The sequence below is a fragment of the Oncorhynchus keta genome, chromosome 21 (genome assembly GCF_023373465.1).
Source record: "Oncorhynchus keta strain PuntledgeMale-10-30-2019 chromosome 21, Oket_V2, whole genome shotgun sequence".
NCBI classification, from domain to species: domain Eukaryota; kingdom Metazoa; phylum Chordata; class Actinopteri; order Salmoniformes; family Salmonidae; genus Oncorhynchus; species Oncorhynchus keta.
In genome coordinates this window covers 782645-926823 of record NC_068441.1, presented here as the reverse complement: position 1 = coordinate 926823, position 144179 = coordinate 782645, and the positions used below count along the sequence as shown (strand labels likewise).

At 42.4% G+C, this 144179-nt stretch overlaps 2 protein-coding genes across 11 annotated transcripts; one reads left to right on the top strand and one right to left on the bottom strand.

The window, feature by feature from the left end:
• Positions 1 to 42384: 42384 nt before the first annotated feature.
• On the bottom strand, positions 42385 to 113098 carry LOC118399907 (R3H domain-containing protein 2). Of its 9 annotated transcripts, none has more exons than XM_052473187.1 (26): positions 112943 to 113098; positions 112278 to 112356; positions 79412 to 79664; positions 79034 to 79269; positions 76473 to 76514; positions 74325 to 74532; positions 73820 to 73898; positions 73308 to 73367; positions 69608 to 69748; positions 69302 to 69410; positions 68895 to 68990; positions 68432 to 68463; positions 67279 to 67332; positions 61134 to 61369; positions 60762 to 60958; positions 60508 to 60594; positions 58651 to 58947; positions 55689 to 55827; positions 51248 to 51408; positions 50534 to 50706; positions 49726 to 49823; positions 49236 to 49405; positions 48945 to 49092; positions 44510 to 44601; positions 44282 to 44366; positions 42385 to 43982 (listed from the first exon to the last, which is right to left on the bottom strand). In XM_052473187.1, exons 4-26 carry the CDS (start codon positions 79226 to 79228, stop codon positions 43603 to 43605), a joined length of 3279 nt encoding a protein of 1092 aa, XP_052329147.1. In that variant the 5' UTR covers positions 79229 to 79269; positions 79412 to 79664; positions 112278 to 112356; positions 112943 to 113098; the 3' UTR covers positions 42385 to 43602. The 9 variants fall into 9 exon arrangements, with proteins under 9 accessions (XP_052329147.1, XP_052329149.1, XP_035652017.2 ...); XM_052473189.1 differs by having other exon boundaries at positions 112551 to 113070; XM_035796124.2 differs by having other exon boundaries at positions 112278 to 113070.
• Positions 111934 to 135314, top strand: LOC118399908 (inhibin beta B chain). 2 transcript variants are annotated; one of them, XM_035796126.2, is made up of 3 exons: positions 111934 to 112082; positions 127263 to 127563; positions 134287 to 135314. In XM_035796126.2, exons 2-3 carry the CDS (start codon positions 127326 to 127328, stop codon positions 135087 to 135089), a joined length of 1041 nt encoding a protein of 346 aa, XP_035652019.1. In that variant the 5' UTR covers positions 111934 to 112082; positions 127263 to 127325; the 3' UTR covers positions 135090 to 135314. The 2 variants fall into 2 exon arrangements, with proteins under 2 accessions (XP_035652019.1, XP_035652018.1); XM_035796125.2 differs by lacking the exon at positions 111934 to 112082 and having other exon boundaries at positions 126847 to 127563.
• The last annotated feature ends 8865 nt before the right edge of the window (positions 135315 to 144179 follow it).

Sequence of the window (144179 nt, the reverse complement as noted above, 5' to 3'; positions counted from 1 at the left end):
ACTCAATCATCACGTTTGCAGACAACACAACAGTAGCGGGCTTGATTACCAACAACGACAAAACAGCTCACAGGGAGGAGATGAGGGCACTCAGAGTGTGGTGTCAGGAAAATAACCTCTCACTCAAAGTCAACAAAACAAAAGAGATGATTGTGGACTTCAGGAAACAGCAGAGGGAGCACCTCCCATCCACATCAATGGGAAAGCAGTGAAGAAGCAGCTGTACATTTCAATGAAATATGGTGAAGCCCCAAAATTGCCCTCGCTAGAGGCCTGTGTTTCAGACATAAGGAAGTGGATGGCTGCAAACTTTCTACTTTTAAAATCGGACAAAACAGAGATGCTTGTTCTAGGTCCCAAGAAGCAAAGAGATCTTCTGATGAATCTGACAATTAATCTTAATGGTTGTACAGTCGTCTCAAATAAAACTGTGAAGGACCTCGGCGTTACTCTGGACCCTGATCTCTCTTTTGACGAATATATCAAGACTGCTAAAAGGACAGCTTTTTTCCATCTACGTAACATTGCAAAAATCATAAACTTTCTGTCCAAAAATTATGCAGAAAAATTCATCCATGCTTTTGTTACTTCTAGGTTAGACTACTGCAATGCTCTACTTTCCGGCTACCCGGATAAAGCACTAAATAAACTTCAGTTAGTGCTAAATACGGCTGCTAGAATCCTGAATAGAACCAAAAAAATGGATTATATTACTCCAGTGCTAGCCTCCCTACACTGGCTTCCTGTTAAGGCAAGGGCTGATTTCAAGGTTTTACTGCTAACCTAAAAAGCATTAAATGGGCATCACCGGGGGCAAACTACCTGCCCTCCAGAACACCCGATATCACAGGAAGGCCAAAAAGATCATCAATGACAACAACCACCCGAGCCACTGCCTGTTCACCCCACTACCATCCAGAAGGCGAGGTCAGTACAGGTGCATTAAAGCTGGGACCGAGAGACTGAAAAACAGCTTCTATCTCAAGGCCATCAGACTGTGAGTTAGCCATCACTAACACCGAGAGGCTGCTGCCTACATACAGACTTGAAATCATTGACCTCTTTAGTAAATGGATCACTAGTCACTTTAGTAATGCACTTTAATAATGTTTACATATCTTGCATTACTCATCTCATATGTATACACTGTATTTTATACCATCTATTGCATCTTGCCTTTGCCGCTCTGTCATCTATATATATATATACAGTGTCTTGCGAAAGTATTTGGCCCCCTTGAACTTTGCGACCTTTTGCCACATTTCAGGCTTCAAACAAAGATATAAAACTGTATTTTTTTGTGAAGAATCAACAACAAGTGGGACACAGTCATGAAGTGGAACGACATTTATTGGATATTTAAAACTTTTTTAACAAATCAAAAACTGAAAAATTGGGCGTGCAAAATTATTCAGCCCCCTTAAGTTAATACTTTGTAGCGCCACCTTTTGCTGCGATTACAGCTGTAAGTTGCTTGGGGTATGTCTATCAGTCTTGCACATCGAGAGACTGAAATTTTTTCCCATTCCTCCTTGCAAAACAGCTCGAGCTCAGTGAGGTTGCCTGGAGAGCATTTGTGAACAGCAGTTTCCAGTTCTTTCCACAGATTCTCGATTGGATTCAGCTCTGGACTTTGACTTGGCCATCCTAACACCTGGATATGTTTATTTTTGAACCATTTCATTGTAGATTTTGCTTTATGTTTTGGATCATTGTCTTGTTGGAAGACAAATCTCCGTCCCAGTCTCAGGTCTTTTGCAGACTCCATCAGGTTTTCTTCCAGAATGGTCCTGTATTTGGCTCCATCCATCTTCCCATCAATTTTAACCATCTTCCCTGTCCCTGTTGAAGAAAAGCAGGCCCAAACCATGATGCTGCCACCCACATGTTTGACAGTGGGTATGGTGTGTTCAGGGTGATGAGCTGTGTTGCTTTTACGCCAAACATAACGTTTTGCATTGTTGCCAAAAAGTTACATTTTGGTATCATCTGACCAGAGCACCTTCTTCCACATGTTTGGTGTGTCTCCCAGGTGGCTTGTGGCAAACTTTAAACAACACTTTTTATGGATATCTTTAAGAAATGGCTTTCTTCTTGCCACTCTTCCATAAAGGCCAGATTTGTGCAATATACGACTGATTGTTGTCCTATGGACAGGGTCTCCCACCTCAGCTGTAGATCTCTGCAGTTCATCCAGAGTGATCATGGGCCTCTTGGCTGCATCTCTGATCAGTCTTCTCCTTGTATGAGCTGAAAGTTTAGAGGGACGGCCAGTTCTTGGTAGATTTGCAGTGGTCTGATACTCCTTCCATTTCAATATTATCGCTTGCACAGTGCTCCTTGGGATGTTTAAAGCTTGGGAAATCCTTTTGTATCCAAATCCAGCTTTAAACTTCTTCACAATAGTATCTCGGACCTGCCTGGTATGTTCCTCGTTCTTCATGATGCTCTCTGCGCTTTTAACGGACCTCTGAGACTATCACAGTGCAGGTGCATTTATACAGAGACTTGATTACACAAAGGTGGATTGTATTTATCATCATTAGTCATTTAGGTCAACATTGGATCATTCAGAGATCCTCACTGAACTTCTGGAGAGAGTTTGCTGCACTGAAAGTAAAGGGGCTGAATAATTTTGCACGCCCAATTTTTCAGTTTTGATTTGTTAAAAAAGTTTGAAATATCCAATAAATGTCGTTCCACTTCATGACTGTGTCCCACTTGTTGTTGATTCTTCACAAAAAAATACAGTTTTATATCTTTGTTTGAAGCCTGAAATGTGGCAAAAGGTCGCAAAGTTCAAGGGGGCCGAATACTTTCGCAAGGCACTGTTAACAATTCCTTCTGCCTCATAGCTTGGTTGTTGCTCTGACATACCCTGTCAACTGTGGGACCTTATATAGACAGGTGTGTGCCTTTCCAGATCATGTCCAAGCAATTTAATTTAACACAGGTGGACTCTAACCAAGTTGTAGAAACATCTCAAGCAAGATCAATGGAAATAGGATGCACGTGAGCTCACTTTGGAGTCTTATAGCAAAGGGTCTGAATACTTATGTAAATAAGGTATGTCTTTTATTTTGTATACATTTGCAAAATATATATATTTTTTAACTGTTTTCACTTTGTCATTATGGGGTATTGTGTGTAGATTGATGAGGGGAAAACATTTATTTAATCAATTTTAGAATAAGGCTGTAACGTAACAGAATGTGGAAAAAGTCAAGGTGTCTGAAAACTTTCCGAATGCACTGCATAATCTTTTGTTCTCTCCGTGGAATTAGTCAACTGTGCAACCAGGATGGAGCTAGCATGCCATGTTTTTAATGCATACAAAGCTGTTCATTTTAGTTAATCATACAGACCCCATTTAAAAGGAAAATATGTACGTATTAATATCAGTATCAATTAGTGGGCACAGGAAACACACCTGAACACAATAAGACAGAAGACAGAGTTTTGTTGATGCTGAGAACAGAATGTATATGGATTTTAAATCACTTTTAGAAAATTCATAGAATGTCCTAAGAATGTTTTCTTGTGGTTTTTATGGAGTGTTTTCTTAACATTCTGAGAATGGAATGTATGTTTTCAATTAACTTTCTCAAAACATTCTCTGTAAGTTACTTAAGTTTTCTTGTGGTTTTTATGGAAAGTTTTCTCAATGTTCTCAGAACAATTTGAGAACATAACTTTAAATATAACCCTGAGGAAACCTGTAAGAAACATTGTACTGAAATTCCCACAAATAAGAAGGTAGTTTTTTTTACGTTCTTAGAACAATTTGAGAACATGGCTTTAAATACAACCATTGAGGAAACATTATACTTTAGTCCAGAAAATCCCAACGATTTTGGAACAATTTGAGAACATGACTTTAAATATAACCATAAGGAGACCTGTAGGAAACGTTATGCTGAAGTACTGAAATTCCCACAGACGACTGTTGTTTCTTAAAGTTCTCTGAACTATTTGAGAACATTCCCAATGTTCAGTTGGTTAACATTTTTTTGTCAAGTTCCATAAATGTGCTGAGACTGTTTCAAAGCCAAGCAACTATCCTACACCATTCCCAGAAAGTTGTGGGAAGGTGGTATGCAAAATAATAATACAACAACCACACTCTCGCCAAGGTCTAAGAATATGCTTCGCAGAACTTTATGTATTTGCTGGGATGTTTGCTGGAGGTACAGTACATGGGCAAAAATAAATGGGCTTCATAAAATACATTTTATTTATTGATTGGTTCACATGCTTTTGAAGGCCACCGGTTGTTTGATCAATACCAAGAACCAATCAGCTAGCCTCCCAATTGAATAGTGCTTATTTGAAACAAGAGAGAGACCAACAGGGGAAACAATTAAACATACTGCATGAAAACATGGTAGACAACTGTCACTCTACGATGGCTGCAGTCATCCCATCCATAACTAGGAGAAGAGCAGAGTTGTTAATGTCTGTACCAAAGCACCACTAAAGCTCAGAAATGATCTGCAATTGAAATGGGTTACTCTCCTAGGTCCTTATCCTGTCACATAATGATTCATGCCAACGTAATCCTTTGGACTTTGTGTTGCGTATTCTCCCTATACAGTAAACTCTGCTGTCTGACATGGCATTAGTGTGATGGTTGCGTTGGAGGGGACACTGTCATGATCGTCTAATAATGGTCTGTAAGGACCAGGTTGAGCATGAGAGACAGAGAGATACAAGACAATGTGAGAGAGAGAGAGCATCAGATACAGACAGACATATAAATAGGAAAGCACACTATATATACAAGAGTATGTGGACACCCCTTAAAATGAGTCGATTCGGAAATTTCAGCCACGGCCGTTGCTTACAGGTCATGCAATCTCTATAGTCAAACATTGGCAGTAGAATGGCCTTGCTGAAGAGTTCACTGACTTTCAACGTGGCACCTTCATAGGATGCCACCTTTCCAACAAGTACATTTGCACATTTCTGCCCTGCTAGAGGTGCCCCGGGAAACTATAAGTGCTGTTATTGTGAAGTGGAAAAGCCTAGGAGCAACAACGGCTCAGCCGCGAAGTGGTAGGCCACACAAGCTCACAGAATGGGACTGGCGGATGCTGAAGCGCGTAACACGTAAAAATTGTCTGTCCTCGGTTGCAACACTCACTGCCGAGTTCCAAATTGCCTCTGGAAGCAACATCAGCACAAGAACTGTTCGTCTGAAACTTCATGAAATGGGTTTCCATAGCCGTAGACAAGCCTAAGATCACCATACGCAATTCCAAGCGTTGGCTGGAGGGGTGTTTAGCTCGCCACCATTCTCTGGAGTGATGAATCAAGCTTCACTATCTGGCAGTCTGATGGACAAATCTGGGTTTGGCGGATGCCTTGAGAACTCTACCTGCCCGAATGCATAGTGCCAACTGTAAAATTTGGTGGAGGAGGAATAATGGTCTGGGGCTGTTTTTCATGATTCGGGCTAGGCCCCTTAGTTCCAGTGAAGGGAAATCTTAATTCTACAGCATACAATGACATTCTAGACAATTCTGTACTTCCAAGTCTGGGGCAACAGTTTGGGGAAGGCCCTTTCCTGTTTCAGCCTGACAATGTCTTCATGCACAAAGCGAGGTCCATACAAAAATCGTTTGTCGAGATCAGTGTGGAAGAACTTGACTGGCCTGAACAGTTCACTGACCTCAACCCTATCAAACACCAATGGGATAAATTGGAACGCTGACTGCGAGCCAGGACTAATCGCCCAACATCAGTGCCCGACCTCACTAATGCTCGTGGCTGAATGGAAGCAAGTTCCCGCAGCAATGTTCCAACATCTTCTGGAAAGCCTTCCTAGAAGAGTGGGGCTGTTATAGCAGCAAGAGTGTGAACAACTCCATAGTAATACTCGTGATTTTGTAAAGAAAGGTTCGACAAGCAGGTGTCTCCATACTTTTGTTAATGTAGTGTATATAGAGAAAAGAGAAAGATATGAGAGAGATAGAAAGGACAATAAGTAAGATATAGCTGAAGATGTGTGAAACAGAAAAAGACACACATCTCCCTTACCTCAGACAGGAAGTTACCGCCAGGGATTTAGACTATAGTCAAGAGATGAGTAGACAGATTAGGCTCCCCCCTCACTGCCACCACACTCACCCTCTGAACAGTCCCTTTTTCTTACTCCTCCTACCCCACACCCATCCATCAGTCCCTCTCTCTCACCTATGTCACCGCTGCCATCGCCTTCACTTTCAAGGTTAGCGTGGCAAGGTTAAATTTACTTTAGATTAATTAACTGTCAATTAAGGTGGTAATTGTTTCAGAGTGTGGTCTGCCCCAGAGACAGCGTGGGTGTGTGAACAGGGCCAGGGCTGTCAGAGCTGGTTTGGCTGTATAAGGTTGTGAGGTGCCTGACTGAAAGTCTTTAGGGAGAGAGAGGGAGTTAGAGAGAGAGAGAAGGAGAAAGAGAGGGAGGGAGAGCGATAAAGATAGGGACATCCTCCATTATAGCATAATACCAGGTACTGTATGTCTGCCTGGTGTCTCTTTTCCCTCCCCTGTGTGTGTGTGTGTGTGTGTGTGTGTGTGTGTGTGTGTGTGTGTGTGTGTGTGTGTGTGTGTGTGTGTGTGTGTGTGTGTGTGTGTGTGTGTGTGTGTGTGTGTGTGTGTGTGTGTGTGTGTTCCTTCTCCGGTGTAATAAAGCTGTGGTCCACTCTGTGATGACACGATGAGGACACCACACTCTCGCCCCAGTGTTCATCCGTATTCCGCTGGTGTTGAGAGGACTAATACCACTGTAAACCCTGGTGTGTTTTCACTCTGAGGTGAACCCTGGACTGCTGTTTACTCTGGGGGAGAGAAGGAAAAAGAGCTGGGAAAAAGAGAGAAGGGGGGGCGAGGGAGAGAGAGGAAAGGGGAAGCGAGAGATGAGGCGGGGGTGAGAGGGAGGGCGAGAGAACGAGAAAGAGGACGGGAGACGGATCATGCACAGATGAAATGGTGATTGCCTCTCTCTTCCTAATGTGTGTCCTGGAGTGTTCTCTCTGCTCAGCAACATTCTCTTTTATTCAACTCTACATGAAACCCCTCCTCCGTTTCTTCTGTCTGTCTGTACTGGGGAACAGTAGACCAGTCAGTCTTACTGGCAGCCACGGTTAGGCGGCCAGAGGAGAGAATATAGCTTCTTATGGGATGTTTCCTATCAAGACTATGTGTGTAATACACAGAGACTTGATAGGATTCCCACCTGCAAACACCCACACCGCCTCTGTCTCCTTCCTCTGTTTCTCACCACCCTCTTGGTGTGCACAGTAAGGAGCAACAGAGTAACTAAAGATAGGTCGATCCGGAGATCAACTGATGGACTCGAGGAGAACAATGAATACTCCAAAGATGCATTGAAACAGATTACAGTTTTCCTACGTTTTAATTTATGACTCAGTGTCTCAAATCACTCCCAATTAATAGAGACATTTCTGACAATTTTGAGAATTATTTACACCGAACATTTATCTTGAACCTGGTTCTTGCCATAATATTTCAACCATCCCAACCACTTCAAAAAATCACTTTGATTTACATTTACCTCCCTTTCAAAAAAACTCTCTCTTAATAGTCCTCTTCTGAATGGCAGTGTGGATAAGTGTGTGTCTCTCCAGTGTTGTGTTGCTTTCTGTTGGTTGGTGTGACAAGACAAAGCTCTCCCTTCACGCCCAGCTGAGTGTCTGTGATTAAAGAGACGACAACCAAAACCATCTGCTTGTCACATTCATCTTTCATGGCAGAGCATTCGCCATCAGCAGGCCATCACTCAACACAGTGAGAGGAGGATGACAGAGAGGAGGGGGATGGGAGATGACGTGATGGGGGGGAAGGAGGGTGAGAGAGAGAAAAAGTGAGTGGGCAAATACCATCAAGATGCTGGCCTGTTTTCTCTCTTCTCAATGTAAATCAATCTGTTGACATTGTCCTTCACACATGAGAGAGACTATAGTAGAGTGGTAGAGCCGGTGTGACTCTGGCCAAGTTCTGTAGCAACAAAAGGTGAAAAGTCTGTGGGAAAAGCAGACATGCGTCAGCAGACTGCACACTTCCTACCATCCAACCTTGTCTGCTTCTCTTTATCCCTCCCGCCCCCGTTATCTCCTCCCGTGATGGTCTCTAATAAAAGTCACAGCCAGCAAACAGGCCCTAGGAGATCGTGGGAAAACCTGCTCTCATTCTTCATCCCCCAATCCCCCCCATCTGTATCAGTATCGATTTAGCGTGTGGTGTGATTGAGTCTAGGTGGTGTAATGTGGGCCCGTAGGTGTCTCCTGAATAGAGAGCCACATGAGTTATGGTCTCACTGACCGTAGTCTGATACTCCACTATACTCCACACCACACACCCAGTAACAACATCCTTGCTACTTCTGACTCCACACCACACACCCGGTAATAACATCCCTGCTACTTCTGACTCCACACCACACACCCAGTAACAACATCCTTGCTACTTCTGACTCCACACCACACACCCGGTAATAACATCCCTGCTACTTCTGACTCCACACCACACACCCGGTAACAACAGATGACAATGATCTTATCGTAGTAGTCTACTCCTCCTGACTCCACAGTGCATAGCAGTAGAGACATTTGCTACCCACACAAACAATGTCTACATATTTACATGGGACTGTAGCTCTTTGCTGGTACAGTATACTCCAAATCGATGTGTGCATTTTTTTTTTTTTGTGCACTGACTCATTGTAATTCCTGAATCTTATTAGTTAGTGTCCTCAGAGTTGCTCAGAGAGGACCTGAGCTAAGAGCAAATAAATAATGGTAATGATGATGATCCCTCATCTTGTCACCTTCTCTCTCCCCTGAGGCCCGGGGGGGTGCCAGCGCAGGTGTGGGCTCACGGCCATGGGCCTCTCCTGATTGTAATTGCTTCCAGCCATCCTCCAGCCTTTTCTCTATGTGCCTTCTCTCTCTCACACACACACACACACACACACACACACACACACACACGGCAATAATGTGCACACAAGCACACCACTCCTTGAATGAGGTATCGGACAACCATCCGGCCCCCAGTAGCTTGGTATTCTTTGCCTCAGCCCTCTGTCCCATAGTTGGCCAGACCAGCACAAGCCAGGCGAGAGAAACAGATCCAGCCCTCTAGCTGTGTGGACGTCTGGACCTCTGGGGAAAAAAATATAACATTTTGTAAATTGCAAGATTGCAATATCATTCTGAATGGCTGAGTAATAAAGATTAATAAATCCGACATTTCAGATTAGATCATTGAATTTTGTGAGTTACAAATGGCACCCTATTCCTTACATAGTGTACTACTTCTGACCAGGGTTCCTGGTCAAAAGTACCGCTCTACTGTATATTCTATAGGGAATAGGGTGCCATTTGGGACAAGACTTAGTTTACAGTGAAAAATGAGAGGAAATGGAAAAAGAGTTACACACGCCTTCAGAAGTGTATTGAAAATTAAACACATAAATAACTAATTTACATAATTATTCACACCCATGAGTCAATACTTTGTAGAAGCAAGCGCACATTTGGCAGCAATTACAAGCTGTGAGTCTTTCTGGGTAAGTCTCTAAAAGCTTTCCACACCTGGATTGTGTAATATTTGCCTGTCAAAATGGTTGCTAGACAACCATTTTCAGGTCTTGTCATAGATTTTCAAGTAGATATAAGTAATTTGGTCACTCAGGAACATTCACTGTCTTGTTTTTTTTCTTGTTTTTTTAACATTTATTTAACTAGGCAAGTCAGTTTAGAACAAATTCTTACTTACAATGACGGACTACAGTATAGATTTTGCCTTGTGTTTTAGGTTATTGTCCTGCTGAAATGTGAAATCATCTCCCAGTGTCTGGTGGAAAGCAGACCGAACCAGTTTTCCTCTAGGAAATTGCCTGTGTTTAGCTCCATTCTGTTTAATTTTTATCCAGAAAAGCTCCATAGTCCTTAACGATTACAAGCATACCCATAACATGACGCAGCCACCACTATGCTTGAAAATATGGAGAGTAGTACTCAGTAATGTGTTGTATTGGATTTGCCCCAAACATAACATTCTTTGCAGAATTTCTTTAGTGCCTTGTTGCAAACAGGATGCATGTTTATGAATAGTTTATATTCTGTACAGCCATCCTTCTTTTCACTCTGTCATTTAGGTTAGTATGGTGGAGTAACTACAATGTTGTTGATCTATCCTCAGTTTTCTCCTATCACAGCCATTAAACTCTATAACTATTTTAAAGTCATTGGTGAAATGCCTGAGCGGTTTCCTTCCTCTTCGGCAACTTAGTTAGCAAGGACGCCTGTATCTTTGTAGTGTATGGGTGTATTAATAACTTTCAATTAATAACTTTACCATGCTCAAAGGGATATTCATTGTCTGCTTTTTTTCTCTCTTTTACCCATCTACAAATAGGTGCCCTTCTTTGCAAGGCATTTGAAAATCTCCCTGGTCCTTGTAAGAGATGAGGTAGTCATTCCAAAATCATGTTAGCCACTATTATTGCACACATTGTGAGTCCATTCAACTTATGTGACTTGTTAAGCACATTAAGTACTCCTGGACATATTTAGACTTGCCATAACAAAGGGGTTGAATACAAATTGATTCAAGACATTTCAACTTTTCATTTATTATTAATTTGTAAAAACATAATTCCACTTTGACATTATGGACTATTGTGTGTAGGCCAGTGACCAAACATCTCATCTTAATCCGTTTTCAATTCAGGCTGTAACACAACAAAATGTGGAAAAAGTCCAAGTCTGAATACTTTCTGAAGGCAGCGTATTCTTCGACAATTACTAAAATAATAATTTCAGGAGCTTTAACCTTGTGCTTTAGATGTTCTGGCGTAATTTATGGGGTGTGGGACATGTTTGCAGAAAGCAAGGACACATACATAGACGCATGTGGGCAACACACACAAATATAAAAACAATACCTCCAAGAAGAAGGAAAACCTCAACTTAGCAAATGCCTAAATGTCGTTTTGTTGCTCTGAGAGGTTAGGAAAAGAAGAAACAACACAGGGAAGATAGTTCTAAAATCAATACCTACTCTAGCAGGCAAAGAGGAACTGTAAAATATAGTTTCAGGATTTTATTATTAGTAGTAGTAGTAGTATTTCAGGTACATTTTTCTACGTCTTGCAGATACATTTTATACCTCTTTTTGTTTGATTCTGTGGGTCAGCCTGTTATGACCTGGCTTAGTGGCTTACCAATTGGTTCTGAAAGATTACAATTCAATCTAGATGTACATGCTTTTTTTATGCATCTGGTAATATTCTGTATGAAAAACATTGCTCAAGACCAAATCGAAAATAAATGACCACAAGAAATCAAGGACTAAAAAAAGCCACCACATCATTTTAAATGTCAGCCCAGGCTTAGTTCACCAACCGGTTGAAGTCGAAAAGGGCCCTTCGCAAGACCAGTTTGGTGGAGGCGAGCCAAGGGGGGATGATTCAGCAATGTCCTTTCTGACGTGGATAGGTATCAGTCAAATTCTATATCAAGGTTACCATGTGGGTTCTCAGTGTTTTCACTAATGGATGAAATTCTATAGACAGACAGATCCATCCTCCTCCTATTACTGTATACATCCTCTATAGTACTGTGTGATGCTGGGTTGGATGAATATCTGGATTTATAGGTATAACAGCATCCTCTGGTGGAAAAAGTTATCACAGCAATCTCTTTAGCGTCAGTGTGAGTGTTTCAGATCAACTCATATTTGCCACATGCTTCGTAAACAACAGGTGTAAACTAATAGTGAAATGCTTACTTATGGGTTAAATATAAAGATACTATATATATATATATATATATATAAAAGTATATGTGACACAAAGGATGAATACACATTAAATAACGAATAAAAATAACATGGCTATATACAGGGAGTACCAGTACCCCGTCGGGGGTACGAGGTAGCTATGTACATATAGGTAGGGTTAAAGCGACTCGGCAACAGGATAGATATACAGTAGCAGCAGCGTATGTGGTGAGTGTATAAGTGTGTGTGTGTGTGTCATCAGTATGCATGTGTGCGCATGTTATGTGTGTGGGGGCGGATGTAGTGTGTGTGTGTGTTTGTGTGTGTATAGTCAGTTCAAGAGTTTGTGCAAAAAAGGGTCAATGCAGGTAGTCCGGGTAGCCATTTTATTAGCTGTTTAGTAGTCTTATTGATTGGGGGTTGTTCAGGGTCCTGTTGGATCCAGACTTGGTGCACTGGAACCGTGTGCCATACTTTAGTGAAGAAAACAGTCTATGGCTTGGGTGGCTGGAGTTTTTGACAATTTTTTGGGCCTTCCTCTGACCGCCTGGTATAGAGCAGTGGTGTAAAATACTTAAGTAAAAATACTTTAAAGTACTACTTAAGTTGTTTTTTGGGGTATCTGTACTTTACTTTACTATTTATATTCATGGCAACTTTTACTTTACTTCACTACATTCCTGAAGAAAATAATGTGCCATTATGCCCTCTTCTCAACTGTGTGGGTGTGTGTGGACCTTAGTGGTTTCCTTAGTGATGTGGACACGGAGGAACTTGAAGCTCTCGATCTGCTCCACTACAGCCCCATGAATGAGGATAGGGGCGAGCTCGCCCCTCCGTTTGCTGTAGTCCACGATCAGCTCCTTTGTCTTGCTGAGAGGTTGTTGTCCTGACACCACACTGCCAGGTCTCTGGCCTCCTCCCTATAGGCTGCCTCACCGTTGTTTCATCAGCAAACCTGATGATGGCGTTGGAGCTGTTAATGGCCACACAGTCATGGGTGAAGAGGGAGTACAGGAGGGGACTAAGCACACACCCCTGAGGGGCCCCCGTGTTGATGGTCAGCGTGGCGGATGTGTTGGTGCCTAACCCCAAGCAGCCCATCAAGGAATTCCAGGATCCAGTTGCAGAGGGAGGTGTTCAGTCCAAGGGTCCTGAGCTTGGTGATGAGCTTGGAGGTGTTGAATGCTGAGCTGTAATAAATGAACAGCAATCTTGCATAGGCATTCCTTTTGTCCAGGTGGGTGAGCTCAGTGTGAAGTGCAATAGTGATTGCGTCATCTGTGGATCTGTTTTTGTGTGTTTTTTTACCCACCCTCTTCAGAGGACACATACTTTTTTCACCCTTTTTTTTTACACACTACTGGTCAAAAGTTTTAGAACACCATCTCATTCAAGGTTTTTTCTTTCTTTTTACTATTTTCTACATTGTAGAATGATAGTGAAGACATCAAAACTATGAAATAACACATATGGAATCATGTAGTAACAAAAAAAGTGTTAAACAAATCAAAATATATTTTACATTTCAGATTCTTCAAATAGCCACCATTTGCCTTGATGACAGCTTTGAATACTCTTGTGATTTTTTAACCATTCCTGAACCTGTGACCAGAAACAAACTACATAGGGGAAATACCAGAATAAATTATCTAGAGATTCCGTCTCTTTGCAACAAAATCTACAGAGCTGAGATTGTTGTATGCCCCATACATATATAGCATTCTGTTGGTGGTAAGAATTTTGTATAATTATTTCAATTGAAAAACTCTAAGTGTTGAATCAAGTGTTGTTTTTTGTATCAGTTCACAAACCATGTGCCATGACGTCAATGCATCAAAAACCTCTTCCCATTTATTTTGCAACCTGTATGGCGAAGCTGTCAACATATTTGTCCTCATATGAAACTGGTATATTTGTCTATTTATGACAATTCTTTTCAGTAAATTTGTATCTTTAATATATGGCAGACAAACAAGTTCCCTACCTTCTCCATCTTCCACTTGCCTCCTCCATTTTTGTGGTAATGAAGCAATCAGTTGGTTACGAGTTTGGATTGAGCAGACATTACCATGTATTTTCGATAGCTGCATATGTGACATAACGCCACCGTTTCTAATAAGCACTAAAAGTGGTATTATAATAAATATAATACCTTTTTTTCATTAATCAGTATATTTGAGTTTAACCATAATGTTTGTTGTAATATATGTTCTACAGGAAACACAGGTCTATTCATTGCTGGTCTGACCAATCGGAATCCATGCTTCAAAATTGTTTTGATCAAGAGGACTGGGAATTGTTCCCGGGTAGCCTCTGAGAATAACAGACGAATACACGGATACAGTGACAGAGTTCATCAGGAACTGTATAGGAGATGTTATACCCACTGTGAATATTAAAACCTACCCAAACTAGAAACCATGGACAGATTGCAGCATTTGCGCAAAACTTAAAGCGCGAACCACTGCACTTAACCATGGCAAGGTGACTGTGAAAATGGCCGAATACAAACAACGTAGTTATTCCCTCTGTAAAGCAATCAAACAGGCAAAACGTTCAAAATTCAACGGCTCAGACATGAGACGTATGTGTCAGGGCCTACAGACAATCACAGACTACAAAGGGAAAAACAGCCATGACGCGGACACCGACGTCTTGCTTCCGGACAAACTAAACACCTTCTTCACCCGCTTTGAGGTTAACACAGATCCCCCAATTCGGCCTGCTACCAAGGACTGTGGGCTCTCCGTCTCAGTGACCAACTGAAGAAGAGATTTAAGCGTGTTACCCCTGGCAAGGCTGCCGGCCCAGACGGCATCCCTAGCCACTTCCTCAGAGCATGCGCAGAACAGCCGGCTGGAGAGTTTATGGACATATTCAATCTTCCCCTATCCCAGTCTGCTGTTCCCACTTGCTTCAAGACTTCCGCCGTTGTTCCTGTACCCAAGACAGCAAAGGTAACTAAACTAAGTAACTATCGCACCGTAGCACTCACGTGTCATCATGAAGTGCTTGTGAGGCCTCTCATGAAGTCCTCATGAGAGGCTAGTTAAGGATCATATCACCACTACCTTTAAAAAATATATATATTTCACCTGTATTTAACCAGGTAGGCTAGTTGAGAACAAGTTCTCATTTAAACTGCGGCCTGGCCAAGATAAAGCAAAGCAGTGCGACACAAACAACACATGGGATAAACAAACATACAGTCAATAATCCAGTAGAAAAAGTCGATATACAGTGTGTGCAAATGAGGTAGGATAAGGAGGTAAGGCAATACACAGGCCATAGTGGCAAAATAATGACAATATAAGCAATTAAACACGGGAGTGATAGATGTGCAGAAGATGAATGTGCAAGTAGAGATATTGGGGTGCAAAGGAGCAAAATAAATAAAATAAAAAAGAGTATGGGGATGAGATAGTTGGATGGGCTATTTACAGATGGGCTATGTACAGGTGCAGTGATCTGTGAGCTGCTCTGACAGCTCATGCAGTTAGTGGGGAGATGAGTCTCCAGCTTCAGTGATTTTTGCAGTTTGTTCCAATCATTCGATGGTGGTTATGATATCGTTTAGGACCTTGATCGTGGCTGAGGTGCACCCATGACCAGCTCGGAAACCAGATTGCATAGCGGAGAAGGTACGGTGGGATTCGAAATGGTCGGTGATATGTTTAACTTGGCTTTCGAAGACCTTACCTGATACCGTAGACTCACTTCAATTTGCTTACTGCCCCAATAGATACGCAGACGATGCAATCGCCATCACACTGCCCCATCTGGACAAAAGGAATAACCTAAAGTACGTAAGAATGTTGTTCTTTGACTATATCTCAGTGTTCAAAACCATAGCACCCTGAAAAGCAGTTAATGTCTTGAGTCAATAAGTATTCAAGCCCTTTGTTATGGCAAGCCTAAATAAGTTCAGGAGAAAAAAAATGGATTAATAAGTCACATGATAAGTTGCACGGACTCACTCTTTGTGCAATGATGTTGTTTAAAATGACTTTTGAATGACTACCTCATCCCTGTACCCCATGCAATTAATTATCTGCAAGGTACCTCAGTTGAGCAGTGCATTTCAAACACAGAGTCAACCACAAAGACCAGGGAGGTTTTCCAATACTTTGCAAAGGGCACCTATAGGTAAGTGGGTAAAAAAAAGCAGACATTGAATATCCCTTTGATCATTGGGAAGTTATTAATTACACGTTGGATGGTGAATCAATACAGCCAGTCAATACAAAGATACAGGTGTCCTTCCTAACTTGCCGGTGACTTTAAAACAATTACAATTACAATTATTTAATGTTTGTGATAGGAAACAACATTCTAGTTATGCCACAATACTAAACTGACAGAGTGAAAAGAAAGAAGACTGTACAGAATAAAAATTATTCCAAAACATGCATCCTGTTTCTAAACAAGGCACCAAAGTAAAAGTGCAAGAAATGTGGCAATGAAATTACATTTTATGTGCTGAATACAAAGCATTATTTTCGGGGAAAATCGAACACAACACTTCACTGAGTACCACTCTTCATATTTTCAAGCATGGTGGTGGCTGCATCATGTTATGGGTGTGCTCGTCATCGGCAAGGGAGTTTTTGGGGGATAAAAGAAAAGGGTAAAGAGAACTAAGCGCACGCAATGTCCAAGAGGAAGACCTGGTTCAGTCTGCTTTCCAACAGACACTGGGAGAGAAATTCACATTTTAGCAGGACAATAGCCTAAAACACATGGCCAAATATACACAGGAGTACTTTTGTTTTCCGGCTGTAACACAAATTGTGGAATAAGTCAAGTGGTATGAATACTTTCTGAAATCACCCTACGTACAGTCCCTGTGTGGTCGTCTCTAATTTCAAGTCATAAGGATGTGTAACTGAACATCCCCTCGCTTGGTTCCTTGGCAGTTGTGGGAACTTACATTTTTGGGAATGAAACCATGCTTTTCCTGACCGGTAAAAACATAACTTTTAAAAAATGTTCGGGGAAAGGACATTTTGAGGTTTCCTGGAAGGTTCTATTAACATTCTGAGAATGTAAAATGACAGATTATTGGAAGGAAATTAAATAACATTCTGAGAACATGTTTGAATAAGACAAACACTGCTAGCTTAACTGTTAGGCATTAACTTTGCAAACGCGTCTTTATTGTTGCACAGCGTCATTGAGATTCAAACCTGTTCATCTGTTCTCTACCCATGGAATTAGTCCACTGCGCCACCAGGATGGAGATAGCATGCCATGTCTTTTGAACTCATACAAAGCTCTTCAAACAGATCCCATTTCGAAGGAAACAAGCACTCATTAAGGTCAGGTGTGGTCAATTAATGGGCGCAGCCATCACACCTGGATACACTTAACAAGATTGAGGGAGTTTTGTTGACACTGAGAACAGAATGTATGCATTGCATTAGGAAGGTTTTCAGACCCCTACCCTTTTTCCACATGTTATGTTACAGGCTTATTCTAAAATGTATTAAATTAAACATGTTCCTCATCAATCTACAGACAATACAACATAATGACAAAGAGTAAACAGGTTTTTAGATTTTTTTTTGCTAAATTATTACAAATAAAAAACAGAAAAACCTTATTTACTTAAGTATTCAGACCCTTTGCTATGAGACTCGAAATTGAGCTCAGGTGCATCCTGTTTCCATTATCATCCTTGAGATGTTTCTACAACTTGATTGGAGTCAACATGTGGTAAATTCAATTGATTGGACATGATTTGGAAAGGCTCACACATCTGTCTATATAGGGTCCTACAGTTGACATCAGAGCAAAAACCAAGCCATGAGGTCAAAGTGTTTTTTATTTCATTTTTCCATTTTATTTTGATTGAATATCCGAAACATACAATATAATTGCAGTGAAGCCGCTCAATAACTACACCACACCAGTCTTCCAATAGATTCCCATTAAGAGCGACACACAGAAGCATCCAGGGCCAAACGTGAACCTGAAACCTCAAAGATCCCCCCCACAGTCCCCCAATAGCTGTCCCTCAACCATTCGAGACCCCCCCACAGTCCCCCAATAGCTGTCCCTCAACCATTCGAGACCCCTCCCACAGTCCCCCAATAGCTGTCCCTCAACCATTCGAGACCCCCCCACAGTCCCCCAATAGCTGTCCCTCAACCATTCGAGACCCCTCCCACAGTCCCCCAATAGCTGTCCCTCAACCATTCGAGACCCCTCCCACAGTCCACACCCCCAAGAAGATTTTTAAAAATAAAAATTAAAAATACAATTAATTCCATTCCCCACCACCAAGAAACCCCCAATGCACCTAACAACCAAGATAATGAACGAAAGAGAAAAAAGATGGAAGAAAACAGCAAACAACAATGCAAAACATTTTTTTTTTAACAAAGACATCAAGGACAACTAAAAGCACAACAGCAATACCAACTTTATATGTTTGTGTGCATGTCTGGCACTATTACATGTGTGTGTGTGTGTATATATGTGTGTATTTGAATGAGAGTGTGTGTGTACAAACATGTGTACAAACACCTGCACGGCATCAGCCTCATTAGCTGTAAAAACACTGCCCCTTAGTGTCATTCAAACATACTTTTATTTTATTTTTTTTTATTTTTTACTTTTATCTTTGACCATCATTCTATCTCCCGCACAGCAACGCCACTCCCACTTGTCTCCAATTCCACATCTCAACCCTCAGCTTCCTTCAACCCATCCCCCCCTATCTCCCTCCGCTGGCCACCCTCTTTGGATTTCTATGCAACGTTTATCTTTCAACTATGCTGGGATGTTTAGCGTACAACTGAATCTATCTAATCGAATAGAATCCACATATTGCTGAAGTTGAAGATAAATACTTTTGCTAAGAGTATTAATATATTTGTAATTGACTGACCCCGGTTTCTCCAGATTTCCTGACAGTACCATTTCTATGGTCAATTTTAGATCAATGCTAACCATTTTCAGCCATTCCTGAACCTGAGACCAGAAACAATGAACAATTAATGCACCTGTGGAGCGGTCGTCAAGACACTAACAGGTAGGCAATTAAGATCACAGTTATGAAAACTTAGGACACTAAAGGGGCCTTTCTACTGACTCTGAAAACCACCAAAAGAAAGATGCCCGGGGTCCCTGCTCATCTGCATGAACATGCCTTAGGCATGCTGCAAGGAGGCATGAGGACTGCAGATGTGGCCAGGGCAATATATTGCAAATTCAGTACTGTGAGATGCCTAAGACAGCGCTATAGGGAGACAGGATGGACAGCTGATCGTCCTCGCAGTGGCAGACCACGTGTAACAACAACTGCACAGGAACGGTACATACGAACATCACACCTGCGGGACAGGAACAGGATGGCAACAACTGCCCGAGTTACACCAGGAACGCACAATCCCTCCATCAGTGCTCAAACTGTCCGCAATAGGCTGAGAGAGACTGGACTGAGGGCTTGTAGGCCTGTTGTAAAGGCAGGTCCTCACCAGACATCACCGGCAACAACGTCGCCTATGGCCACAAATCCACCATTGCTGGACCAGACAGGACTGCTCTTCGCTGACGAGTCGTGGTTTTGTCTCACCAGGGGTGATTGTTCGATTCGTGTTTATTGTCGAAGGAATGAGCGTTACACCGAGGCCGTCCGTCATGGTCTGGGACGATGTGTCACAGCATCATCGGACTGAACTTGTTGTCATTGCAGGCAATCTCAATGCTGTGCGTTACAGGGAAAAGAGAATCACAGACATTTGAAAAGTGCAAGCATTTATAAATAAAATCCATTCTTTATCAAATGCCTTTTCAACATCCACTATGAATACCAGGCATGGCTCCTTGGATGTTTCATGATGTTCTATTATTTCTTGTAGTTGTCGTATATTATCTCTAATGTATCATCCATGTAAAAAAAAACCTGTCTGATCAGGATGAAAAATACCTGGTAAAACCATTTTAACTCTGAGTGCTATGCATTCGCTAGTATTTTTGCATCACAACATTGAAAGGTAAGGGGCCTCCAGTTTTTTAGATAGACTGGATCTTTATATTTGCCATCTGGGTCTTGCATTAAGTAAGGGTTTTTTAATGATTTATGACGAAGATTTCGTCATAAAGTTAAACAGTACATGTTATATTCCTTTTCCTTTAGCCACGGTAAAGACTTATCTTTTTTATCATCTGCTAAATCGTTACAATTATAACTGGCTATACTTATTTCACCTATTACCATAACTAGATACTATTCTCAGTCTAAATTGACCATAATTTGTGCTTTAACGTTACTGCCATCAGAGGTATTATGAAGGTCAAAACTAGAGCTTCCAAAGGTCTAATGTTTAGAACTCAAGAAATAGGTTCTAGCAATGTTTGTTTTATTCCCTTGCCTGTGAGCCAATGCCACAGACGTTATTTGTGTAGTAAATCTGAGTAGGTTGATGTGTATGATATTGGATGTGATTTAGTGAGAGTATGTACAATGTCTGTATAAGAGTAAGACTATAATGTGTGCTGTCCAAATAAATAATAACGCCACCAATTTGCGTGGTTGAGACTCTATGTGTGTAACATGTAGTGCGAATAGCCTTAATATTCACGATGATAATTGTAATCCATATCGTATCACCGTCATAGTTGCGTCATAATTACCTTTAACATAATTGAGAAACACATCCCAGCATTTCCACAGCAATTGACGTTTCACATGATCATGAAAGACTGCTTCACTACCGTACAACTGTTTTCCGTACAATATGTTATTCCCCAATGCCCCTATTCTGATATCTTCCCCTTGCTTGTTGTAAACATCTATACACTTGTATACAAATGCATTAAAAAAGACAGACAAACAAGAGACATATTAAATTATTAAACAGTTCTCGACAATAGAAGTGAGAGAGGAAGAAAAGAGAGAGAGAGGCCGAGAGCGAGATCAGGTGTGTGTGTATGTATAAGTCCGTATGTGTAAGTGAGCATGTAATTAAGTACTTGTGTGTTCATATCCACTTCATTATGTTAAGATATTTTTACAGTTCCCATACTTTTTTTAGTACAGCCATGGTGTTAGGGAGCGGTCTCTGGAATAGCTGTCCATCTTTAAAGAGTTTGTCCACAATGAGAAAGGCACACTTACCCTTCTCCCTCTGTTGCATCTGTACCGGATACAGTCTCTTACGACGTTCGTTTATCTCCCTTGGAAATTGGTCTTTGAGACCGAATTTGGACCCTTTAAGCTTCCTTCCCCTGCTTTTGATCAGCTCCTTTTGTTGGTAGAGTTCAAATTTCACGATTATTGGTCGGGGACTTTTGTTCTTGTCGCTCTGAGCTCCAAGTCTGTGAACTCGGTGGAAAGCCATCTTGTTTACAGCCTCTATAGGAAGTTTCAAGGCGGATTGCATGAATTCTATGATCGCGCCCTCCGGATTACTGGATGCGTCCTCAGGAATCCCAGAAAAAAAATGATTTTCACGTATGCTACAACTTTGTATGTCTAGTAGCGACTCCATCACCCTGTTTTCCCTGAGTAGACAACCCATGTTGGAATTGTAGATTTGAACCTTGGCTGTGAGTGCCTTGTTCCCTTCTTGGAGCGTGAGAATTTCACTCAGTCTAAATTCCAAACTCCCCCTCAGCCCTACTACATCCTCACACAACTTTTCAAGTGTTGCATGGATTCCAGCCAGAGCACTAGCCTCTACTTCAACGGTGAGTAAATCGTCTGTGTCTGTAGATGAATCTGTATTCCTTTTTTTGTCGGGTTAAAGTTAAAGTTATTTTGTGAGGTTGTCGGATCTTTCCATGATGGAATATGTTGTTCCTCCATAGCGTAAAGCTGTTGGTCCTCATCGATTTCCTTCAGGATCTCCTTAGTACCCAGCAGGAACTGGGAGACTAGTCAGGATCGAGGGAAACACGAACGGCGCAAAGTACAGAGAGATCCTTAAGGGAACACCTGCTACAGAGCACTCAGGACCTCAGACTGAGGCGAAGGTTCACCTTCCAACAGGACAACGAACCTAAGCACACAGCCAAGACAATGCAGAGGTGGCTTTGGGACAAGTCTCTGAATGTCCATGAGTGACCCAGCTAGAGTCCAGACTTGAACCTGATCGCACACCTCTGGAGACTTGACAATAGTTGTGCAGCGATACTCCCCATCCAACCTGAGAGAGCTTGATAGGATCTCCAGAGAAGAATGGGAGAAACTCCCCAAACACAGGTGTGCCAGGCTTGTAGCGTCATACCAAGGAAGACTGAAGGCAATAATGGCTGCCAAAGATGCTTCAACAAAGTACAGAGTAAAGGGTCTGAATGCCTATGTAATTGTAATATACAAGGGCACTGCGTTCATCCACCTCTGGCCTGCTCGCTTCCCTACCACTGAGGAAGTACAGTTCCCGCTCAGCCCAGTCAAAACTGTTCGCTGCTCTGGCCCCCCAATGGTGGAACAAACTCCCTCACGACGCCAGGACAGCGGAGTCAATCACCACCTTCCGGAGACACCTGAAACCCCACCTCTTTAAGGAATACCTAGGATAGGATAAAGTAATCCTTCTCACCCCCCTTAAAAGATTTAGATGCACTATTGTAAAGTGGCTGTTCCACTGGATGTCATAAGGTGAATGCACCAATTTGTAAGTCGCTCTGGATAAGAGCGTCTGCTAAATGACTTAAATGTAAATGTAAATGTTAAATGTAATATTTCCGTTTTTATTTTTTAATACTTTTTCAAAAAATATATATTTTTCTTTGTCATTATGGGGTATTCTGTGCCGATTTTCGAACTTAACAAAATGTTTAAAAAAAGTCAACATTACTAATGTTTTCTTGGAATGTTTTCAATGGATTGAGAGAGTGACTTTAAATAAAAACATGAGGATATCTGTAGAAAACATTATGCTGAAATAATTAAATTCCCACAGAAGAATGTTGTTTCTTAACTTTCTCTGAATGTACTGAAAACATAACTTTCAAATAATTTGAAATAGAACCATGAGGAAACCTACAAAAAAAATGTTATGTTGAATTACTGAAATTCTCACAGAAGAATGTTGTTTCTTTATGGAATCATTTAAGAACATTACTTTTACAATCAAAACATTATGCTGAAGTGATGAATTTCCCACCTAAGAAAGATATTATGGTTCTCTAAATGGTATGTGCTAACTGGGTATCCTGCACCATTCTCTGAATGTTGTGGGAAAGTTGAATGCAAAATAAGCATAGGACAACTACATTCTCACCAAGCTCTAAGAAACATATGGCTCTCAGAACATTTGTGCCAGCAGGGAATGTTATAATACTGAATTAACATAAAACTTATTTTTCAAATGTTTCAAATGAATTTGACCCCCTATGAAACATTGAGTTGTGTGGCACACTTTCAACAACACAGCAAGAACCCACTCACACGGAGATGGATAAAAACATTTTGCCCTATGATTTTGTCCTATGATTCTTCCACACAACTGCATAGACCAAGAACTCACAGCCATGTCATTGTGTGATGGCCTATTGCCATGCTCCTGCCTGCCTCTTTTCTTGCTGCCTGTCTGTCTAGTGTGGCAGGGGTTAGAGGTCAGAGATGACATGACAGATGTGATGTCAAGTCTCCCCATCCTGGCGTCTCGGCAACGAGAAACGTGGCTGTTTCTAAGGGGAAGTGACCCGTGTCTGAAGGGTTCCTCTGTCGTCCAATCAGAAGGCTGCTCAAGCCTAGCGACGGCTACCTGTGTCAGATAGGTCTCTCTCTCTCTCTCTCTGAGGGGAGGCGTGACACAACAAGCCATTTTGACATTCTCTCTGTGTGTATGTGTGTCTGAGTATTACTGAGTGCTGAAGCTAATCTAATTAGGCATAGTAGTTTACATTACAACGAAAAGGAGGTTTAGGGGGTAGATGGCGAAAGAGAGAGTCATAGAGAAAGAACACTAAAGATAAGGAGTGAGAGAGATAACTAGAGAAAGAACACAAACGAGTGCAAGAGAGAGAGAGAGAGAGAGAGAAAAGTAGAGAGGGGGATTGATTCTAGAGGTGGAATGCCAACCTGTCCCTGTCTGTCTCTCTGTGCCCGTCACTCAGACTGAATATTATGCCCAATGGGAGACAGAGCTGGCATTCCCAAAATTATCATCCTCTGACCCAACAACCACATAACTTTCACTACTGTTTCTTCTAACTCAGGGGTGGCCAATAGTTTTTTAAAAAGGCACTCTTACATGTACTGTGTCACATGTATTTAAAAGTATAGGTTACTCCAAAGACTTTGGTGAAAGCAGTTTGACATTGGTATAACACACACACACACAACTGTCCTTCGCAAAATCCACAGGAAATAAATGATCATACTTTACACATGGTGCCAAGTAGTAAGCGCATTCTTCATAAAAACATGAGCACCATTATCACAAGTCTGATCCCATAGGACAAATCACAGTAAGGATGCTAGTAACTTCAGAAGTCATAGTAAGCAAAGCTAAAAGCTTGACCTACAGTATTAGGTGTGGTTAGCCTCTGTCTCTTATACAAAAAGCCAAATACAAATCTGTTTATTACAGTGCTTCCCAGTGTGCAGTGACATAAAGCTATGTGAGAAATAAGTGCCTCAACATTCTCAAACTGAAAAAAATGATTGTATTTCTATGTTTTTATATGGTTTTTCTTAAATCCAGAACTCAGTCTGGCTTGCAATTTACTCTTGAAAGCTGTAATAGGTGTGCATCATCAGTTGTCCACTTGTTGTGTCAGTCATTACATACCTTAGAGAGCTATTCATGACTTGTAAGAAATGTCCAGATCAACTGGTCCATGTCAGTTAATGTTTTTAGCCCATGGATTTTTGTCATGTTTGAGTCACTCAAATATCACAGGAATGCCAGTGTCAGTCTGTCGTTTAAGATGACAGAGGGCAATATATATATTTTTTTTTTATGAGCATGGCCTTTTTTCTTTTACAGCATATTGGATGGCTGTCATTCATATTCACCCAGTTCAATGTAACAGTGATAGGTTTAGGCTACTACATGACTCCAATTTTTCTTACACCCATCCTGAGGTTGCTACAACCTAGCCCATGAAAAAAAGTTTACAAAAAGTTTACAAGTAGGTTGAAAAATGTGAGGTGACAGTGATACATTCAATACCGGCTTGCACACTCTTGCCTGCATCTAGCTGATCTAGGGTATAATCATTAGTCCAACAGTTACGAACAAGAGTTTCTACTGGACAAATTTGGGTAACTACATCCTCTCACCTTTTTCCTTTTTGTGGACTTCAATGCAAAATGTATAAGCTATGTGACAAGGCAAAAAAACTTTCCAAGACAAACCATATCATAACCACTACACACAGCCTACTTCATTGTCACCACATTAGCTAAAGTGACATCATAGTCAACATAGCTGATAGAACTACTGTTGACTAACCCCATTCCGAACAAATTTGCGTAACCGCGGCATTCAAACGAGGCTGCAATGAAAACTAATGGGACTGTGTTGGCATCAAAATCTGGAGAGTGAACTACGTTTCTATTCAAGCGTCGATTGACATGGTAATGGCCCGATAGTATTGGAGAAAAGTAGAAAAAAACTGTGACCTCTGGCGCTGTACATTCAATTATGACATGTCATGATGTAACGTACAGCACGCATAAAGAAACTCATTCTGTGTCGTACAGCCTCACTCCACCAGGTGTAGTGCTTCTCTCGCAGTTTTAAAATAAGAAAGAGACAGGGTGAGTGGGAATACCGAGTCAATTGTAAAACAGAATGCATTCATTTTTTGTCACCACTGCAAGCCATCATGACTCTCAAAAGACAAGACAGCCGCTGTTCACTTCTGAAGGTAACTTTAGCGCTGCCCTAAAAACCAGATTCAAATTCGACACAAACCTTCAAATAGGTGTGTAATGTCACATGGTATTTCATTTACGTTTTATTTACATTCTTGGACAGATCGGGTGAAAAAAAGCTGTTTCCTCACACAGCTCATCTCCTTCTTTCCCGCAGTAGGTTTCGCTTCCCTACCCGTCATTTTTTTAAAGACACGACGGAGCTCATTGCCTTCTTCAATCAAGCAGAGACCATAAAGGTCTCGTCATTGATTTTGCGGGAAAGGGGAGAAATTGTGCTTTACAAATGGTTTTCAATATTACAGTTGACCTGGAAGGATTACATTTCTTGGGTGCTAAAATAAGGTCAATTGTACATTACAGCGCGATGTACAGAAATGTGTTAACTTACAGTAACACGTTAGTAAACCTGCTACAATCATGCAGTACAGTGTACAGTCAGCAAGCAGTTACATTGGTGGGCCCCGGTGGCAATACATTCGTAAAACCAAAATCTTACCTTGGCTTGAAAGAGTTCCAGTGTTGTGTTTGTTAGTCATAGCCAGTTAGCTAATGTAGCATCCCTCTGTTTGAGCCAGGTGTTTGAGTAGGCTAAACAAGATAGCTGCATATGCTAGTTAACTGAGAGTGGAAAAAAAGATGAAATCTCTATCTTGATTCTCCTTCATTGTTGAAGAAATTAGTTTTTTCAAAATTGTTCAACTATTGTCTTTCTCTCTCTTTGAGTCAACTACTCAACACATTTAATGTACTGCAGTGCTAGCTAGCTGTAGCTTATGCTTCCATTACTAGATCCATTCTCTGATCCTTTGATTGGGTGGACAACATGTCAATTAATGCGGCAAGATCTCTGCTAGGTTGAAGAACGTCCTCCAGAAGTTGTCATAATTACTGTGTAAGTCTATGTAAGGGGGTGAGAACCATGGGCCTCCTAGGTTTTGTATTGAAGTCAATGTACTCAGAGGACGGAAGCTAGCTGTCTTCTGGCTACACCACAGTGCTACCCTAAGGAGTGCTGTTGAGGCTACTGTAGAACATTGCAAAACAGTGTTTTAATTATTTGGTGACGTGAATATATTTAGTATAGTGTTATCTAAAAAAGGATAACTTTTTAAAATTTCTAGGAAATTCACTGAGGAGGATGGTCCTCCCCTTCCTCCTCTGAGGAGCCTCCACTGATGAATACACATTAGACATGGCAAAATGTATAGAATTGCAAGAAAATATGCTTTAAACTGGCAACATATTCTCTCCACTAACAAGAGCAGTGTGAACGGTGCTTGTGCTCTTAGAAATAGACGTAGGGGGTGGGATGTTCCACAATAATGTAAGGGGGGCCCTGAGTGAAAAAGTTTGGGAACCCCTGCTCTAGGGGGCCTCAGATCTCCAGAAGATTGGCAGGGAATAACCCCAGCTTCCGTACAGTGTTGACTTTCAGATACCCATTCACCTCCTCTTGTTTCTTCACTAAAATCTGGGAAAACAGAGAGGAGGAGTGCTGATCTTGGATCCAGTCCATAAAATCTTATTCATTAGGATCTAAAAGGCATATCTGATCCTATATCAGCACTCCTATACTGAGACCTTGTGAATAGGGGACCTGGACTAGAGGAAGAGGAACTACAGAAATCCACATCTATAATTGATTTCATATATAATTCAGTAGTATAGACTCAGCATGTGTCTTTAACCTCATGCATACGCCAAATCAATTCCCTGAATATATTTAGAAGAAGTAGCAGCCTTGGACAGGCAACAGTGATTCAAAACTGCCTAGTCAGTGTTTTGGGTCTGGTATTGGGGGTCTGGATTGGTCTTTAACTTTAAGACTCAGATAACACAATCCATGGCGACTCCAACCAAATCAAATCAAATTTTATTTGTCACATACACATGGTTAGCAGATGTTAGTGCGAGTGTAGCGAAATGCTCATGCTTCTAGTTCCGGACAATGCAGTAATAACCAACAAGTAATCTAGCTAACAATTCCAAAACTACTACCTTATAGACACAAGTGTAAGGGGATAAAGAATATATACATAAAGATATATGAATGAGTGATGGTACAGAGCGGCATAGGCAAGATACAGTAGATGGTATTGAGTGCAGTATATACATATGAGATGAGTATGTTAACAAAGTAGCATAGTAAAAGTGGCTAGTGATACATGTATTACATAAGGATGCAGTAGATGATATAGAGTATAGTATATACGTATACATATGAGATTAATAATGTAGGATATTTAAACATTATATTAGGTAGCATTGTTTAAAGTGGCTAGTGATATATTTTACATCATTTCCCAGCAGTTCCCATTATTAAAGTGGCTGGAATTGAGTCAGTGTGTTGGCAGCAGCCACTCAATGTTAGTGGTGGCTGTTTAACAGCCTGATGGCCTTGAGGTAGAAGCTGTTTTTCAGTCTCTCGGTCCCAGCTTTGATGCACCTGTACTGACCTCGCCTTCTGGATGATAGCGGGGTGAGCAGGCAGTGGCTCGGGTGGTTGCTGTCCTTGATGATCTTTATGGCCTTCCTGTGACATCGGGTGGTGTAGGTGTCCTGGAGGGCAGGCAGTTTGCCCCCGGTGATGCGTTGTGCAGACCTCACTACCCTCTGGAGAGCCTTACGGTTGTGGGCGGAGCAGTTGCCGTACCAGGCGGTGATACAACCCGACAGGATGCTCTCAATTTTGCATCTGTAGAAGTTTGTGAGTGCTTTTGGTGACAAGCCGAATTTCTTCAGCCTCCTGAGGTTGAAGAGGCGCTGCTGCGCCTTATTCACGATGCTGTCTGTGTGGGTGGACCAATTCAGTTTGTCTGTGATGTGTACGCCGAGGAACTTAAAACTTACTACCCTCTCCACTACTATTCCATCGATGTGGATAGGGGGGTGTTCCCTCTGCTGTTTCCTGAAGTCCACAATCATCTCCTTAGTTTTGTTGACGTTGAGTGTGAGGTTATTTTCCTGACACCACACTCCGAGGGCCCTCACCTCCTCCCTGTAGGCCGTCTCGTCGTTGTTGGTAATCAAGCCTACCACTGTTGTGTCATCCGCAAACTTGATGATTGAGTTGGAGGCGTGCGTGGCCACGTAGTCGTGGGTGAACAGGGAGTACAGGAGAGGGCTCAGAATGCACCCTTGTGGGGCCCCAGTGTTGAGGATCAGCGGGGTGGAGATGTTGTTGCCTACCCTCACCACCAACAGACATATATACTGTAGACCTGTGCCAAAGTGTGCTGACCTTAAAAATAATGAATACATAATTCAGCATTCATTGATCCAAATGCGAGCCAGGCAGACCAAGATCGAAGACTACAGTAGAACTTGCAATGTTACAAATTAATTACAAATTAATGGCAACATATCCATAATTGTAGAATACTATGTGCGTTATGTGCTGGAAGTGCAACTCTAGCTTGTGTTTTATGATAGAAAGACACTGCAAGACAGATTTACTGTTAAATCTTTAATACCAATGTAGCCAGAAGAATGATGCAGATTAGCTCAATATGTGTGTGTAATGCCCGAGAAGCCGGTGTTTTGTGGATATATTGGCACGGGTGTTGTTTGGTCGCGGGGAAGCAAACCGTGCTAATATATCCAACAAACACGGGCTTCGAGGGCATTATCACTTTTATACAACAGGTTACCAACATAATCAAATAATTGTCGACATTTAAAAATACATTTTTATATTGATTAATTTATTCGTACCATTTCATCCTTCCACGACATATAGTCCCAACACACATCTAGGGTTGCTAGAGACACGACCCAGTCGTTCGTTCTTTTTTATTCTGTATCTATGAACGCGACCCAGTCGTTCGTTGTTTTGATTCTGTATCTATAAACGCGACGGAGCTTGCCTATTGTCCTGTAGCCCATCCCAGCCTTGTGCAGGTCTACAATTTCATCCCAGACGTCCTTACACAGCTCTCTAGTCTTGGCCATTGTGGAGAGGTTGGAGTCTGTTTGATTGAGTGTGTGGATAGGTGTCTTTTATACAGGTAGTGAGTTCAAACATGTGCAGTTAATACAGGTAATGAATGGAGAACAGGAGGGATTCTTAAAGAAAAACTAACTGGTCTGTGAGAGCCGGAATTCTTACTGGTTGGTAGGTGATCAAATACTTATGTCATGCAATAAAATGCAAATGAATTACTTAAAAATCATACAAATGTGATTTTCTGGATTTTTGTTTTAGATTCCGTCTCTCACAGTTGAAGTGTACCTATGATAACAATTACAGACCTCTACATGCTTTGTAAGTAGGAAAACCTGCAAAATCAGCAGTGTATCAAATACTTGTTCTTCCCACTGTATATTTAGCCAATGGTAACTTTTAACCAATCGGCATTCAGGATTAGGCCCACCCGTAAAATCACGCATAAATATGATGTACAAAGTATATTTTTTTGTTGTTGATTGAATATCCAAAACATACAATATACTTGCAGTGAAGCTGCTCAATAACTACACCACACCAGTCTTCCAACAGACTCCCATTCAGAGCGACACACAGAAGCAACCAGGGTCAATGCCCTGCTTAAGGGCACATTGACAGATCTCCCACCAGGCCAAAAAAACGTGAACCCGAACCCTCCAAGATCCCCCACAGTTCCCCAATAGCTGTCCCTCAACCATCCGAGATCCCTCCCACAGTCCACACCCCCAGGAGGAAAAATAAAATAAAAAATACAATTCATTCATACCCCTCCCTGCCAATAAAACAAAAGCACATGAAGGGCAACTAACATCATAACAACAATGCCAGCTGTATATGTTTGTGTGCGTGTCTGGCACCATTACATGTATGCGTGTATTTGAATGAGAGTGTATATGCATGTGAACAAACACCTGCATGGCATCAGCCTCTGGCAAACCGGAATCAGCTGTAAAAACTGCCCCTCCATGTCATTGAAACTTGCTTTTATTATGTTTTATTGTACAATGGGAATATGCATAATATAGCAGCAAGAATATACATAATAACATGGAATATGTACACCCAAATAACAGTAGCCAGTATAGGAATATGCATACATATGTGACTGGAATATATACGGTCAAAAGTTTTAGAACACCTACTCATTCAAGGGTTCTCTTTATTTTGACTATTTTCTACATTGTAGAATAGTGAAGACATCACAACTATGAAATAACAGATATGGAATCTTGTAGTAACCAAAAAAGTGTTAAACAAATCTAAATTTATGTTATATTTGAGATTGTTCAAATAGCTACCCTTTGCCTTGATGAAAGCTTTGCACACTCTTGGTATTCTTTCAACCAGCTTCACCTGGAATGCTGTGGTAGCAATGCTGGTTAAGGGTGTCTTGAATTCAAAATAAATGTCAGACAGTGTCACCAGCAAAGCACCTCTATACCGTCACACCTCCTCCTCCATGCTTTACGGTGGAAAATAAACATGCATGTGGAGATCATCCGTTCACTCACACAGCATTTCAAAGACACACTGTTGGAACCAAAATTCTCCAAATTGGACTCCAGCCCAAATGACAAACTTCCACCGGTCTAATGTCCATTGCTCGTGTTTCTTGGCCAAAGCAAGTCTCTTCTTATTGGTGTCCTTTAGTAGTGGTTTCTTTGCAGCAATTCGACCATGAATGCCTGATTCACACAGTCTCCTCTGAACAGTCAATGTTGAGATGAGTCTGTTTATTGAACTCTGTGAAGCATTTATTTGGTCTGCAAATTCTGAGGCTGGTAACTCTAATGAACTTATCCTCTGCAGCAGAGGTAACTCTGGGTCTTCCTTTACTGTGGCGGTCCTTGCGAGAGCCAGTTTCATCATAGGGCTTGATGGTTTTCGTGACTGCACTTGAAGAAACTTGACATTTTTCATATTGACTAACCGTCATGTCCTAAAGTAATGATGGATTGTCGTTTCTCTTTGCTTATTTGAGCTGTCATTGCCATAATATGGGCTTGGTCTTTTACCAAATAGGGCTATTTTCTATATACCCCCCTACCTTGTCACAACACAACTGATTGGCTCAAACGCATTAAGGAAGAAAGGAATCCCACAAATTAACTTTTAAGAAGGCATACCTGTTAATTGAAATGCATTCCAGGTGACTACCTCATGAAGCTGGTTGAGAGAATGCCAAGAGCTTGCAAAGCTGTCATCAAGGCAAAGGGTAACTATTTGAAGAATCTCAAGTATAAAATATCTATCGATTTGTTTCACACTTTTTTGGTTACTATGTGTTATTTTATGGTTTTGATATCTTCACTATTATTCTACAATGTAGAATATAGTCAAAATAAAGAAAAACCCTTGAATGAGTTGGTGGGCTAAAACTTTTGACCAGTAGTGTACATAATGAAGTGCTGCGTCGACCCAGGGATGAGCATGGAGGACAAGGATGGCGAGCTGTATAGACCCAGAGAATTTGTTCATAACGGGCTTGCCTAGTTAAAATGGTAAAAAAATATATAAAAGGGACAGTGAGCAGCGTGGCTCTGGACAGGCACCAGGTGAGCAGGCGAGGAACCCAGGACCATGAAGCTTGACAGGGACTGATACGGGCACACGGAGAAGAGAACTGGACACCAGACTTAGGTAAGGAACTGTAGAGAGAGAAGTAGTAATGCTGAGGGCTGGTCACCTCTGGGTATGGGAGGTGACGTCCTTCGTCGGAGGGCTGACGAGTGCACATGGCATCTTCCATGTCTTTGCACAGAATGATTACGCTCCGACAAAGGCGGCTCACGCGTTGCTCCACCTGGCGGCGTATCTCGATGTAGTAGCTCTCGTAGGCCTCGTAGCGTGGGGGCACAGAGCGTGGTAGACCTTCCAGGCTTGGTAAGGATCTTCAGGGATGGAATATGGACTGTAGTGTTGTAGGGAAGAGTTTGACACGTACCCCAGCGGATGCCCCAGGGTCGACTTCTCCCAGTGAAGCTCAGGCATTGCACTTGGTTGTCTACGAAGGAACGCGTCACCTTGCACAGCTTCCCGAAATGCACCCTAATGATTTAGTTAGCTGACAGGAAGCCAGCCCTCTTCCCGATCTTACCCTGAAACACAGGTAGGGAGCGAGTTGAAGTGATACAACTTTCAGTCCCATCTTATGTGCTAAGTAAGAAGGGCTAGCAGTGTCCTGTGAGATTTGCCTACTTCAGAGTTCCAGATCAACCCCTAGCCCCTAAAGCCTGTGCACTTCTTAAAAGGTATATGCAATACCAAATTGTCCACGTATGACAAGGCATGCTGGATCTACACAGTAGCGGTGCATGGGTAAAGTCACTGAGGAAGCAACAACAAAATGACAACCGTGACAACAAAATACAACTGTCACAGTGGAGGAATAAATTAAACTACACATACACTACCAGTCAAAAGTTAACACATCTACTCATTCCAGGGTTTTTCTTAATTGTTTACATTTTCTACATTGTAGAATAATAGTGGAGGCATCAAAACTATGAAATAACACATATGGAATCATATAGTAACCATATAGTAACTTTAAAAAGTTCAAAGTAGCCACCCTTTGCCTTGATGACAGCTTTGCGGCCGTAACAATCAACCAAATTGCTACGGTGACAACATGTTATACTCTATTGGTCTGGACTGCATCAGATACATGGGCTACATACTGAGGCAGATGGGGCACTGTTTCCCTCGCTTGGATCCTTTCTCCGGGGAGATTCAGCCCCTTTATCAAAACACAGAAAGAGATGTAATTTTGATGTAATCATTTATTTATTGGTCAATTATTTGGGGAAGCCTGGCTTCACTTGGCATCCATGTATACACACCACTGGATCTACGACCTTTTTTTTCCCCCTGAAACCTATCCAATCCTTTTAGATCTACTTTAAATGCAGTACGGGTCAGGGATCGATTTGTCATTCAGACCCTCCACCCTCATCGGGGTCATCTATCACTGTGATCCGGTCCCCCTGCACTACAACAAACACACAGATCAAGATCAAGATTGACATGAAGATCAAGATGGAGAGACATCAGGACAGCGAGAGAGTGAATCAGTGCATGGAGTTAGGTGAACATGAAGTATGAATTACTATAGGCTACAGTATAATTATTAGGCAGTGATGACTCCGGGTCCTCTTTCTCCACAGCCTTGATGCAATACAGTGCCAGGTATTAGTGAGGCAGAGAATAAACCGAGCTTCCCCCTCTGGCTGAGGCTTCTTATTCTGACAACACAGAGCAGGCAGTCACTCACTATCATTATCATAATCACTCTCTCTTACCTTGTCATCTGCAGCAGCTGTCTCCTTTCTTGTTTCCCTCCCAGTTTGCTTTGTGAAACGTCAAACAACACACACAATGTCAGCCACACCATTCTTTAACAATCCCATGTAGTCATACAAGCACTGCTCCCTATCAGAACAAACAAACACTTGTAAAAGCTTAGCACTGGCACCTGTTTATCCTCTGTTAGCATGCTGTGTGAGGTATGCCAGCTGTGCCGCTGAGGTATCTAAGAGTGTGTGAGCAGAGATGGAACTCTGAATGGAGTTAGACAAGACTGTAGTCTGACTCACCACCATCTCCTCCCCATCCTCCTACTCCCTCTTCCTCGGAGTACTCACCACCCTGATGGGAAGGTGAGAAAGACCCCAAAAATTGCCAAAGATTCCAGCCACCCGAGACTGTTCGTATGGTCCCATCTGGCAGGCGGTACCGGTGTATCAAGGCTCAGACCAACAGACTCTGAAACAGCTTCTATCCCCTGGCCATAAGACTGTTAAATGGCTAACAGCTACTGCTCCCCCCAACACATACAATGCTGCTAAAATAATTATTGATTAGATTCATTATTACCACTACACTGCTGTTCATTGATTGGCATTACTATCTATCAATTTATCCTGCTAATGGTCACCACTAATCCTTTTTATTACCATAAGTATTTATATATTACTGCTACAAGTCACTTTTCAACCCTGTTTGTGTACATGCATATTTGCATATCACACTTATACTGACACTCTTGAACACACACACAATTACACTTACATAGACTGCTGTCGTACTGTTTACTATTATTGGCACCCGAGTGGCGCAGCGGTCTATTGCACTACATCGGTGCTGGAGGCATCACTACAACCCTGGTTCGATCCGGGGCTGTATCACATCTGGCCCGGGATCTGGAGTCCCATTGGGCGGTGCACAATTGGCCCAGTGTTGTCCGGGTTAGGGTAGGGTTTGGCCGGGATAGGCTGTCATTATAAAATAAGAATATGTTCTTAACTGACTTGCCTAGTTCAATAAAAGGTTCAATAAATACTAATAATACTATTTATCCTGCTACCAGTCACTTTCTCTTAATCCCTGCCTACATGTACAGTTGAAGTCAGAAGTTTACATACACTTTAGCCAAATACATTTAATCTCAGTTTTTCACAATTCCTAACATTTAATCCTAGTAAAAATTCCCTGTTTTAGGTCAGTTTGGATCACCACTTTATTTTAAGAATGTGAAATGTCAGAATAGTAGTAGAGAGAAGGATTTATTTCAGCTTTTATTTCTTTCATCACATTCCCAGTGGGTCAGAAGTTTGCATATGGTAGCATTGCCTTTAAATGGTTTCTTACAGCTCGGATCCCGCTTAGCGGGATCAAAACTGACAACATCTGGTGAAGCTGGGGCGCGCCATATTCAAATGGCGAAATTGTAATATTAAACATTCATGAACATACAAGTGTCTTACATAATTTAAAAGTTTAACTTGTTAATCCAATCGCGTTGTCAGAATTCAAAAAGGCTTTACGGTGAAAGCATACCATGCGATTATCTGAGGACAGCGCCCCACATCAAAATACTTTTTCAACCAGCACCGGCTTCACAAAAATCACAAATAGCGATAAAATAAATCACTTACCTTTGAAGATCTTCTTCTGTTTGCAATCCCAAGAGTCCCAGCTACACAATGAATGTTCGTTTTGTTCGATCAAGTCCTTCTTTATATCCAAAAAGTCTGTTTAGTTGGTGCCATTGATTTCAGTAATCCACTCCTTCAACATGCATACAAAGGAATCCAAAAAGCTACCGGTAAACTTTGTCCAAGCAAGTCAAAAAATGTTTCTAATCAATCCTCAGGTACCCTAATATGTGAATAAACAATCATATTTCAGGCGGAAAGAACAGTGTTCAATAGAAAAGGAAAATAATGAAGAGCGCACCCCCACAGTTAACATCTACTGGAAGTAATAGGAACTGCAATCTGGGAGCTATTCCCATAGGCCTGCATTGAAAAGGCCTGTGACCTAAAATAAAAAATAAAACATTTTCCCAGATGGATTTTCCTCAGGTTTTCGCATGCCATATCAGTTCTGTTATACTCACAGACATTATTTTAACAGTTTTATAAACTTCAGAGTGTTTTCTATCCAATGTATATGCATATCCTAGCTTATGGGCCTGAGTACTTTGGGCACGTCAGTCATCCGGAAATTCAGGGTTTTGCCCCTAGCCCTAACAGGTTTTAACTTGGGTCAAACATTTTGGGTAGCCTTCCACAAGCTTCCTAGAATAAGTTGGGTGAATTTTGGCCCATTCCTCCTGACAGAGCTGAAGTCAGGTTTGTAGGCCTCCTTGCTTACATGTGCTTTTTCAGTTCTGCCCACAATTTTTCTTCAGGATTGAGGTCAGGGCTTTGATGGCCACTCCAATTCCTTGACTTTGTTGTCCGTAAGCCATTTTGCCACAACTTTGGAAGTATGCTTAGGGTCATTGTCCATTTGGAAGACCCATTTGTGACCAAGCTTTAACTTTCTGACGGATGTCTTGAGATGTAGCTTCAATATATCCACATAATTTTCTTGACTTATGATGCCATCTATTTTTTTAAGAGCACCAGTCCCTCCTGCAGCAAAGCACCCCCACAACATGATGCTGCCACCCCCATGCTTCACGGTTGGGATGCTGTTCATTCATCAAATGCACTAAATGCTTCAACCGATCCCTACCCACACCTGCCCGCCTGTCCAGCATCACTACTCTGGACGGTTCCGACTTAGAATATGTGGACAACTAAAAATACCTAGGTGTCTGGTTAGACTAAACTCTCCTTCCAGACCCACATTAAGCATCTCCAATCCAAAATTAAATCTAGAATCGGCTTCCTATTTCGCAACAAAGCATCCTTCACTCATGCTGCCAAACATACCCTCGTAAACTGACTATCCTGCCAATCCTTGACTTCGACGATGTCATTTACAAAATAGCCTCGAACACTCCACTCAGCAAATTAGATTCAGTCTATCACAGTGCCATCCATTTTGTCACCAAAGCCCCATATACTACCCACCACTGTGACCTGTATGCTCTCGTTGGCTGGCCCTCGCTTCATATCCGTCGCCAAACCCACTGGCTCCAGGTCATCTATAAGTCTTTGCTAGGTAAAGCCCCGCCTTATCTCAGCTCACTGGTCACCATAGCAGCACCCATCCGAAGCACGCGCTCCAGCAGGTATGTTTCACTGGTCACCCCCAAAGCCAATTCCTCCTTTGGCTGCCTTTCCTTCCAGTTCTCTGTTGCCAATGACTGGAACTAATTGCAAAAATCACTGAAGCTGGAGACTCATATCTCCCTCACTAACTTTAAGCACCAGCTGTCAGAGTAGCTCACAGATCACTGCACCTATACATAGACATCTGTAAATAGCCCATCCAACTACCTCATCCCCATACTGTTATTTATTTAATTTATTTTTTGCTCATTTGCACCCCAGTATCTCTACTTGCATCTCCTGCACATCTATCACTCCAGTGTTTAATTGCTAAATTGTAATTATTGCACCACTGTGGCCTATTTATTGCCTTACCTCCCTTAACTTACCTCATTTGAACACACTGTATATAGACTCTTTCTGTTGTGTTATTGACTGTATGTTTGTTTATTCCATGTGTTGATGTTTGTGGCGCACTGCTTTGGCGCACTGCTTTGCGTTATCTTGGCCAGGTCGCAGTTGTAAATGAGAACTTGTTCTCAACTAGCCTACCTGGTTAAATCAAGGGTTAAATAAATAAAAAATATAATTAAGGACCAACCAACCCAGCCTGTTCACCCCGCTATCATCCAGAAGGCGAGGTCAGTACAGGTGCATCAAATCTGGGACCGAGAGAATGAAAAACAGCTTCTATCTCAATGCCATCAGACAGTTAAATAGCCATCACTAGCCAGCTACCACCCAGTTACTCAACCCTGCACCTTAGAGGCTGCTGCCCTACATACAGAGACATGGAATCACTTGCCACTTTAATAATGTTTACGTACCGCTTTACTGATCTCATATGTATATACTGTATTCCATTCTACTGTATTTAGTCAATGCCTCTGACATTCCTCGTCCTAACATTTAGAAATTACATTATTTAACTTTTCGCATTCTTGTGAATTGTTAGATGCTACTGCACCGTTGGAGCTAGGAACACAAGCATTTCGCTACACCTGCAATAACATCTGCTAAAATATTTGATTTCATTTGGGGAATTAGTGGGGGGGGCTCCTAAAATAACCTTCAACAGAGATACAGAGAAATGCCATTTGCCATTAATGGAGAGTGACATTGTTCCTAAATAAACTTGACAAACGCACACTGAAAGCCCAACGCCCCGCACACACAACCAGGATTAAAACTGTTGCCAGTAGCTCAATTGAGTAGCTCATTTCTCACTAACTGTTTAATACCTGCCTATTGTTCACACATTACTTGGTGTGTTCGCTAGTTGGGGAATGTGGGGACCGCTGTGTGTCAGACTGACTGAGAACACTGAACACCGCACCTCAAATGGCACCCTATTCCCTATATAGTGCACTACTTCTGTCAGTCTGACACACAGTGGTCCTCACAGCTCCAACAGTGCAGGTCCCACTGTGTTTCCCCGCCTCCTCTGACTAAGTTCTGAGGGGCTGGAGGGTTGTCATGGATATCCATAGAGTGAGTCCTTGTCGTCCAATTTGGAAGGTCGGACTGAACAATACACGTCAAGGACAAAATATTTGCAACAAATTATATTATGTGGACAACAAATAAGTGAAAAATATGAGACAAATAGTCCCAATCAAAATCTATCTGGATTTAAAAACGAATCTGTTGAAGAGGATATTAAAAGTGTCAAACGTAGCCACTGTGTCGCTATGCTCTTTGGTCAAGTCCTGGCGTCTGTGGAACAGCAGAGGGAGCTGTTAGATGCTGTCGAGACAAACAAGCCACTGCCAAAGCTGCTTCTGCTGCTCTTGTGACTACTGTGCCATGCAACAAACAAATACATTCACTTGTAACTACTGTGTATTTACCATGTTCCCATGTCCTTTCATTAGGACATGTAGCTAGCTACCTTGGCATTCGCTGTAGCCAATGTAGTTCTATAAATCTATGATCATGGTACTTATTATAGACTATTTTAGTCAATTTAGTACACAAGTGGACAACAGAACGGGGTACATCAAGGGTAATGACATACATAATGTACCAAATGAATTGTATATATTCTTATTACAAGTGATATATTACTGCATAAAAGGCATCCTAAATACTCAACTTCCTTTTGACAATGGGGTGGGATCACCTCACTTCTGAAAGTTCCTCAGCAGCTGAAGAGGTCCGCATCCAGCCAGAACAGTCCACTCAACTCAAGCTCTGTCCTATAAAAACATAGGTGGCATCATAGAACCTTCGTTTGGGTCTTCACATAGTCAACTTCTCAAATGCCACCCTATTTCCTACATAGTGCACTACTTTTGACCAGGACCCAGTAGTGCAATATGTTTGACCAGGACCCAGTAGTGCACTATGTAGGGAACAGGGTGCCATTTGAGACAGTCAACAGCCCAAATGGGGTTCAACAGGTGGGAGATTGAGTGAGTAATGGTGTAGCCCAACCCTGTTTATTGTGGAATTTGTGTGGGCATGTAAGAGGGCATGTGTGTGTGTGTGTGTGTGTGTGTGTCAGACAGCAGAGTAGCAGAACATACAGGAGAAACCTTTGCTTTACCAAAGGTTTACATGACTCACAATCTTAGCCTAGTGGTTAGAGCGTTGGACTAGTCACCGGAAGGTTGCAAGTTCAAATACCCGAGCTGACAAGGTACAAATCTGTCGTTCTGCCCCTGAACAGGCAGTTAACCCACTGTTCCTAGGCCGTCATTGAAAATAAGAATTTGTTCTTAACTGACTTGCCTAGTAAAATAAAGGTAAAAGAAAAAAATAATGTGAATTTCCAATCAATGACATTGGTGACCGTCTGGTAATTTAGAAGTCAAGTGTTGAGTGTTTGCATTAAGGCCTAATACCTCAACCAGGGCCTTGCTTCAGCGTCACATGGTAAACATTGTTAATAAATCAAATTAACTCCAGTATGCATGTCCCCGAACTCAAACAGCATTGTTGTACCTTCAACGGTGAACTGGACAGTGAGATTGTACAGTTAAGAGATGTGTCAATCATTACATCTGTCCAGTGATGCTGACGTCAACAGGCGACTCACTTCAGGATTCGAGAGGGGATAGAACAGAGCTAGACCGCATTGGGAAGTATTCAGACCCAATGATTTCACACTTCTTTTTTTTATGTTAGAGCCTTATTCTAAAATGGATTAAATTGTTTTCCTCAAACTACACAAAATACCCAATAATGACAAAGCAAAAACAGGTTTTTAGAAATGTTTGCAAATGTATAAAAAAAAACTGAAATATCACATTTACATAAGCATTCAGACCCTTTACTCAGTACTTTGTTGAAGCACCTTTAGCAGCGATTATAGAGTCTTGAGTCTTCTTGGGTATGACGCTACAAGCTTGGCACAACTATATTTGGGAAATTTCTTCCATTCTTCTCTGCAGATCCTTTCAAGCTCGGTCAGGTTGGATGGGGAGTGTCTCTGCACAGCTATTTTCAAATCTCTCCAGAGATGTTTGATTGGGTTCAAGTCTGGCCTCTGGCTAGGCCACTCAAGGACATCGAGACCTGTCCCGAAGCCACACCTGCATAGTCTTGGTTGTGTGCTTAGGTTCATTATCCTGTTGGAAGGTGAACCTTCACCCCAGTGAGGTCCTGAGGACTATAGAGAAGGTCTTCACCAAGGATCTCTTTGTACTTTGCTCCATTCATCTTTTTCTTGATCCAGTCTAGTCTCCCAGTCCCTGCAACTGAGAAACATCCCCACAGCATGGTGCTGCCACATGCTTCACTGTTGAGATGGTGCCAGCTTTCCTTTTTTCCATTGTAGAACAAGGCTTTAACGTAACAAAATGTGGAAAAGGGGGTCTGAATACTTTCCGAATGCACTGTATACACTTAGTGGCCAGTTGAGTAGGTACACTGCCACATTCACGAAAATGGACACTGAGCGATGTGGCAGTGACTTGCTATATAAAGCAGGCAGACAGGCATGAAGTTACTGTTCAATATAACGTTAGAATGGGCAAAATTAGTAACCTACGCAACTTTGAGCATGGTATGATCTTTGGTGCCATGCCTGCCAGATCCAGTATCTCAGAAACGGCTGGCCTCCTGGGTATTTCACGCACAACAGTGTCTAGGGTTTACAGGGAATGGTGCGACAAACAAAAAAACATCCAGTCAGCATCAGTTCTGTGGGCTAAAACAGCACGTTGGTGAGAGAGGTTGGAGGAGAATGGCAAGAATTGTGCACGCTAACAGGCGGATTAAATAACAGCGCAGATTAAATAACGCCGCAGATTAAATAACGGCGCAGATTAAATAACAGTGCAGTTCAACAGCGGTGTGCAGAAGGGCATCGTAGAACGCACAACTCATCGATCCTTTTCGCGGATGGGCTATTGTAGCAGACGACCACATCGGGTTCCACTCCTATCAGCTAAAAGCAAGTGTCTCCAGTGGGCACGCGATCACCAACACTGGACAATTGAGTGGAAAAACATTGACTGGTCCGACAAATCCAAGTTCTTGTTGAATCATGCTGACGGTGTAACGGATGTGAAATGGCTAGTTAGCGGTGGTGCGCGCTAATAGCATTTCAATCGGGGACGTCACTTGCTCTGAGACCTTGAAGTAGTGGTTCCCCTTACTCTGCAAGGGCCACGGCTTTTGTGTAGCGATGGGTAACGATGCTTCGAGGGTGACTGTTGACGTGTGCAGAGGGTCCCTGGTTCGTGCCCAGGTCGGGGCGAGGGGACGGTCTAAAGTTATACTGTTACAATGGCAGTCAGGATTTGGCGTAAGCAGCATGAATCCATGGTCCCATCCTGCCTGGTGTCAACAGTACAAGCTGGTGGCAGTGGTGTCCTGGTGTGGGGTATGTATCCTGGCACACGTTAGGGTATTGATGCATGTCCATGGTTAAGGGCTTGTAGGTAAGCATTTCACTAAGATCTACACCAGTTTTATACGGCGCATGTGACAAATAACATTTAATTTGAAACCAATTGTGCGGCTTTTTAGCGCTATGCCCCGAAGAATTCTGGCTGTTCAGGAGGCAAAGAGGGGTCTGATCTGGTACTAGATGGGTGTACCTAATTAACTGGCCACGGAGTGTATAATACACAGTGTTCTATTTAATTCCATGGGACAGAAGAAAGGAATTTAAAAAGGAGCAACTGTCAGATGCTTCTTGATACCCCCAGAACTTCTTAAATTCCTTGGATAGAAGAAAGTCTGTGTTCCATACACTGCAAAACACACCTCATTCTCATGATTCATATTGCTTAAATAAATCTAACAGCAAAGATTCCACCCAGATCTGTTAAAACAATGACAACAAATACTTTTTTTTTGCTTTTATATTTTTAAAAACAAACAAAAAAAATAACATTAAATAAAATTTACAGCAGACATTATGCAATCATTGTGCACTTTTAACTATTTAATCTGATACGTTCTGCACAGCTGTCAACGAAAAACACAAGCACAATGAGGATGAGAGAGGGGGTTAGAGGGTCAACAGGAGAATGAGGTAAGTTGTGGGGTATATTGGGTTAAGAGGGGTAGGGGAGAAAGAGGTAGTTTGGGTGGGGGACACATGGGGTAAATTGGGATCGTAAGGTAGGGGTATATGGGGTAATTAGGGATAGTGGGGAGGTGGAAAGGGGTTATTATGGGGAGTAGGGGTAAGCTAGGAAGGGGTAAGTTGGAGTCGTGAGGTAGGAGGAAAGGGGGCCAAAGGAACAGGTTGAGAGGGTATAATAAAGGGGATCCTAAACTTACCCACTGAAGAAGAAAAAAAAATCACTGAATATATAGATTTATTCCTTACATCACTTATATAAATATATCGAACCGCAAAAGAACAATACTCTTCTGAGAAAAATAGCGCAATACAGAAACCCACAACAGTAGTATAAGGCAAACAGAAAGCCAGAGGAGAGAGGGGAGTGAGTGGGGGTAAGCAGAGGAAGAGAGCATGAAAGAGTATGAGACAAGTGGCGAGAGGGTAAGAGAGAGCAATAGAAAAAAATAGAAAGAGTGACTGTGCATAAATATGTGCGCCTAAGAGCGGGGCGATGGGAGGGAGAGCGAGGAGGAGGAAAGAGAAAGTATAGACAGAAAAAGGAGGAAGGCTGGAGGAGAGCAGGGGAAGGATGGACTGAGGTTGAACTGTCCAGTGTGTTCAGGTGTGTGCTACGTGATCCTGTTGCCTGTCTGTACATAAGAGTGTGTGTGTGTGTGTGTGTGTGTGTGTGTGTGTGTGTGTGTGTGTGTGTGTTGGCACCCATTTATGGCAACAGTGATCCACATGCTCACGTGTCTTATGTGCTCTTCAGGTATCAATAATATAAAATAAAACAATCAAAAACAAAAACAATTATTTTATCATTTGCAAACACCATCCTCTCCATTTGTGTTCTGTGTTCACCCCATCCCTTTAATGTGTGACGTCTTATCCATCTTTTCTCGTTTGTCCAAAAACTGTCCAGTCCCCTCAGTCCAACTCCTTTCCACTCCTCATTTCCAAAAGTATTTTTCTTCATCCCCCTCTCTTTTCACTGGGAGCTGGCCCTCTCCAGCACTCTCAGGTCATAGTTCTTTTTGGCGGCCCTTAGTTTGAAGAGGCTGACCCCACTGTTGTTGAGTTTAAAAGAAGCACTCTGTGCAGCCATGGTGGAGGGGAACACAGCCACCACCGTGTAGAGGTGAGCTGGGTCACTGCCGGGGCCATCACCCTTCCCCCCTCCAGCCCCAGGACAATGCCCAGGGCCGTGATGCACTCCCAGGCCACCATAACCTCCACGGCCCCCTGCCACTGGGTCCTTGAGCCACTGGATTTTGGCACCACACATGGAAAGCTGGTTGAAGAGCTTCTCAGCCTCTGGACGACTAATGCCCTCCGGGAGATCGGTCACCTCCAGCACCCGACTCACCACTGGAGACAGGGAGGAGAAAGATCAGACACTAATACAACTACTGTATTCATCCAGGCTATTTATTGTAAATAAGAATTTGTTCTTAATTGACCTGCCTGGTAAAATTAAATAAATTAGTTAATACAAAAACCAAGAATTTGTGTTCCGGATGTGCGTGTGTGTGTGCAGGACGTAAGTCAAGTGTATTGAATCGTAGGCACACACCTTGAGTCGAGGTCATCTGGATCTTGAAAGTACAAAATATACTGCAGATATACCACATCGACCGTAATGAAGACGTCTGTGTCTGTTGTCTTACCTACGTCAGTGGTGCCCAGGTCTGTAGATTGAGACTTCAGTGTCTGCCTCTTCCCTCTTGCACCATGCTTCATTCCTACTTGGCTCTGCAACACACCAACAGCTAAAGTGTCAACAAGGTTACAGGCTAGTAGATACGCAGGAATGGAGTGGAGAGATGGATGGATGGAGGGGTAGCGGCATTGCGCTTCAAGGAGGGTGAGAAGGGAGGGATGGAGAGAAGTAGTACCTGATGCGAGCTGTAGTTGGTCTGGCTGTGCATGAGAGGGGGACATAGGCTATACTGGAGAGGCTGGCCCAAAAGAGAGTAGCGCCCATCACCTGCACACACACGGGACACAACACAAACATACACATGCTAAAATACGAATTGACTAATGTCGGTTCAATTATTTGAATTCCATTTAGTTTTTGTTCTTCCTCTGTGAGCGAGAGGTAAATCAGATCAAACCTGAACTGTGCAATGTAGTAGGGAGTTGCAGTTTCCAACAGGCCAATATTCCACATGGTTAATTACATTTTTTTTGCGATAAACTATGACCGTAACCCATTGCGCGCCTACAGTACTTGTCCGGTCTGTGACAAGAATGCACAAGAAAATACATGATGTAAGTGATGGATAGTTTGTGTTCAGCAGTCAGTCAAAAGTAAACCTGATTTACTCTGAAGAACTACTAAAATAGTGATTTTGTCAGACCGCATAAGTAGCAGCCCTATAGATATTCAAATACCTGGAATGAAACAAAGTCATCTAATAAAACAAACGTAATATACACATATGAAATATTGTATTCAAGTAAATAAATGATGGTTATTAAGTGATAAGCAGTAATGGGCAGTCATAACCATCATGTGACTTTAATGAATTGTTTTATTCTGTGTTACAGCATTCTACCCACAGTGCATTTAACATTTTAAAAGGAAAATTGCACCGTAATCAACCTCAAAAAGCACTAATTGCTCAGCACTAGTGAGAGGGCATGTTATACATGAGATGGGTGTGTGTGTGTGTGTGTGTGTGTGTGTGTGTGTGTGTGTGTGTGTGTGTGTGTGTGTGTGTGTCTGGGTCAGTGTCAGCCATAAGGGTAAGGTGAGTAATGCAAAGTCAGGTTCTCGGGGCCTATTAGTGGCTGGCCAAAGACGAGATGGAAAGGTCATGAACAGGTCAGAGTGGAAGTGGGTGAAAGATAAAGGACCAGGGTTTTATCTTAACCGAGGGGCCGTGTTATATTTTACAGCAAAGGCTGCAGCAGAAGCAAACTCCTTCATCACCAGCTCTTTGGTCTGCGTGATCGGCTGGGGGAACAACACATGTGTGCTGGTGGCGCAGTCGTGGGGAAACTTGAATGCTCTCATATCTCTTCTGGGGGGAAACTCATTTAAACTTGTTTAAATCTGTCTGAAGGCTTTCATACAGTTGAAGTTGGAAGTTTACATAAACGAGTTTTAATGACTCCAATGAAGTGTTTCAACCACTCCACAAATATCTTGTTAACAAACTAGTTTTGGAAAGTCTGTTAGGACATCTACTTTGTGCATGACAGTAATTTTTCCAACAATTGCTTACAGACAGATTATTTAACTTATAATTCACTGTATCACAATTCCAGTGGGTCAGAAGTTTACATACACTAAGTTGACTGTGCATTTAAACAGCTTGGAAAATTCCAGAAAAGTATGTCATGGCTTTAGAAGCTTCTGATAAATAATGTCAATTAGCCTGAGTCAATTGGAGGTGTACCTGTGAATGTATTTCAAGGCCTTCCTTCAAACTCAGTGCCTCTTCGCGTGACATGGGACAAAAAATCTAAAGAAATCAGCCAAGACATCAGCGGGGGAAAAAAATCTGGTTCACCCTTCAGGGGAAATTTCCAAACGCCTGAAGGTACCACGTTCATCTGTACAAACAATAGTACGCAAGTATAAACACCATGGGACCATGCTGCCGCCATACCGCTCAGGAAGGAGACGCGTTCTGTCTCCTAGAGATGAAAGTACTTTGGTGCGAAAAGTGCAAATCAATCCCAGAACAACAAGCATAAAAGTATCTATATCCACAGTAAAACGAGTCCTGTATCGACAACCTGAAAGGCCACTCAGCAAAGGAAGAAGCTACTGCTCCAAAACTGCCATAACACCATCTGAACCGTGAAGCACAGGGGTGGCAGCATCATGTTGTGGGGGTGCTTTGCTGCAGGAGGGACTGGTGCGCTTCACAGAATAGATGGCGTCATGAGGAAGGAAAATTATGTGGACATATTGAAGCAGCATCTCAAAACATTAGTCAGGATCTTAACGCTTGGTCGCAAACAGGTCTTCCAAATGGACAATGACCCCAAGCACACTTCCAAAGTTGTGGCAAAATGGCTTAAGGACAACAAAGTCAAGGTATTGGAGAGGCTGTCACAAAGCCCTGACCTCAATCCTCTAGAAAATTTGTGGGCTGAACTGAAAAGGTGTGTAAGGAGGCCTACAAACCTGACTCAGTTACACCAGCTCTGTCAGGAGGAATGGGCCAAATTTCACCCAACTTATTGTGGTAAGCTTGTGGAAGGCTACCCGAAATGTTTGACCCAAGTTAAATCATTTAAAGGCAATGCTACCAAATACTAATTGACCCACTGGGAATGTAATGGAATAAATAAAAGCTGAAATAAATCACTATTATTATTATGCTGACATTTCACATTCTTAAAATAAAAGTGGTGATCCTAACTGACCTAAGACAGGGCATTTTTACTCTGACTAAAATGTCAGGAATTGTGAAAAACTGAGTTTAAATGTATTTGGTTAAGGTGTATGTAAACTTCCGACTTCAACTGCACTGTATCCTTCACTATCTATTCTTTAACATCGATTGCATCTTAGCCGCTCTGTCACTGCTCATCCATATATTTTATACTTATATATTTTCATCCCATTCCTTTACTAGATTGTGTGTATTAGGGTTGGTTGTGGAATTGTTAGATATTACCTGTTAGATACTGCTGCACTGTTGGATCTCGAAGCATTTCGCTACACTCACAATAACACCTGCTAACCATGTGTATGTGACCAATAAAATGTGTTTATCTTCAAAATATCGAGTTACTACCATACCCTGTACACAATCCATGCCCCAACTGTCTCAAGACTTAAAAATCATTATTTAACCTATCTCCTCCCCTTCATCTACACCGATTGAAGTGGATTTAACAAGTGACATCAATAAGGGTTCATAGCTTTCACCTGGTCAGTCTCATGGAAAGCGTAGGTGTTCTTAATGTTGTGTACACTCAGTGTACAGTATATTCAGAAAGTATTCAGACCCCTTGATGTTTTCCACTTTTTGTTATGTTATAGCCTTATTATAAAGCTTGGCACACCTGTATTTGGAGAGTTTCTCCCATTCGTCTCTGCAGATCCTGTCAGGTTGGATGGGCAGAGTCGCTGCACAGCTATTTTCAGGTCTCTCCAGAGATGTTTGATCGTGCTCACGTTCGGACTCTAGTTGGGCCACTCAAGGACATTGAGACTTGTCCCAAAGCCACTCCTGCGTGGTCTTGGCTATGTGCTTAGGGTCCTTGTCCTGTTGGAACGTAAACCTTCGCAACAATCTGAGGTCCTGAGCACAATGGAGCAGGTTTTCATCAAGGATCTCTGTACTTTTGCTCCATTCATCTTTCCCTCGAGTCCCTGAAAAAATATCCCCACAGCATTAATCTACCACCATCATGCTTCACCGTAGAGTTGGTGACAGGTTTCCTCCAGACATGACGCTTGGCTTTCAGGCCAAAGAGTTCAACCTGGGTTTCATCAGACCAGATAATCTTGTTTCTCATGGTCTGAAAGTCCTTTAGGTGCCTTTTGGCAAACTCCAAGCCGGCTGTCATGTGCCTTTTACTGAGGAGTGGCTTCAGTCTGGCTACCATAAAGGCTTTATTGGTGGAGTGCTGCAGAGATTCCCATCTGCACAGGGGAACTCTGGAGCTCGGTCAGAGTGACCATCAGGTTCTTGGTCACCTCCTTGACCAAGGCCCTTTTCCCTGATTGCTCAGTTTGGCCAGACAGCCAGCTGTAGGAAGAGTCTTGTTAGTCCCAAACTTCTTCTATTTAAGAATTATCAAGGCCACTGTGTTCTTGGGGACCTTCAATGCTGCAGAACTGTTTTGGTACCCTTCTCCAGATTCGTGCCTCGACAAAATCCTCTCTCTGAGCTCTGAAGACAATTCCTTTGACCTCATGGCTTGGTTGTTGCTCTGACATGCACTGTCAACTGTGGGACGTTATATAGACAGGCCTTTCCAAATCATGTCCAATCAATTTAATTAACCACAGGTGGACTCCAAATTGTAGAAACATCAAGGATGATCAATGGGAACAGGATGCACCTGAGCTCAATTTTGAGTCTCATAGCAAAGGTTCTGAATACTTAACTTAAATTAAGTGATTTCAATTTATTTTTTAATAAATGTGCAACAATTTATAAAAACCTGTATTTGCTGTCATTATGGGGTGTGTGTAGATTGATAAGGGGGATTTTTTGTGTCAATTTTAGAATAAGGCTATGACATAAAATATGGAAAAGGTCAAGGGGTCTGCATTGTATATACATATGTGTGTGCACAAGCGTGACTGTGTATGACTGCACACCTGTGTGTGTGTGTGTGCCCGTGTGTTGTTACCTTGCGCAGGCCCTGGTCCGGGCCGGGGGAACTGTGACAGTAGGGGCAGGGGGCCGAGGCCAGGACAGACGCTGCTCACGCTGCCTGAGGGGGAGAGAGTGGGGGACTGGGTAGGGGAGGCCAGGGGACTGCTCATCTGAGTACTGGCCTGGAAAGGAAGGTGGGGTGGGGGGGTCAGAACTCTGCCAGGATCCTTTACATGAATGCTATACAGTATGTGCATGCTGTATTGCATGTAAGTGAGTGAGTGAATGTGAGTGAGAGAGGTATGAGTATAGTGGTAGAGTGTACCTGTTGTGTGTTGTCAGGTTTGTAGAGTTCTCCAGGCTTGCTGGGCCTCTGCTCTAGGCTGTAGTATTTGCAGGGGTTCCACTGTACCAGAGGAGGGTTCTGGGTAGGCTGCGGTCCGTTGGGGACGCTAAGCTGCATGACCATCACCCCGGGGCCTGGGGGTGGCACTCCTGTAGCACACAGACAAAGTTGAATGAAGTTACACAGTGCAGCAGTGTTCTTCAATCCAGGCAAGGCCACATTTAGCATGACACAATGTTGTCAAGCGTCCTGAAAAATATATAGTGGAGAACACACTTTCTGTAGAGTTAAGAATAATGGTAGCTCTCTTTGTGGCATTTCTATCTGCAATGGCCCATGTACAGTATGTTGCAACCTCCTAAACGCAACGCTGGTCTCGGCTTATATGTCAAGGCCAGTACGAACACAACCGATTGACGTAATCAACAAAGTCCGAAAACATCTCTTTGTGAACCAGATGAACAGTCACCTGAATATTGCTGCTGCATCTGCTGAGGGTTGCAAGGGGATGGAGACTGGCTTATCTGGTACTGCTCTGAGTTGGGCTGCAGGTACCCCACTGATGGGCTGGGAGAGACACACACACAGCAACAGAAACACACACTGTGTAAGCACTTGGCAGCCCGCCACATGCACAGACGGTAGGCAAATCACACCGACAAGCTGCAGTCTGCTAGACTTCAATTACAATGCAAATATTTTGTTTAGCAAGCGTGTAGAAGGAATCTGAAAGCAGCAAGTGTGTGTGTGTGTGTGTGTGTGTGTGTGTGTGTGTGTGTGAGAGAGAGAGAGTCACAGAAAATACATATTCAAGTGTTCAAGAGGTTACTTATTGATTCCAGTCTTGTGAGTTTCTATCCTATTCAATAGTTTGTAATGACCTCAGTGTGTCAAACACTTAAGAGTGCATTCAAGCTGTTGATGTGTCAGCAGGAGAACGTGTTACAGATAGACGCACTGGCAGAACACGTCTTGTCACAGATGGTGTTAAACAACTTAATTCATACCTGGATGGATTCAGACCATTACTCTGCTTCTGGAGTTCAGACAAATTCTATGCAATGCTTTTGTTTTCTTATTAAGCATACTTTATTACAATTCTGTGAGTTCTACAAGTGAGCTGTAACTAATACTTATTAAGAACATGTTATCTAGAGTTGAGCTCAAAATGTCTGCTGTGGCATCACCCAGGTGTGTGTGACATGTTGGGAGTAGTGGATTTTTTCCCCTATACAATATCAAGCACTTATATAATAAATCTTATTTTACCCATCTACCTTGTGCTGTTCTGTTGTGTGGGGGTGATGACGCTGTAGTAAATGGGCATCCCTTGGCCAGGCATGGGTCCCTGTACCCCCTGGACAGTCTGGAGAGACTGGCTGACTGGCACCATGACCTGCTGCTGGTACTGCTGCTGTACCACCTGCTGAGACTCATTGGCCACCGGCACCTGATGGGAGATATAGAAGGTGATATACTGTAGATATCGCTTAGCCAGAACAGGGCGTAAACTAATGACACTGTGGAATACTTGACTTGGGAAAGGTTATTGGGGTTAATTTATGTTCTGGGGTTTTGTCTTTGAACTCAACAACACATTCATAAATATCCCTAATCGAAGAGAGAAGTTGTCTGGCTCCTCTTTAGATCCACGTCTTAAAGAGACAAGAGTCACAAACCGGTTAAGACTTTTATCAAGAAAAGGGTTGTAGTTATTTTACCATGTTGCATTGAAATGTACAGCTGTTCATCGTCGACATAGCAGTAAAACACTAGGAATACCATCACAGAGGTGGCATACTCAATAAAAAAACAGAGCCTTGAGGAACTCCGAAACGTTCATGTAGACTTTGCGTGATTTAAGAATGCACATTATCATGCATGGAATTCAAGTCAATTCAATACACCTACATGTAAGACAGGCAATTTGCCTTTCTTAAAATTGCCTGAGGGAATAAATCAAGTTTCATTGAATTGAGGGCCTATTGTACCGGATATGAGGACATTTGTGGGTATTGGACCATCATCCCTGTCATCTGTCCTTGTATGCCCTGCCTCTGGGAAGTGATGAGGGCCTGGTTCTGGGGCTGCTGAGGTACTCCTATCATCCCCTGGTACTGGGGCTGCTGGCTGGGCATCATGGTCTGGAGACCTGGTGGAAACAACATGCAGTGTGTTAATACAGGTGTGTGTGTGAGAGTGTATTCTGGGAATGCTGCACTCCTATTCCCCCTGTACCTACTGGTGACAACATAACCATGACGTGATTATGGTCAACACAGCCTGTCTAGAAAGAAAGGAATGTACACCTAAAGGAATGTACACCTACATTGTATATTAATAGTGACGACATCAAAACAATGAAACATATGGAATCATGTAGTAACCAAAAAAAAGTGGTAAATCAAAATATATTTTATATTTGAGATTCTTCAAAGTATCCATCTTTTGCCTTGATGACAGCCTTGCCTCCTGTTGGCATTCTTGTGTCTTTGTGAGACGCAGAGTAGGAGAATGGATAATCTCCACATGCGTAGTTCCCACCGTGCAGCATGGAGGAGGTGGTGTTTGATGGTGTGGAGGTTCTTTGCTGGTGACACTGTCAGTGATTTACTTTGAATTCAAGGCACAGTTAACCAGCATGGCTACAACAGCATTCTGTAGCGATACGCCATCCTATCTGGTTTGCGCTTAATGGGATTATCATTAGTTGGGACAATGACCCAACACACCTCCAGGCTGTGTAAGTGTTATGTGCCCAAGAAGGAGAGTGATGGAGTACTGCATCAGATGACCTGGCCTCCACAATCAGCCGACCTCAACCCAATTAAAACAGCGCCGGAAAAGGCGGCTGACATTTTACATGACCCCAACTGATTGTTTTACAAAAAAAAATATTTTGTACATAATGTTGCCGCTACAGTCTCTTATGACCGAAAATAACATCTGGACAGCGATTACCATGGATTGGCAGAATCTTTATTTTTCCTTTAACGAGTCTGACGAGCCCAACGTGAATGATATACTGCTTTCTTAGGAACAAGCCCAGATCCCCGTGATTAACATGAAGAGGCGGCGGAGAAAAAGGGGCCAGAGGGCGGGCTGTCTCCTGAGAATTTGTAGGCGATCAAATAAACCCCCACCTCCTTCCATTCTGCAAGCAAACATGCAACTTTTGGAAAATAAAATCGATGACCTATGCAGAAGATTAAACTACCAACGGGACATTAAAAACGAATATCTTATGCTTCACAGAGTCGTGGCTGAACGACGACACTATCAACGTACAGCTGGCTGGTTATACGCTGTACCGGCAGGATAGAACAGTGGCGCCTGGTAAGACAAGGGGCGGCGGACTATGCATTTTTTGTAAATAACAGCTGGTGCACGATATCTAAGGAGGTATCAAGGTATTGCTCGCATGAGCTAGACTATCTCATGATAAGCTGTATACCACACTATCTACCTAGAGTTTCCTTCTGTATTTTTTGTAGTCGTCTACATACCACCACAGACTGAGGCTGGCACTAAGACAGCATCGAATAGGATTTATTCCGCCATAAGCAAACAAAACGCTCACCCAGAGGCGGCACGCCTAGTAGCCGGGGACTTTAATGCAGGGTGACTAAAATCAGTTTTACCAAATTTCTATCAGCATTTTAAATGTGCAACCGGGGGGGAGACATTGGACCACCTTTAGTCCACACACAGAAATGCATACAAGGCTCTCCCTCGCCCTCCATTTGGCAAATCAAACCATAATTCATAATTCTATTCCTCCTGATTCCTGCTTACAAGCAAAAATTAAAACCGGACGCACCAGTGACTCGATCAATAAAAAAAAAAAGTGGTCAGATGAAGCAGATGCTAAGCTACAGGACTGTTTTGCTAGCATAGCCTAGAATATGTTCCAGTATTCCGCCGATGGCATTGAGGAGTACACAACATCAGTCACTGGCTTCATCAATAAGTGTGTCGATGACGTCATCCCCACAATAACCATACATACCCCAACCATAAGCCATAGATTACAGGCAACAGCCTCACTAAGCTAAAGGCTAGAGCTTCCGCTTTCAAGGAGCGGGACTCTAACCAAGAAGCTTAGAAGAAATCCCACTTTGCCCTCTTACGAACCATCAAACAGGCAAAGCATCAATCCAGGACGAAGATCGAATCGTACTACATCAGCTCTGACGCTCGTCAGATGTGGCAGGGTTTGCAAACCATTACAGACTACAAAGGGAAGCACAGCCGAGAGCTGCCCAGTGACACGAGCCTAGCAGATGAGCTAAACTACTTCTATGCTCGCTTCGAGGCAAATAACACTGAAACATGCATGAGAGCACCAGCTGTTCCAGAAGACTGATCACGGTCTCCGCAGCCAATGTGAGTAAGACCTTTAGACAGGTCAACATTCACAAGGCCGCAGGGCCAGACGGATTACCAGGATGTGTACTACGAGTATCGGCTGACCAACTGGAAAGTGTCTTCTCTGACATTTTCAACCTCTCCCTGTGAAGTCTAACACCAACATGTTTTAAGCAGACCACCATAGTGTCTGTGCCCAAGAACACTAAGCTAACCTGCCTAAATGACTACTGACCCGTAACGCTCACGTCTGTAGTCATGAAGTGCTTTGAAAGGCTGGTCATGGCTCACATCAACACCATTATCCCAGAAAGCCTAGACCCACTCCAATTTGCATACCACTCCAACAAATCCACAGAAGACGCACTCCACACTGCCCTTTTCCACCTGGACAAAAGGAACACCTGTGTGAGCATGCTACTCATTGACTACAGCGTCTCGTTCAACACCATAGTGCCCTCAAAGCTCATCAATAAGCTAAGGACCCTGGGACTATAAACACCTCATTATGCAACTGGATGCTGACAGGGCCACCCCCAGGTGCTAAAGATAGGTAACAACACATACGCCATGTGTGATCCTCAACACAGGGGCCCCTCAGGGGTGCGTGCTCAGTCCCCTCCTGTACTCCCTGTTCACTCATGACTGCACGGCCAGGCACGACTCTAACACCATCATTAAGTTTGCCAATGACACAATAGTGGCAGGCCTGATCACCGAGAATGACGAGATAGGGAGGACGTCGGAGACGTGGCCATGTGGCTCTCATCGACGGGGCTGCAGCAGAGCAGGTTGAGAGCTTTAAGTTCCTTGGTGTCCACATCACCAACAAACTAACATGGTCCAAAGACAGTCATGAAGAGGGCACGACAAAACCTATTCCCCCCCCAGGAGACTGAAAAGATTTGGTATGGGTCCCCAGATCCTCCTCAATGAGAGCATCACTGCCTGGTATGGCAATTGCTCAGCCTCCAACCGCAAGGCACTACAGAGGGTGTGTGAACGGGCCAGCACATCACTGGGGCCAAGCTTCCTGCCATCCAGGACCTCTATACCAGGAGGTGTCAGAAGAAGGCCCTAAAATGTGTCAAAGATTCCAGCCACCCTAGTCATAGACTGTGTCATAGACTGGTACCGGAGCACCAAGTATAGGTCCAAGAGGCTTCTCAACAGCTTCTACACCTGCGCCATAAAACTCCTGAACATCTAATCAAATGGCTACCCAGACTACTTGAAACCCCCTTTTACACCCCTGCTACTTTCAGTTGTTATCATATATGCATAGTCACTTTAATAACTCTACCTACGTGTACATATTACCTCAACTAACCGGTGCCTCCGCACTTTGACTTAGTACCGGTACTCCTTGTATATAGGCTAGTTATTGTTTTTAGGGTTTTTTTGTTACCATTTCCTCTTTTTTATATATTTTGTCTTTCTTTTTAACTGCATTTTTGAGAAAGGGCCCATAAGTAAGCATTTCACTGTAAAGTCAACACCTGTTGTATTTGGCGCATGTGTCAAATAACATTTAATTTGAAATATTTTAGATATCTGAACCTTATTGGTGGTGTTTCTGTTGATCGTGTTGACTGGGTGGCCGAACGGACTCCCGTATACAGTGTTGCCGAATCAGGTAGGCAGCGATTCGGTCATCAACGCCTTGATGAAGGTTTTAATGCCTAAAACGCAACACACTGTTGATAAATGTTTATTCAGGAAAAACAGTGTACAGGAGTCCTGGCTTTCCCCAGTCCTGCTTACTGTTCACCCACACTACTGGATCTAAGCAAGATTCTCACGCAACTGTGCATCTTCATTTTAATATGAAGTGTAGAAATGTAGTTGGCGTTTGGCCCCCCCAAAACCCCGAATTTGTCATGCTAATGATCCTGTTTAAAATCTGGTAATTGGTTCTCAAAAACAGCTGTATTCTGTACCCCCATGCAAGTAGATTGATCTAAATTGGTGTGTGTACAAGGATGTGGTCAGATGTCATTTAAACTGCACAGCACTTTAAAGACAGTCAGATAGGTAGATGAGAGGGATGGGCATGATATTGACCTGACTGCTGTGTGGGCTGGGGCATCGGCTGGGAGTGCTGGGTATGGGCAGGGTAGGACACCTGGTGAGACATGGGTCCAGGCCGGTACTGCTGCCCCGTGTTGGGGTACTGCCCTGGTGGGTAATACGACACATGAATCTGCGGAGGGGTTCGGTAGAGGGAGGGAGGGAGAAATACACATTTCAGTTTTTTATTTTATTATTCCAACCAAGGTGCATAAATAGAGAAGCAAACTAGAAATCAACTATTGCACATCCAACAAACTATCCCATTCAGTGCAGGGTGTTTGCTTTCCAACCTACGAGCTTGACTCCGTCAGAGTTAGCTCCCTATTGTTTAGTTCCGCGAGAGAGACAGATCTGTAAGCTGTGAACCATGCTGCCTTAAAGCTTTAGTGGCTGTCATGAGGGGCACACTACAGGAACTACTAGTGCACTACTAGCGCTCTAGAGAAATCTCACTCTACCCATGGTATTCTCCTTACTGTGAAAGCACTGCCACTAGCTACCTTACAAACTGCTGAAAGAACTGCCACTTCCTCATGAAGCCAGCAAGAGACATCAGTGCAGCTATTTGCCAAATTCCTACTTGGGCATTGTAGGAACCCCAGTGTAGGATCAATGACGTGGATGTTTTGTCCTCCAGAATATAAATGAATATTTTATGGATCCAAACGCCTCGTTACTGACTTGGCTGGAGGGCAGTGTGATGAGAAGAGAGAGGTAGAGGCAGGGAGAGAGAGACGCAGCGGTCGAGGCAGGAGACGCAGCGGTGGAGGCAGGGAGACGCAGCGGTGGAGGCAGGGAGACGCAGCGGTGGAGGCAGGGAGACGCAGCGGTCGAGGCAGGCGGTGACGCAGCGGTGGAGGCAGGGAGACGCAGCGGTCGAGGCAGGGAGACGCAGCGGTGGAGGCAGGAGACGCAGCGGTCGAGGCAGGGAGACGCAGCGGTCGAGGCAGGAGACGCAGCGGTGGAGGCAGGGAGACGCAGCGGTGGAGGCAGGGAGACGCAGCGGTGGAGCCAGGGAGACGCCAGCGGTGGAGCCAGGGAGACGCAGCGGTGGAGCCAGGGAGACGCAGCGGTGGAGGCAGGGAGACGCAGCGGTGGAGGCAGGGAGACGCAGCGGTGGAGGCAGGGAGACGCAGCGGTGGAGGCAGGGAGACGCAGCGGTGGAGGCAGGGAGACGCAGCGGTGGAGGCAGGGAGACGCAGCGGTGGAGGCAGGGAGACGCAGCGGTGGAGGCAGGGAGACGCAGCGGTGGAGGCAGGGAGACGCAGCGGTGGAGGCAGGGAGACGCAGCGGTGGAGGCAGGGAGACGCAGCGGTGGAGGCAGGGAGACGCAGCGGTGGAGGCAGGGTGGAGACGCAGCGGTGGAGGCAGGGGAGACGCAGCGGTGGAGGCAGGGAGACGGTGGAGGCAGGGAGACGGTGGAGGCAGGGAGACGCAGCGGTGGAGGCAGGGAGACGCAGCGGTGGAGGCAGGGAGACGCAGCGGTGGAGGCAGGAGACGCAGCGGTGGAGCCAGGTGGAGACGCAGCGGTGGAGCCAGGGAGACGCAGCGGTGGAGCCAGGGAGACGCAGCGGTGGAGCCAGGGAGACGCAGCGGTGGAGCCAGGGAGACGCAGCGGTGGAGCCAGGGAGACGCAGCGGTGGAGCCAGGGAGACGCAGCGGTGGAGCCAGGGAGACGCAGCGGTGGAGCCAGGGAGACGCAGCGGTGGAGCCAGGGAGACGCAGCGGTGGAGGCAGGAGACGCAGCGGTGGAGCCAGGGAGACGCAGCGGTGGAGCCAGGGAGACGCAGCGGTGGAGGCAGGGAGACGCAGCGGTGGAGGCAGGGAGACGCAGCGGTGGAGGCAGGGAGACGCAGCGGTGGAGGCAGGAGACGCAGCGGTGGAGGCAGGGAGACGCAGCGGTGGAGGCAGGGAGACGCAGCGGTGGAGGCAGGGAGACGCAGCGGTGGAGGCAGGGAGACGCAGCGGTGGAGGCAGGGAGACGCAGCGGTGGAGGCAGGAGACGCAGCGGTGGAGGCAGGGAGACGCAGCGGTGGAGGCAGGAGACGCAGCGGTGGAGGCAGGGAGAGCGGTGGAGGCAGCGGCGGTGGAGGCAGGGAGACGCAGCGGTGGAGGCAGGGAGACGCAGCGGTGGAGGCAGGAGACGCAGCGGTGGAGGCAGGGAGACGCAGCGGTGGAGGCAGGGAGACGCAGCGGTGGAGGCAGGGAGACGCAGCGGTGGAGGCAGGGAGACGCAGCGGTGGAGGCAGGGAGACGCAGCGGTGGAGGCAGGGAGACGCAGCGGTGGAGGCAGGAGGCAGCGGTGGAGGCAGGGAGACGCAGCGGTGGAGGCAGGGAGACGCAGCGGTGGAGGCAGGGAGACGCAGCGGTGGAGGCAGGAGACGCAGCGGTGGAGGCAGGGAGACGCAGCGGTGGAGGCAGGGAGACGCAGCGGTGGTGGCAGGGAGACGCAGCGGTGGTGGCAGGGAGACGCAGCGGTGGTGGCAGGGAGACGCAGCGGTGGAGGCAGGGAGACGCAGCGGTGGAGGCAGGGAGACGCAGCGGTGGAGGCAGGGAGACGCAGCGGTGGAGGCAGGGAGACGCAGCGGTGGAGGCAGGGAGACGCAGCGGTGGAGGCAGGGAGACGCAGCGGTGGTGGCAGGGAGACGTAGAGAGACATATAGCGAGGTGTAGAGGTAGAGATGTGTAGAGAGAGATAGAGAAAAGATAGCACAGAGAAAGCGCAGACTTCACACGATTTCACAGGAATCACACCATTGACACTTTCTTACATTTGATGGTAAAGTTGTCTTACAAAAAGTGTTTGACTCTCTAGCTTCTCAAGCTGTGTGTGTACTTTCAGTCAACTTATATTCCAACTTCAGCTCTGTATTCATTATATTTGTGCACAGCTGCCGATGTAAAAAGGGCTTGACAAACATCTGATTGCATCAATAAAAAAACTATATAATACCTGTTGCGGGGGAGGTGGCTGCATGTATCCCTGTGGCGGTGGAGGGGGCTGCATGACGGTCTGGGAGGGAGGTGGTGGAAGAGGAGGGGGGTGGGGGTGTCCAGTGTTAGGCTGGTAGCCAGACGGAGGGGCCAGGGGCTGGCTTGTGGTGGCCATGATGTAGCCAGTCTGGGGTGGGGGGTGTTGGGTGAGGACAGTGGGCCCCTGGGTCTGGTACATGGTGGGGGGCTCCGGGGCCTCGCTGGAACCCTGTCTACTCAGAGTCATCTGGCTGAACTGGGGAGCCAGTTCCTCACCCTGAGAGAGAGAGAGACGAGGGATTAGAGTTACTAGTGGGTTGAAAACCGTAAACATACTGGGTAAAGTTCACAAGGGATATCAAGGATCTGGAAGGATTCTGTATGGAGGAATGGTCTAAGATCCCTCCCAACGTGTTCTCCAATCTCATAAAATGTTTTAGAAAATTACCTTTATACTCACAAGGTGAGGTATTGAAAAGAGGGGCGGTCAATTGACCCCTAGCTTTTAGAGAATTACTTTTATTACTTTCTCTGAGTAGTAGTATAAAATAATACAATTAAAAAAGTGAGCATTGAATTATTATTATTTTATTTAGCTTTATTTAAATAGGCAAGTCAGTTAAGAACAAATTCTTATTTTCAATGACGGCCTAGGAGCGGTGGGTTAACTGCCTTGTTCAGGGGCAGAACGACAGATTTGTACCTTGTCAGCTCAGGGATTTCAATTTGAAACCTTTCAGTTACTAATCCAACGCTCTAACCACTAGGCTACGCTGTTCAGTATAAAAAAAAATGGTTTGATCATCCATATCGAGGGTGTCAATAATTTTGAACCCCACTGTATAACAGTATATACACTCACCGGCCAGTTTATTATGTACACCCACCTAGTACTGGTTCGGACCCCCCTTTGCCTCCAGAACAGCCTGAATTATTTGGGGCATTCTACAAGGTGTCGGAAGCGTTCCACAGGGATGTTAGTACATGCATCATGCAGTTGCTGCAGATTGGACAGCGGTACGTTCATGCTGTGAACAGACAGTTCTCCATCTCGTGCTAAAATGCGCTTTTGGGTTGAGGGTCTAGCAAATGTGCATGCCACTAAAGTAAGCTGAACTTGCTGCCATGTTCCAGGCAATGTTTTTCCACTCAATTGTCCAATGTCGGTCAAGTAAACCATTCCAACGTTTTTGCAACTACCTCCCCCTAACGAAAATGGCATTCCGAGATGCCGTTCTGCACCCCACGGTTGTACTACATCGTTATTTGTCTGTTTGTGGCTCGCCTGTTAGGTTGCACGACTCTTGCCGTTCTCCTTCGACCTCTCTCATCAACAAGCTGAGAGAGGTCGACAACAGCCCTGCCACTGACTGGATGTTTTTTTGTTGGGTCGCACCATTCTCAGTAAACCCTAAACACTGTCTTGCGTAAAAATCCCAGGAAGGAGGACGTTTCTGAGATGCTGGATCCGGCGCACCTGACACCAACAATCATACCACGCTCAAAGTCTCTTAGGTCACTCGTTTTGCCCATTCTAATGCCTCGATGCATTCTGCCTGCTTTATGTGACAAGCCATGTGACTCATCCATTTGTGAATGGGGTGCTGTACCTAATAAACTGGACGGTAAGTGTATAATGGCTACAGTACACTCCACTGCTACTGAGCCTTCCATACCTTGCCTTTCTCTCTATCAGTCTCACAACAAATCACTATTAGTCATTAGACAAATGACATGGTAACATGATAATTCCCCATTTACACCAACGGCCTTACAAACAGCCTGTGTTCATTGTGTATCTATTAGTGAATGTGGTGAGACAGGATGGTAGTAGTACCATGTACTGCTGGGGAGGAGAGACAGGCAGCAGAACCTGGGGACAGGAGGATGAGGAGTAGGACACAGGCTGAGCTGGCTGCAGAGACTCCACCGGTGAACAGAGGGAGAGATGGAGGGAGAAGGAGAGGAGGAGACGCAGACAGAGTATAGGTAAGGACACATAGGGCAGTTATTGGGCAAAAGAAGAGGAAAAATGCAAGAATATACTAATTTCCAGTTACATTAAGTTCATGCCATGAGCTTCTCCCTCACCTGAGCCATCATGTGGTTGTGATTATGGTTGTGGTTGCCCAAGGGGTGTTGCAGTGGGGTGGGCAACAGGGCGGTCTGGGGAGGCTGGGTCTGGACCTGTTGGGAGGGGCAGGGCAGCAGACTGCGACCCCCAGGGCAGGGGCCAGGCTGGGGGGCCGGGGGCTGAGGACAACCATCTGGACTCACCAGGGGCAGACCTGCAGGAGATGAAAGTCAAAACACAGAAACCGCACTGTCTGCTTCCTCAACATTTCCGCACTCTCTTCAGCATTTCTATCCTCTACAACTTGTGAGCTGTCGTTACTCCTCAGACTGTCTCCTCTGTTCAGTATGGAAATGTGTGTGTGTGTGCGCGCAGCGTAAAATACGCACCAGTGCGTGAGCCCCTGCAGGAACCCTGTGAGCTCTTGTTGCTGCCCAGACTATCTCCTCTGGTCAGAATGGAGATGCCAGAGAAGCTGGATGCCTTTGTGACCGGGGGCCGCAGGGTCCTATTGGAGCTGTCCGAGTCTGTACTGCTCCAGGGCCTTGGCTCCAGGCACTTCATTTCACTGTCCGTACTGCTCTGGCGGCTGCTGGAAGCACGGCTGGAGCTCTCACGGTTACCCCTAGAAAGGGGAGAGAGGAGAGAGGGAAGTGAAGGGGAAGAGAAAGAGTGAAAGGGGCAGAGTAGAGAAGGAGAGGGAGAAAGGGGAAGATGAGGGAGAGAGATGGAGGGGGTAGGGTAGATGAGAGAGAGAGGAACAGAGAGGTGGCAAGAAAGGGGGAAGGAGAGAGAAACGGGGTACAGAGGCACAGGGTGATCAGCAACAGGTTAAGAGCATGCACGTTGACAGGGCGTGAGAACGCTATAACCCCACCGCCACCATGGGGCACTCTCCGTTCACAACGTTGACATCAGTAAACCGCACAGCATTCAACAAACCAAAATGCAAATGCAATAAAGACGTCGACTGGCTGGTGAAACCAAAATTCAGGCAACAAACCACACAGTTACCACCACACACTGTAGTGCACCCTCCCCCAACCAGCACACACACAACAAAAACCAACACAGAGAACCACATGCAGGTGACTGATGCTTTATCCAATCAACACCAAGGTGAAAGAACAAAGGACGAGAAGACATAAGGACAGCAGAATGAGGGTGTGAGACAAGGTCCATAACTCACACCTGACACACCACTACAAATACAATAAGGCCAATGGACAAAACACACCTGCGCATAGACACACACACACACATACACATACACATATATATATATATATATATAAACCAGGCCCCCCCCGGGTGCGGTCTGAAGTCACAAGCGCTGCTGGTCGGCTACTGTGTAGCAACCTAGCGATGCCTATTTTAATTAAATAGCGATCCATTGTGACTACTACATTCGTCGTCACAAGGTTCCACGTGCTGACACCGACCAATCGCGGGCGGCAAGCTAAGAGGAGGCTCACGCCCTCATGCCATAGACATCAAGGATCTCTCTCAGACCAGGATGAAAACTACTACATCGACAATGATCCTTCGCTAGTTTTGGCCTCCATCACCCGTTCGGCGTGATCCTTAGTGCTTTTCCTGGTGCCATTCAGCCCCACTCATCAATATGGTGTGCTCCAAATTCTTCCACCTTCATGCGCCGTCGGGAGTTTCCCCATAGGAATATGTCAGCGCTATCACCATCTACCGGGTCTTAATGTCTATGATAGAAACACACCGTCTCGTTGCAATATTCATAAGGTGCTGTCACCCTGGATGAGGGCCGCTGCCAAGATGATCAATCACACTTGGCATTATTAGAATGCATCCAGCGACGACCAGGACGCTTTCAACTTGTCATAACCTACTGTCCTACCCCAACATCGGCTCACTGTCGCTATGTTTACGTCCTACGGCTTACTTTTTCTTACTTCTATCTTAATCCATTATGGATTTTATTGCATCTCAATCAAATTTGACAAATGCAAGTTCGGGACCGTAACGCGATGACAGAGTTTGAGTATTCAGACTCATCACCTAAAATGCTGACAACAAATGCTTGGATTTTTGACTAACAAAATAAAATTCAACTCAACTGAAATACAGTGGGGTGCGATGACTGCACATACTGTGGTACCCTGTTGGACGGGAATCTCCACAGAACAATAACAAGCTATACCACCACAGCACATCACAGGCAGGCAAAACGGCCAAGTCTGCTAAACTCGTCTGTGCCAGATATTCTGAGAAATGACTGAGGTATCCTAAAGCGGATTTGAACTTTGTCTCTGCCATCATTTCCTATAATCTAAAACAGCTTCTGGACATCGGAACAGCGATCACCAACCTTGATTTGGGATAAAAATGTCTACTTCCACGAGTCTGCAGCTCTGGATGTTCTGCTTACTCCGGACCAGGGCTGTTACGGTGACCGCATTACCGCCACACCGGCGGTCACGAGTCATGAAAGAAGTCAAATTCCACAATGCCGTTTAGTCACAGTAATTAGCCTTCTCCAAGCTCTGAAACTGCTGATGGTTATTAGTAAACTTGCTAAATGCCTGGTACTCAGCACTATTGTCCCTCTAATCACTCTGACGTCAATGCAAATGTAGGCAAATCTAATAAAACACTTCATGAGAGCCCATGTTGCACAACATTTCTTTAGACTATGAAATTACGTGAGAAAACTGTGATGGCCTCTATTAGAAAGAGGATCCCATCAGCTATCTATAGGCTAGGCCTACTATATTTATCAACTTTCCTAGTACTAAGCACATTGCTTGTCTTTACAACAGGAGTATTGCCTACTTGGCTGGCATAAAATGGACTACGGGAAAAGCGTCCTCCATTTGTTATTTAAGTGCATAGATGACATGTTTTTAAAATCAGTCCCACACCTCATGTAGCCTAGCCCTTGGGCCTATATGTTTTGATAAGGTTTGTATCACAACTAAAATGGCCCCCAAAAAATCTTAAAACGAAGCACATTAATCCGCTTTACAATGGGTGTAGAGCCTAACTGGCATACATAAGCAGCGTGTGAGTTTCAAGTTTGGACAAGATATTTTTCACCATAAAAACACACCTTTATAATAAAAGCATTACATGCATAGTCACTTTTGATAATGGTGTTTTCCCGCTGATGGAACAGTCGAGCTTATGTGCTCATTGCTGCGCTTGTGTGAAGAAATAGCCGAATAGTTTATCAACTTTTTAAAATAAACTTTTGCATCAGCCTCATTGCGTATCATTTTAGCTCCATGCTATTATTTTATTTTTTATTTAACTAGGCAAGTCAGTTAAGCACAAATTCTTATTTACAATGATGGCCTACCAAAAGACCTCCTGCCAGGACGAGGGCTGGGTTAAAAAATTAAAAAATAAGACAAAAACACACATCACGACGAGAGACCACAACACTACACAAGGAGAGACCTACGACAACACAGCATGGTAGCAACACAACATGGTTCAAACATTATAGGGCACAGACAACAGCACAAAGGGCAAGAGGGTAGAGGCAATAATACGTAACGACCAAGCAGCCACAACTGTCAGTAAGAGTGTCCATCATTGAGTCTATGAATGAAGAGATAAAACTGTGGTTGTATTAATCTATCACATCCCACAACTGTCCCAGACCATGTTTGGAATATTTATTTCTCGCACAGAATAGGTCAAACTTTGTATTACGGGGGATAGTGGATTGACATAGGCTAGTGCTTTTGATGTTCGTTAGGCCTACTCATCTTGTTGGCTGACAAAAAAATTATGTGGACAGTTCTTCCAATATCATCAATGGGCACCTCGGAATTGGATAAGGACGTGCACAGTTGCGTCCCCAATGTGTCTCGTCTCCACTTGTAGCCTGTGAGAAAGATCCGATCACATGACTGACAGCCATGTGAGTGAGAGGTATGTCGGAGCACGCAGAAAGAAGGGAATTAAAGTTATATTCAGCCCAAGGGCACAATGGCCACAAAATGTATGGATTCTTGTAGGGGGCATTACGGCCACACAAAGGGGATGCCGCTGGGAAATTTGAGGCATTATTAAGTGCTTGTGAAATTGTAAATGAGAGACTGATGAAGTGTGTACAGCCTGCACAAAAACCAAGCAGGGCTCAAGCCTTTTATACAACTTTTTTCAAATCATCATTAGAGTCACATAAAGCAGCCTGAGAATGTATTTTAAAAAATCTAAACATATAGCCCAACGTTTGTATCACAACTAAAGTTACATTAATAACTCTAAATTAAGCATATAGGCGTATCTGTTTCTTTGTTAACCGCTCAACACAGAATAGCCGCAAGCCCTCAAACCGTTTGGAGAAAATATCTGTTATTTTTAATTAAGCTTTGTTCAATTGTATTCTTCATACTATAAAATATGAGTGCAGCCCACACCCATATGGCACAGCCAGATCAGGACCTAACAAAGACTCAGAGTATGCTATTCTGTTCTTCTGAAAGAGACTACATTTTGTTCATATCGTGTTTCTTTAGACCTGTCTAAAATAAATAATACATTTATTGTGAAGGTATAGGCTATATTAAACAGATTTTTTAGACTTTTTAAAATGTAGATGTTACAAAACGTTTGCATCAGTGGCTTGTAGGTTACGTGTGGAAGCCATTAGATGCTAAACGTGTATGCTAATTAAAGGTCAATTATCGTGAGACCGGCAGTAATTTGCTTGACAATTACCGGCTGACAAAATAGACCGCCATTGCCCTCTGTTCAATTGGCACGCATGCAGTCACTGGAGAAAAACGGGATGAGCTCCATTCGAGACTATCCTATCAACGGGACAAGAGTCATGGCTGAACGAGGACATGGATCATTTACATTGAGCAAAAATATAAAACACTACATGTAAAAGTGTTGGTCCCATGTTTCAGGAGCTGAAATAAAATATCCCAGAAATGATCCATATGCACAAAAAGCATAACTCTCAAATTTTGTGCACAAATTTGTTAACATCTCTGTTTCTCCTTTGCCAAGATAATCCATCCACCTGACAGATGTGGCATATCAAGAAGCTGATTAAACAGTGGGGTCATTACACAGGTGCACCTTGTGCTGGGGACAATAAAAGGCCATTAAAATGTGCAGTTGTGTCACAACACAATGCCACAGCAGTGTGCAATTGGCATGCTGACTGCAGGAATGTCCACCAGAGCTGTTTCCAGATAATTCAATGTTAATTTATCAATTTGGCCATACGCCCAACCGGCATCTATATCTGTGACCAACAGATGCATACCTGTACTCCAATTAATGTGAAATTCATAGATTAGGGCATAATTCATTTATTTCATATGAACTGTACCTTAATGAATGTAAAATCAATGAATGTTCCGTTTATATTTTTGTTCAGTATAAATCTTGCTGGTTTTTCTATGCATCAAGACCTGATGGCAGACTTGGGTAATTATGAAGGGAGGGGTGTGCCCCTTTGTTAACAACAGCTAGTGCACGATCTCTAACGTTAAGGAAGACTGAAGTTTTTTTTTTTTTTTAATACCTCATGATAAGCTGCAGACCATACTATTTACCAAGAGAGTGAATATACATTTTTATACTGTAGCTGTTCATTTACCACCACAAATCAATGCTGGCACTAAGACCGCACTCAACGAGCTGTATAGGGCCATAGGCAAACAAGAAAATGCACATCCAGAGTCAGTGATTTTAATGCAGGGAAACATCACCCGAACTCCACACACAGAAACACATACAAGACCCTCCCCTCTGGAAAATCAGACCATAACTACACTGAGAATACCAAACATTAAGAACACCTGCTGCTCGCGGCAGTCAAGTCATTCCACCAAAAGTTGTTTACAATCTAGGCCGGTTGTGGCCACAACTAGACCTCGTTTCAAGAAATAATCGTATTTGTACAGTACATTGTTTAAAGCACACTTTTGTGTCTCAGTCACAAACAGCTCCAATAAGCCCGCTATAGTGAACGAGTCGGCTAAAGACCTTTCAGTATGATTGTTTCACTGCTGCAGACCACAACCAACCACAGAGAGATCTCTCCTTAGGATACCACAGACAGTAGTAGAGACAACTGCTGTGCAAGTAGTAGAGCAAAGATGAAGGGGTTACAAAACCAAACCAGATTAACAACCACCAAATCAACAACAAAAAATAGGGGGATGCAATGCAGTAGTACAGTACTATAAAAGATGTAGTAGTGGTGATGACAGGTAGATAATAAGTAGTACCCACTCCCAGAAAAACCAACCACAAAGCAGCCATGCAGTGGACCTCACAGTGCCAACCCCACGCCAAGCAAGAACACCCGGTGGCAGCATCCGAAATGGCACCCTATGCCCTTTATTGTCCACTACTTTTGACCAGAGCCCATAGGTCTCTGGTCAAAAAGTAGTGCACTATGTAGGGAATAAGGTGCCATTCCGGACGCAGCCAGTCAGTCATAAAATCACCACGAGATAGAGGGAAGATGGGCATGGCAACACAATCACAGGCTACTAGTCACACATCACCAGGTTGTGTCAGTACCTAAAGATCTGTCTCCTCTTTTGAGAGCTAGAGGAGTAGCCTTCAGTGGAAAGTCTGTTGGGTGATAGTGGAAGGAGAGAAAGGCAAGGCCGGGTGTTAGTGGGTGGGTATAGGAGAGGGGGCCAGGTAGGTAGGTAGGTAACAGTGCTGCACTGTATCTAACCCCCAGAACAGAGAAATAATGCACACAGAGCAAAAATGTAGACAGCTCAAAACAAGGAACAAAGTTAACATACTTCTTTCCTTCTCTCAGTAAATCGGTTTAATAATCGTTCACCTCTATCAGAAAGGGAGAGGAGTTGAAAGCTGTACTTATTTGTTTGGAATATATTTGGAAAACTATTCTCAGCTACACATGAATATCAATTCACCCCACATTCCAACCAATGAATTATACACTAGATGACTGATAGGGAGCGCTGTGTTGAATGGCGCCCATCTTGGAACTCCCCCAACGTTGTAAAAAATATTTAGGAAGCTATTGAAATGCATTTATTAATGTCGAAATTCATTTTTGCAACATTTATTCTATTATAGACACCTTAATGCAGACTATTAAATTATATTATGTGAGCTAGCAATAACATATTTAAAACATTTCATTAAAGTATCATTTTTAGAGATCACTAATGTTACTGTCCCCACTACAACAACAACATATCTACTAAACACCTTTAATTTTGTCTTGTAACATTTAATTGAAATACTATAAAATTTATTTAGTTCCTGTGGAGGACTGTTACCTACTGGGGAGTGCCAATATGGCCGACTGGTTGCTTCATAGACTCTCAATGGCCAATACATAGCATCAGCAATTCAGGGTTTATACACATCATTAATTCCAACTCAACAAAACCTAACCCTGGTCCGTGAAACGTCAACGTACTGCCAGCATGATTATATTGCCAGCATTATTGCATGTGAACTTTGATGTCTTGAAATACACCTAAATGTAACTTGGTGGCATAGTTTGATGGTGCCAGGGGAGTTGGAACAGGGTTAGGAGCCCTGATGTGACCAAGCCACCCCCTGACTACTTCTCCTACCCACCTAGGGGATTAAACTGGCTCGGGACTAACTCCATACTCCCTTTACAAGTGCACACATGAAGCTGTCCATTGTGATGCATACTGTACTGTTACTGTGAGCTTACCTGTTGTCGTTGATGTATCCATTTTGAGAGGACTGAAAAGGAAGAGACACCTGTACATTACGAATAGCTACAGCTAGTAGATCCCAAAACTATATTTATTTATTAGCAATAATTGGACCGGGTAGTTTATTGAGAACATATTCTCATTTACAGTAACTGCCTGGACAGTGAAAACTGACTCATGTCAATTCTGTCAAGTACTGTATGAGCTAAGGTTACCTAAGGTTCACTCATGACCTCCAAAAATATTAACTTCACTTATTACTCTGCCGTCTAATTCTATTCCACCTGAATAGACTCTACTGTATGAAGTAAGCCGTTCTCTCTCTCCACCCATAAGTTAATACAATTAGCTGTTAGTTTATACAATGGGAGGAATGGTTAGTGGAACAGACAGTGGGGGACAAGTTAACAAGTTAGTCCAACTGCCCATCTCCACTGTTGAGTGTGCCCCACCACTTACTTCTCTGGCGAAGATCCGGTCTCGTACCCTCTGATACTCTTCCTCCCTCTCTTCTATTGACTTGCTGCGCCGCCCATCCTGCAGTGGCACACGGATCTGCGATTGGACAAGAGGAAAGAGGGGCGGGATCAGCAACCTCATTGGACAGAAGTGGTATTCACTGAATACTCTTCAGAGCATCTTCACAAATATACAGTAAGTGGGAGGTAAAACATGCCATTTATTATTCAACAATTTGTTATCAATACTAAAGTCAATGGGATATATGATATTCAGCCTTCTCATATCTCGTGTTGTAGAAAGATCAACAAAGCTAAAGAGAGGAAGAAATACTTTTTAAAATGATTAAAGTATTTTAAAAGCACTACATTATAAAAAGCTACACTTGAAGAAGTGTCTATCATCACCTGATTATCATCCTTGTCCATACTAACATCGTCTCTCTTGAGGATAAACTTCTTCTGGAAGTCCAAATTCCTTTCATCCTTGATGTGCTCGGAGAACCTTTGATCTGGGCTGAAGAAGAAAATATATTCAGCAACTCTTGGTCGGACAATGGAAGCTATTTGTTTCTTTGTCTTACAAAGTTTTACTAATTGCCCTCGAACTTCTATTAATTTCCTTCTATGTTCTACTAATTGTCCTCCAACTTCTATTCATTACCATTTAAGTTCCACTCATTGTCTTCTAACTTATACCATCCTCTCACTTACATGCGTGTGTTGCCAGTCTTGTTGATGATGACGGCCTTGCCAGTCTGGTCTACGTTGTGGTCCATGCCAAAGTAGGCAGCTACACGGTGCAGCAGCATGCGGTGGTACGATGTCATCTGGGGGAACTTCTTGTACTGGTTACTGGATGGGAAAGGAGAAGATGACGCCATAGAAATACATATTATATTAACTACATATTATAACTAATTTAATAGGATATCTGTGATGGACAACAACCTATCAGTCGAGTAATGATACCCTTGTGGAAGTACAGTGTCTCTAAACATCTTTCTTAGATATAATGGTAAAAAAGACTAAATAAACTCGAGATGAGAATAAAAGAGACCATCTGTGTGGTAAATAAACGTTTTGGTCCACCAGCCATTCAAGATTCTTTACCTGCCAAAATAGGTTTTCCGCAATTCAGGTCATCATATATTATACATTATATATATATATATAATATTATATAGTATATAATATTATATATAAAAATCCAGATGACCGTGCTTTCTGTTTTTCTAAAACAATAAATGTATTACTAGTAAGAAGTAAATGGTATACAAATAAATAATTTAGATAATTTAGTTCTACAATCATTTAGTTCTACAACTGAATATCAAGAATAAACAAAGTGCACAAAAGTGCAGGGTCCGGATTCACAAAACAATTTTCCAGAACAAACATATGAAGTATTTTAAAGAAAATAAATAAGAAGTTCATAAGATATACATATAAATGCAATTCCTCAATGTTCTTAGGAACTTCGTAAATATCTTATGTGGCATTGACATTCGTGACGTGCTTGAAACCAATAAATAAGCCTATGCGACAGGGATGATAGGATTGTTATTTTGTTATTTTTCACACATTATAGGCATCAGACTAGCTATATCAAAGCCAAAAGTGGATAATCAAGGAAAGCGCAATAAAAACTTCAGCAAACAAGCGCTTGAAGTGACGGTGGAGGAAATAGCAGCCAGGAAAAGGTTGCTGTTGGGGAGACTTGATAACTGCGGGGTCACTGCAGAGACCAAAAAGAGAGGAAAAAGAGACCAAAAAGAGAGGAGAGATTGGCCGAGTGACTCTGCATTCCGGCGTATGGCAAGGGACAGTGACGCCGTAAAAAAGAAGTGGTCCGACATCAAGTCAGCTGCTAAGAAGAAGGAAGCTGAGAGACAACTAATGTGGAGCAGCTGGAGAAGGTGATTTCCATGATAGGAGAGACGGTGGTAGAGGGACTGCGCGACCGGTAAGTAAGTTAGCTAACATGTAACAACTTTATAGCCAACATAGCTAACGTTAACATCGTAAGCTTAGTTAGCCAAGTGTTTCTTTGCAAATTGACGAGATAGCGCAAGCTATTAAGCACGTCTAGAATATTGCTAATTACTAGCTAGCTAGATAATGTGCATTTAATTTGTTTTCTTGCTGTATTTAAATACCCGGTAGCCAACTGTCTGTGACGCAAGAAAATGTTCATGGTTACAAAAGTATCCATTCGTCTCAAGACAAGGGTTTAGCTGCCCTAAAGTTAACCTCTTGAATCTAGGGGGCACTATTTTCATTTTTGGAAAAATAACATCCCGAAAGTAAATGGCTATTTTGTCAGGACAAGATGCTATAATATGCATATAATTGACAGCTTACGATAGAAAACGCTAAAGTTTCCAAAACTGTAAAAATATTGTCTGTGAGTATAACAGAACTGATATTGCAGGCAAAAGCCTGAGAAACATCCAATCAGGAAGGGACTCTTATTTAGAAAGCTCTGCGTTCCTATGTGTCCCTATTGAGCAGTGAATGAGATATCAACCAGATTCCTTTTTCTATGGCATCCCTAATGTGTCTAGTGTCAATACATCTTTTATTTTTTACAGGCTTTTATTTTGAAAAATGAGCCTGAACGTCAACATTGCGTCAGTGTTCAGCTGAAGTCTCCCAGAGTGCGGTAAACGACAAATGCGGCCATTGTTTCTCTATTTTTTTTAATATATATTTTTTTACCTTTATTTAACTAGGCAGGTCAGTTAAGAACAAATTCTTATTTTCAATGACGGCCTAGGAACAGTGGGTTAACTGCCTGTTCAGGGGCAGAACGACAGATTTGTACCTTGTCAGCTCGGGGATTTGAACTTGCAACCTTCCGGTTACTCGTCCAACGCTCTAACCACTTAGTGCTACCCTGTGCCCCACTAAGAAGCCACCAGTCCCAGTTGATATATTATCGAATAGATATTTGAAAAACACCTTGAGGATTGATTATAAACAACGTTTGCCATGTTTCTGTCGATATTATGGAGCTAATTTGGAATATTTTTCGGTGTTGTAGTGACCGCAATTTCCGGTCGATTTCTCAGCCAAACGTGAAGAATAAACGGGAGCTATTTTGCCTACAAAAATAATATTTTTGGAAAAAAGGAACATTTGCTATCTAACTGGGAGACTCATGAGTGAAACATCTGAAACTCAAAGGTAAACGATTTAATTAGATTGCTTTTCTGATGTTTGTGACCAGGTTGCATGCTGCTAGCTAGTCATAATGCTATGCTATTGATAAACTTACACAAATGCTTGTCTTGCTTTGGCTGTAAAGCATGTTTTCAAAATCTGAGATGACAGGGTGATTAACAAAAGGCTAAGCTGTGTTTCAATACATTTCACTTGTGATTTCATGAATAGGAATATTTTCTAGTAATATTTATGTCCGTTGCATTATGCTAATTAGTGTCAGTTGATGATTACGCTCCCGGACCCGGGATGGGTAGTAATCAAGAGGTTTTAAGTACATTTCCAGGAAGAAATCTAAAACATTATTTTCAAGAATCCAATTTCTTGCATATACTCTTAGGCAGAAATATAGGGAAAAAAATTAAGAACATTTCCAATAACTTTATTGAGAAATAGCAACTTTGTCTATAGTTTAGGGAAAATGGACGTTAAGAAATTTGTACTTAAGGTTTTGTGAATCCGGCCCCAGGGCACCACGCTGGAGTTCACAATGTACTCCTGAGTAGAAATGTAGCAGCACACAAATACATCTAGGAGAACAAAAGTATTTGAGTGTTTTAATGATAAGAAATTACTAAAAGTTCATGAATAAAAGTTTAGGAGTGATCCATGCTCAAACCTTAGGTGAGACCAAAAATGTAAAGCTGCCCCCTTAAGGGACGAGCAGTTACCATGGTAACTCGCTTGTCTCTGATGAAAGAAATCCCTCTTCCTAGTGGCATTGAACAACCACCTAGCATGTGAACAAAACAATATAACTGGCCATGAAACACGAGGACAAAGTCACATTTTAGTAGCCTTCCTTGTGAATTTGACCAACTTCTTCTACATGCGGCATTTAGATTTAAAAGCATAAACAATGTTCCCAAATGGTCTGTGTGACCAGCTGCCAATGTGGCTGGGAAAATATACATTCTTACCCTCCAATGACCAAATCTCCCAGCATTTGGCGGGTGTTAATTTCCAACCCTGTATACCATCCAATCGACAGGAGGACACAGATTTTCAGGCTGATATACCAACTACAGTACAATATACCATCTAAAAATACTGTGACGGAGCTAAAGCTAAAAATGTAAGTAGAGTGAGTCGAGTTGTAGTAGAGAATGTGTATGCATCCCAAATGGCATCCTGTTCCCGATCTAGAGCGCTACTTTAGTGTACCATATATATAGGAAATGTGTCTCACTCGTCGTCATTAATGAACTCCAGGATATCTTGTTCTAGTTTCAGCAGCATCATTCGATCCCTGTTGGAGAGAAAGAGAGGGAGAGTGAGGGAGGGAGACAGAGAAAGTGACAACTACTCATACAAAGAGCAAAGGCTTCATTCACCGCAGTGAATACTCCAGCAAGCCGTCCTGACTGAGGCTGGGCAGCTATATTGTAGCGTCCAGACCACCGCAGGATTACTACAACTGCAGCAGCATTCGCTTACAGCCGGAACCCAACTTGAGATCTGTGCACGTAACTTGGATTTTCACTTCAGTCATGCATTGATGATAGATTTGTGGGAAAAAAACTTGTTGCGATTCGGCCCTTAGAGCAGAATTTCTCAATCCATTTCCATTACTAGGGGGACCTGCAGGCTCATACGGCAACAGACTACATCTAGATACCATTTAGTGATGTGGCTGTGATATGAGATCGATAAGGTTCCTCTGCCTCAGGTTGTTTTTAAGTGTGTGTGTGTGTGTGTTACCTGGGGTTGTTTTTCAGTGTGTTGACCAGGAACTCGTGCACGTCGATGCCGGTGGAGTCTGTGTACTCCTGGCTGGAGTCTGGAGGGGAAAGAGACAGAAAAAAATGACACCACACACACACCATCTACAAACCGCACGCATGCAATCAGGAGCATCTACACACACACACAAAGCGTCAGAGGAGTTAGAGAGGGTGTGTTGTTTCAAAACGCACTTAGAGGATTGTTTCCATGTCAACTATTTTCTGCTGCTACGCATAAACACATACACCACGCAAGCGTATACATTATGCTCGTGTGCACGCACACGGTCAGAGTTGCTTGGCTCACAGTGTGTTGTTTCTGAACACACGAATGGAAGATCTTTTTTTTACACACACTCTCCCTAATAATAATAAAAACACTCCCTGCATATCCCTCTTCAGCGCTACATTTAAAAACCCTAACTCCTGAACTGATATTCATTGTAAGGACAACCATTTTTCCCCTCAGGTAGGCAGCTTACCTCGTGAAAGCATCTTGCGTGGAGTCTTGTCCTTGTTCTTCTCCTCGTTCTCGTACTCATCCTTAGAGGACTTCTCCTCCTCCTTGTCTGATGGGCAGCTGATGTGCAGCTGGATGACGTCCTGGTCTGGAGGTCCGTCAGTACAGAACGGACCTGATGACTCCTCACACACCGCCAGGCTCCTCACCAGCTTCAGCTTGGCATTGGACTATCATACACACAACCAGATAGGAGAAACTTATAGTACTTTGGTCCTTAGATACAAATAGACCAAACAACATTGCACACTGTAAATATTTTTAAACATATGTTAAATGTTGTAGTGTAAAGTAGGTAAAAGTTAACTGACGTGAGAAAAAAAAAAGCTGCATGCCGGCAGTGCTGAGCGATTAGCTGAAATGTCAGAATATTTACGTCACCTCAACTATATGAAAACCATGTACTTTTTGTGTTTTTTTGTGAGCTCAATGTGCCGTTTCTGTGGAGAGAAATCATATCAGGCATAAACTGTGACGTTGCAGGAAGGTGTAGTCTTCAACAGGCCAATATTCATCGTTAATCACCACATTTTCTGCACTTAACTACAATAACGGGAATCCATTGCACCTAGCCTGTTCATATGGGTTCTTGCCCGGGCAAGCCTGTGGGGCCGGCAGACAGACGAGGAAAGGAGTGACAGAATGCTTCAAGAACGAGAGGGATATAGACAGTAGCTTAGGTACAGTGCATTCGGAAAGTATTCAGACCACTCCACTTTTTCACATTACAGCCTTGTTCTAAAATGGATTAAATAGATTCTTCCCCCTCATCAATCCACCACACACAAAAGCCCACATAAAAAAAGGAAATATCACATTTATATAAATATTCAGACCCTTTACTCAGTACTTTGTTGAAGCACCTTTGGCAGCGATTACAGCAGAGTCTTCTTGGGTATAACGCCACAAGATTTGGCACACCTGTATTTGGGGAGTATCTCCCATTCTTCTTTGCAGACCCTCTGAAGCTTTGTTGGAATTGTGAACCTTCTCCCCAGTCTGAGGTCCTGAGCGCTCTGGAGCAGGTTTTCATCAAGGATCTTTCTGTACTTTGCTCCGTTCATCCACCCCCCCCGCAGAGAATCTTGTTTCTCACGGTCAGAGTCCTTCAGGTGCCTTTTGGTAAACTCAAGCGGGCTGTCATGTGCCTTTTACTGAGGAGTGGCTTCCCTCTGGCCACTACCATAAAGGCCTGATTGGTGGAGTGCTGTAGAGATCGTTGTCCTTCTAGAAGGTTCTCCCATCTCCACAGAGGAACTCTGGAGCTCTGTCAAAGTGACCATTGGGTTCTTGGTCACCTCCCTGACCTAAGCACTACTCCCCCGATTGCTTTCTAAAAACCTGTTTTTGCTTTGTCATTATGGGTTTGTGTGGATTGATGAGGTGGGGGAAAAAATGATTTAATCCATTTAATTAAAAAAGTCTTAACATAACAAAACATGGAAATAGTGATGGGGTCTGAATACCTCACGAATGCAATCGTGTCTACCCGACAATACATCTAATTGATAGATAGTTTGTATTGAGCAGTATGCCTGATCTACTTTGAAGAACTACCCACTAATCACTCAGCACCAGCAGACATGCATGTGATCCTTTTGAGATGTATAGCCTTCATAATCCAAACGTTGGGAAGGATTTCATTTAGTGGAAGGGCTAACCAACTTCCCATCCTCTCAATCTAGTGAGAGAGCAGATGATGTCATGATGAAGCCTACACTAGAAATTATGTAGGGACAGACAGAGGGAGAGCGGTTTGATGCAAAGACCTAACCCAGCTGCAAGGAGGGTGTGCGTGTGGTATGCACAGACAGAAATGAGATGTAAGGGAAGCGAACATGTATTATCCTATTAGCAAGGAAATTGTGAGTACACACACAAAAGCCGACTTCCATAAATACACTCGGTAAGCTGAGCTCATGGCTTGGGGGACCTCACCTCTGCGACTTCTCCTGGTCTATCTAACCTTCTAACTAGCATGAGCGAACTTTGTGGATGATAGAAAGTGTCCTACTAGCCCTAACAGGTGGATTTAAGTTCCTGGATTAGGATCACGATATGCAAACTTAAACCAACAACAATGCAACAGACAGAATAATGCAGTCCTTACCCTGGCCCTTTTCCTCCCATGGCCGTGGTTCTGAGCCCTTCTCTGCAAGGGGAGAAAACGTGGTAATACTAAGAATACTAGCTACACTCAAAATGACAATTTCTTAAGATTTACAACGTTAAATAACGTTTGTGAAAACCGTATTTTAGTGAGAGAAAAAAGTTTAAAGGATTGGTTCACTATTTTAGAACCAAATCTCTATTAATGTAAATGGCATGTTTATGGAAGGGTCCAAACACGAACCGCACCCGCAATATACTTCCCCATTGCTCATTCTGCAGTATGGGGTCTCCGGAAAAACATAAACACCCAAATACATCCTTTTAGAAAAGTTCTCAGTGGAGTGCTGCGGGTCTTTAGATGTTGTAAACATGAAATTGTGTAATGACGAACTTTATCTGCAAGCTTCCATTCCATTTTGTGCGAATCAAGTGGTTTCCGCCTACCAATTGTTCTGCTTCTCCGTGTAGCCCGTGTACAGCTGGTAGGCGAAACCACTGGATTGGCACAAGATGGAATATAACGTTGCTGATAAAGTACTGTTCACCTGACATTTCTACTCCATTAAGATGCAGATAGTGTTTGAAGCTAGAAGCACAGCTAGCAACATATTTTACTGTTTCAACAAACTAGCTAGTTACAGTCAAGCTAGCTAGCTACCTTTGACTGGACCACGTTTAACAATTTGCTAGCAGTACTAGTCAGCTGCATGCATTAACTTTTTCGATATAGGGGGCGCTCTTTTAATTTTTGGATAAAAAAACATTCCCGTTTTAAACAAGATATTTTGTCACGAAAAGATGCTCGACTATGCATATAATTGACAGCTTTGGAAAGAAAACACTGACGTTTCCAAATCTACAAAGATATTATCTGTGAGTGCCACAGAACTGATGCTACAGGCGAAACCAAGATGACATTTCAAACAGGAAATGAGCCAGATTTTGAATGCGCTTTGTTCCAATGTCTCCTTATATGGCTGTGAATGCGCAAGGAATGAGCCTACACTTTCTGTCGTTTCCCCAAGGTGTCTGCAGCATTGTGACGTATTTGTAGGCATATCATTGGAAGATTGACCATAAGAGACTACATTTACCAGGTGCCCCGCTTGGTGTCCCTCGTTGCAATTATTGCATCTCCAGCTGCGTGCATTTTACCATTTGCTTCAGAGGAGAAACCAAACTGCCACGAATTACTTATCATCGAATAGATATGTGAAAAACACCTTGAGGATTGATTCTAAACAACGTTTGCCATGTTGCTGTCGATATTATGGAGTTAATTTGGAAAAAAGTTTGCGTTGTAATGACTGAATTTTCTGGGTTTTTTCTTTGCCAAACGTGATGAACAAAACAGAGCGATTTCTCCTACACAAGTAATATTTTTGGAAAAACTGAACATTTGCTATCCAACTGAGAGTCTCCTCATTGAAAACATCTGAAGTTCTTCAAAGGTAAATTATTTTATTTGAATGCTTTTCTCGTTTTTGTGAAAATGTTGCATGCTGAATGCTAGGCTTAATGCTATGCTAGCTATCAATACTCTTACACAAATGCTTGTGTAGCTATGGTTGAAAAGCATATTTTGAAAATCTGAAATGACAGTGTTGTTAACAAAAGGCTAAGCTTGTGAGCCAATATATTTATTTCATTTCATTTGAGATTTTCATGAATAGTTAATGTTGCGTTATGGTAATGAGCTTGAGGCTATAATTACGCTCCCGGATACGGGATTGCTCGACGCAACAGGTTAAGCAAGCAGAAACAAAACTAGCTAGATACTCTTGCAAACTGACTGACATGCCATAATATGTAGTTATGCAGTCTAACCCGTTAACTAGTTTGGAGTGCTTGTCTGGTAACAGCATAGTCACTAGCTAGCTAGTCAGCAAGCCAGACAGAGCAGGTAGCAGCTACCCACAGTGAATCGACCTAGCTAAATAGACACCTATGCTTCAAATTCAATATTCAAACAAGGCATGAAGATAACATGCAATTTGTTTGTAATGTTTCAATGACAGGCATTCCAAAGAAGGGTTCAATTTGTCTCAACTGTAACGACATCCATCCCTGCCAACCCACCCCCACTACACTCCTTTCACAAGCTTGCAGCACATACGCATCATGGTCATAAGCAACTACGCAATGCATGTTGGGAGATTCAGTTCAAACAGAGCTGGAAAAAACCCATGTCTGCAAAAATATACTTTGTCATCACAATATAAATGGCTGAATATGTTCTAATCTAAATAGCCACAAAATTCACTGACATTCAATTCTGGACTGTAGTATTCCTTAAAAACCTTTCCAGAAATTGAAACTCAAGTACAGTGCAGAGGAGGCAAAGGGTGCTTCTCAATAATCTCTCTTTCCTCCAGAAGTGTGCACCCGTTCACGACAGCCCACACATTTAAAAGCATTGGATTAATGTTGGCATGGACTAGAGTTTCCATATACCAGTCATTTCCTTTTCAAACCTATGAAGAAAAGTGAACAAGTTCACACTTCGGGAGAAAGGAGAGATTATTGGGACACATCCAAAGTCACCTGGAGGTCAGTTACCTGTGAGTCCTGTGTGGCACTCTCCTCTGCCTCCATGCCCTCCCCAGTGCCTCCAGTCCCAGTGCCCTCTTTCCACTGGCAGGGCTCAGGGGATGGGGAGAGCTTCCCTCTGTTGCTGGAGTCATCATGTAGCACTCCACTACTTCCACTCTCACCCTCCGTCTGGATATCCTCCCCAGCCAGGCTCACAGACATCTTCTCAGGGGAGGGTGGAGGGTAGGAGGATCCAGAGACTACTTCAAGATGAGGAGGGTGAGAGAGGATAGATCCATTAAATGGTCCTGAGTTTCAAATGCAGTACAGGGCCAAGGAAAACCCTAAACATGGTAAGAATCAGGAGACACGGTCAATGTAGTTAATGTATACAGTGAACAGTACCTGAGACAGATCAGCTATGCTGATTCCTTATGGAGTGGGTTCCCAAGAAAAGGTCCTAAAGAGGACTGTGCTGGTCCGCTAGGTGAGGGCATTCCATAGCAAGTTCTGTACAGGGGGGAGGTAGCCGGTGGGAGAAATATCTGACACAGGGAAGAAGGGGGTGGCACCCGCTGACTGGGTATGTCTGTCGATCCTTCCGTCTGTGCGTATCAGTGAAGCAGCATGTTGAAGATAGTTCCACCAGCCACGACCCCTGGGGATAACAGGAAGACAATGACTTCACTAACAGTTACAAGACACTGGCTCTCTGACTGGGTCCAGTCTGACTCACTGCTCAAAGCGTGGGATGAGTAAACCATAGGGCTAGCTGTGGAAGTAGGAATTCAGCCAATGCATGAATGACCACTTGCAGACCAGAGCTGAAAAAAGTATGGTTTTCGCTCAGAAACTTTTGTTTTTTGAACCAATTTGCACAAATTGACAGGTGAGATGGCGTGTTTCTCTCTCCCACTCATAAACAGCACTCCATTAAACATTACCATGACGACATACTGCTAACATCTTCAGGACAGGCAGCGCTCTCACTACTCAACAACAAACACACATAGGAAGACTAATACCAGAAGCTTTGAAAAACGCACCATCTGTCCCACAAACACACAATTCAGCTTTAACAGTTTCCTCTGACATCATCAGGAGGCTGTGTTTGAGAGAGTGTGTGTGTGTGTTTGAGAAAGTGTGTGTGTGTGTGTGGTGTGTGTGTGTGTGGTGCTGCAGCAGTATGGCATGCAGGGATTCCCACAGCAGGGGAAGACCCAGGCACAGCAACAGCGTCATCAATGACCAGGGCACGCACACGGATGAACGCCAACCAACTGCACTCGGCGCTGAGGAGTCCCGGCTTATGCAACTCTGCACCACAGAACAGCCTTATATCTACGCAGATAAAGACAGGGAGACACGGACACGTTGCAAAACTCTCACACAGTCAAACACACACGTCAACATTATCGAATGACTAGATAAAGGTCTGAGCAGAACAAATGTGTAATTTTTTGTTTGGAGAATAACATGGCTGAGAGACTGTGGCTCTAATGGGCAGAAGAGAGGGACATGCTGTGCTAAAAATAACACTTATTTGTCTCTCTCTGCCAGAAAAACTGAATGAGTGTGAAATTGAGGTGCTTATAAATGAACCGGGCTACCCCAGCCAGCCTATTCTCAGCTACCATTTCCTCTCTCTCCCACTTGCTTTTTCCTCCCTTCTTCACAGGCAGAGTTGCCAGGGAGACGATGACATCATTCTCAGCTGCTGACATTGGTATGGGGGGGGAGAGAGAGAGAGAGAGAGAGCAAAAGGAAGATTGATTTTAGAAATAAATATGTAGATTAGTTAAAACGGAGCCGAGGAGAGCAGGAAGAAGAGACCCGAATCATCCACTTCACATAATAGCTTTCAAAAACAATTGAAAGACACATGAAATGGTCTCAATGGTCAATACTAGACATTTGCAATAGTTAATAAAAGCCTACACAGCATCCTTTAAAGGGATAGTTCACTCAAATTCCTAAATTATATTATTTTCCTTACCCTGCAAGCAGTCTATGGACAAGGTATGACAGCAATCCTTTCTATGGTTTCGTTTCCCTGGCACTATTCCCACACGCTAACGTTTTTTTTCTCCATTTGTCGCACAAATCCAATTCAATTCACTGGACCGATATTAGCATGTCCAAATCAACCGAAAGTATCTCAAATTGATTGTGAAGCTCAACAAAGTCCCTCATAGATGATTTGAACAGGTGTGAAAAATTCTTCTGACTTTGAGTCATCTTTAGTCTGAATAGTTTTGTAGGCCAAACTGTGACGATAACGTCTAAAGCGTCCTAAGAAGACAGATTTCCGGGATGTCTTATGGTCCAACACTGCTCTAGCTCTGTCACCTTTCACCACAGATGCGCAACCCATGCAAAAAAAAAACGATGTCAAAGCTACCGTGCATACCTATAAGGTACATGACATAATAACGTGGTCCTTCTGTGGCTCAGTTGGTAGAGCATGGCGCTTGTAACACCAGGGTAGTGGGTTCGATTCCCGGGACCACCCATACGTAGAATGTATGCACACATGACTGTAAGTCGCTTTGGATAAAAGCGTCAGCTAAATGGCATATATTATATTATTATTATTATAACGCAGCGTAAAATGTTGCGCTATACACATGCAACACAGCATTCCTAACCTAGCCCACAATGTCTTCTGTGTGGATCGAGCAGTCAACGAGTCGAGCAGTCATTTGAAAGAGTAAGAACATTTCAGTGAGACAACTCAAAGGCTAAATCCATTAAAGCCAAGATAATGGAATTCATTGCCCTTGACAATCAACCGTTCTGCGGTGGGTGATATTGGCTTTTGCCGACTGGTCAAGCACCGGTACACAGTACCAAGTGCGCTATTTTTCAGACATTGCTCTACCGGAGTTACACAGTAATAGAGTCACTGCTATTAGCTTCAAGACATACAAACTATGTAAAGCCGTTTGGGTCTTCGCGTGTCCAAAAAGATACAGTAGCACTGTCAAAGCTGTACAAAAAAAGTCTGCAAACAAGCAAACGCCGGCCACGAACTATGTGTTTACAATATTGCGTTGGTAATAAAGCATCATTTGTTCGACCGCAACTTCTGGGGTAGCTAGCTTTAGCTTGGTACCTAGCTAGCACCAATACATGTCAGAGGAAGGCCAAAAAGATCATCAAGGACAACAACCACCACAGCCACTGCTTGTTCACCCCGCTAGCATCCAGGAGGAGAGGTCAGTACAAGTGCATCAAAGCTGGGACCGAGAGACTGAAAAACAGCTTCTATCACAAGGTCATCAGACAGCCATCCCTAACAGAGGCTGCTGCCAACATACACATTCAATCTCTAGCCACTTCAATAAATAACACCACTTTAATAATGTTTACATATCTCATATGTATATACTGTATTCTATACCATCTTGCCTATGCCACACGCCATCACATGCATATTCTATTCATCCCTTTACATTTGTGTGTATAAGGTAGTTGTTGTGAATTTGTTAGATTACTTTTTAGATATTAATGCATAGTCGGAAGTAGAACCACAAGCATTTTGCTACACTAGCATTAACATCTTCTAACCATGTGTATGTGACCAATAAAATTTGATTTGACAACCAGCCTGAAAACAATGACCAATAGAAACTGCAGTCATTTTCATTATTCTTAGCAATGATTTAGGAATCATTGTAAGAATTAGCTAGGTTGCCACTTGTTGTTTGCCTATTGAAATTGAACTTCAGTTAATGAAAATAAATAGCTAGCCAGCTACGTAACCCTGTTGCCCAAAGCTAATGTTATAAGCAGCCAGCTAGCTTAATCTGGCTAGTGAGGTTAGACCAGACCGGGTTATGTGTTGTGAAGCTAGCCACAATAAGCATCAGGTACAAGTTGAATTTGCGTACTGACTTCAAAATAAAAGTATGTCATTGACAGTGATGCAAATTAATACAAATTAGAATTATGCCAAATATTTATTTTGAAGGCTAACCGCAAAATCCACTATTGTGGCAAGCTTCACATAGATGGGTCCGACCACCATTAATCAACTAAGAACTGTCTTATAAATTAGGGTAATTTTAGATGACATTTAGCTATATAGTTAGCTAGCTAAATACAGCTACTGAAACAGATTGTTATTTGACACATCAAATAATGTTATATAAGGAATACCTAGGATAGGATAAGTAATCCTTCTCACCCCCCACCCCTTTAAGATTTAGATGCACTATTGTAAAGTGACTATTCTACTGGATGTCATAAGGTGAATGCACCAATTTGTAAGTCGCTCTGGATAAGAGCGTCTGCTAAATGACTTAAATGTAATGTAAATGTAAAATGTGTCTTTTTTGACTCGTAAAAATCCAAAACAGCATTCCATAGAAGTCCTGGTTGAGAATGAAACAGATGAACAACGAAACAGCACAGCAAGAAAGTGAAATAAATAGGGTTTGATGTTGTTTTACTGGAAATGGGGACACACTTAAATGCATACAAAATAACTCTTTGGTCAGTGTGGTGTAACCTTTATTTAACTAGGCAAGTCAGTTAAGAAGAAATTCTTATTTACAATGACGGCCCGGACGACGCTGGGCCAATTGTACACCGCACTATGGGACTCCCAATCACAGCTGGATGTGATACAGCCTGGATTCAAACCAGATGAGATGCAGTGCCTTAGACCGCTGTGTCCATGTGTGTGTTAACTATTTAACTGTACTAGAATGGTTAAAAGGCATATCAGTTATCGGTATTGGGTTTCTTTTGACATATCAGTGCATCACTGGTCATACTTTTAGCTTTTTTGCCATTTTCAGTGCAGGAGGTACAAAAAGCCCTGAAATCCTTAGATCAGAGATATCCTGATCCTTGCTTTTTAAAACTGGCTGCTTATGTCATAGCTCATAGCTATGCATCTGTTCAATCTAACCCTGAAATGTAATGAAATTCTAAGGATCTGGAAATCAGCACTTGTCCTACCACTTTCAAAAAGGGGGAGATCCAACTCTTAAATAATTATAGTCCCATCTCAAAGCCGTCACCCCTGGCGAAAATACTTGAAACCCTCGTTAGTGAACGTTATACACTATTTTATCAATGTACCAAATCAGACTTCAGGAAGAAGCATAGCACAATTACAGCAGCCATGAAGGTTTTGACAATGAAGCTCTTGACCAAAAACAGCACTGCGCCTCACTTTGTATTGATCTCTAAGGCTTTTGATACAGTTGATCATGCTATACTGAGGCAGAGATTGTCGAGCGTAGGTCTTTCGGAGCATGCAGTTGCGTTTGCTAACTATCTGTCTGATAGCCCATAATTGAGTGCACTGAGTTCTATTAACTTCTTTGGGATAGGGGGCAGTATTTTCACATCTGGATGAAAAGCGTGTCCCAAGTAAACGGCCTACTACTCTGGCTCAGAAACCAGGATATGCATATTATTAGTAGATTTGGATAGAAAACACTGAAGTTTCTAAAACTATGTGAATGATGTCGGAGTATAACAGAACGTATTTGGCAGGCGAAACCCCGAGGACAAACCATCCAGGAATCATTTTTTCGAGGTCACTCTTTTCAATGAGATTTCATTGGGAATCTAGAATTCTTAGGCAGGGGCTTGCAGTTCCCATCACTTCCACTGGATGTCAAACAATCTTTAGAAATTGGTTGAGGTTTTTCCTTTGTGTAATGAAGTACGACCATCCAGAACAAGGGAAACTTGAAGTGTACTGTTAGAGGCGCGTGACCAGAAATGCTCGCTACACTTTGTGATCATCCTGTATTGAATGCTGTTTATCCAGTCTTCAATTTTATTGATTATTTCCGTAAAAAAATACCTAAAGTTGTATTACAAAAGTAGTTTGAAATGTTTGGACAATGCTTACAGGTAACTTTTGAGATATTTTGTAGTTATGTTGCGCAAGTTGGAACCGGTGTTTTTCTGGATCAAACGCGCCAAATACATGGACATTTTGGATATATATCGACAGAGTTAATCGAACAAAAGGACCATTTGTGATGTTTATGGGACATATTGGAGTGCCAACAGAAGAAGCTTGTCAAAGGTAAGGCATGACTTATTTTTTATTTCTGCGTTTGTCGCACCTGCAGGGTTGAAATATGCTTTTCTCTCTTTGTTTACTGGGGTGCTATCCTCAGATAATAGCATTCTTTGCTTTCGCCGTAAAGCATTTTTTAAATCTGACACATTGGCTGGATTCACACGTGTAGCTTTAATTTGGTATATTGAAAGTGTGATTTCATCAAAGTTAAATTTTTATAGTAATTTATTCGAATTTGGCGCTCTGCATTTTCACTGGATGTTGGCCAGGTGGGACGCTACCGTCCCACATATCCCAGAGAGGTTAAATTGTCTGTCTAATGGTGTGCCCCAGGGCTCTGTACATGGTCCCATCTTATTCACTATTTATATATATAATTTAGACAAAAATGTGCTAAATACGCAACTTCACTGTTATGCTGATGTTATTTATTGTTGTGCCTCGTTTTTAATTTGACATTTTATGATTAAGTTAAACTCCTGTGTTTTCTATGGTTTTTACTAGATTACTTGTCGTTTTTCATGTCTGTCTAATTGTGTAATGACTTGGTCCGACAAAATAGAAGAGAAAGAGTAATAGAAAAAAGTGTTTGGAGTGTGTGTGTGTGTGTGTGTCATAGAAAGAGAGTGATGGAGCGAGGGAGAGTGATGGAGCGAGTGATGGAGCGAGGGAGAGAGAAAGAGGGTGAATGAGTCAGAGCTGAGCGTGTCCCACAGGAGTGAGTGGGCTGAGCAGAGAGGAGGAGGATGGCGTCAGCAGGCTGACAATTTAAGAGAAGACATTAAAAGAGGAAGAAGAAAAAAGAACACTGCAGAGAAAAGAGGGGGAGGGAGAGAGGAGGGACAGAGCAGGGGTATCCTCTATGACACATATGAGGAAAGAGTGTATGGCAGGTCAGGATTGAGAGAGGGGGGGGGGGAGAAAGTGAGAGAGTTATATGAAGAGATGGCGAGTGAAAGCAAAATGTGTTGGCCAGGATGTCACACCTCCCTCATTCATTACAAATGACAGAGGAGAGAAAGAAAGGAAGAGGGGATACTGATCTTTCTATGCATTATTGACAAGGGAAGGAGTGCTGGAATGTGTGCGGGGGAGCGAGAGAAAGACGGGAGTTATTTAGGCCAAGACAGCATGAGAGCATTTCTTTATGAATGACTAACAATCGACTAGCCTATTTTCACCCACACTTGTCAATATCATTCATCATCACCATTCGAATATAAGGAGAAAGGGCAAGTCACAAGTACACATAAGAGTGTTACTGGGACGGGATGTACCCTAAGCCAAAATCAACTGTATGAGTCACCGCCTCTCAGCACTGCTACCCACGGAGGACAGACAGGGGGACTCCACCATGCAGCATCCTTTCATGTCCTTTCATGTCCACAAGCCTTTACATTCACATTTCCTAACAAACGGGCAGATTATTCAAGACACTAAAATACCAGTGGAGTTGCACCCATTGGAGTTAGGCACAGCATGAGGTTAGGACTAGTCTACATGTGTTGAAATCTAGGATACATCTGTGCCAATGAGCGTATATCTTGATTAGCCTCTTTCAAAAAATGCTGCCTGCAACAGATCGGTTGCTACATTTTCATTCACTCACACAAAATGTGTGTCAAGACAAACATCAGAATCTAGTCCCTCTCCCATTACAAACCTTATGTAATTTCGGCACTTTTTATAGTACAGGAAGGAGGAGCAGTCAGTGATGAGAGGGAGAAAGAGAGAAATGGCAGAGAGCAGATTTTTTTTTCTTCTCAATGATGAAACGGACTGTGCTGCTGTGTGATTGGCCCATGCCTCCACCAATGGGAGGCCCAGCTCCATGGCAACAGGCTCTGTCACCAAGACTACTTTCTGTCATACCCCCTTCCTGCCTGCCACACACACACACCTCTTTTTAGGCTATATCACCCTGCTTTCTTCCAATTACCTGGCTCTGTGCATTTAAGGAGTTCAGCTCACACTCAAACACACAGAGAGAGATAAAGACATCAGTGTTTCGCACACTGGTTTACGTACAGATCAGGGTTTCACCGGACATTTGACAGGCCGCATTTTAATTTTACCGGGCATTTATATGCATTGGGTGCGTAACCTGATTAGAGTGTCCACCCACTGTGCTCAGAATGACATTAACCCCCTTTAGATTATGGTAATTCATATTAACAGGGCATAAAAGGTGATGCAACGATGCGCACTTTGAAGATAGTTATTCTATCCACATTTACAGTTGTGAGATGATAGATCCCACATTCATACAACCAGTATGCCTAGGCTACAGCCCAAAAACAGTAAAAAGCAAGAGTCTGACGTAACAGATCAGAACGTTTAGCTTAAAATGTTGATAAACGTATTTATTCACATTATAAACACAGTAGGCCAAGTGCAAATGTTTGTTCCACAAAGCACATGAGAACAGTTTCATGAGACAGATGTAAAATATCGTTTCGACATTTAGAAAGAAGAGGGGATCTAATAGGAAACAACTAGCGTGGGTTGCTAATATGACTAGGATTGTGCGTTTGGCTACTGGACAATGAAAGAAAGTTTATATCAAATAATTGGTCTGACTTGGGCTAGGCTACTTTGAAGCAAGGTAAGACATTCCTCAAAATATGAAGTTTTAAAAAATGCAGGTTTCAAACAATTAAGTATATGTTTTGAAAACGCATACTGCCTCCAGCTCATTGCAAAGTGGTGTGTGATGTGCTGATGAAGCCTACCTTCCATTTGCCTATGCATTTAGTGTTTGGGCTGCTGTAGCAGCAGCTCTCGTGCTATCTGGCAGATTTCCCACTCAAAGGCCCCATCTGTACTCTTGTGATAACTAAGAAACATAAACGAATATACTGAACACACAGGCCAATTTTTAATACCACTAAACTATGCAAATTAACCTATAGACTGATTAGCAAGACAAGTCAAATGTGTTGACAGGCTGCTATTTCCATCAATTAATAGGCTAAAAAGGCTTTTCTTTTTCTCCCAGACAATTGGCTGGCACCAATTTCATTTATCGGCTTTTCTATTTTAAAAAAATGATTTATTTTGGGCCAAAACCTGGCTATTACCGGCTAACGTAAATCCTGGTACAGATGGTCGACTCCCTCACACACTCTGCTCTGTTATGTTCTGTGTTATGTTGGTGAATAAGCAGGCTGCAGCAGATCTGCTCCAAGTGAACCCTGAACTTAGCAGATTTGAGGAGCAGACAAACACAGAGAGAGGGAGAAGGAGTGAGGTCTGAAGAGCTAACTAGTAAACCTCGACAGATAGAGGTGAACTTCCTGTTCCGGGGTCCTGCACTCACATATGGACAGCTAGTAGCCTACTCAGCCCAGCCTGAGCCCCACACATCATTAGGCTGATTCCCTACTTTCCACATACTGTGCCAACGTAGCCGAAAGCATTCACCAAATGTTTCATAAATACCTTATAGTTCTCCAAACATTGCCAGTTAAAACACATGGCCCTTAGAATTTATCTCAAAATTAGTTCATACAGTAGGCTTCAGTGTGTGGGGTCGGTGTAGAATTCCTTCCTTCCCTCCCTTTACACATCCTTCCATTCAGGGGTTTTCCAGGAATGTCTGAGCCAGACTGCAGCCCCCAGGGAAAGAGGGGATGATTTGAATGGAGGACACCATCCAGCCAGCCAGGCACCATGCCACACCCTTTCCATCCTCCTTCACTTTCTCAATCCATCCATCCAGCCAGGCCCCCTGCTACCTCCCTCTCAACCCCAGACATCCAACAATAGATAGGGATACAGACTTGGGCAGCACACCTGTCCAGTAGGGCTTGGAATTGCCAGGGACCTCACAATATGATATCACGATAGGTGTCGATACGAGATGTACTGCAATTACTAACGATTCTATATGTATTGTGACTCCATCGTCAAAACATACCGCTCACCATATGTCTGCTGCAGAGGGGCAAAAGAGCCTGGAGAAAATTAGTTGATCAGCCACAAACAAAAGTGCTGAAAACAAAATTGGCATCCTGATTTAAAAGATGGGGAACAAGCTACGCAGAGAAAATAGAGTTTTGGTGAAGGTACAGACAACGCAAAAAATATTGCGATCGGCACCAAACACCCATCCCTTTATACTCCAGACATCTTCACACATATTGCCACATGCACTGCACATATTGTGGGCTACCAAAATAGGCAGAGGCCAACGCGCATCTGATTTGAAACAATTCACAGCCATTTTTATTTATTGATCCTCTGTGGCTAAGTCAATTTTGTGGACAAATTTGTTTTACATCCCTGTTAGTGAGCATTTCCCCTTTGCCAAGATAATCCATCAACCTGACAGGTGTGGCATATCAAGAAGCTGATTCAACAGCATGATAGTTACACAAGTGCAGCTATTGCTGGGGACAATAAAAAGCCATTAAAATGTGCAGTTGTGTCACAACAGGAATGTCCACCAGAGCTGGTACCAGAGAATTGAATGTTAATTTCTCTTCCATAACCCACCTCTCCAAAGTCATTTTAGAGAATTTGGCAGTATGTCTAACCAGTCTCAAAAACCGCAGACCACGTGTAACCACCCCAGCCCAGGACCTCCACACCTTGGCTTCTTCACCTGCGGGATCGTCAGACCAGCCAGCCGAAACGCATAGCACGTGTCTATAGGCTATGCAATTTGCGTGACAAAACAGTGATGGCCTCTATTAAAAAGAGGATACCATCAGCTTTCTAGGTCTACTATATTTATACCTCAACTTTCCTAATATTAAGCACATTGCTCATCATTACAACAGGAGTACAGCCTACCTGGCTGGCATGAAAATGAACCACTGAAAAAGTGTCCTCCATTTGCTATAAGTGCATAGATGACAATTTATTTTTCACCGACCACTATTTTGAGACAAGTGCATGCTAATGGTCCATATTCAATAAAAAAAAATTCACACGTCATTTAGTATATGTAAAGACAAGATTAAATCAATAATAGTCTGACGGGTGACAATATTAGCCTCTCTTGTGAATTATATATTATCAATTGTGAATGATGCCCAGTGTAAGGCAAAGTACAATGCAAAGAAATGTTATATAAATGTTATGTAATATTGACCTTTTGGAATCATAGTCCCACAGGCCTATATGTTTTGATAAGGTTTATATCACAACTAGAAGTCGATCGATTAATCGGAATGGCCGATTAATTAGGACCGATTTCAAGTTTTCATAACAATCGGTAATCTGCATCTTTGGACACGATCATGGCCGATTACATTGCACTCCGCGAGGAGACAGCGTGGCAGGCTGACTACCTGTTATGCGAGTGCAGCGAGGAACCAAGGTGCTAGCTAGCATTAAACTTATCTTATCAAAAAAACAATCAATCACTAGTTAAATTAGTAATATCATCAACCATGTGTAGTTATCAAGCTTGTCCTGTGTTGCATATAATCGATGTGGTGCCTGTTAATTTATCATTGAATCATAGCCTACTTCGCCAAACGGGTGATTTAACAAGCGCATTTGCTTGTCGTTGCACCATTGTGTACCTAACCATAAACATCAATGCCTTAATGCAGCCACTGTGTCAGATTTTTTTTAAACGTTACGAAAAATGCATACCATGCAATAATCTGAGACGGCGCTCAGAAGTAAATCTATTTCTCCGCCAAGTTGGAGTCAACAGAAATATGAAATTACATCATAAATATTCCCTTACCTTTGATAATCTTTCATCAGAATGCAGTGCAAGGAATCCTAGTTCCACAATAAATCGTTGTTTTGTTCCATAATGTCCATTACTAGTGTCCAATTAGCTACTTTTGCTAGCACGTCTAGTTCACATGTTCAAAAGCTGGCGCTGGTCCAGGCGAACTCAGACAAAAACTTCAAACCAAGTAGAGAATCAATCTTCAGGATGCCATTATCATATATATCCAATAACGTTCCAAACGGAGCATTCGTTTTTGTCTACAGAGTAATGGAACTCAAGGCGATATAATGACGACTGCACGTAACCAGGAACTGGCATTCTGCCAGACCAGTGACTCAAATAGCTGCCATCCGGTCCCACATCACACTTGAGGCTTCATTCCACGTTCTACTGACTGTTGACATCTAGTGGAATGCGTAGGAAGTGCGAACAGATCCATATCTTATTTGGATGTGAATAGGCGATGAGTTGAAAATCAACCAACCCCAGAATTTCCACTTCCTGTTTGGAAGTTTGCCTGCCCTATGAGTTGTTTTACTCACAGACATAATTCAAACCGTTTTAGAAACTTCAGAGTGTTTTCTATCCAATAGTAATAATAATATGCATATATTAGCATGTGGGACAGAGTAGGAGGCAGTTCACTATGGGCACGCAATTCATCCAAGGTGAAAATGCTGCCCCCTATCCCTAAAAGGTTCCTCTTGAAGCTAGGGGGCACTATTTTTATGTTTGGAAAAATAACGTTCCCAAGTAAACGGCCTAATTCTCAGGACCAGATGCTAGCATATGCATATAATTGACATTTTAGGATAGAAAACACTAACATTTCCAAAACTGTCAAAATAGTCTGAGTATAACAGAACTGATATTGCAGTTCTTATTTTGAAACCCTTCTGTTCCTATGCATGCTTATCCTTCATTTAAAAGGGATATCTACCAGATTCCTTTTTCTATGGCTTCCCTAAGGTGTCAGCAGTCTTTAGACATAGTTTCAGGCTTTTATTTAGAAAAATTAGTGTGAAAGATCACATAAGTGGATAGGTGGGGGGGCTCTGAGTGAGTTTTTGTGCTACAGTGCCTTGCGAAAGTATTCGGCCCCTTGAACTTTGCAACCTTTTGCCACATTTCAGGCTTCAAACATAAAGATATAAAACTATTTTTTTTGTGAAGAATCAACAACAAGTGGGACACAATCAGGAAGTGGAATGACATTTATTGGATATTTCAAACTTTTTTAACAAATCAAAAACTGAAAAATTGGGCATGCAAAATTATTCAGCCCCTTTACTTTCAGTGCAGCAAACTCTCTCCAGAAGTTCAGTGATGATCTCTGAATGATCCAATGTTGACCTAAATTACTAATGATGATAAATACAATCCACCTGTGTGTAATCAAGTCTCCGTATAAATGCACCTGCACTGTGATAGTCTCAGAGGTCTGTTAAAAGCGCAGAGAGCATCATGAAGAACAAGGAACACCAGGCAGGTCCGAGATACTGTTGTGAAGAAGTTTAAAGCCGGATTTGGATACAAAAAGATTTCCCAAGCTTTAAACATCCCAAGGAGCACTGTGCAAGCGATAATATTGAAATGGAAGGAGTATCAGACCACTGCAAATCTACCAAGACCTGGCCGTCCCTCTAAACTTTCAGCTCATACAAGGAGAAGACTGATCAGAGATGCAGCCAAGAGGCCCATGATCACTCTGGATGAACTGCAGAGATCTACAGCTGAGGTGGGAGATTCTGTCCATAGGACAACAATCAGTCGTATATTGCACAAATCTGGCCTTTATGGAAGAGTGGCAAGAAGAAAGCCATTTCTTAAAGATATCCATAAAAAGTGTTGTTTAAAGTTTGCCACAAGCCACCTGGGAGACACAAACATGTGGAAGAAGGTGCTCTGGTCAGATGAAACCAAAAATTGAACTTTTTGTCAACAATGCAAAACGTTATGTTTGGCGTAAAAGCAACACAGCTCATCACCCTGAACTCCCCATCCCCACTGTCAAACATGGTGGTGGCAGCATCATGGTTTGGGCCTGCTTTTCTTCAGCAGGGACAGGGAAGATGGTTAAAACTGATGGGAAGATGGATGGAGCCAAATACAGGACCATTCTGGAAGAAAACCTGATGGAGTCTGCAAAAGACCTGAGACTGGGACGGAGATGTGTCTTCCAACAAGACAATGATCCAAAACATAAAGCAAAATCTACAATGAAATGGTTCAAAAATAAACATATCCAGGTGTTAGGATGGCCAAGTCAAAGTCCAGAGCTGAATCCAATCGAGAATCTGTGGAAAGAACTGGAAACTGCTGTTCACAAATGCTCTCCAGCCAACCTCACTGAGCTCGAGCTGTTTTGCAAGGAGGAATGGGAAAAAATGTCAGTCTCTCGATGTGCAAAACTGATAGACATACCCCAAGCGACTTACAGCTGTAATCGCAGCAAAAGGCGGCGCGAAAGTATTAACTTAACCTGTTACTCCTACCCCCTACTTTTTCGAACATTCTGTTAAAAATCACGCAACATTTCAGCGCCCTGCAAATCATGCCAGGAATATAGTATATGCATATGATTAGTATGTGTGGATAGAAAACACTCAGACGTTTATAAAACTGGTTAAATCACGGCTGTGACTATAACAGAACGTGCGTTTCATCGAAAAGTGCAGGAAAATCTGATCACTGAAAATGGGAAAATATATCCATGCGCCAAACTTGAACCACATTAAATGGGGCCGAGGTTGCAATACCTACAGCTTCCACACGATGTCAACAGTCTTGTCATTTGCCTACGATTTGTTTCTTGGTCAAACAGACACGAGGCAGCGCAGTTCCTCCGGTCTCCGACCGGATATTTTGGTTGAGATTTATCCGGACATTATTTCCAGACGTACAGCTATAGAATATACATCGCATCGTGATCAATTTGATCGCTTATTAACATTTACTAATACCTAAAGTTGCATTACAAAAGTATTTCTAAGTGTTTTGTGGAAGTTTATCGTCGACTTTAATTTTAAAAAATGACGTTACGTTATAAAACGCTATAAAGAAGGCAGATTTTCATTCACCTGAAAGAGCTAATGAGACAGAAAGAGAAACGAGAGAGAGAGAGTGATTGGTGTGAGGGAGGAGAGAAGAAGACACTATGCTATAAATAGCAGCAGATTTTTTTATTCAAGAGGATTTTGCTGCTGCGCTCTCTTTCTCAGTCTCTGGGAGGATCTCAATTGCATACTGTGGTCCTTCTGTAGCTCAGTTGGTAGAGCATGGCGCTTGTAACGCCAGGGTAGTGGGTTCGATCCCCGGGACCACCCATACGTAGAATGTATGCACACATGACTGTAAGTCGCTTTGGATAAAAGCGTCTGCTAAATGGCATATATTATATTATTATTATTATATTATACTCTCTCTCCTCACCTCCTTCTCAAAACCCATTGTAGGAGAAGGTCAGAGGGGAGGGACCTCTGGCTTTCTCATCCAATGGGTTTTGAGAGAAGGAGGCGAGGAGAAAGGATGCGGGGAGTACGCAATTGAGATTCTCCCCCTCTTTCGCACGCGCTCATCGCCGTCTCTCCCTCTAGCAAACACTCTTTTCTCCCTCCATCTCCTACCCACCTTCTTTTCTTCTGTCACCTGCATCCACTTTCTCCCCATCTCTCCACCTCACTCTCTGTTCCTAGCACATTATGTTCTGTGTTAGTCTTAACGGTTAGCCAGATGTTCCCACCCAATGTTTTGTAAGAATCATCTATTTGCGGTCACATATAGCTACAGTACAGAACACATCTCCATGGATAGCAGGCTCCTTATGACGAATTCTGTCTGTCTCCCCCCCTTCTCTGCGTAGATGCACAAACCAACTAAGCCACCAACGGGGTGACCTCGCTCCCACTCCCTTCCTCCCCAATTCTTTCACTCCCTGTCACCATCTCTCCTGGCTCAGTCTCTGTTATCCCTCCCTCTACTACCTCCCTTCTGTCCTCTCTGCTCCATGACAGGTCCCAAAGAGACGGATCCTTCTTGTCAACTCTCCACCCCTGCCCCCCCTCCCGCCCGCCTACAGGCCAACACAGTAGCAGGGAATTCCTCATTACCTCAGCACTGTCTTCACCAAAGTGTGTGTTCTCACACTAGCCAACCCACACACTAGCACAATAAAGCCATAATTATGCAGCATAGCCTACATGCACCACTAATAAAATGGAACAGTCCATAGACATAGTTAGATAGTCGGTGATTTCATTAACATCACAATTAATAATAATAATATAATAATATGCCATTTAGCAGACGCTTTTATCCAAAGCGACTTACAGGTCATGTGTGCATACATTCTACGTATGGGTGGTCCCGGGAATCGAACCCACTATCCTGGCGTTACAAGCGCCATGCTCTACCAACTGTGCTAAAACCAGTACATCCAAACCATCTAAAAACCAATGCAGGTGAACAGATTACAGAAGGGTAAATAGATTGATTATAAAACCGTGGTTATGGGGACAAATGGAAAGTTACATACCGGAATATTATTTTAATGATCTCTTATCATTTTGACAATATCACAATAATATTTTTTTGCACCAACATTTTCCAATGCTTTTTAAAATAGGGAGCCAATTTGTTTTCAGCACTTTTATTTCCTTGACTGATCAAAACTTGTTTTCTAATGTTCTCATCTCCCTGCAGCAGACACATGGTGAGCAATATGTTTGGAACATCAAATCACAATGAAGTCACAGAATCAAAAATACATAACCGGTACGTAAGTATCGTGATAATATCGTATTGTGAGGTACCTGGCAATTCCCAGCCCTATAAAACTGTACTTTATAGAAGCTATTCTAAGCTCCAGATAGATGTCAGCTACCGTAGAGCCAGGCAGGAAGCTAAATCATACTTTAGCAACGTTACAAAAGACAGGATACGAACAGAGACCGATAAGAGGCGATAAGCTAAGGCAATCCACCGAATAATAGTTTGAAGTTTAACTTTGACACATCCGGCGTAACTGGTAAATGTGAATAATACAAAACACAGTGGCGCACACGCAAACACACATCGCTTGCTTACTGTGTTTAGAGATTTGCAGCTCCCATGCAGAGGTTTTGCAGGATGAATGATCGGGTGGAACGACAGGCTACAACATATCGCTATGCTAGCAGATCGCTGACATCACTTTAGTCTCAATAAAAACTGACTGTATCCGAGGAGAATCCATCCGTCCCCCACGGGCATCTAGCCTAAAGCTTATTTTATGGTCTGGGAGCACTCACGGTCTTGTCTGTCCTCGCCGTCTGTTCTAGCTAGCTGTACATGGTCGGAGCTATGTCGAGGGTTTTGTAAACGAGGAAGGAAGGACCCCTCTTTTGACTGCCCCTTTTTCTGAATGAAGTGTACAAGCACAGAGACTGTGAGCGAGAGAGCGAGCAAGCACTCTCCTCTCACTATATCATGTGCACACTGCTCTGCCTTACTCTACTCCTTCACCAACCCTCCCTTCCTCGCACTCCCTCTCCCTTTCTCTCTCAGTAACAATATAATTGTGCTGACAGGCAGCCCAGGGCTAGTGAGGAAACCCAGCTGTTTAAAGGACTACGTCACTGGGGGAGCAGCACGACGGCAAGACACACTTCAATGACGAGAAACGGACAATGAAATGTTCATTCCTCCATTCACCCACTCAAGGTTTGCATTGCATCCCTCCTTGCTGTATAGGAAGCCACATATAACCTAGATCCACAAAAGCAAGCCGTGTGACCATCTCTAGCCATCAAGTCCTCAATTACAACCAACAGTGCTAGATTCTCTACTACACTAGTCTCATTCAGTGCCCTTGGGTTTGGATGAAAAACAAACTGGTGTTGGTAGGAGAAATGCACTGCAGGGGTATGGATGGGCATAAAGAAAGAAAAAAAGAAAGAAAAGATTGCAAGAAAGAGCTCATTAGCAGGGGGAAAAGATCATTCCCTAGACAGGATGAATGGATTTGAATCATCTTCCCTAGTTCTCCCTGCCTGCAACAAGCCCTGACTGCAGCACAGAATGTGTAAAGGCAGTCAAAAGTTCAGCAGCATCAGAAAGAGAGGCTGGATTGGACTTGAAAAGGGTCAGAAGAGCAGCAGGATTGGGGTCAATTCAGAAAATTGGAATTTCAGTTTACCTTGAGAAATAAATCAGACCGATGCACTGAATTAAGTGTGCACTAAAAAAATCATAGAACATACACATTTTTTGACAGTGAAGATAACAGTTGTACATTTTGCTCTACACTCCAGTATTTTGGATTTGAAATTAAATGTTTCACTGGAATTACAGGACCAGTAGCGGCGCGAAAGGGCTGGGTTGAGATTATAAACAAGAGGCGGGTGTGTCGAGGCGTGCCCCCTTACTGGCAAATCAGAACATGCTCCATGGCTAAATATGTAGTTGCTCCAAGTTGCGTATTTATGGTCTTTCATCCCATTTCGTTCTCAAATCTGTTAGTTCGTAATAACCTAGTTCATTAAATGTCCCGCATTTGCTTAATATTTTGCACATGTTTGCAGTCCACATTGTTCTAATTGCATTGCTCCAATATGGAAAAATAATGGTTAAAAACACAGGCTACAGCATTCACACTGGCCTAATTGCAAATTATCAATTGCAAATTGCTGTCTGGACATGAACTTGCCAACTTGGTCAATAAGCAAGATTCAATCCACCAGGCTATTGATAAGACCTAAAAAGACAGTATAATTCTAATAAAAACAACTTTTTTTAAATAGGCTGTGTCTAAATACAGTTATAAGCAACATATTTGCTCCCCGTGGGCGCATAATAATAAAGACAAGGCAACAAACCGGAGGGTTTTACACACATCCAAACTGTTCATAGGAGCTGGATAAATACCCAATATGAAGAGAAAGAGAAGGAATGTCCACTTAACATTATACTGAATGCAGGGACCATCTTACAGATGACATTTGCAATTATCAGAAATAGCTGGCGAAATTGCACCGCATTTTAAACCATATAACCTACCGTTCAAAACGTTTGTGTTCACTTAGAAATGTCCTCGTTTTTGAAAAAAAAAAAATGTTTTGTCCATTAACATCAAATTGATCAGAAATACAGTGTAGACATTGTTGTAAATGACTATTATAGCTGGAAATGGCAGATTATTTTATGGAAAAATACTACATAGTAGGCGTACAGAGGCCCATTACCAACAACCATCACTCCTGTGGAGTGAAAACAATAAGAGATCCAATTTAGTGATTTTCTGAGGTACTTCTGAGATTGTTCTCCGTCCCCTGTGTTCCAGTTGTGTTAGCTAATCCAAGTTTATCATTATAACAAGTTTATCATTATAAAAGGCTAGTTGATCATTTCAAAAACCCTTCTGCAATTATGTTAGCACAGCTGCAAACTGTTGTTCTGATTAAAGAAGCAATAAATCTGGCCTTCTTCAGACTAGTTGAGTATCTGGGCCATCAGCATTTGTGGGTTCGATTACAGGCTCAAAATGGCCAGAAAGAAAGACCTTTCTTCTGAAACTCATCAGTCTACTGTTGTTCTGAGAAATGAAGGCTATTCCATGCGAGAAAGTGCCAAAAAACTGAAGATCTCGCAGAACGCTGTGTACTACTCCCTTCACAGAACAGCACAAACTCGCTCTAAACAGAATAGAAAGAGTGGGAGGCCCCAGTGCACAACTGAGCAAGAGGACAAGTAGAGAGGACAAGTCTAGTTTGAGAAACAGACACCTCAAGTCCTCAACTGGCAGCTTCATTAAATAGTACCAGCAAAACACCAATCTCAACAGTGGAGAGGCAAATCTGGGATGCTGGCTTTCTAGGCAAAGTTCCTCTGTCCAGTGTGTGTGTTCTTTTGCCCATCTTAGTCATTTATATTTATTGGCCAGTCTGAGATATGGCTTTTTCCTTTGCATCTCCGCCTATATGGCTAGCAGTCACAAGTAAACTAGCTAACGAAAAAGCAAGGTCGTTTTTTGCAAAAACGATGCATGGCCCCATCATATTTCTAATGTTGATCATTGAAAGAATGTAGCCAGCTACATTAACCATTTTGCAATTTAACTTTAACTTTTCAACAAAACCTACACTCTATCCCTCAGATGTCAACAACTACAGACCAGTATCCATTCTTTCTTTTCTCTCCAAAACTCTTGAACGTGCCGTCCTTGGCCAGCTCTCCCGCTATCTCTCTCAGAATGACCTTCTTGATCCAAATCAGTCAGGTTTCAAGACTAGTCATTCAACTGAGACTGCTCTTCTCTGTATCACGGAGGCGCTCCGCACCGCTAAAGCTAACTCTCTCTCCTCTGCTCTCATCCTTCTAGACCTATCGGCTGCCTTCGATACTGTGAACCATCAGATCCTCCTCTCCACCCTCTCCGAGTTGGGCATCTCCGGCGCGGCCCACGCTTGGTTGCGTCCTACCTGACAGGTCGCTCCTACCAGGTGGCGTGGCGAGAATCTGTCTCCTCACCACGCGCTCTCACCACTGGTGTCCCCCAGGGCTCTGTTCTAGGCCCTCTCCTATTCTCGCTATACACCAAGTCACTTGGCTCTGTCATAACCTCACATGGTCTCTCCTATCATTGCTATGCAGACGACACACAATTAATCTTCTCCTTTCCTCCTTCTGATGACCAGGTGGTGAATCGCATCACTGCATGTCTGGCAGACATATCAGTGTGGATGACGGATCACCACCTCAAGCTGAACCTCGGCAAGACGGAGCTGCTCTTCCTCCCGGGGAAGGACTGCCCGTTCCATGATCTCGCCATCACGGTTGACAACTCCATTGTGTCCTCCTCCCAGAGCGCTAAGAACCTTGGCGTGATCCTGGACAACACCCTGTCGTTCTCAACTAACATCAAGGCGGTGGCCCGTTCCTGTAGGTTCATGCTCTACAACATCCGCAGAGTACGACCCTGCCTCACACAGGAAGCGGCGCAGGTCCTAATCCAGGCACTTGTCATCTCCCGTCTGGATTACTGCAACTCGCTGTTGGCTGGGCTCCCTGCCTGTGCCATTAAACCCCTACAACTCATCCAGAACGCCGCAGCCCGTCTGGTGTTCAACCTTCCCAAGTTCTCTCACGTCACCCCGCTCCTCCGCTCTCTCCACTGGCTTCCAGTTGAAGCTCGCATCCGCTACAAGACCATGGTGCTTGCCTACGGAGCTGTGAGGGGAACGGCACCTCAGTACCTCCAGGCTCTGATCAGGCCCTACACCCAAACAAGGGCACTGCGTTCATCCACCTCTGGCCTGCTCGCCTCCCTACCACTGAGGAAGTACAGTTCCCGCTCAGCCCAGTCAAAACTGTTCGCTGCTCTGGCTCCCCAATGGTGGAACACACTCCCTCACGACGCCAGGACAGCGGAGTCAATCACCACCTTCCGGAGACACCTGAAACCCCACCTCTTTAAGGAATACCTAGGATAGGATAAAGTAATCCTTCTCACCCCCCCCTTAAAAGATTTAGATGCACTATTGTAAAGTGGCTGTTCCACTGGATGTCATAAGGTGAATGCACCAATTTGTAAGTCGCTCTGGATAAGAGCGTCTGCTAAATGACTTAAATGTATGTAAATGTAACTTGCTACCAGAGAAAAACTACAATGGAGGAAAGTACCAGAGAAAAGTAGCCTACACATTATTCAGAGCGCTGTCTGGTGATCCAATGATGTGAGCAAAGACAGGCCTAATTTCATGCTTCAGTTGCACTTTTACATACATGATCTGGAGCAAAATCCTTTGAGCATGGACAGAGTTTACAAATAAGAAGCATTTTAGATCTGCATTTACAAAAAGCAGCAAGATATTTTCGTTCCTTTTCTGTGTGAAAAATGCAGAATGCTGCATTAACGTGACCCCTGACATCAAGCGTGTCTACACATTTTTGGGCTGCATTTACAGTTTGTTTTGGTTGTGCTTCGGTGAGAAAGAGGAACAAAGATCATACACCTTGTTGTTGGCAAAGGGGAGAGGGAATTTGTTCCTCTAACTTTCTCACTCATCATTATTCACAATTCATTAAAACCAGTTAAGCATTAGGGGGGCGCTATTCAAATTTTTGGATGAAAAACGTTCCCGTTTTAAACAAGATATTTTGTCACAAAGATGCTCGACTATGAATATAATTGACAACATTGGAGAGAAAACACTGACGTTTCCAAAACTGCAAAGATATTGTCTGCGAGTGCAACAGAACTGATGTTACAGGCGAAACCCAGATAGAAATCCAACCAGGAAGTGCCGCATTTTTTTAAACCGCCTCATGCCAATGATTCCTTATATGGCTGTGAATGAGCTACGAATGAGCTTACGTTTTCCACGTATTCCCCAAGGTGTCTACAGCATTGTGACGTCTTTTTACGCATTTCCATTGAAGAATAGCCAAAAGTCCCATATAAAGCAAGTGGTCACATGGTGTCTCCCGCAGAAAATCTCCGTAAAATACTGAGGTAGCCATTTTTCCAATCGCTTCTTATGAGAAACCAATTGCCTCGACGGATATATTATCGAATATATATGTTAAAAACACCTTGAGGATGGATCCTAAACAACGTTTGCCGTGTTAATTTTGAAAAAAGTTTGGCGTTGTAGTGGTAGCATTTTCCGGTCGATTTCTCAGCCAAGCATGATGAACAAACGAGAGCTATTTCACCTACAAAAATAATATTTTTGGAAAAAAGGAACATTTTGCTATCTAAATGGGAGTCTCCTGAGTGAAAGCATCCGAAGTTCTTCAAAGGTAAATGATTTCATTTGGTTGCTTTTCTTATTTTCGTTAAAATGTTGCCTGCTGCCAGCAGAGCCTAGCATAGCATTATGCCATGATAAAACTTACACAGATGCTTGTCTAGCGTTGGCTGTAACGCATATTTTTTGAAAATCTGAGATGACAGTGTTGTTAACAAAAGGCTAAGCTTGTGTTTGAATATATTTATTTTATTTGCGATTTTCATGAATAGGAAAAGTTTAGGGGTATTTATGTCCGCTGCGTTATGCTAATTCTTTTGAGGCTATGATTACGATCCCGGATCCGGGATTGCTATTTTCAAGAGGTTTTAATGATACTCCATAATCATGGTAGCATCCACATGGATGTAGTGTGGAAAAAGATCCCATTCTTATTTACAATAAAAAGTGACTCCAAATGACAACACATTAATTATTCTGTTCCTATTGGGCAAAACAATCTGAAACAACCAAAAGTAACTGCAAAGGCATCGAACAAGCTTGATGTAGTCATTGCGTGCTAGGAATATGCGACCAAATACTAAACTCTTGACTACTTTGATACAGTAAGTGGATTTGTCCAAATACTTATGTGGAAAAATATATACATAAAGTGCTAAAACAGATATGAAAATAATGCGATGGAAAATGTTATGTTTGTACTTTTCTAATAGCCAATTTCTGTGTTCATGCAAGTGACTGATTGAACGTGCCTGGGAGGAATACTCACTATCAGTATGTTTCAAATTTGGTATTAAGCCCAGATCTTTGTTTTGAGAATGGAAAGGTATATCTCAGTTTCAAGGTCTCAGCTTGGAGAGGAGAATCCTCGTGAGGTATTGGTCGGTAACATGCATGAGCCAAACAATAATGATGAATTAAGAACGATGAATCACGCAAATATAACTTGTGTGTGTAAGCAGTAAATAAAAGAGAACAGGACTGCCCCGGGGGAGCTCACTTCAGACTGGTACTTTATGCATTTAAGTTTGACTGTGACCTCTCCAGCTTGTTGTTAATAAACAATGATTAATTTAAGATAGAAATTCTACACAGGGACACTCAAAGTCTACGACAATACACTAATAAAAGCCTTCCACAAGCTTCCCACAATAAGTTGGGTGAATTTTGGCACATTCCTCCTGACAGAGCTGGTGTACCTGAGTCAGGTTTGTAGGCCTCCTTGCAAGCACACGCTTTTTCAGGTGTGCCCACAAATTTTCTATGGGATTGAGGTCAGGCTTTGTGATGGCCACTCCAATACCTTGACTTTGTTGTCCTTAAGCCCTTTTGCCACAACTTTGGAAGTATGTTTGGGGTCATTGTCCATTTGAAAGACCCATTTGCGACCAAGCTTTAACTTCCTGACTGATGTTTCGGGATGTTGTTTCAATATATCCACATAATTCCCCTACCTCATGATCGCATCTAGTTTAAGTGCACCAGTCCCTCCTGCAGCAAAGCACCCACAAAACATGATGCTGCCACCCCTGTGCTTCACAGTTGGGATGGTGTTCTTCAGCTTGCAAGCCTCCCCCTTTTTCCTCCAAACATAACGATGGTCATTATGGCCAAACAGTTATATTTGTGTTTCATCAGACCAGGGGACATTTTTCCAAAAAGTATGATCTTTGTCCCTATGTGCAGGTGCAAACTGTAGTCTGCCTTCTTTATGGCAGTTTTGGAGCAGTGGCTTCTTCCTTGCTGAGCAGCCTTTCAGGTTATGTCAATATAGGACTCGTTTTACTGTGGATACATATACTTTTGTACCTGTTTCCTCCAGCATCTTCACAAGGTCTTTTGCGCTCCTGAGCGGTATAACGGCTGCGTGGTCCCATGGTGTTTATACTTGCGTACTATTGTTAGTACAGATGAACGTGGTACCTTCAGGCATTTGGAAATTGCTCCCAAGGATGAACCAGACTTTTAGAGGTCTACAATTTTTTGTGGAAATTGGTGCGCAAAACTCAGCTGCTGGTATTTTTCCATGGGATTCTGAGAAAAACCATGCTTCCACGAACGGCATATCAATGAAGAGATATTTGACAAGACACCTTGATTGATTCAAACGTTTGCCATTGTTTCGGTCGATATTATGGAGTTAATTCGGAAAAAAGTTTGACGTGTAGGTGACTGAATTTTCGGTTCGTTTCGGTAGCCAAATGTGATGTACAAAACGGAGCGATTTGTCCTACACAAAGAATCTTTCAGGAAAAAGTGGACACCTGCTATGTAACTGAGAGTCTCCTCATTGAAACATCTGAAGTTCTTCAAAGGTAAATTATTTTATTTGATTGCTTTGCTGGTTTTTGTGAATATGTTGCGTGCTAAATGCTACGCTAAATGCTAAGCTAGCTATCAACACTTACACAAATTATTGATTTTCTATGGTTCAAAAGCATATTTTGAAAATCTGAGATGACAGTGTTGTTAAGAAAAGGCTAAGCTTGAGAACAGGCATATTTATTTCATTTCATTTGCGATTTTCAGAAATCGTTAACGTTGCGTTATGGTAATGAGCTTGAGCAGTAGTCACGATCCCGGATCCGGGATGAGGGGTTCTATGAGGTGAAGAGGTTAAAACACCGTGGCTAATATACACTAAAGCGTCTAAAGAGCTTTATTGGCTTGGCTATTTTGGCTAGAAAGCTCCTGAGGTGGCGGACAAACTGTTGCTGCTGCTGAAAGAAGCGTTCCGTCCACTAGATTTTACACCACACCAACAGCATTGCCTTAAATTCCCACACCGCCATCTGCTGACTGGACTGGGTAACGTAGTAGAGTAAAATGTATATTTAATTTTCAGACAAAAGTTAGTGTAGAACAAACAGTTATGTTTTTGCGTTATTACATATTTATTCACTTATTTCCAGATATCTTCTAAACTACCTACAATGCACTATTTCTCAATGTCATATGGAGGATCTACTCTGTGCTACGGAGTGTGTATGCTAGCTCAAGCTTGCAAATGTTAGCCACACCTCATGCTTTCCATGTACTGTGTGACTGTGTTATCTAGAGAGAACCCATTATAACGGTAGGCTCTGGTGCCTTCTTGCCGTGGGCTCAAAAGGAAAGAGAAAATCATACATATCATACAAAGTGATAAGCTTTGAGGGCACTATGGTGTTGAATGCTAAGCTGTAGTAAATGAATAACATTCTCACATAGGTGTTCCTTTTGTCCAGGTGGGAAAGGGCAGTGTGGAGTGCAATAGAGATTGCATCATCTGTGGATCTGTTGGTCGGTATGCAAATTGTAGTGGGTCTAGGGTTTCTGGGATAATGGTGTTGATGTTAGCCATGACCAGCCTTTCAAAGCACTTCATGGCTACAGACGTGAGTGCTACGGGTCGGTAGTCATTTAGGCAGGTTACCTTAGTGTTCTTGGGCACAGGCACTATGGTGGTCTGCTTAAAACATGTTGGTATTCCAGACTCAGACAGGGAGAGGTTGAAAATGTCAGTGAAGACACTTGCCAGTTGGTCAGCGCATGCTCGGAGTTCACGTCCTGGTAATCCGTCTGGCCCTGCGGCCTTGTGAATGTTAACCTGTCTAAAGGTCTTACTTATATCGGCTGAGGAGAGAATGATCACACGGTCTTCCAGCTGATGCTCCCATGCATGTTTCAGTGTTACATGCCTCGAAGCAAGCATAGAAGTAGTTTAGCTTATCTGGTAGGCATGTCACTGGGCAGCTCTTGGCTGTGCTTCCCTTTGTAATCTGTAATGGCTTGCAGGCCCTGCCACATTCGACGAGCGTCAGAGCCGAATTTTTTCCCATCCAGTTGCACATTTAACATGCTGATAACATGCTATTTAGTGGTGGGCTTCTTCCAAAATCAAGCATTGCTTGGTAACAGCAAATCATTTTTTTTGTTACTTGTATAAATATGAGCTGGGATATCTGTCCTGCAAATACTTTTGGTCCGACACTATATAAATTATTTGCAATGCACTTATTAGCATTTAGTTAGCATGCTCTATTGCATTTTATATGCATTTGTTAGCTTTTGGAGCAAAAGCTCAGTGTTTATTTTTTTTAAGCACCCCTTGTGTTCAGTGCCGGTATTACCGAATATGCTGGTATGGCCGGTATGGCACAAGGTCGGTTTGAAGATAATCTGGATACCACCCAGGCCTAACACACTTTCTCGCACACACACACACACACACACACACAGGTATGAACTAGAGGTTGACCGATTATGATTTTTCAACACCGATACCAATTATTGGAGGACCAAAAAAGCCAATGCCGATTTTTTTTTATGTATTTATTTATTTGTAATAATGGCAATTACAACAATACTGAACAAACACTTATTTTAACTTAATATAATACATTAAATAAATGTATCCTCAAATAAATAATGAAACATGTTCAATTTGGTTTAAATAATGCAAAAACAAAGTGTTGGAGAACAAAGTAAAAGTGCAATATGTGCCATGTAAGAAAGCTATGAAAGCTTATGAACATATGAGAGCTGGTGGTTCATTTTAACATGAGTCTTCAATATTCCCAGGTAAGAAGTTTTAGGTTGTAGTCATTATAGGAATTATAGGACTATTTCTCTCTATACCATTTGTAATTCATATACCTTTGACTATTGGATGTTCTTATAGGCACTTTAGTATTGCCAGTGTAACAGTATAGCTTCCGTCCCTCTCCTTGCCCCTACCTGGGCTCGAACCAGGAACACATCGACAACAGCCACCCTCGAAGCATCGTTACCCATTGCTCCACAGAGCAAGGGGAACAACTACTCCAAGTCTCAGAGCGAGTGACGTTTGAAATGCTATTAGCGCACACCCCGCTAACTAGATAGCAATTTCACATAGGTTACACCAGCCTAATCTCAGGAGTTGATACGCTTGAAGTCAAACAGCGCAATGCTTCAAGCATTGCGAAGAGCTGCTGGCAAACGCACAAAAGTGCTGTTTGAATGAATGCTTACGAGCCTGCCGCTGCCCAGTCAGAATGCTTCTATCAAATCATAGACTTAATTATAACATAACACACAGAAATACGAGCCTTAGGTCATTAATATGGTCAAATCCGGAAACTATCCTTTCGAAAATAAAACGTTTATTCTTTCAGTGAAATATGGAACCGTTCCATATTCTATCTAACAGATGGCATCCCTAAGTCGAAATATTGTTGTTACATTGTATGACATTTAATGTTATGTCATAATTATGTACAATTCTGGCAAAATAATTATGGTCTTTGTTAGGAATAAATGGACTTCACACAGTTCGCAATGAGCCAGGCGGCCCAAACTGCTGCATATACCCTGACTGCTTGCACGGAAGGAACGCAAGAGAAGTGACAATTTCCCTAGTTATAAGAAATTCATGTTGGCAGGCAATATTAACTAAATATGCAGGTTAAAAAATATATACTTGTGTATTGATTTTAAAGAAAGGCATTTATGTTTATGGTTGGTGCAACGACAGTGATTTCTTTTCACAAACGCGCTTGTTAAATCATCACCCGTTTGTCGAATTAAATCATCACCCGTTTGTCGAATTAAATCATCACCCGTTTGTCGAAGTAGGCTGTGATTCAATGAGAAATGAACAGGCTCCGCATCAATTATATGCAACGCAGGACACGCTAGATAACATAGTAATATCATCAACCATGTGTAGTTAACTAGTGATTATGTTTGATTTTTTTTATAAGATAAGTTTAATGCTAGCTAGCAACTTACCTTGGCTTCTTGCTGCCCTCGCGTAACAGGTAGTCAAGCCTGCTACGCAGGCTCCTCGTGGAGTGCAATGTAAGGCAGGTGGTTAGAGCTGTTCTTAACTGACTTGCCTTGTTAAATAAAAGGTGCAAAATATATATATATATATATATATAAATAATAATACAATTTAAAAAAGGCAAATGTGTCCAATAATACCGATTACCGATTGTTATGAAAACTTGAAATCGGCCCTAATTAATCAGCCATTCCGATTAATCGGTCGACCTCTAGTATGAACTGCATGCACCTCTCTCACATGCAGACACCGTTATGTATGAATGCATGCGCACACGCTCTCATGCATCATGACAAAAATATGGCAAATGTTAGGCTAGTTAAATACAATATTGTTGCTTAATTCAAACAAAATCAAAACATTACAACTCCACGTGCAGATTTTGGTCCTATTGCGTATGATAGTCCAGTTCCGTAGGAACGCTAGGGGGCTATGACGTTCTATCAAATGTAGTCACAGGCTGAATCTCAAACCAAACACATGGCCCATAACCCCTTTATCGAGTTGCCACTTGCCCTTGTGTTCAATAGTGATCAATCTAGTCTGTTAAGTGTTTTAACCTAAATTAGCAAAGACAACACGCACTTGACATCAACTGCCACTTATCAATATTCCAAAATTAAAAATCTATTTGGGACCATTGTCTCCTGTGACCTAAATTGTGCATGGCTCACTCACAATGATACACAGGCACTGGGGCAGACAGACGCATACTCTGATAGACAGTGAGAAAGTTGTAAAAACATCTCTATTCCTGTACAAGTAGGCTATATCGGTCACAAGTAATTTCATCAGCTGATTTAAATTGTTGTAGCCTGCTTGCGTCTAGCTAGCGTCACTGACAAACACAGGGATGGAGTTTTAGCTAGCTGGACACTGCACTGATAAACATTAGGGCTTGCACAATTACCATATAATCGAAGGTTATGGATGAAGACAGTCATGAAAATAAAACTGCCATAACCGTTTATGACCACCTATTATGCCCTCACTGACTTGAATGAGGATGTACGTTCTAGTCATTCAATTTCTATGGCAGCATATGCAGTCAGGAGCGGAGGAAAGAAAAATGTACATAGAAATAAAATCGATACAGTATATAGATATCTATACAGTATGGAAATAAATATATGAAGATATATAGCTGCGTAAAGTAGGGTCAGCTAAAAGCACAGAGAGCAGCAGCAGACTCGATACTGTACTGACTGGGGGGCAGAGCAGGCTGTTTCGCTGCTGTCACATACCTTTCATTGCCATTTTTCAACTTAACAACGATGACATGCCGAGCACCTTATATTCATGGCATATAATTTGAACGATGCAAATCTCATACTAACGCTACAGCATTGTTGCATTGGGTATGTTACATTTTCCCCTTTATTTACTTTTCCCCTTTATGATGATCGGGACCTGTTCGTGGTAGTTTCGTGATAACTGCAATGTGCCTTCAATTTAACCTTTATTTAACTAGGCAAGTCAGTTAAGAACAAATTCTTATTTTCAATGACGGCCTAGGAACAGTACCTTGTCAGCTCGAGGATTCGATCTTGCAACCTTTCGGTTACTGGTCCAACGCTCTAACCACTAGGCTACCTGCTGCCCCAAATTTATAAATCTCACAACAATGGATTTATTGCGTGCTTTTGTTTGGACATCTTGTGACTGAAATATCAGCTCTAATAGTGATGACTGATGATCCAGTTTCTCTCCCCCTCGATACCGGTTCATGTCTTCTCCAAGTGAGTGGTTTGCTGCCTCAAACCTCTCCTTTGCAGCACAAACCAGTTTCCCCCCCCAACCTTTTTCTGCGATAAAAGTACATGTTGACTGAATAAAATAATGTCACGACAGGCCTGACTGAAACAGCTAATGTCTGTAAACTTACCAAATGTCAACAAAATAAAATATGCTAGACAAGGTGGGATCTTTTTCTGCCTGTAAAATAGAATTGCTAGAATTGGCGGTGGGAAATGATTATGTGAAATATTTATATAATAACCATCATACCAAAGTAACTTGGAGTCACGTGATATGTTGTGGGGTCCTCCCCCTACGATTTGGGAAAGCATGCAGTTTATTAGGCTACAAATTACAGATTAAATAAGTGATATACTTCACAGGGTGGTGAAAGTGCACAGCGATGATGCTCCTTTCCAATAAATATAGAGGGTCTTAATCTGGTGACATGATGATCGATTCTTGACTGCAGTTTGACAAAAAAAATGATCTTGCTACTTTGTCCATAACAATGTCATCATGTAGGCTATACCTGCACTGTATCTGTGAGCTGTTGGCAAGAGCACACGTGCCAAGACCAGAGTGGGAACAGTCGCTATATAACGCAACCTTTTTTTGGGATAAACCAGTAACTTGTATTTTTTAAATTCCATACATGGGAATTTAACCACAAAAAAAAAGTTATTTTCATGTGCACTACATCATCACGCACAGCTTTTCATCCGCAAACAGTACAATTGATGGAAACATCTTGTTGGACAATGTGCATATTGTTTTCATACAGATTTTAGAATATTCGCATTCAAATTTGTCCTCAATTGGATGGAAGTCGAGCAACTGACAGTAATGGCAGGTCCAGTCTGGACCCACAGCCATGCAACCAACACACACACATCCAATGTAAACCTGGACCCAGAGCCCTGCAACCAGTCACCTATTCCATCCCAGCCTCCAGGTCTGATCAATTATTTACATTTAGCAAGCAGTGGAAGGATTATATACATCTAACAAGGCGTGGAGGGAAAGACAGTGAGAAGGAGAGATACACAGATAAATTGAGGGGGTAGATAGGAGAAGGAAGGAGAGGGAGGGAGAGGATGAATAGAGAGAGGGGGGAGAGGAGGAGAAAGAGAGAAGCAGCAGTAGCACCAGATCTGTGCTCAGGCAAAGATCTATAAATATCTCTTCACGTCTCTCTAGAAAAAGCCACCATCTCCACTGCCGCTCCTGCTGCAAACACAGAAGCAGATCTCAGGTAGACAAACTGATGAAACATGCTCTTTCCATGACAGACTGACCAGGTGAATGCTATGATCCCTTATTGATGTCACTTGTTAAATCCACTTCAAATCAGTGTAGATGAAGGGGAGGAGACAGGTTAAAGAAGAGTTGTTAAGCCTTGACATGGATTGTGTATGTGTGCCATTCAGAGCGAGAATAGGCAAGACACAATATGTAAGTGTTTTTGAATAGGGTAGAACAGAATGAGATGACTCATCACTTTGAATCACAATTACTCAGGGCTATCAAATCACCATCTCAAAGAATTATATTTATGATAGAAAACTATAGGCCTATCAATTGTATGTCTAATCTAGTCAAACCAGTTCATCTATAAATTAAAATAAACGTTTTAAATGTGGCTAGATAACACATGATACAAACTAAGGATAGAAAATCAAATGTCTCTTGAGCCTTTTCATGTTCCAACAAAAAAATGTAAACTAAACAGGCTCAAATAAGGGAAACTGCATATTTACGTGTGTTTATGTACCAAATGATAGTTAGGGTACAGCCACCAGTGCAATATCAAATTGAGGTGGATGACAGAGACAGGCAGCCACAGCAGGCAACTCCCACCACACTGCCGCTTCATTAGAAGCAGACTGTTGAATCAATGGTTCACCTACTGAAGACAAGCCTGTCCCTAAAACCACACAAGCTACTCTCTAAAAACCACATGCCCCACCCATAACATTCTGACACCAATTTACTATATGCTGCTGCTGCACAGGGAGTGAGCAGCATACATTCATCTGCACTACATGCTTTTCCTATCCAATCTCTTATGTGCTCATTAGGCAAGATGAGTTGGGGGGCTGAAGTTGGCTACATTAACTAATCTAATAGACCATGCTATTCTGTGATATTCAAACCAGATTGTGGAGTACCGTTAGTTTAGGCTGTATAGTAGTATATGATGGGTATTTGATCCCCTTACAACTAAGAGTATTTGAATAGTGCTTCCCAAAACATGTAGGCTCAGGCTATATTTCCAGTAAAGCTTTCAATCCCCCCCACAATACAGTTCCTAGTAAACTGTATGATATGTAGGGTAGCCAACAATGCATCCAGAAATCAACTATTCTCCCAAAAATACAAGTAGAGGGGCAATGACTAACACACACACACACACACACACACACACAGCTTGGCACTGTGCATATGTTGAGACCATAACAAAATATAGCAACACTTCCATACAGCCGTTACAAAGTAGTTTGTGTAAAGCATAGCACAGCGACTTGGAAGACAACACCTTTTGCTCCATGAAGTATTCCAATGTTTTCGCCACCATCTTGTCCATTTCAAATCTTCTCTCATTGATTGAGGTGGGTGTCCACCCCAAGTGCCGCATGCCAATACAGAGTTCGGAGTGCAATCATGTTTACATTAAAGACACTGGAGCCGACAGGAGATATGGGTCAGAAAACTTTCCTCGATGCAGGAATGGGATATGCCACTGTACTCCAAGTTAACTTCATCCACATCGAGAATATTTAAATACTGCTAGTTTTCCAGGAAAACTGCCTTTTTCGTCGTAATGCTAACTAGCAGGAGCCACCGCAGCCATTTTGGAATGGCAGTGTCAGCCAATCAGCTCATTTGTTGTTCAACCCAACATGTAATTTCATAATGGCTGCTGTTGGCTACTGCTAGTTAACATGAGGACAAAAAGGGCAGTTTTCAGGGAAAACTAGCAGTATTTAAAGAGCAGTGTTGATAAAAGGTACGATTTGGAGTACAGTGGCATATCCCATCCCTACATTGAGGTACGTTTTCCAACCCATATCTCACACCAGCTCCATTGTGTCTTAATGTAGCCATGATTGAGTTCCGACTTCAGTGCAGCTCAGTGTAAAATAGTTTCACGATAGGGTCGGTATATTCTGGCAAGTACATTAGGTAGACTAGCTCGTTAGCTAATTTACAGTGGTTGGTAGAATATTTGAAAAACTCTCGCTTACCGTTTAGATGAGTCTTCTCTCAACGAAAGCTTCTTCGATGGGTTTTTTTCGAGTTGAAGGCTGCTAAACGCGTTAGCTACTGCTGGTACACAGACGGGCTAACATTAGTGTAGGGTAAGCTAGCAGCTGCTAGTGCAGTGCTGAGTTCCCAAATGTTTAACGTTAGCTAGCTAAACGGACAGTTCACACTGACAATACGCAGCAACCAAGTTAACCTTTTCTTCTTATCTAACGGTAACGTTAACTTAGCTGCCAAACAAGGTGTCAGCTCACCTGCTCCTTTTAGCTAGCTAATTATCTTCAACGTTAGCTAACGTAACAACATTCGATTTGGAAAAAATATCGATGACAAGATATGGGTTACGAGACAATTGAAGAAATGCCGATATGTATGCGGTTAGTTAGCGATACCGCTTGTCAACCACCCTCCGAATGGTTTACCCAATGTTAACTAATAATGGTAAGAATAAATCGCTAGCTAATTAGTAACGTTGGCTCCATGGCTAACCAAACGCTGAGTTGGCTCACGGTGAAAGCCACTACACTGTCAAACGCTATCGACTCAAAACCGCACACACGTGAGGGGTATCTACATCGAACGTGGAAGATAAAATCAGAGAGAACGCATCCAATAACTTCTAAAATGAAAATAACGAGAACCTTACACTTTGGATAAAATAAAGAAAAACGAGATTCCCTTCAGCTCCGGCTTCCAATACTGTGTGATTGCGGCCCGCAATACGGGGTGTTCCTGCATGCGGGCATTCAGGAACGCCCCCCCCCTCTCAAGCATCCAATTGGTTCCTGCTTGACCGCCTTTGCCCTCAGAAATACAGTGTAGACGTTGTTAATGTTGTAAATTAATATTGCAGCTGGAAATGGCTGATTTTTATTTTAAATGGAATATCTACATAGTAGGCTGTTATCAGAAACCATCACTCCTGTGTTCCAATGGCATGTTGTTTTAGCTAATCCAAGTTTATCATTTTAAAAGGCTAAATGATCATTAGAAAACCATTTTGCAATTATGTTAGCACAACTGAAAACGAAACTGAAGGAGCAATAAAACTGGCCTTCTTTAGACTAGTTGAGCATCTGGAGCATCAGCATTTGTGGGTTTGATTACAGGCTCAAAATGGCCAGAAACTAAGACCTTTCTTCTGAAACGCATCAGTCTATTCTTGTTCTGAGAAATGAAGGCTATTCCATTCGAGAAATTGCCAAGAAACTGAAGATCTCGTTGAACGCTGTGTACTACTCCCTTCACAGAACAGAGCAAACTGGCACTAACCAGAATAGAAAGAGGAGTGGGAGGCCCCGGTGCACAACTGAGTAAGAGGACAAGTCTAGTTTGAGAAACAGACGCCTCACATGTCCTCAACTGGCAGCTTCATTAATTAGTACCCGTAAAACACCAGTCTCAACATCAACAGTGAAGAGGCGACTCCGGGATGCTGGCCTTCTAGGCAGAGTTCCTCTGTCCTGTGTCTCTGTTCTTTTGCCCTTCTTAGTCTTTTCTTTATATTGGCCAGTATGAGATATTCCTTTTTCTTTGCAACTCTGCCTAGAAGGCCAGCATCCTGGAGTCGCCTCATGTTTTCTATCTCTCCCGGTTTTTGACCATTCTGCCTGCTTTGTCACACCACTCTGGACTACTGACCTCTGCCTGCCATGACCCTGAGCCCTCCTGCCGTTCTGTACCTTTCGGACACTGCTCTGGATTACTGACCTCTGCCTGCCCTTGACCTGTCGTTTGCCTGCCCCCTGTTTCTGTAATAAACTTTGGTCTTCTCCTGAACCTTGGCACTTTCTCTACTACTCTCGTCACTGTCTCAGCACACAACATCTTCTACACTACTCTGATCCTGGCAATATCAACCAGCCTTTCTCTCACCGGACACCGCTTATCTCCAGAACCAGGGTTACTCCTACAGTTTACACACACTTTTTCCACCGATACTATACATTCCTTTGTCTCGTGTCATCTTGCACACTTCTCACATCTAGGAATCTCCCTCCTACACACTGCTGCCACATGACCATAAGCTTGACACCTAAATCAAATCAAATTTTATTTGTCACATGCGTCGAATACAACAGGTATTGGTTGACCTTACCATGAAATGCTTACTTACAAGCCCAACAATTCAGTTTTAAGAAAAGTAAGGATTAACAAAATATTTACTAAATAAACTAAAGTAAAACATTTTCAAATAAAAGAGCAACAATAAAATAACAATAAAGAGGCAATATACAGGTGTGCCGGTACCGAGTCAATGTGGGGGGTAAAGTGACTATGTGGCTGTAGTCTGGTAATTTTTAAGGCTTTCCTCTGACACTGACTGATGTAGAGGTCCTGGATGGCAGGGAGTTCTGCCCCAGTAATGTACTGGGCCGTATGCACTACCCTCTGTAGCGCCTTGCGGTCGGAGGCTGAGCAGTTGTCATACCAGGTAGTGATGCAACTGGTCAGGATGCTCTCAATGGTGTAGCTGTAGAACTTTTTGAGGATCTGAGGACCCATGCCAAATCTTTTCAGATAACTCATGTTACTCTCATTTGGTAATTCAATTTGGTACCCATCTATTCCACACTTGTCTGGAAAACACTCTGTTAATAAAAATAGAATTGTCGATATACTGTAGCTAACTCACTCGCTGTTTGTGTGTTGGTAGTAATGATTAATGTGTTTTAATACCCCAAGGGGCGGAATTTTGTGTACACAAGCATGAGGGAATGGAAACACCTTATGACGCACAACAAGATTGTGGGACAGAAACTAGCAAGGGACACTGAAAGGTATCAAGATCAGAGAATACCAAGAGTGTGTGTGTCAAGCGGTCATCAAGGCAAAGAATCTCAAATACATACTCAACTTTTTTGGTTACATGATTCCATATGTGTTATTTCATAGTTTTGATGTCTTCACTATTATTCTGCGATGTAGAAAATAGTTTTAAAACATTTAAAACTTTTGACCGGTAGTGTAAATTTGCAGAAATTCGCATTAAATAACCAACCAACAGTAACTCTTGAACCGTTCAAGCTAGAGACACAAAACCAACTTTCACATGTTCAGGCTATCCTAACTTCAAATTCTTTAACACTTTTTTAAGTCAATTATCATTAAATAAATGTGCATGCATCTGCATGAAATAACCCACAAACAGTAACTCTTGAACCATTCAAGTTAGAGACACCAAACCAACTTTCATATGTTCAGGCTATCCTAACTTTTCATATACCTACAGTTGAAGTCTGAAGTTTACATACACTTAGGTTTGAGTCATTAAAACTCGTTTTTCAACCACTCCACAAATCCCTTGTTAACAAACTATAGTTTTGGCAAGACGGTTAGGACATCTACTTTGTGCATGGTAAAAGTCATTTTGCCAACAATTGTTTACAGACAGATTATTTCACTTATAATTCAAAGTATCACAATTACAGTGGGTCAGAAGTTTACATACACTAAGTTGACTGTGCCTTTAAACAGCTTGGAAAATTCCAGAAAATGATGTCATGGCTTTAAAAGCTTCTGATAGGCTAATTGACATCATTTGAGTCGCTTTTTATTATTATACCTTAATTTCAACAAGGAACACTGAGGCTGAGACCAAGGTCTCTTTTACAGCTGGGCCCTGCGTAAACATGTTCGCATACAGTTGGTGGTGTACCTGTGGATGTATTTCAAGGCCTACCTACCTACCTACCTATTGCCAACAAAGGGTATATAACAAAGTATTGAGATAAACTTTTGTTATTGACCAAATACTTATTTTCCACCATAATTTGCAAATAAATTAATTAAAAATCCTACAATGTGATTGTCTGGATTTTTTTCTCTCATTTTGTCTGTCATAGTTGAAGTGTACCTATGATGAAAATTACAGGCCTCTCATCTTTTTAAGTGGGAGAACTTGCACAATTGGTGGCTGACTAAATACTTTTTTTGCCGCACTGTAAACACCATGGGACCACGCAGCCTTCATAATTCTGAGATTTCCATCCCCAACTACAACATTTTCCGTCAAGATAGAACTGCCAAAGGGGGAGGAGTTAGCCTGCAAAGTTCTGTCATACTTTCCAGGTCTATGCCCAAACAGTTAGTGCTTCTTCTTTTAAAAATGAATCTCTCCAGAAAGTCTCTCACTGTTGCCGCCTGTTATAGACCCCCCTCAGCTCCCAGCTGTTCCCTGGACACCATATGTGAATTGATTGTCTCCCCCAGCTATCTTCAGAGTTCGTTCTGTTAGGTGACCTAAACTGGGAAATGCTTAACACCCTGGCAGTCCTACAATCTAAGCTAGATGCCCTAAATCTCACACAAATTATCATGGAACCCACCAGGTACAACCCTAAATCTGGAAACATGGGCACACTCATATATATTATCCTGACCAACTTTCCCTCCAAATATACCTCTGCTGTTTTCATTCAGGATCTCAGCGATCATTGCCTCATTGCCTGTATCCGCTATGGGTCTGCGGTCAAACAGCCACCCCTCATCACTGTCAAACGCTCTCTAAAACACTTCTGCGAGCAGGCCTTTCTAGTCGACCTGGCCCAGGTATCCTGGAAGGATATTGACCTCATCCCGTCAGTCGAGGATGCCTGGTCATTCTTTAAAAGTAATTTCCTCGCCATCTTAAATAAACATGCCCCTTTCAAAAAATGGAGAACTAAGAACAGATATAGCCCTTGGTTCACTCCAGACCTGACTGCCCTCGACCAGCACAAAAACATCCTGTGGCGGACTGCACAAGCATCGAATAGTCCCCGCGATATGCTACTTTTCAGGGAAGTCAGGAACCAATACATGCAGTCAGTCAGGAAAACAAAGGCTAGCTTTTTCAAACAGAAATGAGCATCCTATAACTCTAACTCCCAAAATGTTTTGGGACACTGTAAAGTCCATGGAGAATAAGAGCACCTCCTCCCAGCTGCCCACTGCACTGAGGCTAGGTAACACTGTCCCCACCGATAAATCCATGATAATCGAGAATTTCAATAAGTATTTCTCTACGACTGGCCATGCTTTTCTCCTGGCAACCCCAACCCTGGCCAATAGCTCCGCACCGTCCGCAGCTACTTGCCCAAGCCTCTCCAGCTTCTCCTTCACCCATATCCAGATAGCAGATGTTCTGAAAGAGCTGCAAAATCTGGACCCATACAAATCAGCTGGGCTAGACAATCTGGACCCTCTCTTTCTAAAATTATCCACTGCCATTGTTGCAACCCCTATTACCAGTCTGTTCAACCTCTCTTTCGTATCGTCCAAGATCTCTAAAGATTGGAAAACTGCCGCAGTCATTCCCCTCTTCAAAGGGGGTGACACTCTAGACCCAAACTGTTACAGACCTATATCCATCCTGCCCTGCCTTTCTAAAGTCTTCGAAAGCCAAGTTGATAAACAGATCACTGACCATTTCGAATCCCACCCTACCTTCTCCGCTGTGCAATCCGGTTTCCAAGCTGGTCACGGGTGCACCTCAGCCACACTCAAGGTACTAAACGATATCATAACCGCCATCTATAAAAGACAGTACTGTGCAGCCATCTTCATCGACCTGGCCAAGGCATTTGACTCTGTCAATCACCCTAATCTTATTGGCAGATTCAACAGCCTTGGTTTCACAAATGACTGCCTCGCCTGGTTAACCAACTACTTCTCAGACAGAGTTCAGTGTGTCAAATTGGAGGGCCTGTTGTCCGAACCTCTGGCAGTCTCTATGGGGGTGCCACAGGGTTCAATTCTCGGCCCGACTCTTTTCTCTGTATACATCAACGATGTCGCTCTTGCTGCGGGTGATTCCCTGAACCACCTCTACGCAGACGATACCATTCTGTATACATCTGGCCCTTCTTTGGACACTGTTTTAACAAACCTCCAAACGTGCTTCAATGCCGTACAACACTCCTTCGGTGGCCCCCAACTGCTCTTAAACGCTAGTAAGACTAAATGCATCCTTTTCAACCGTTCGCTGCCCGAACCCGCTCGCCCGGCTAGCATCACTACTCTGGACAGTTGTGATTTAGAATATGTGGACAACTACAAATACCTGTGTCTGGCTAGACTGTAAACTCTCCTTCCAGACTCATATTAAACATCTCCAATCCAAAATCAAATCTAGAATCGGCTTCCTATTTCGCAACAAAGCCTCCTTCACTCACGCCGCCAAACATACCCATGTAAAACTGACTATCCTACCGATCCTTGACTTTGGCGATGTCATTTACAAAATAGCCTCCAACACGCTACTCAGCAAATTGGATGCAGTCTACTACAGTGCCATCCATTTTGTAATCAAAGCCACGTACACCACCCACCACTGCAACCTGTATGCTCTCGTCGGCTAGCCCTCGCTACATATTCGTCGCCTGATCCACTGGCTCCAGGTCATCTATAAGTCTTTGCTAGGTAAAGCTACGCCATATCTCAGCTCACTGGTCACGATAACAACACCCACCCATAACACGCGCTCCAGCAGGTATATCTCACTGGTCATCCCCAAAGCCAACACCTCATTTGGCCGACCTTTCCTTCCAGTTCTCTGCTGCCAATTACTGGAACGAATTGCAAAAATCGCTGAAGCTGGAGACTTATATTTACTTTACTAACTTTAAACATCAGCTATCTGAGCAGCAAACCGATCGCTGCAGCTGTACATAGCCGATCTGTAAATAGCCCATCCGATCTACCTACCTCATCCCCATGTTGTTTTTATGTACTTTTTCTGCTCTTTTGCACACCAGTATTTCTACTTGAGCATCATCATCTGCACATCTATCCCTCCAGTGTTAATTTGCTAAATTTTAATTACTTTGCTACTTTTGCCTATTTATTGCCTTACCTGCTCAATCCATTTGCACACACTGTATATAGACTTTCTTTTTTTCTATTCTGTTATTGACTGTACACTTGTTTATTCCATGTGTAACTTTGTGTTTGTGTCGCACTGATTTGCTTTATCTTGGCCAGGTCGCAGTTGTAAATGAGAACTTGTTCTCAACTAGCCTACCTGGTTAAATAAAAAAAATAATAAATACCACTCAGGAAGGAGATGCGTTCTGTCTCCTAGAGATGCACGTAAAGGGGTCCTAAAATTGCAAATCAAATAGCTAAATGACCAGTAGTTGTGTTCAGTAGTTGTCAGTAATTGTATTGTGGTCAGTAGTTGAGTGGTCGTGGTCCTTAGTTTTGTGGTCAGTAATTGTTTAGTTGTGTTCAGTTAGTAATTTATATAAGCAGGTGTATGATCAGTAGTTGTGTGGTTGTGATCAGTAGTTGTGTGATTGTGGTCACTAGATGTGGTCAGAAGTTGTGGCTGTGGTCAGTAGTGGTGTGGTAGTGGTCAGTAGTTGTGTGGACGTTGTTCAGTAATTGTGTTCAGTAATTGTGGTGAGTAGTTGTGTGTCTGCAGTTGTGTGGTCAATATTTGTGTGGTTTTGGTCACTCTCTTCACCCTCATCATAATGGTTGCCTTCTGCAGCTATTGTTGCCTTCTGCGGCTATAGAGTATCCATAGCAACGGTTTGGTTCAGGCTGCTCAATGATGACACAGAGAGCTGTTAGTAGATGTTAACTAGCCACTTTTTGTCACTCTAGAAACTATTCCTAATCTGCTCTATCCAATCAGAGGGGTACAGCCCACCCGTGTCTTTAGAGACAGGTAAACTAGCCAGTTGGGTAATATAGAGCATGGAGCTGATGCATGATCCTGAGGAGGACAAAGCAATTGAGCCTTAGAAATATTCTCTTTATCATTCCAGGTCGTCCAGACCAGGGAAGCATTTGAAATCTTACCACTAGCTGTTCGGTCTGAAAAAGATTCATAAATCATGTGAATTTGTCGAGCTTATGAAGACGTTCTCTCCTGCCGAGCAAAGCGTTGCTAGGGAACAGTAGCCTTGGAAACATTGCTCCCTCATGGCTAAAGCAAGTGTGAGAAACATGCTAACATACAGTACGTTTGTGATTTAATACTAAATAAATACTGCACTCTGACCCACAAAATGTATTTGTTAGATTCATGATACTGTTGTGAGACAAAGCAACGAAAGTGACCTTCAAAGTGTGATGTAGTTTTATTGGAATTTGCAGCTGTTGTTACAGCTGTTGTTGACATGACTTGCTGCATCTAGAAAAAGAGCAGTTGATGGCTAACTAAAACCGCTCTATCTACTATCTGATTCAAGCTATTCCTAAAATGTCAAATGCTCTGTTTTTCCTGACTTGTTGGGGTAGTGGTAAAAATGGCAGTTGTTTACAAAAACGTTACAAAATGTTGTTGATGTGATTACTAAAACAGCTGTAATGTTTTAGCAGAATATTTTAGGGGGTTGAAAGGTCATATGAATAACAGAGAAGTAAGCAAAGATGTAAACGCTCTTAATTTGGTCTATGTTGTTGCAAAGCGCTCAAAGTAGCTGAATTGTGTCAAATTGCATTATTGCATTTACAGTAAATGGAAGTTGGAAGTGATAATGTCACAATAGGGCCTGCAATAATGCCTTTTTGATGGATGACAAAAAGGACAAAAAGTTTAATATTTCAAAAAGTTGTATACAAGCAACTCAAGCGTGACCATTATGCACATTTTAAAGTTTGAGCTGCATTTCTAGCTTAAACGGTGTAAGAGGAGTAGCGTGCTAAATATGAAGACGAAGAAGAGGTATGTCAAATGATTGAAGCTGGAGATTTTGATTTGCAAGCTTCAAAATAACTTTTTACAAGTACAGTTTTGAGGTTTGCTAAAGCTCTTTAAAAGTATTTTTGTGGTGGAAGTATAAAACCTTTTACTTTACTATTGTTAAAGCAACAAAAAAATAAAGTATGTATGGGTTTGAAAAACATTATAGCAGTGGTAGTGTCTGCCGTAGTAATTGTGGTAACTGGTTATAGAAAGAAAGTAGGTACATGAAAAGTTAGGATAGCATGAATAATATGAAAGTTTATCGGTGTATTTAGCTTGAACGAATCAAGAGTTACAATTATTATTGTTCGGTATTATATGCTAATTTATACATATTAACGAGTTATAATTTATAGTGCAAACCAGTTAGACCAAAGCTAGTGCGAGCCAGAGTAAGCTAGCTATGCCCATGACCAGAGCTGGACAAGAGCTAGTGCTGAGCAGTAGTTGTGGTCAGTTGTTTTGTTGTGGTCAATAATTATGTGGTTGTGGTCCTTAGTTGTGTGGTTCAGCATTTGTGTAGTCAGTTGTTTTGGTAAGTAGGTGCGTGGTTGTGGTCAGTCATGTTGTGGCCAGGTACTTGTGGTGATTTAGATGTGTGGTCAGTAGTTGTGTAGTCAGAAATGAGTGTGATTGTGGTCACTCTCTTCACCCTCGTCATAATCTTTGCCCTCTGTCTGTGAGTATCCATAGCAACGGCTCTGTTCGGGCTGCTTAATTAATGATGACACAGAGAGGTGTTAGTAGACATTAGCTAACCACTTTTGTCACTCTAAACTCTGATAAACAGCTGTAACTGTTTTTTGGTAGAAGCTATTCCTAATCCGTTCTATCCAATCAGAGGGGTACAGTTGAGTTATTTAAAGCACGGAGCACGATCCTGGGAAGGAGGATTAAGCTAGTGAGCATGAGAAATCTTCTCTTTATCATTCCAGGTCATCCAGACCGGGGAAGCATTCGAAATCTTTGCAATAGCTATTTGGTCTAAAGCCGTTTCACCGATCATGTGATTTTTGTCGAGCTATGAAAATGTTCTCTCCTGCTGACCCAAGCGTTGCTAGGCAACAATTGTCTTGACAACACTGCTCCCTATGGCTAAAGCAAGTGTAAGAAACATGCTAACTTACAGTATTTTTGGCCTTTAATACTAAATAAATACTGTACTCTGACCCACAAAACGTATTTGCAAGATTCATGATAGTGTCGTTAGACAACGCAAGGAAAGTGAAATTCAAAACGTGATGTAGTTTTATTGGAATTTACAGCTGTAAACTAAGGTTAATCTGCTAGCTTCTGACATGACTTGCTGAATCTAGAAAGAGAGCAGTTAATGGGTTATCAAACAGATTTATCTACTGATTGATACAAGGTATTGCTAAAATGTATTCTGTTTTGAAAATCGGAGGGAAAATGTCATACGCTCTGGGTGGGCTGCACCAACATAGATTAAATTAATCTAGGATTAGAGCTAATCTAGGTTTTGTAAATCTAGGTTTATGATTAATCAGATATGTGTTGCACCACTTAATCATATATTTACTAATCCAGATTTAAAATTAACGGTTTTAAACTGTGACAATGTAATGTTGTTAGAACTACTGCAACTCCATTGTGAAAGGTTATCATGGGTTGGCTGATTTGAAATAAAATACGTTATTTGCCTATACGAAACCAAAAATGTATTTGTTAGCTAACGGTAGATACTGTAGCTAGCTAGTTTATAAACTAAGATATCATAAAATATAATTTATTGTTGTCATTACTTAATTTTATTTAGGCATTTTATTATTTGTCCGCTAGCCACCTGATCATTGCACGTCAAAGAAGTTCACATTTCTCCGCTCATGAAAAAAACCTGTCGGAGCTGATGGAGGAATTTAGTAACATACTTGAGGATGAAAAGACAGACGACACGACTGTCAAAAAGAAAGAAGATTTAATGAATCGACACAGATTAAAGAGAAGATTGACCCAAATCGGATGAAGATGTGCTGGAAAAACTTCAAAGTGAAAGCCAAAAAGAATGTGGCAGCGGAGAGGCGGGGGCTAATTCAGACCGGGGGGGGGCTCTGTCCAAGGTAATTGATCCACTATCCCAGAAGATGGTTTCCCAAATGATTGCCTCACCTGGTTCACCAACTACTTCTCTGATAGAGTTCAGTGTGTCAAATCGGAGGGTCTGCTGTCCGGACCTCTGGCAGTCTCTATGGGGGTGCCACAGGGTTCAATTCTTGGACCGACTCTCTTCTCTGTATAAATCAATGATGTCGCTCTTGCTGCTGGTGAGTCTCTGATCCACCTCTACGCAGACGACACCATTCTGTATACTTCTGGCCCTTCTTTGGACACTGTGTTAACAACCCTCCAGGCAAGCTTCAATGCCATACAACTCTCCTTCTGTGGCCTCCAATTGCTCTTAAATACAAGTAAAACTAAATGCATGCTCTTCAACCGATCGCTACCTGCACCTGCCCGCCTGTCCAACATCACTACTCTGGACGGCTCTGACTTAGAATACGTGGACAACTACAAATACTTAGGTGTCTGGTTAGACTGTAAACTCTCCTTCCAGACCCATATCAAACATCTCCAATCCAAAGTTAAATCTAGAATTGGCTTCCTTTTTTGCAACAAAGCATCCTTCACTTATGCTGCCAAACATACCCTTGTAAAACTGAGCATCCTACCAAGACAAAGCAAAGCAGTGCGACACAAACAACACGGAGTTACACATGGGATAAACAAACACAATACAAAACAAACAAAACACAATAGAAAAATATATATACAGTGTGTTCAAATTAGGGAAGAAAGGCAATAAATAGGCCATAGTGCTGAAATAATTACAATTTAGCATGATTAACACTGGAGTGATAGATGTGCAGAAAAATCTACTGCACATTGAGGTCCTGAATTTACAAAAAGAGCTACTGCAAATTCAGAAACAGAAACTCCTGCAGAGTAACAAATGCCCACTGTGTAAAGAATGCTGATCTTTTTATTTATTTAAACAATAATTTATCAAAACAAATGCTTTCCCAAGCAATTTTGTGTCCTCTAGTCTTGTCCCCACTCTTGTGTTCTGATGCTTCCAGTTCCACCCTGTATGGTATTGAGAATAACAAAGTGTTAATAATACATTTTAATACAGATAGCCTAATTAGGAATTGTGAGTTTCGATCAAAACAATATTGCTTTTTACATGTTACCAATGTTACATTATACACACCTTTGGCTGCAAAATGGTTCTCAATCAAGGTTCTCCTCACAGCATTCTCATTTGCATTGGCAGCATTTTGCACCTGGCCATCTTCCTCATTCTCCTCAGGTAGGTCCTCCTCATGTGACTCATCTCCTTGTCTCTTGCCAAAGTTATACAGAACCGCCACTGCAATAATGATTGTCATGTAGGTGTCCATCTTCGTGCGGAGCCCCTCCTTTAGGCAGGGGAATCTACCCCTTCATATGCCCGCCTTTCCAGCATTGTCAAGGATTCTGCTGTCATGGGTGGACGATCTGGCGTTGTCTAGCGGAATAACATAATCTCCTGATTGACTCTAGAAAGTTACACATTTAAAAAATAAAGGACAGTCCAAGGTCATTTTACCCCTAATCTTGAGAAATGATCATACCATACACTTTTGGAAAACATAAATAGTAAACAAATTAAATAACAGTACACCAATGTCCGTTTCCATTCATACAAAGTGTTGGGTAAATTGCCACAGTAGATTTTCCATGCTTGTAAAATAGATCAATCAACCTTAGTCTGTTAAAAAATGACTAAATTGTTCCGATGACGATACCAACCAGAGGGTAAATATATCTTGAAAGACTTTTGTTGCAAGCAGGACTAAAGCAACGAGGAAGAAGTGAAGCGAGAGGGTTCACTCTCACCAAAATAAGACCAATGCATTTCTGTGCATTTAATATGCAAACTTAAACTTGTTGCCTGCCTCACTGCCTTTGGAACGACTTCCATTGTTAGGGCGGAGACATGAGTATCTCGTCATTATTTACATATCTCTGACTAACACCGACGTCATCTTTATTTAGGGAGCAGCTGAGCGGTAGCGGTGACCGACCAATAATAATTTGCAGAGGTGGGTAAGAGTACTGAAAATGTGTAGTTAAGTGAAAGTGCAGTGACTTAGATTGTAATTTATTCAAGTAAAATTAGCCTTAAACTACTCAAGTAAGAGCAAAAATGTACCTGGTCAGAAAACCACTTAACTACTAGTTACATATTTAGTTTGGTAATGTTTTACACCTTATGGTAAACTGTGACAGCAAACAAAAAGGACAACAACTTAGTGCACTTGTGCACTAGGCCTTTACTAGTCACCTATTAGCGGACCGATTTAGCTGTCTGTAGCGCGAGCAACAAAATATGTATTTTCAAAAACCACAATAATAAAATGTGCACCTTACTGTAGCCTCTAGTGTTGCAATGCCTGTTGTAGTTTCATTTTAGTATCCACAACTCCCCACATGGTGGCGAGGAAGTACTAGTCTGGGTACCAGTCTTTTTAGCGAACATTCCAATCCATTCCTGTCATTTGCCAAAGAATAATTTGAGCAATGATTGGAGTGGCAAGGAGTGGAATGTAATAGTTGAACAGAGATGGCAATTATGCAAGGCAAGTATTGAGATGTGATAAAATAACCATGTGAATTATTATAAAACTACACCTCTAGTTCCACTAGGGTTCACATAGGCCTACAATTTAGGCCTACAATTTAGGATAATTGGTTACACTATGTGAGTGTCTTCTATTGTGCTGTTATTGTGAATGCCATTGACCTGGTTCAGATGTGTTCGTGTGCAGTGAGTGGGCAGGCAGAGGCAGGCCTATTGGCCAAGGCCTATATACACAGAAATATGCTTGGTACAAAATCTGTCTTTTATTCATAATCTCTTCTTGTAGATGCAGGCTAATATTGTGCTAACATTGTATGAATAGCTGCTTATCTCTATCAATCCCCTTTCAAGCCAATTGCAGCAATGCTTGTTCACCATGGAGCCATTAATAACTTCGAACTGTGTATTGTGAGTTTATTGGACACCATTTTGCATTTAGGCTAAAAACGCAAGCCTTGCTTTACAGTACACATAGCCCATAATAATTGCCATCCAATTCAGAGCCTGGCAATAGGCATTAGGCCAAAAATTGTTTAATTTATTTTTAGTTCACCTTTATTTATTTAAGGCTAGTTGAGAACAAGTTCTCATTTACATCTGCGACCTTGCCAAGATAAAGCAAATGATTCACATGGTTAAATACATGATACAGAAAAAGCATAGAATATACAAGACTTCGATAAACATAAGTACAATTTCAAGTTGTAATTGTGAGAGTACTTCAGTTATCAATACTGGCCCCTCTCTTGTCAGAAACTTTCCCGACAGAGCAATAGGCCTAATTGATTGCATCATATTTATTGTAGGCCTACATGTGCTGATTTACATTATAAAGCTATCTGACCAGATGGAGCTTGAGTAAAAAGAGGGGTAACTACCTGGGATAAAGTTCACAGTTCGTGACGCGTCGCGCTGAGTAATACCTTGGCTCCATGCCATTATTCAAATAATGACGCGTCAAAGTTGCCTACGCTTATGGGCTACGTGGCATGCCACAAGTGTTTGGCAACTGGAGTTTATTATTCGGTGATATCGTGTAGTGATGACTGTGATCGATAATATACCCTCTCTTATCCTTCACAGCACTGTGCGTAATAATGTGGCCAATTTGATCACTGTGCGCTAAAGCGCATGTGCCATGCTATCCGCCGTCTCTCTTTGCTTTTGTGTGTGTGTGTGTGTGTGTGTGTGTGTGTGTGTGTGTGTGTGTGTGTGTGTGTGTGTGTGTGTGTGTGTGTGTGTGTGTGTCCTGTCAGGAGACAGTGCCTGTCATTTCCTTGATGCGCTCATTGGTGTGTTCCTATAACGTGTCACAACTTTTGGTGGATTACCCCAGTTCTGTGGAGCATCATTAGGTGTTGAAGTACCACTCACGCTCTTTCATCCTTGTCTTCGAGGTATCCACTTGCAGGAACAAGGTCCCTGTGACTGGAACAGTTCAGGAACTGAATGAATGCAAATCGATCAGCATCCAAAGCAACTCGGGGAACAACTTTTTCAAACATGCTCTCTTTAATATTATCGGATCTTAAACTTGCGCCTGCTTCTAAAATACATAGTATCCATGTGTCTAGAGAGCCCGCCAACATGCTATTTTCTTCTTTCACATTTCTAATGTTTTCATTGATGACGTCTCTGCTGGTGAAGGGACTGGAGACTGCGACCACCGCAGGGACCACGTCTGGCTGCGCGTCTTGTGGCATTCCGCCGATGGAGAAGGATTCGGAGCAGAGGCTCCTGGTTGAGATCGCCAAGCAACAGATCTTGAACAAGCTGCACCTGAAAGAGAGACCGAACATCACCTCGACTGTGCCCAGCGCTGCGCTTATCACGGCTCTCCGCAAACTGCACGTGGGGCGAGTCCGACCGGACGGCACCATTGAACTTGAAATGAAGATGAATGATTCAAAAGATCAGGGATATGAAATAGTGAGTTTCGCTGAAATGGGTAAGTTAAGTTATTTTGAACATTATAGTGTAGCCTACACTAGTGACAGTATTGTTTACTTTCTTATGGACTTTATTGGGCGTTTGGTTATTACCTCCATTGTGGACTACTGACTGAATCGAATGCGCATTTGGAAAATTGGAAATAAGCCAGGTCAATTAAAATACTGAGCTCAGACATTTACATTGAAACCCTGACTTGAGATAACTGGGGAATATCAAGGTAGGCCTACTGATGTCTAATCTTAACTTGATCACTATTTTGTTGGCAATAATTTTCGAGATGCTTCAGGAAATTCAAATGAACTTAATGATTCAAGCTGGTCTCAGAACATTTTGTATTATTCTGTACTTAAATTGAAGACCCTCAATTTAGTTTAATAAGCTACCTTTCTTACTGTATTTATTAATCAGATGGCCATCCTATCCATGCTAGATCTCAGAGATGTAAAGTATACATCGGCAGGTAAGGGTGCTCTTGAGCTGCTAGATGTTCTTTAATATTCTGCCATCAGATTTGCCACCAATGCTAATTTAAGGACACATCACTGCACTCTATACTCCTCTGTAATCTCTGTATTTTATTTTTTAATGTTATTTTTACCTTTATTTAACCAGGTAGGCCAGTTGAGAACAAGTTCTCATTTACAACTGCGACCTGGCCAAGAGACAAAAACAACAACAACACAGAGTTACACGAACAAATGTACAGTCAATAACACAAATGTTATTGTGTGCTATTTACAGATTGTCTGTGTATAGGTACAGTGATCTGTATGCTGCTCTGACAGCTGATGCTTAAAGTTAGAGGGAGATATAAGACTCATTTTGCGATTCGTTCCAGTCGTTGGCAGCAGAGAACTGGAAGGAAAGAAAGTCAAAGCAAGTGGTGGCTTTGGGGATGACCAGTGCAATATACCTGCTGGAGGTGTGCTATGAGTGGGTGTTGCTATGGTGACCAGTGAGCTGAGATAAGATGGGGCTTTACCTAGCAAAGACTTCTAGATGACCTGGAGCCAGTGGGTTTGGCGATGGATATGTAGTTATGGCCTGCCAATGAGAGCATAGAGGTCACAGTGGTGGGTGGTATATGGTGCTTTGGTGACAAAATGGATGGCACTGTGATAGACTACATCCAGTTTGCTGAGTAGAGTGTTGGGGGCTATTTTGTAAACGACATCGCCGAAGTCAAGGATTGGTAGGATAGTCAGTTTTACGAGGGTATGTTTGGCGGCATTAGTGAAGGATGCTCTGTTTCGTAATAGGAAGCGATTCTAGACTTAACTTCTGATTGGAGATGCTTAATGTGAGTCTGGAAGGAGAGTTTACAGTCTAACCAGAAACCTAGGTATTTGGAGTTGTCCACATATTCTAAGTCAGAACCGTCCAGAGTAGTGATGCTAGTCGGTCGGGCAGCAATTGGTTGAAAAGCATGCATTTAGTTTTACTAGCATTTTAAAGCAGTTGTAGGCCACGGAAGGAGTGTTGTGGGGCGTTGAAGCTTGCCCGGAGGTTTGTTAGCACAGTGTCCAAAGAAGGGCCAGATGAATACAGAATGGTGTCGTCTGTGTAGAGGTGGATAAGAGAATCACCAGCAGCAAGAGCGACATCATTGATATATACAGAGAAAAGAGTCGGCCCGAGAATTGAGCCCTGTGGCACCCCCATAGAGACTGCCAGAAGTCCGGACAACAGGCCCTCCGATTTGACACACTGAACTCTGTCTGAGAAGAAGTTGGTTAACCTGTTACGATGAGCAATCCCGTATCCGGGAGTGTAATTATAGCCTCAAGCTCATTACCATAACGCAATATGAACTATTCATGAAAATCGCAAATGAAATGAAATAAATATATTGGCTCACAAGCTTAGCCTTTTGTTAACAACACTGTCATCTCAGATTTTCAAAAAATGTTTTTCAACCATAGCTGCACAAGTATTTGTGTAAGAGTATTGATAGCTAGCATAGCATTAACTTCTTGCGTCGAGCCATCCCGGATCCGGTATCGTGACTACAGCCTCAAGCTCATTACCACAACGCAACGTTAACTATTCATGAAAATCGCAAATGAAATGAAATGAATCTATTTGCTCTCAAGCTTAGCCTTTTGTTAACAACACTGTCATCTCAGATTTTCAAAATATGCTTCTCAACCATTGCAAAACAAGCATTTGTGTAACAGTATTGATGGCTAACGTACCATTTAGCATTAGCATTCAGCATGCAACATTTTCCACAAAAACCATAAAAGCATTCAAATAAAATTATTTACCTTTGAAGAACTTCAGATGTTTTCAATGAGGAGACTCTGTTAGATAGCAAATGTTCAGTTTTTACAAAAAATATTATTTGTGTCGACTAATCGCTCCGTTTTGTTTCATCGCGTTTGGGTAAGGAAAAATAAATAAAAATAAGTAATTAAAACGCTAACTTTTTTCCAAATTAACTCCATAATATCGCCAGAAACATTGCAAACGATGTTTAGAATCAATCCTCAAGGTGTTTTTCACATATCTATTCGATGATAAATCACTCGTTGCAGTTTGGTTTCTCCTCTGTTCAAAATGGAAAAATGCACGCACCTGGAGTTTATGCAATAGTTTTGAAGGAGGACACCGAGCGGACACCTGGTAAATGTAGCCTCTTATGGTCAATTTTCCAATGATATGCCTACAAATACGTCACAATGCTGCAAACACCTTGGGGAAACGACAGAAAGTGTAGGCTCATTCCTTGCGCATTCACAGCCATATAAGGAGACATTGGAACACAGCGCCTCCACAATCTGGCTCACTTCCTGTATGAAATTTAATCTTGGTTTCGCCTGTAGCATTAGTTCTGTGGCACTGACAGACAATATCTTTGCAGTTTTGGAAACGTCAGAGTGTTTTCTTTCCAAAGCTGTCAATTATATGCATAGTCAAGCATCTTTTCGTGACAAAATATCTTGTTTAAAACGCGAACGTTTTTCATCCAAAAATGAAATACTGCCCCCAGAGGTTCAAGAGCTTAACCAGGCGAGGCAGTCATTTGAGAAGCCAATGCTATTGAGTCTGCCGATAGGAATGCGGTGATTGGCAGAGTCGAAAGCCTTGGCCAGGTTGATGAATACGGCTGCACAGTACTGTCTTTTATCGATGGTGATGCAGTTGGTGCCGAGGTGTTGGCCAGAGTAGGGGTTGCCAGGTGGAAAGCATGGCCAGCCGTGGATAAAATGCTCATTCAAATGATCGATTATCATAGATTTATCGGTGGTGACATTGTTTCCTATCCTCAGTGCAGTGGGCAGCTGGGAGGAGGTGCTCTTATTCTCCATGGACTTTAGTGTCCCAAGACTTTTTGGAATTAGTGCTACTGGAAGCAAATTTCTGCTTGAAAATGCTAGCCTTAGTTTTCCTAATTGACTGAGTATATAGGTTCTTGACTTCCCTGAAGAGTTGCATATTGCGGTGGCTATTCGATGCTAATGCAGAACGCCACATGATGTTTTTGTGCTGTTCAAGAGCAGTCAAGTCTGGGGTGAACCAAGGGCTATATCTGTTCTTAGTTCTACATTCTTTGAATGGGGCATGCTTATTTAAGATGGATAGGAAAGCACTTTTGAAGAGCAACCAGGCATCCTCTACTGACGGGATGAGGTCAATATCCTTCCAGGATACCCGTGCCAGGTTGGTTAGAAAGGCCTGTCCGCTGAAGTGTTTTAGGGAGCGTTTGACAGTGACGAGGGGTGGTCGTTTGACCGTGGACCCATTACCCACGCATGCAATGAGGCAGTGATCGTTGAGATCCTGGTTGAAGACAGCAGATGTGTATTTAGAGGGCAAGCTGGTCAGGATGATATCTAAGAGGGTGCCCATGGTTACGGATTTAGGGTTGTACCTGGTAGGTTCCTTGATAACTTGTGTGAGATTGAGGGCATCTAGTTTAGATTGTAGGATGGCTGGGGTTTTAAGCAAGTCCCAGTTTAGGTTACCTAACAGTAACCACTCTGAAGATAGATGGGGGGCGATCAATTCACATATTGTGTCCAGGGCACAGCTGGGGGCTGACGGTGGTCTATAACAAGTGGCAACGGTGAGAGACTTATTTCTGGAAATGTGGATTTTTAAAAGAAAAAGCTTGAATTGTTTGGGCACAGACCTGGATAGTATGACAGAACTCTGTAGGCTATCTCTGCAGTAGATTCCAACTCCACCCCCTTTGGCAGTTCTATCTCCCTAATGTTATAGTTAGGGAGTAACTCTGGAGCTCTGTCAGAGTGACCATTGGTTTCTTGTTCACCTCCTTGACCAAAGCCCTTCTCCACCGATTGCTTAATTTGGCCGTGTAGCCGGCTCTAGGTGGTTTCAAACTTATTCTATTTAAGAATGGATACCACCGTGTTCTTGGAATGCTGCAGACATTGGATGCTGCAGACATTTTTTAGTACCCTTCTCCGGATCTGTGCCTCGACACAATCCTGTCGTCTCAGAGCTCTACGGACAATTCTTTCAACCTCATAGCTTGATTTTTGCTTTTACATGCACTGTCAACTGTGGGACCTTATATAGACGGGTGTCTGCCTTTTCAAATCATGCCCAATCAATTGAATTTACCCCAGGTGGACTCCAATCAAGTTGTAGAAACATCTCAAGGATGATCAATGGAAACAGGATGCACCTGAGCTCAATTTCTACATTTCTAAAAACCTGTTTTCGCTTTGTCATTATGGGGTATTGTGTCTAGATTGAGGATTTGTATTTATTTAATCAATTTTAGAATAAGGCTGTAACGTAACAAAATGAAAAAAGGCAAGTGGTCTGAATACTTTGCACTGTATATGGTAGTCGAGACATTGGAAAAATTTACGATTTCAATAGCGTTAATTAAAAAATGTTCACTAATATAATTTAATGTATATGTGATGGTGAATGCATACTAAAAAGATTTACACTAAGTGTGATGTTTTAATTGTTACAAGTGTTACAACAGTCAAACAATCAATACCGAAATTTCACTTTCAATCATGTTACTAATATGGAAATCAAAGACGTTTCACCATGGAATTAAATTTAAGTTGAAAAGTATACTTTTTTATTTTTTTTGCTAGCTACATGGTTGACACTGCAGCTAGCTATCTTAGTCAGCTTGGCAACCTACTGTAATAGCTAGTTAGCTATTGCCACACACGTTCGATTAATCTGTTCACTCTTTATGCCAATAACAAGTTGGCTAGTTGGCCAACAAACCGATCATATGGGGAGCTAAAAACAGGAGATTAAACTTTGTCAGATTGTGGATTAGCCAAACCTAGTTAACTGGTCCTCGAAACACAAGTTCAATAGCAGAAATATATCTTATTAATACTTATCTTGCTCCAGAAATCTATAATATTACAAACGCTGAAGGTAATTAAAGTGTAACTTTCCTCTGAGTCTGGCTATGAACCCACGAACAAAGATATCCTCAGGAGAGAAGTGAGCGGTGGTGGAGATAAAACTTGGTTTAACGGACAACTTTGAGAGCCAATGGATTGAGGAGTTTGGATGACAAGCTATTTTGAATTCATTTCATCGGTCAAGGGGTTGTGAAACGTTCATACAGACGTTAAAGGGGAACCAATAGTATTGATTAATGTGTAAAATAAAAATGGGTTAGGAGGTTATCTGACAGTGACGATATAGTAATATAAATCTATGTAACTGAACGTATTTGGTATAAATAATGTAACAGAGTAAAAAGTAAGTTGCTTCATTCAGAAATTACTTGAGTAAAAGTACAACCTACAGAGAGTAACTAGAAAAGTACTAGTTCCTTCAATTTAAAGGGCAGTAGTGGGCCAGATTTTAAGCCATGCCTACTCTGGCATATGTGTGTCAGTGTCAGCGTATTGCTTGCCTTCAATATATAATGAAACAATTTATTTAAAAAAATAATAATAATACATCTTCACCCTACAGACATTGACAATTTATTATATTCCACATAAGAATTCACATGAGACCTGCTGTAGCCTGCACGTAGCTTACATAGGCTAGTTGAACTGACACCCAGTGAACCTGCGGTCTAAGTTATTGTATAGGCTCCAAACACTGCTTCCAGCTGCCCCCTGGCGGCAATTCTAAATATTAAATGTCCATTAAAATCCTCCAGGATTATTTTCCTCCTGCGATTAAATATTAAGATCCGACATCTGTACCTCGAGCTTTAGCTCATGTCATTTCTATTTGACCTCATTCCAATTGAAACTATTAATGATTTGATTTCAATTTTGAACCTGGATGGCGTAACATAGTAAGGTAAATCCAGGACACTTCAATTAGTGTGATATGTTACATATTTTGAGATTGTATCTTTGCTTAAATAAATGACATGCTCTAACTTTGACTTGTGAACTTATATGAAAAATATTGGCATCACTTAGAACTACCCTGAAAGACTGGTACAGGGTTACAGCAGGGCTGTCAAACTCATTCCATGGAGGGCCTAGTTTCTGCCTGTTTTTGTTTTTTCCTTTCAATTAAGCCCTAGACAACCAGATGTGAGGAGTTCCTTACTAATTTAGAGACCTTAATTCATCAATCAAGTACAAGGGAGGAGCGAAAACCCCAGACACTCAGCCCTCCATGGAATGAGTTTGACACGTGATGTACAGTAAATTATATATACACCTACAGGTAATACTGTTTATTGTGATAAAATGCCAAACCAATCCTCACACTCTATCTTCTCTCTGTGATCTAGATGAGATGGACACTACTGGTGCTCAGCCACGCCTCACCTTCCAGTTCCTGCAGGAGCAAGGCCACAGCATTCAGGTGCTCCAGTCAGCCCTGTGGCTGTACGTCCACTCCTCTGACGCCCCTAACTCGGGTCCCCGCCCCACCGTCACAGTCCACATCTACCTCTCCGGGCTTGGGGGAAGCTGCTCTAACCGCACCCTCCTCCTAGAGAAGATCCTGGATGTGCAGAAGAGCAACTGGTACACCTTCCCCATTACACACACCCTGCAAGCGTTCATGGACGGGGGCCAGCGGCTGCTACAGCTGGAAGTCACCTGCGCAGAGACCGGGGTAGCCGGGGAGAATGGCGTTAGCCAGAACCTGTGTGAGCTGGGTAAGACCGTGGACATGGCCCACCAGCCGTTCATGGTGGCCCAGGTGCGGCTCCGTGAGGACCCCAAACACATCCTCCAGAAGAGGTCCCTGCAGTGCGGAGATGATGTTACGGTCTGCTGCAAGAAGGACTTCTACGTGAAGTTCAAGGATATCCAGTGGCAGGACTGGATAATAGCTCCAGAAGGGTACCACATGAATTACTGTATGGGCCAGTGTCCCCAGGCCCTGGCTGGGTCTCCAGGCATCGCGTCTTCCTTCCACGCTACAGTCTTCAGCCAGCTCAAAGCCAATGGCATCAATACAGCAGTGTCTTCCTGCTGTGTGCCCATCCAGCGCAGGCCTCTGTCTATGGTCTACTTCAACTCACAGCACAGCATTGTCAAGACCGACGTCCCTGACATGATCGTAGAGTCCTGCGGCTGTACGTAAAGAAATGGAAGAAAGAGAAAGACGAGACATTCAGCTAGTTATGCTTTTAGTCTGAGAAGACAAGATTGAACGTGTCACACATGCACAGACCGATGCAAATACATACATACATACATACATACATACATACATACATACATACATACATACATACATACATACATACATACATACATACATACATACATACATACATACATACATACATACATACATACATACATACTTCACGATCATGTAGTATAGAATTTAAGATATTCCGTCTTCATCAATTCGATAGAGGGTTTTTGAATGCCAATGGGGAATAATACTGAGTGCTCAAAGGGATTTGTTCAGTCAATTGGTCATACACAGATAGCACATGACAGAAAGAGGAGAGAGATTCATGTATCGCCTTCATTCCTTTTTTAATTTACTGTAAAACTATGAGCTGTTATTATTGTATTTCCTTTTATACTTAGTTTTTTTGTATTACTGGTGAGCGTGAGGTGAGCTAAGACAGTAAGATTTATGCAGTCAGTGCCTGGACCTAAGGGAAATGGAGTAGAGCTTACTATTTTTCTTTGTTTCTACTAAGATGTGTGTTGCATCGACAATTTTCACACGTATCCCACGTACATATCCGACTGAGAATGCCCATCATAATATAGTGCCATTGTATACACTAGTATAAAAATATAAAAATCTTAAGTTGAAAGTTGTCTAACTCCTTCTAGTCCATTACAAGTATAGTTACATACATTGCAGAGCATTTTGGACTTCCCCACTGTTTTGTCATTTAGAAGGCAAATTGGGTGTTCTGATTCTGAATTCTAAACTGTCTTGAGAGCCATAGAGGAGCTACGTTCTCGAGACTCCTGCAATTCTGATGATTTATACAACACAGCAGTAAAAGCTTTCAAAAAATCTCACTCCTGGGAAACCACCCAGACAGGAGCAGATATCTGATGTGGATAGGTTAAAAATGGTTTCATCAGCATCTGCACTGTATTATTTGCTCAGATAGTCAGTTAGGCAACAGTCTGGCTTTGACGGCATGAACTCAAGGTTATTACTCAGCTGTACAAGCAAACATTTAGCTATTGCCACAGTGTCAGGGAACGTGAAGGTCCATGAAGCACACAGGTCAACAAGCATGTGCATGTTCCAAGGCACATTGGAGTTTGCATTTTCCAAAATCTAAAGTTTAGGGCTGATGTAAATTAGATTAATCCATTCAAGCAAATGAAGTATCTGTCTAACTTTGTTTTCGTGCTATAATGTTTACACTAAATGGGTATAATGTGTGTTTATGATAAGTTTAAAGCTGAAACCTCTTTGCTGCTTTGTTACTGGTGTGCATCTTGTGTGTGGTTGGCAGTAACTGTGTATACTGTACTGTAGACTTTCCTACCCTACCCTGGACTATGGTTCAAAAGTCCCCATATTGCATTGCAGTATGATATGCTAGCATGGCCCTCAGGATCCTATAGCAAACACATCCTGGTTACCTTGCTCTTTAGAACATTAGAATAATAGAACATTATATTGTTTTTCTGCAAGCACTTCCTGTCCTAGAGCTTAATGTATGTCACATTGAGGAGCCATCCTTCCATAGGGAACACGTACTGCAGTCTGGAATGTACCATGATGATAACTAATACCGTTGATTGTGAGACCAAAAAGTGAAAGTTTTTCCAAACAGAAAGTGTCATAACTTTCATGATTGGCAATGATTGCTTCATGAGCACTTTATCGGCTTACTGTATATTTATGAGATTCTACAACAGGTTGTTCTCTACTGCCATTTCCTGTTTTTGGTACTCAGTCACTGCATGTTTAGAACAATGATAATGGCCAAAATATTGTTATCAGGTTATTTTCGTAAGCCACACAGTATGTGTGGCCCTTGATATAACTTCATATTGTATCTGTTGTAAACAGAATTTCTCTATACTGTAACTGGATAATGACACCAGCATTTTGATTGAATATCAATTCCAGTAGATTCTATTGTCTTTTTATATTACATGATATTTTGAATAATTTGTATTAATAAACTTTGTTTTTTTTATGTGTCTATTGTACTGTATTCCATAATTCTATTGAACATGTATTTTAAACAAAACAAATAAATATTTTTGACTTGACACTGATGACGTTTTTGATTTCTCAAGGAGTTGCACTTCCTGTTTTACCAGAAAGAAAATGCTTACAAAGAACAACACAACACTGCAACTTAAGGGTAAAAATCTTTTTTATTTTTTACATGTGGACTTATTTTCACTCTTCTGTCCTTGTAGTTTTTTTTTTTTTTTGTATTTGGTTTTGTTACATAGAAAATTGGTTGTCATCACTTGCCTTTGACTACAATGCGTTATGAAAATGTTTGCATGTTAGAAAACACAAATTCTAAATTCATATTACATCAGGATCCCATTCTGAATGATTTATCTGCACTCAATTTTGTTTAAAAAAAATATCCACTGTCCCATAAATCAATATTTGCATATTTTTGTTATTGTTGTAAACAGTATCATTCAAACATGGATTTATGGCACAGTGGAATATATATATATATATATATATATATATATATATATATATATTATTGAGTGCAAAAACATCATTCAGAATGGGATGATGCAATATGAGTTGGTGTGGAGAATTGTAGTGTTTTCTAATGACCTATTTGCATATAGCATTATAGTCAACTGCAAGTGATGACTCGGGCAACTTCCCATTTTATGTTTACACAGCTATGACTTCAAACATCTTCATCAAAATACAAAATTCTAAGCTACTCTCTTTGAAAACGACAGTAACACAATTCAACTTCCCATATTTAAAATGCAAAGTACTATGACAGTGATTGGATTTATTTATATATCAAAAATGAAAATCGATAGCGTCTGAAAGGCAAAGAGCGTGTTTGCCCGGACAAATACTGGAAGTGGTTTTATGGACTGTCTGTGTTTGTCAGGTAAATAGTTGCCATATTTCTGGCACCCAGCAGCCTCTGTGAGCATATCATGCATCCACCCGCACCCGGCCCCAAAGGTCAGAGAGAAATAGGTTACGGTCAGCACGTAAATGCTCTGGCGAAGGCCGAAAGGTTGAAAAGTTAGAATGATAAAACTTGAATAGTTGACGCGCTCAGTTTGCTGGAGTTTCCGAAAGTTTATCTGGTATGTAGTAGTGTAGTGTTTCATATCACACCAAGTTCTCTATAATCATAGGCTCTTCAAAATACATAGTTGGATACATTGGTAATATATACTGAACAAAGATATGAACGCAACATGCTACAGTTACAGTTCATATAAGGAACTCAGTCGACTGAAATTAATAAATTAGGCCCTAATCTATAGATTTCACGACTGGGAATACAGCCATACATTTGTTGGTCACAGATACAAAAAAAGGAAGGGGCATGGATCAGAAAACCAGTCAGTATCTGGTGTGACCACCATTTGCCTCATGCAGCGTGAAACATCTCCTTCGCATGGAGTTGATCAGGCTGTTGATTGTGGCTCTTTGGAATGTTGCCTCACTCCTCTTCAATGGCTGTGCGAAGTTGCTTGATATTGGCTGGAACTGGAACACGCTGTCGTATACGTCAATCCAGAACATCCCAAACATGCTCAAAGAGTGACATGTCTGGTGAGTATTCAGGCCATGGATGAACAGAGGCATTTTCAGCTTCCAGGAATTGCGTACAGATCCTTACGACACGGGGCCATGCATAATCATGCTGAAACAGCAGGTGATGACGGCAGATGAACGGCACTACAATGGGCCTTGGGATTTTGTCACGGTATCTCAGTGCATTCAAATTGCCATCGATAAAATGCAATTGTGTTCATTGTCTGTTGTTTATACCTGCCCATACCATAATCCCACCGCCACCATGGGCCCTCTATTCACAACGCTGGCATCAGCAAACCATTCGCTCACACAACGTCATACATGTAGTCTGCGGTTGTACGAACTAGCAAATTCTCTAAAACAACGTTGGAGGCGGCTTATGGTGGAGCAATTAACATTAATTTCTCTGTCAACATGGACATTCCTGCAGTCAGCATGCCAATTGCAAACTTCATCAAAACTTGAGAGATCTGTGGCATTGTGTTGTTTGACCAAATCTGACATTTAGAGTGGCCTTTTATTGTTCCCAGCACAAGGTTCACCTGTGTAATGCTGAATCATACTGAGTCATGCTGATCATTATTTATTTTTTGAGAAATAGGCTTTTTGTGCGTATGGAACATTTCTGGGATCTTTTATTTCAGCTCATGAAACATGGGACCAACACTTTACATGTTGTGTTTATATTTTTGTTCAGTGTCTTTCTTTTGCACTGAAAATCTAGGGGGAATTGTGTGTTGTGCTAGGGCAAAAACCAAAACGTGAACCCAGGGGGGCCCCGAGGTCCAAATCCTGTTGTCGATTATTTAGGCAAATTTTGGTCTGAGTTCCATAATGATTCCAATAGGCTAGATGTCCCAAATTATTGCACAACATTAGTGTAACATGATCCACTAATGCTAGCGACCCTCAGGAACAACTACACAGACGTGACAGAGGAAAGAAAGGTCAACGGAATGGAATGATGCTAAATGTACGCTACAATTCAAGGAAACTAGCACTAAGTGACAGTTATGAATGTATGTGGGTATTAGTGATGGTGGATTCCGATACTGGCTAATATTTAACATGATACAAATTGTAAAATCAAACAGAGAAAAGCCTGGGCATAAAAATATTTTTTTTTTTAAGGTGCATCCAAGCAAATTATGAGGAAATAACGGCACATGTCATTTTGATATTATTTTCAGTTTACTTCCATATGACTGGTTTCACATTAGTCTCCAGTGATCATAAGGGAAAAATCATCTAAAACAATTACTTTGTGTATTTACAATCCTCTTCTACAAGCGGATTACTTACTCATTTACCTGTAGCTCTTATACATTTATAAATGACAGTGCATAGAGAATGCTGTTATTTCCAGCTTTTTCAACTTGGGACTGGCACGTTTGCTCTACCGTATTCATGGTTTCCTCGCACTTGAAGGTGGTGGAATTATGAGGGAATTAAGTCATGGTCAGCACAAGGCGTATCTGTAGACACACCTTCATTTCTTTAATTTCCACTCCACGCCGAACGAACAGCAGGTGAATAGCACACTATTCTCATGCTTAAACTGAAGGTCAGAATACCCATAGAGATAAATCGTTCCATTACGAGCGCTTAACCCCCCCATTTAAAAAGTCTTGTTGAGTGATGCAAATTCCATACATTTTACATGTCAATAATAATCACTTTGGGATAAACATTTGTTCAATAATAACATGAAAACCATCTCTGCCCATGCAGTTGGCTGTGCTGCATGTGTTCTTCAGTTTGAGGACAGTAGCTTTATGTTGACATGTGAGGCATTCACTGCAGAAGTGGCCTACGCACTGCCCCAGGAAGTGAATTCATGAAAAGTAGATTGAGCTCCAGTGGAAACAAACCTAGTGAATCACTGATATACTGACACACTAACCCAGAGACCCACTACACTGTGCCACTAAAACCCTAATCCTAATCCTGGCCGCCTGCAGCACTCTACTTAATCTCCAACGCAAATCCCTAATACAGGGTGAGAAGTCAGCCGCAACCTGTATACAGGATGTATCCCTTCATGTGACAGATACTGTACATAGTAAATCAAGGAGAGATGGAATGATAAAATAGGCTTCCATCTAATTGGCAAAAGATTTATGTGAATATTCTAAATTCTTGATGAAACAATATGAGCATTTTCCCACCAGAGAGTGATTTATTGTGGATAAAAGGCTGTAGGCCTACGTGATGACATACAGTACCAGTCAAAAGTTTGGACACACCTACTCATTCAATGGTTTTTCTTTATTTGTACTATTTTCTACATTGTAGAATAATAGTGAAAACATCAAAACGATGAAATAACACATATGGAATCATGTAGTAACCAAAAAAGTGTTAAATATAATTTATATTTGAGATTCTTCAAAGTAGCCACCCTGTGCCTTGATGAGCAGCCAACAAGCGCTCAGCATATGTGGGAACTCCTTCAAGACAGTTGGAAAAGCATTCCAGGTGAAGCTGGTTGAGAGAATGCCAAGAGTGTGCAAAGCTGTAACTACTTTGAAGAATCTGAAATATATATTTTTTTTATTTGTTTAAATGAACACTTTTTTAGTTACGATATGATTCCATATGTGTTGTTTCATAGTTTTGATGTCGTCGCTATTATTCTACAATGCAGAAAATAGTCAAATTAAAGTGAAACCCTTGAATGAGTAGCTGTTTCCTATCTTTTGACTGTTACTGTAGTGCACATAAAAATAACTTGTGGTTAAATTCCCATATACCAAATAAAAAGTTAAATGGTTTTCCTTCACATTTTCATCTCTACTGATGTTTTTTCCCCCAAACTGTTGCGTTATATAGCAAACGTGCCCACTCTAGTCTTGGCACATGGCTCTAGCCAGCAGCTTGCAGATACAGTGCGGGTAGTTTACCTACATGGTGAGATTACTTTCAGTAAGATTATTTTTAATTGTCAATCGGCAGCCAAGAATCAATCCCCATGTCACCAGAGTAACACCCTCTATTTATTGGAAAGGAGCATCAAGCTCTTCACCGTGTACTTTCACCACCCCATAACTTATTTAATCTGCAGCCTAATAAACTGCATGCTTGCATGCCCTTATCTTAACCCTCAACATAGTGACATGCTTCCTGGTGTTGATAACTGGAGTTCATAGGGCTGTACCTTTCACTTTATTAAGAGTAGCCCGAGACAAGGCGTGAAATCTTTGGAGAGGGATAGAAGGCCAGCCCTACCCTGCTGGTAGAACACTCTCCCTGTAACTGTCAGATAATATCAACAAAAGGAAGAGGAAGCACAGGATGCTAACAAATAGGCTACTGAGAATAAAACTTAACACTACAGAGAAATTTATAGCAAATACAAAACAATCTGGCATCACCAGACAGCAACAGAACAGCATTGCAATCATATGTCGTCTCACACGCAATCCTGTGGTGTGTAACAATTTCCATTTGACTTTCCCTATGTGCTATACGAATGGCAACAGTGTCTTTTTGTAGAGCTACAATAGAGCTTTTACCCTGGTCCCTGGCCACTGTTGATGATGGAAAGGTAAATCCCTGCGGGCCACAAGAGCTCAACTATTAAATTACTTGGATGTGCTTCTCAAGGATTCAGAGAGAGAGAGAGAGAAATGGGGGAGAGAGATAGAGGAAAGGGGGAACGAGCGAGAGAGAAAGAGAGAGGGGGAGAGAGAAAGAGTGCAGTATAATCAGGAGTCTATAATCACTCCAACCTTTGGATAGAGTCTTACAGTTTATAATAGTTAGTTGATCTTCATTTGATTTTCTGGTATTTCCATCGTATGTTTCTGGTATTAAGATTACCTGCTAAAATGGTCTTTACTTTCTAGTACTGAAACGGCTGTAAATTAGTGTTACCACATGACCTTTCTTTCTAAGATGCAGGCTTGTTCCCTCCTTTCCCTCTATTAGTGTCAGCTGTCTACCACTGTCTCATTGACCTATCCACCCCTTCCCTGACATGAGAGAACTGCAAGAAAAGTGAAACCTAATTAAAAGGCCCCTTACTGTGTCTTTCTCTATCAGAGCTCAGACCACTCAAGGTTTCTGTCACCTCACCTTTTTTTAAAATATAATTATTTCACCTTTATTTTAACCAGGTAGGCCAGTTGAGAACAAGTTCTCATTTACAACTGCGACCTGGACAAGCAGTGTGACAAAAACAACAACACAGAGTTACACATGGGATAAACAAACGTACAGTCAATAACACAATAGAAAAATCTATATACAGTGTGTGCAAATGTAGTTAGATTAGGGAGGTAAGGCAATAAATAGGCCATAGTGACGAAATAATTATAATTTAGCATTAACACTAGAGTGATAGATGTGCAAATGATGATGTGCAAGTAGAGATACTGGGGTGCAAAAGAGCAAAAATAAATAACAATATGGGGATGAGGCAGTTAGGTGGGCTATTTACAGATAATACTAGGTACCTGCATGCATGTACCTAATATCCCATGTTGGGCTCTTTTTCTCAACCATGCATGCAAATGAAAAGATAAATCAAATATATGTTCAAAATATAGATGTTATATAGCCTACACATTACAGAATATTTGAATCATGCACATATGATCCTATCTCAAGCTTAGTGCACCATTATTCACTAACAAATTCTGTCAATGTACACATACAACAGCCAATGTAAACATACAAGACCTACGGTTAAGGCTGCTTTTACCTTGTGATGTGTAAGCCACTTCAAATAACTCTTAATCACCAGGCTGATCCCATTACGACAGACAGACCCAGTTATCTGATATACATCAGCCCTGTGTTACATCACTAAAGGGCTAGTTGCCCCACATTGAGGTGAACTAGCTCAGTACTCAGTAGGGTTTAATATTTTCCAGGTATTTCCCGCTAAAACCAGAAGTGTCACTCTAAAAGCATCGAAAACAATAGACAGAATCATGTGCCATTCTATGTGCCATCTGGAGGTAACCTGGCACCATCCCTACCTACAGTGAAGCATGGTGGTGGCAGCATCATGCTGTGGGGATGTTTTTCAGCGACAGGGACTGGGAGACTAGTCAGGATCAAGGAAAGATGAATGAAAGCTAACTGCGGAGAGCTCAGGACTGCAGACTGGGGCAAGGTTCACCTTCCAACCAGGCAACAACCTTAAGCACACAGCCAAGACAACGCAGGAGTGGCTTCGGGACAAGTCTCTGAATGTCCTTGAGTGGCCCAGCCAGAGACCTGAAAATAGTGGTTCCAACCTGACAGAGCTTGAAAGGATCTACAGAGAAGAATGGGAGAATCTCCCCGAGTACAGGTGTGCCAAGCTTGTAGAATCATACCCAAGAAGAATCAAGGCTGTAATTGCTGGGGTCTGAATACTTACGTAAATGTGATATTTCAGTTTTTTTTATTTTATAAATTTGCAAACATTTCTAAAAACCTGTTTTTGCTTTGTCATTATGGAGTAGCGTGTGT

What these genes read in the sequence shown, in the direction of transcription:
- LOC118399907 (XM_052473187.1), bottom strand. Translation starts at nt 79,228, where the DNA reads ATGTCTGTGAGCCTGGCTGGGGAGGATATCCAGACGGAGGGTGAGAGT. An exon ending in AGCCACCTCCCCCGCAACAG is followed by an intron (nt 55,828 to 58,650) that starts GTATTATATAGT and finishes ACCCCTCCGCAG; the next exon opens with ATTCATGTGTCGTATTACCC. An exon ending in GATGCAGCAGCAATATTCAG is followed by an intron (nt 49,406 to 49,725) that starts GTGACTGTTCAT and finishes TGTGTGCTACAG; the next exon opens with GAGTGCCACCCCCAGGCCCC.
- LOC118399908 (XM_035796125.2), top strand. Translation starts at nt 127,065, where the DNA reads ATGAATGCAAATCGATCAGCATCCAAAGCAACTCGGGGAACAACTTTT. An exon ending in AGTGAGTTTCGCTGAAATGG is followed by an intron (nt 127,564 to 134,286) that starts GTAAGTTAAGTT and finishes TCTGTGATCTAG; the next exon opens with ATGAGATGGACACTACTGGT.